Genomic DNA, 144179 nt, shown 5'->3' on the forward strand with positions numbered 1-144179 from the left:
TACACGCATCTTCACCCCGTTTTTGTAAGATATTTCATTATTCCTCTGCAAATATTTATTAAAAAGTGATGATATATTTTAGCCTCAATGAATGGGCTATCTAACACTGAAAGAGTTTCTCAAATCGGACCGGTAGTTTAAGACTTTAGCGCATTCATACAATAATATTTGTATAGATACACCATGACACTTTGAAATAAGAACACTCGCCGCTTCTTCACAGCTTGCCAGAAATGTACAACAAATGTGTTACAATTAAAATAATAATATTCACTTAAAAACTTATGTGTATAAAACCTTAGCTAATTAATATTTCACACCACAACATCCTGTCAGGATATCACCAAAGATCTCACTAAACCAAAAAACTAAAACACAAAACTATTCACTTACAAAACCATAATTAATTCAACACAAGAAAACTAATATCCTGAACAGAATATTTTTTAAAACCCGACCTCTCGGATATAAAATATTTGATGTACGGGAAAAACAATAAAAACATCAATGACAGGAATCGAATCCCGGACCGGAATCACACATTCGCAAACGATGCGAATCCGAAAACTCGTGTTTCTCTCATTTTGTTTTACACCCGACAAATAAAGAATTTATTAATATTGAATTTGTATAAAAAGGCGACCTTGGTTTGGTGTGTTCCTTTTGCGACCAACACTTTTAATATTGTGGTGTTAATCTATATCTATACTAATATATAAAGCTGAAGAGTTTGTTTGTTTGTTTGAACGCGCTAATCTCAGGAACTACTGGTCCAAATTGAAAAATTATTTTCGTGTTGAATAGACCACTCTTCGAGGAAGGCTTTAGGCTATAAACCATCACGCTGCGACTAAAAGCAGCGAAGATACAATTCAAAATTTGAAAAAAACAGGGCAGGTATAAATCATAACTTATATTACTACCCACGGGGACGAAGTCGCGGGCAACAGCTAGTCCACAAATAAAATTATTTAACTTAAGTCTAAACGAGCCGCTTATTTTATCTGTCCTCGTACTATTGTAATTTAATTAAGAAAGGTGTTAAATCATTTTTTTTTATAAAATTATCTAGTCTTGAGTAATAATAACTTAACTACACTCCTGCATTAGGTATGGTCCTGTAATTATAGTTGGACGTGGTTAATAGAGAATAAATGTTTGTATGCAAGAAGGTGCAGATTTGATCCTTATCACGGTCAAACTTATGAGTTTTAGTTAGAAGATAAAGTTACATTTTTATTTGTCATAACGAGTTCCTCCGTGTTTCGGAAAGCACGTTAAATTGTGGGTTCCGGCTGTTATTCATATATTTTTGACAGTCGTTACGAGTAGTCAGATGCTAGAAAGTCTGACAACCAGTCTAACTAAGGGGTATCGTGTTGCCCGGGTAACTGGGTAGAGGAGGTCAGATAGGCAGTCGCTCCCTGTAAAACACGACAGAGGCACACTAGATGCATCTAAGTAGCTGCATCTAGAGTGCCCCTGTCAGCGTTATTAAGTCTTAAGATTTTAACCAGAATTTCTTCACAAACTCTACTTAGTTGATATGGTTGCCATGCTTCTTGTTTACTTCTATTATCATAGCCCTAAGTGGCACAAACCCGCGCCCAGCATCCTCGGGTTTCCGAAAAGCGATTCATTCCGCACTCCAGCTGATAAAAAAGACATTTCTATACAACACAGAGGTTCATCAAAAACAAATTGACCGAACCAAGGCGGAAAGATTTTGAACTTTTTGTTTTAAAATACTGTTTTGGGTTCCGCAAGACTATAGAGTTGTATCTTGTGTTGTACTGATGATAATTGTCAGCCGACTTCAAAAAGAGGGAATCTTGAAATTCGCTTGTTTTTTTTTTATATTTGTGACCTCAGAACTTTGGAAAGGTGAATCGATTTCGTTGTTTTTTTTTTTCACTTAAACACAAATAGCTGTCAACTGGTCCCAAAAAATGTTATCAAGTTCTGTTCAGTAGTTTTTAATTTGAAGTCTGTTTTTGTTGTTAAAAATATTTTGAATGAGTAAAATTGACAGCTTAATGAGTGAGAGAACAACAGCCGTGTGAGGGAGCTAAGTAATATTCTAAAATGTCTCCTTCTTTACATGCCACTTGCCAAAGAAAGTAAGACATTTAAAGGTGACAAAGATGATTTGGGGATGTAGGGATGAATACAAGGTCATAAGGTTTAAATAAAATAAAAAAAGACATTTTTTCATTTAATTTGATAAGAAATTAAAAATTAAATCTGCTACGAGGAAGAACATTTTTTATTTACTTGTTGTCATGACATAAGTTAGGGTATTTTTCTTGTCTGAGATGGTCAGTTTTTTTGGTCGCAAAAGGTTGAAGTTATGTTGCTATTCCATCAGGTATCTTTTTGGGTCAGACACATTGGCGAGAGCAATTTTATTGTCAATATTTTCATTGACATAATGTCTTTACAAGACTTTCAAAGCCGCATCACAATCTGAACAATGATTAAAGGATATAGGGCACAAAATATACAAGAATAAAACATAGAATACCAGTGACAAAATTCACCAACTACATAATGTCATCCCCTAATAAAACTGTCATTTTGAAAACTACGGAACCATTCACCGTAAAGTTGGTAGCACACCTCAGGAGTGTAGTGTTGTCGCGATTAGGGCGGTGGCACAATGAGAGACAGCAGGGCGCCGGCCTATCTCGCACAATGCTAATGTGCGCTCCGGGAGACGTGTGAACACCGCTTTATAGTGTGGTATTAGTCATAAGAGAAAGCGCGTAACGTTTTGTGGTGTGTTATGGAGGTTTAAGATAGATTTGTAGATTAGATGGTTGTTCTTAAAGTATAATATTATTAAATCACTTTATTTTTCAGGATAGAGAAATGACTTCTTCCACTTTGAGTTGAACGGGAGTGTTAGACTTCTATTGATTGAATCTCAGAACGTTACTAATCGAGAATGATGCCACGGAAGCAGAAAGTCAGGGAAAAAACTATCCTATGTGTTAATCTTGATTAAAAACTATCGTTGTAGCAATTTTCGTCGAAGTCTAGTGTAGGGGTTTGCAAGTAAACCGTTGCATCATTTAAAAATTCATGTGAAAAATGGGAGCACAATTCTTTCTTGTCTGACTGCGAATAAATTGAAATAATAACAGAAAAAGCCTTAGCCTTGATCTTACCATATTTATAAAATTATCTAGATAAACAAATAGCATTAAAACAAATAATTCCTTTAAAAAGTTCCACCAAATCGCTCCCGCTACCGCTTCTAACTTAGACCAGTCAAAAAGGACCAAAGTTGATCTTTTTATGTTATAATGCAGTGGCACTAATGTTATCCGTGTCCTACTGTGCTGCTGTGTGTTGCTTTATGTTAAGTCTTAACTAATCATAAACTTTGAAATGTTCCGAGATTAAATTGGGTTTTAATACATTGTTGTGTTGACAGGGAGCGGGTGCCTCTTTGTTGAAAACCTGGTGCTTTTGTGTATGAATTTGACAGTTTTTTGTTCTTTTTTTTCTAGCGATTTGTTAATTATGTTTTAGTTTTTTGAATTTTATGGGAGATTTAGTAGTAACACTATTTTTGATATGATATGTGTAAGACGTTTATGTAAAGACACTTTGACAAGACATAAAATTTATTAATATGAAACAAAATGTTTTGTGTGATATGCAAACATTATCACACAAAACGTTTTGTTTCAAACTGCTTTAAGAATATTTCAACAGCTTTAAAATAAAAGTTTATGCAGTACAGAGTTATTTGTATGAAAACTAACAGCAAGATACGTAACTAACTTTGCCAGTGCATTTAAGAAGAGATTGCTACTTCAAGTTGCAATCATCGCGCACAGAGGACTTGGCGTGGTGAAGTAAAACGTTAAAACTCTAAATTATCACATGAGAGTAATAACTATTATTTAATCTGTATTTGTAATAGTCATCAATCGAAGAAGAGACCTATTTCTTTGAATGATGTTTACACAAACAGTCACATGCATAACCTAGTTTCACACACACAACTGAGTGAATAAATCAAAACGCTGTCAATTATAATGATTAACAGCAAGTAAATGAAGTATAAAAGTTAATTGAACAGTCAACGTTGATCGGTTAATTGCGGCCGAATGACCAATGACAGTTACCGATTAATGATTATAATAATTTAATATTAACTAGACGATACCTGCAGTTTTATATATCTTAAATTAATATTATTGTAGTTGTGTGAGCGTGATAGCACTATATAGTGATAGGGCGGCATCTCTCTTACGCGTCAGGGCCCCAATTCTGCTATTTACAATGGGCAATGAATGAATGGATGTGGTCACTATTCGTATCATTCTAAGCATTTTTCCAAAACAATAATTGGAAATTCACTACGGGGCGGAACAGTCATGGTCAATAGAAGAAATTTCCAATTATTGTATTGGCAAAAAGCTCAAGAGAAAAGGAATAATTTCAAATTTAATCCAATTGCCATTCATTCATGACCGTTGTAAATAGCAGAATTAGGGCTCTCGGAAGTCGCTTGCTTGTATGAAAGCGACATTTCTTGATGACAAGTCTAAAATTGTGTTAGTCTTGTTACTAACCACACATACGTGTGTTTATAAGAATTATTTATTTTCTAAGGGTAAATGCAAAAATGTATGATAACAACTTTTTCACGTACTCCGCAAATCGAACTGTCATTTTCATACATTTTAAGGATTTTGACAATTATTTTCAAAAAAAAGTCACTAGTTTGAAGTTTTTACTGCATATACTTGTGTATTTAAAATAAACTTGTATTATTCATATCATACTTTTATAGGGCTTTGGAAACAGGCCCTTTTATCTATTGTTAGTTGAGGGGTGTGGTCAGTTACATAAAACCTCTTTTATTAGCCCACATTGAATGGATTCTGTTGGTCATATTGTATTGATGTATTTGATACAGATTTTGTTTGTAGAATGCTTTTATTTAGAAGTTTTTGTATTGTGTGAAAAGTTGTTGTTTTTAATTTTAAGCTAAATAAATAAGGCTTGTATAGAAAAATGATTAAACTAGTTATGCAAAGGGTTTTGGTACAGTAACAAATCAAATATCTTCTTCTATTATATAAAATTCCCGTGTCACGATGTTAGGCACCGTAGGTACTCCTCCGACACGGCTTTACCGATGTTTACCAAATTTTATATGCGTATTCAGTAGGTCTGAGAATCGACTAACATCTATTTTTCATACCCCTAAGTGTTAAGCGTAGCTCACACTAAAAAAAATATATTTTATTTGTTGGAAACGTTGTTTTGTCTAATGAATTATTTCTAGTTGTAGGTATTTTAAAAAAAAAAATACCTACAACTAGAAATAATTCATTAGACAAAACAACGTTTGCTGGGTCAGCTAGTATATCTATAATTATTAATGTTGACTACATTTTATGCAAAATAAAACGAGTTTTATTAAAATCTCAAAGTTCGATTCTAAAATAACACAAGTTTGTACTTTTAGTGCCACTTCAGATCCCCGTTACAAAAATACAAAAGTCTTTGAAAAAGCAACAAAGGCACATCCTTGCGACTTTTTTACTGACCACGCCCATTTCGTATAAAGGTCCAAAATGATCGTGTTTCGGAAACAAGGTGTTTGGTTTCAAATGTCTCGGTAAAGAAACTCCTTTGTAATATATTTGTATTTCAAAGGCACTTGGGAGTATTTTAAAACGTAGTTTTTGAGTTATTGACTTGAGATTTTGAAAGCTGCTCTATAACAATTTTATAACGAGATCATCATTGGCCTAGCCTTTTCCCAAGTATGTTGGGGTCGGCTACCAGTCCAACCGGTTTCAGCTGAGTACCAGTGTTTTACAAGGAGCGACTGCCTATCTGACCTCCTCAACCCAGTTACCTGGGCAACACGATACCCCTTGGTTAGACTGGCTGTCAGACTTTTTCAAGCTTCTGACTACCTGTAACGACTGTCAAAGATGTAGGAATAACAGCCGGGACCCACAATTTAACGTGCCTTCCGAAATACGGAGGAACTCGTTATGACAAAGATGGTCACCCATCTACGGACCAACCGCGTCAAGCATAGCTTAACCTGTGATCGAATCACTATGCGGTTATAGTTTAGCAACGAGCTCCTCCGAGTTTTATTACGAGATAGCATACAAAAATCTTTTTAAAGAATTAGTTTTTATATTTATTTATTGGTTAATAAAGGTTAAGCTACGTCTGCTGTTGGTTTTTGGATGGGTGACCATTGCAAATACCGTACCAATACCTTACAAAGCATGTTATTACTAAATGTTTCGTTGCCATTTAAGTTATAGATACTAAATTAACAAAATTTGCTTATAACAGAAATGTAATTGAAATACAAATTTAGTATAATTTATAATTTACCCCTTAATTGGAAAACTAGTTTAAAAATCTATCGTTTTATTCCTAAAAATCTGGAAATCTTAAGTCTAATTGAAAAACAAAATATCCAACCGTTTCAAGCCATATCTTAATAACCCACCAACCAACGAACTCGGTTAAAAACTGCCCTTACATATACCGACTGCACAGAAGTACCAAAACCAATAATTATTTGAAAGCTTACACTATAGAATTACATATGAAAAGTCGGCATTGAATAGCTGGCACGAGCCAAATTCTGATACATAACATAAAATAATTATGACTATTGTACATTTTGACGAATAAATTGCTAAGTAAGAAAATATTTGACGTTTTAAGAGTAAGAATGATGGAAAATTTGTACGAAAAGTTATTAATAAGCAAAGAATATGGATTTGGTAGAATCTTTGCAAGAAATCAAACGTTTTTGGTAATTATTAAATGATGTAACGGTTTACTCACGCGTATTTATCGGGAGTGTGTAGTTTCGGACCCAATCGGAGTCCTTAATTATGAGCTGACGCGGCGGGTGAGCGAGTCCAACTGAATACGCGTGAGTAAACCGTTATATCTTTTAATAATGAATCCGTCTCACGATAGTTATTATAAAGTTTTTGGTAATTTTGGTATTCTTTAAGGGTGCTAAAGATTGAGGGTATTTGTCTGTTGTTACGGTCATACATTTTTTAGTAGGTGACGAATAAAAAAGACACAAATTTTTTTTTCAATTATCTTTATTCTATTTCTACGGAACCCTTGCCGTTGCTTGTCCAAATCGCACTTAACCGGTTATGCCTCAACAAATTAATGTTATATAACAAAAATATAAATCCAATCGCTTAATTTAAAATAACAAATTGTTTATAAAACATTGTTTAATTTGACACGCGCCGAGTGATCCCGCTGTGAACAAAATCAGTTAATAAAACCCCTATGTTTAACTAAATTGAGTATAACTCAATAGGGAACTATTTAAAACTGCACGATTTTAAACTATATTTGCTAGGGGTTAGTATTACATTAAAATTAACTGTATTTTATTAATGAAATTATGTATTTTTGTAAGAAAAACAGTGTGAAAAATAACCTTATAATATTGACTCTTAAAAATTTTGGTAAATGAAAACAGGAGTTTATGAACAAAATAAATCTATGCTAATATATAAAGCTGAAGAGTTTGTTTGTTTGATTGTTTGAACGCGCTAATGGACTACTGGTAAAAATTGAAAAAATATTTTTGTTTTGAATAGACTATTCATCGAGGAAGGCTTTAGGCTTTATACCATCACGCGACGACTAATAGGAGCGCAGATACAATGGAAATTGTGAAAAAAACAGGGCAGGTATAAATCGTAACTTATATCTTCTACCCACAGGGACGAAGTCGCGGGCAACAGCTAGTTAATAAATAAAATAATAGCAACCAAAAGGTTACAAAGAACTTAATTTTAAAGTACATGTCAACTCCAAGGCTCATATTGGAAGGTAGCAAATGCATAAAACAAACTTAGGATTTCTTAAAAAAAATTACTTAACTTTACCACCATTCTTTAAAGTCAGACTGCTATAGTTGCTAAGTTGTAAGAGCAGGACAGCGCTATATTCGGCGTAGAGCGCCGTCTCTTTTAAACACTGGCTATAATATTACTTTAAGACATGATGGTACTGATGGTAGGCACAATAGAAAGACTTATCGTAAACATCGTTTAATTAAAAATAATCCGTAAGTGCAATGCTGTAAAGTGGTATTTGAAACAAATAGACAATTTAAAACATCACTAAATACTCCTATTTTCCTCCTGGACACCCACTCCCTCATTGGAACGGGTAGTGTCAGACTCTTACTGACTAAACCTGAACCGCCGTGCTACGTCATCCGCGTTTTTGTGTCGGTGTATGGCAACGCGTTGCAATCCTTCATACAATCAGTGAATACTCCTGGGGGTCTACCACCTGACTAAGACTTAGAGTAGGTACTATCTTTGTGGAAGCGTGACAGAGTACAAGAAGATATATAGTGCCATCTCTCTTCCACTTATGTTACTTTAAGATGTCTTGGTAGGTGTTGTGTTCATTCCATCAACGTTTTATCATAAAATGTTATACCTTTCGCATTTGCCTTGTGTTGTGAAACTGACCATTATAGATAATAAATTTTACTGGTGTTTTAAAACCATCGGGACTTCTGTATCAGGTACAGCGAGCGTCAACAATTTAACTTCGACAAACAATATGTATTTAAGATAACAAGGTTTTTTTAGTGCAGTAGTAATAGGTTTTTGAAATTTTCTAAAATATAAAAGTATGTGAAAATATACCTAAGATACCAATATCTTGGCAGCATTGTTGCTGAACTGCCAGCTCAGTTATTTAGCAGTCCAACATACCGCACGTTAGACTGCTAAGTGAGAGGTCGTAGGTTCGAATCACAGCCCACACTAGACATTGTATATTTAAACTATTTTAAACACGGCACGGACTTGGCAAACAGAATAACAAAATTTAAATGAGAAAAATATGGCTATTGACTCTTTATAAGAGGAGTGAAAATAGAGTCCATGAGTTCTCAAGCAGATTTAACTACTAAATCATCACCGGTTTCAAGGTATCGCTAGCTCTGAGGTCTCGGGTTCGATCCCCGGTCAGATCAATGTAAAAATTCAGATTTCTACATTGTTTCGGGTCTGGATGTTTGTGGTACCTTCGTTGTATCTGAATTCCATAACACAAGTGCTTTAGCAACTTACTTTGGGTTCAGAACAATGTATGTGATGTTGTCCGTATTTAATTTCGGTTAACATGTCTATGGCGTTTAAACGACAAGTCATGGTCACTTGACAAAACTCATACATTTGAATTTCTATCTTCTATACTAAGACGAACATACTCCAGCCATAATCAAACTTAGTTGCAAGAATATCACTTAAAAGCACTCAGATATAACTAATCCTGTAGCCCTTAAGCTTCCCATATTTCTCACATTTTCGCACAGTCTCTCTCTAAACATTCGCATCTTGGCTCGGCGCGCGAAGAACGCTTTGATGTTGCCGCCACGCCGCTCCCGGTCAGCCTTTTTTTAAACAAAAATAACTTCTTTCTTATGTTTCGATCGCCAAGAGGGACAAATATGTCCTCAGTTTTTACCTCGTAAATAGGGCTGTGTTGTTTTAATGTTTAAAATAAATCTGTGTAATTAAATAGGATAGGAGTCTTTGCATTTGTTTTTAGTTTAAAGAGTGAGAAAGAACCATGTTTTGATGTAGCGTAGATTTGATTTTTTTTTGGTTAAATGTTTGGTGGTAACTTTTGTGTTATTGTAGTTTGGCTAATAGAAGTTGCAATTGACGGGTTGTGTCGAACTATTTACGTAAAGAAAATCTAAGAGGATAATATACATCTTAAGGAAGGAAAAAAAAGGAAATTTGCAAAAATATGGTCATCAATCACATTTATGGCAGTACCAATCGTTCCTTACCTTGATTTTTATTATTTGCTGTTATAGCTACAAAACGAATACATAAGCTATCACAGTTCGTGAGACACAGCCTGGTGACAGACGGACAGACGCTGCAACCTTTGTTATAGGATTCCTTTGTTTGCCCTTTTGGTACGGAATAAAAATATCCCATGAATCTAAATCATTAAGGTTTAGTAAGTAGTAAGATATAACTAGATATCTAAACTCGATGTTGCAATGAACTGAGAATCGAACCCCATACTCTAGTGGCAGCCCTGTTCTTGAGAATTCCTTCACTGCTATTGTTTTTGACGTACCAGAACTTTGACGCGTGGTTCGTCGGTAGCCAGCGGTTTAGGGTTGCGTATTCTGAACTAATGACATTTGGGTTCAGTATATTATTAATTGCACTAATATGACATGAGCAGAGAGTTTATAATTTTGTGTGTATTTTTGTTAGATCTTACCACCCGAACGGCTGACCAAGTCTTGATAAAATTTGCTTTGAAGGTTCCTGAAATCCTATATTTCATAGCTATCCTGACGTAGACTAAGACAAACACAAAAGGTGGTTATAGTGTAAGGCTGTAAATATTTTTGAATAAAGGTTCCTTTTAAACAAGATACATGTTAAATTTTCCAGTTTTCTATTCCAATTCTTTTAATAGGTCTATAAATCTGTATACTTGCCTTATTATAGAGACAATATTATTAAATTTAATAGCAAAATGAGACTATTGTTTATAATACTAATTCGTTCGTCTTGTATACCACATTTAAGTTAGTAAAGGCGTCTATTTGTTTCATAGCATTTTTTCAATGTTTGACTTGATGTTCAAGAAATCAAAAGTATATTAACACACTTAAAAAACTGTTATAAACAATTGTTGTCACCTAAAACTGCTTTCGTCGAAAGAACATCGCACTTAGTAACAAACAACAAAACCCATAGCTTCACCATTCTCAAATGCAGCGATAATTAAAATCATTTTACCGACGAAAAAATGCAAAATCCGCCTCTTACATTAAGTGTCATATTTACAGAAAAAAAAATACACAAAAAGCGTGTTGCCAACCCCAAAAACTATTAAAGAATGCGGACGGAAGCGGCACGCCTACGGAACCCCTTTTAAAAAATAATAAAACAGGGCCCGTATTATACGTTGATACAAAAGGTATTTTTTTAAAAGGACTTTTTTTTATTTATCACATCTGGCTTTAAAACTTCGTACCTACTATAAGTACATGCGCTGTTTAAGTTAATCCTAATAATATTATAAACGCGAAAGTTTGCAAGTATGTTTGTTTGATACTCTTTCACTCGAAAACCAGTGAATGGATTTGGACGAAATTTGGTGCCTGGATAGTTTATAACCTGAATTTATGTAAAGGATAGTTTTAATCCTGATTTTATGTTTGCATGGGATCATTTTCGATTCATAGCGGGCGGCGCGGCGGCAACAAAAGGTGTAAAATAATTTTATTGATTCGAGTATTATAAATATATTTGTGGATGTTCTACATATTAAAGAAACATTTGTTAGAAAGGAAAACTGAGTTGAAACTTCTTATAATTTAACTAGAGTTTGTCTTGGTCATACATATAGCAAAATGTTTTCAGTGAGATTTTTAACATTGGATTATTCAAAGATTATAATGGAGTATTGAAAACATATCCAAAAACTAAAATATTTTTAATAAGATACGGCTATAATTTCAAATAGTTACTGAAAAATAACTGTCGCACATGAATTCGTCTGCTTGGTTATGCTTCTTCTATTAATCATAGCGTGATGGTATATATCCTATAGCCTTCCCCGATAATTAGGCTATATACATAATATTATTATGTTACTTGCCCATCTTACATAACATTGACTGGTGATCTTATGACTCATTATAACTATCTTGCTTCCATCTATTATATAATTAAAAACTAGGTATCAAATACCTTATTCGTTGAGAGGTATTTATTCAACTGTTTTTTTCCAAATCGATCAAACACATTCTGACGTTTATCCTTACGATGCCACAAAGTCTACCTTTTCAATGTAAAACAGCAGAAACTCCCAACAACGTCATTGAAAATTAGGCTTCAATTTCTTCCATACATCCTTAATCAAATAATCTTAACGATTCCTAAGCTATGAGAAAATATAATTAACGACCAATTTTCTGTTTATTCCTACAAAATATGCTAACAGTTAGCTCTTCTACAGTCATCCACGCACATCCAATCAAAAAATAACTTGAAAAATCAACCTTATTGCAATGGTATAAGACCGCTGTCAAAATCCGCTGTTATACGTTTATGTGGGCGATTGTATAGTCCTGTTAATTTTGATGTCAAACTGTCATTTTTTCGACTATTTACAGAAGAATGCTGTTTTCTATAATTGTCAACCTTTATCACGAAACGCTAGTACTTATTAATTGGGTTTGTCTATTTTATTAACAGGAATGTCTACTTAAACTTCGGAGTTGGGACTTTTTTGTTGATGTTCGTTTTGTAATTGTATTGTTCTGTTTTGACCTTAGGTGTTTAGTGTTTATTGTCTTATAGAGCAAAAAATATGCTCCGATTTAGTACCGTTTAAGTCAATTTTATAGTTGTTTTAAAGCCGATTTTACACTTGTAAATAGAAATTTAATGTTGTATTTTCTTTTCTATTTTTTTACATAATTAAGCCATTTTTATTTCATGTATTTATTAATTGATTGATATGGTACAATTCTATCTCGATCTAATGTGTGATCTAAAGTGCAATATAGATTTACCTACTCGTAAAATATATTTATCATTATAATGGGGAGATATCATTTTTTTTCCGAACTTTGATAATATTGGTGTGTCTAATAAATAGCAATTTCTATTCTATAAAACTTCATCAAAGTACCATCCACACAAAAAACTTTATAATCAAATTAATCCCAAATATCGAATCACCAAATGATGTACCTAGGTCCACACTCTACTGTCGACCCACGACAAATGCTTTGTGGTACAGGCAAGGGGCGACAAAAACGCAAATATCCTTTGTGCGACGCCGCTGCGACAAAAAAGTCGCAAGTATAGGCCATCTGCTGAACGTTTCAATAAACGCACGATAATTGGCCGTTGATCGCCATTTTAATTACGGCCAGTGTTTTTAGCGATCCCTCAAAAAGTCGATACTTCAAACTTTTACAGTTTATTGAAGAAATTAATTGCGATTTGCGACACATTTTGTTAAAGAAAGTGATTTTGGTATTAGTTCAGAGTTTTTGTAATATTTATCAATGATTCGTCTTGTTTCTTATTTGTATGATCATTTGATGGAAAATCGTGATTGCACACTTTAAAATTCTGATACTAAGAGGTTTGTGGGTGGATCTGGATTCAAACTTTGATACCAGGTTGAAGATAAATAACTAGAGTCATAATTCCGAAAGATATCTTTACTTTTAGAGATGGAACGACAATTGATATGATCTTTTTTTAATATTTTTAGATTAGATTAGAATATTCTTTATTGTACACCTTGGAATTGCAGCAGTCATTCATAATACATAATATTCCTATTTTGCCAGGAGCGTAAGATTTGTAGGGTTCAAGTGCACTGATAGCCGATTATAGATCATCACGCCAAACTCATTGCGCAACGCATCGCGGTTTCGATCCCCGACAAGCGCGTACGACTCAGGACAAGCATCGTGTGATCCACGAATGCTTGTCCTGAGTCTGGGTGTCTTTGTGCATGTGACTTGAATGATTATGAACCCCCTAAGGATTACGGTCCTTAGTGAGGAAGTAGTTTATTAAATGGAAAAAAGACTATAAGTTACTTATATTTACTTTACTTATTTCATTATGTGCAGGTATTAGGTGCAGCCATTGATATATTAGTTCTTTTTTAATATGTCGATGGGGTACAGCAATCTAATCAAATACACTTACTTATGTTTCAAATTCATTTTTATTATTATTGTTGCTTCATTTTAGTTAAAGCTCTTCATCTATTGATGAAAGAAGTAGCCTATGCCCTATATCATAAGACGGAATTTCATATTTAATCACAGGTAATTTTAATTAAAATAAATTACTTGTCACGTTGTTTGTCCGAACTACTTGCCCGATTTAAATCAAGTTTGAACCCTGGATGCAGTTTGATCCAACTTAAAAGACGGGATAGCTGACACCTATCTCTAGTCCAAGTATTATTTTCTTGCAAATTATTTTTGCTTAATTACATACTGTTGCCAAAGAGCTATGGAACGCAGCACTCTTGGTGTTAGTTTACAAGACCGAATTCCGAACACCACGCTGCGTTCCAAAACTGGGATTATAGACGTCGGCAAAAAAGCTGCCAGGCTAAAATGGGATTGGGCGGGAAATGTTAGCCGCATGGAAAGCGATCGTTGGGCCAAAGTCACCACACTATGGGAGCCAACGGATGGACGGCGTCGTCGTGGGAGACCTAGGAAGCGGTGGCGAGACGACCTTAACGCTTTCCACGCAGGCATGTTCCATGCGGCCCTGAATAGAGAGTTGTGGAAGGATTTGGGGGAGGCCTTTGCCCGAAAGTGGGACACAGTGGGCTAGAGAAAAAAAAATACCTACTCCTTTTTTATAAGAAACGGCTCCCACTGTAAGGAATTTAACCCTTGTGTCGCGGGACGTTTCGCAATCATAGAAATCACAAAGACACCCAGACTCAGAACAAGCATAATCCTTGGATCACACAAATGCTTGTCTTACGCGGGGATTAACCCGCGCCACGACGCGCTCAGATGGTTTGGCGTGGTGACCTCAACCACTCGGCTATCCGTGCAGTCAAAGTATTTTAAGGTTGTCAAATGTCACTTATTGACTTATTTTAAAGTTAATAAAGTGGTAAATGGACTAAGACGGAAATTAATATCTGAAATGTCTTACTTTCCTCTCCTTGTCATATTTGAATAAAAAACTGGTGATGTGCGAGTTGAACCTGCAACACTGAGGGTATTGCACAAATAGGTGAAATCTTATTTCTCGTGGTGATAGATTTCGGTTGGGTGATAGATTTTTGTAAGCACCAACCGTTACCTCGGTCGTTATTTTTTGTTATAAGGCAACAGGAATACATCATCTGTGAATATTTTAACAATCTATGTATTCATGAGATACAGCCTGGTGACTGATAGACATATAGACGGACAGACAGCAGTCTCCGACGGCCGAAACCACTGAACGGATTTAGGCGTAACCTTGTCGACTCAGATAGTTTATAACCAGGATATGTACTGTCAGTTTTTATCCCAATTTTATGTTCCCATTTCTAGTGGTCCTAAATTAACTTTCGTCACAGCTTCAGCTGTATTTGAGGCCGTTAGAGAAAAATCTTTGTCGTTTTCCTTAGTAACCAATTTTACTCATATTATTCAATAAGTAATACTATTGTAATGACATCCAATCGACTGTAAATTAATTTATTCAATTGTCTGAACTCTTAATAAAATAGTGAGACCCGAGTTTCTTTTGATATTTCTTTTCACGGTAGTCAGATTATAGATGGCGACACAGCGTTGTTAAAAAAAGACATGTAAAAAGTGATTTGATCATTAGTCCCGTGTACAGAATTAATAATTTTATATTATTTTCTTTTTAAATTCTTGATTCGGCATTGGAATGGCAGTTAAATGTACCAAAAAATATGGGTTTACCATACCAAAACGTCATCAGCTGATTAAAATTGAATTGAATTCTTTTTTATAAATCCGGACTTTGCCGAAACATTTGTATGGAGGTACGAGTATGTCTGTATGTTTGTGGTGTGTCAACTGTGTAGGGTTTGTTATATAAGTTAAGACTCGAAATAAAAACACAAAATTATTATATTTTTCTCTTTTTATTTGACAAAAGAAATTAATTCATTTTTTTCTTAATTCCGCTTTCCTTATGATACAATGTAGTTATAAAGTAATTATGCTACCTACATCTATATTTATAGTTTATTTCTCAATATAATACAAAAAATATTTACAAAATTTTTCATTTCATCCCGTAAAAACCCATTCTAGAAATAAAGATATAACAATAAAGTAATCTTTTTACTGCAAAACACAAAGAAAAGAAAATCCCTTTTATCTTTTGCGAAATAAAGCAATAAAAAGTTTAAATTATTCACAGGAATAAAGATTGCAATTGAAATTAAATGTATATTTTAAACTTAAAACAAAAACGTTTTTGCATTCAGAACACATTATTTTTGCACAAAATGTAATAAATACAATTTTTTTACTCAAAATTATTGTTCTAAAAAAATTAAACTTAAAATTATTTATCACAACAGACTGGTTTTGTGTTCCCGTTAGATAGAATTCCAAATTTAAAATCTAAATAAATAAAAAATGAATTAAAGCTTAATTTACGAATACAATTTTTCAAATAATTATAGAATGATACAGCTGACCAATTAGGTTAAATAATTTTGAAAATAGAACTTTTAGAATAATATTTAAAGCGAATATTGCAACTTTTTTTTTCAATCAATTCATTTAATAAAGTATGTGATTTTAATGTAATTTTTTTATGAATTATCAAATCATCAGTGTCTATAATCTGTATAATTTAGATTGCAAATATTCGAAATTATATTATAATATTATTCTAAATAAATATTTCTTTTTAATATAATTTTATTGTACACGGGAAACTAAAATTCATTTACGAAAGAGCCAACACATTTACATCTGTCAAATTTCAAGTTGACAAACACTGATTCGTCCGTCCAGGACATGACGTGATCATCAGCCAATCAGTAACAAGGATTGTAGGATCTGATCAGCTGACTGTCCCGATTGCCAAGACATTATTTTAGTTTATAGGAATACAAATTTGTTGATGAGCTAAATAATTATGAGGTAGGAAACGGAATAAATACTTATAGTTAATTAGGGATGTAAGGAGTAAGAAAAACTGGTAACGAAGGAATAGTTTAAAGTATTAAACAAACGACGATTTGAAATCTTTTTATTAGCGAAATTATCACGAAAATAATAATTATTTAGCTCAACAACAGCTGCTTTATTAACATATTATTACATTATACAGTAACCATTATGAACAATTATTCCCTATTTATTATTAGTTATAAAAATTTACAATGATTTTTCATTATTACTATTAAATAATTCTGCTTATAATTAAAAGTTGGTTGTGCCGATGTTTCGCGCCATGTCGACGCCATTTTGTGATGGCTATGTTTCGCCATTAGGTATTGGTTTAAAACTTACGTTCATTTATATTTGTGTTGTGCGTTGGCTGTTAAACTGCTGGCCAAACCCTGTTAACAAAAAAAAATAATTTAAATAAAATTTATTTTGTTGAATATCAATTAATTGAATTCTTTATTTTATTTTTTGATAAATTTATTTGTTGTTTTTTTTTGTTTCATTTAAATAAATGACGGTACATTTATTCTTATGAACGTTTTGTGTAATTTACAAGTCTTAGTACAGTTTGACAGTATATATGTATGATTCTTTTCTTTTTAGTATGGTTGATGTACAACCTGGTGTCAGAGTTTAATCCACCCATAAACCTCTGACTTCGCTTAGCAGTGATCGTTGCACATTCATACCTACCTAAATCCCGTTGAACTTAAACACTTACTTGAGCTATCTTGTCCAAACTTGGTGATGGGAGCCCGTCACCAGCCAGCCTGCCAAGCGTGGTGGTTACGGGACATACCCCATTTCTGAAGAGTCCCACCAGACTGTGCCAGTCTGTTGAACAGTATCTCTTGATGAAAATTGGAGATTCTTTGGACTTACTTGGGATTGATGCCTTGCAGCGTTATGAGATAATGCTGATTATCTATTTTATGTTCATTCTTTCATTTTGCATGGATTTGACTTAAGGTGTCTTCCAATTTCAGATGCGGCGTGGTAATCCAAGCTTTGAAGGTACCTATGGTTTGTTAATGCTAGCTTAATTATACTACCTTTGTGTTTAAATCAGAGAAAGCTGCTTACGTCATCCATCCATAGCCGGGTCTCCTGAAATTCGTGTTTGATTTCACTCCGAGTGAATTTCCTTCAAATGGATGTGAAATATGCTCGTTTCTTTTGGAAAGGGGAAAGATGGTCTACTTACGTGAGAAGTCCAGGGTTGGCATCGGTTTGGTACCAGGAGTACTGCGGCATATAGGGCGGGTGGGGCTGCGGGGCGCCCTGGTGGTGCAGCGCGTGGGCGGCGTGCGCACCTTTCATGTCCCAGGGGCCGGGCGGCGCGCCCTACGACAAAGAAAAGGATTTTTTAAGGGCTGTGTTTATTGGAAAGTTTTTATCGATTACAAAAATGATGATTACGTGACGAGAATTTCTGATAAGTACTTTCAACAGTTTTAAGATAATCAAAAGCGATCTCTCCTTACAACGAAAAGATAAAATGTTCACCCATGTTTTTGGAATATTGGCTTTAAGTTCTATACTTTTTGAAGCATTATCTACATACTAAGAGGTTCGTGAACATACCGTAATAAAACGGTATCGGCTTATTTTATTGACTATTTATTTTCCGCTTTTCAATGCAAATGAGAGGAGAGGAAACACAATACTTTTTATTACATTTATTTTCAATTACATATCGGAGAACCAAAATTTCATAACAAAAACTGCTATACAACATTTGACAAAATTGTGTTACTAGTAATTAATCAACGAAATAAAGGTAGTGTTACGCGGAGTCGTGGTAAAAGCTAGTCAAAAACTAATCGTTGGAAATGTTAGGTGAGGCCGGCACACCCACACGGCCATTATCTAATAACTTTTATATAGTTTTTTATAATTTTTACACACGCAACGAACAAACTTGTTTACCTACAGCTTTCTATAGAAACATGAGTACCGAAAAAGATAATTAAAACTTGTTTTTTCATATAAAAATACCGTTTGTGAATAGTTTGAATGTTTGACGAAAAATTTTGATTCTTTAATTATTTTAATTGATTGAATAAAACGTTGGAGTTTTTTTTGTTTTGAATGAAATTTTTATAAACAACGACTGATTTCGTTAGATTGAAAAAAAAACGATATAAATATGTAGATTGGAATTGACCTGTAGTAATTTGTATTTAAAATAACTCTTTTAAACCGATCAATCGTACCTAAAACCGAAATAAAATGAAACTGCTGATTTCAATTCTCAACGTACCTACCTACCTATTTCACGTACTATATGATAATTATATACAAATATTACTGCTTAAGCTCTTATATCAAAACAAAAATTGATCTCGAACAGCTACGTGCTAGGACAACACGACAGGGATTCGAACCAACCTACCTTTAGCATCCAAGGCATCGGCCGGCCCCTCATGCCGTCGGCGCCTGGCGAACCTTCTACGTCATCTGACTGTGGCGCGAAATAACCCTCCTACGATAAGAAAACTTCCCCTCAAAAATATGTATATTTTTATCTATCTAAAATACCTAAACTTGATACTCATTTTTATTAAATGAATATTTTTTATTCATTTTAACTTATTTGTTGTATTCAATAAATAAATAAATTCCATTAAAAACATATTTAAAATTATTCGCTCATTTATTAAAAAATATAATTGTAAATAAAAAGCTTTTTTAAATTAAATTAAAGAATTCGAAGGTTGTCTCGAAATTCGAATAAAGAACAAACCAATCCTTGCAAATAAATACTTTCATATATTCTAATTGCAACAAGTTTGTGAATACAAACTTAACATCTCAAATAAACTGAATATTTTTTTTTAATAATTGAATAGTATTCAATGATTTGTTTACTTACATATCCGACCCTGGTATCCCATGATTGTTGGTGAGGGGGCTTCACATCGCACGAGCTGCCGTCAGGAGACCGGCCCGCCGTCGGCTAAATAACAAAAAATTAAAAATAAATGAACTGAAAAATAATAATAACAAGGGGAAAACAACTATTTTCAGTGTTTTATTCTTTCGAAAAACTGTTTAAGTGACTAGAACGTATGTTTCTACATCAGAAAAATAACTTTCTCAATACACAGCATTAATTCGTGAATACTTTTTCATTAATTCATTCTCTCACTTTCATTTTATGCCCCAAGAAAAGACTATTCAGAAAAGTGTTTTTAATATTCACGAATTTATCAAAATGTTGCAAATTAAAAAACATTTAAAGAGTCCCAACCAAACCTAACCTTAAACTCAAACATCTTATAGACATTTTTGACAATCAAATAAAAAAGTTTAATAAAAAAAAACAATATCTTACATATCCGACCTTGACATCCCAAGACGGCTGCGGGGGCTGCTTCACGTCCCAGGGGGTCCCGGTGGGGGACAGTCCGGGGGACAGCTCGGACACGGGGGTCGAGCTCGGCGTCGGGGAGTGCGCCTGCGCAGGACCCCCGCTCTGGTACGCAGACGGCGAGTGTTGGGAACCGCTGGAGCTGCCGCCACCGCCTGTTCAACAGAAAATTGGTTATTATTTATTTATACAGTCATACTTATGAATTAGTACAATCTCACACAAAACAGTACACACTTTTGTTTCCTTACTGTTCATCATCAAAATCAATGGTTACTATAATAAACCTAGTATGTACAAAAACTATTAATACGTTTACTATTAACTAATAATAAACGTGGTCATAGAAAGTCTGACAACCAGTTTAACTAAGGGGTATCGTGTTGCCCAGGTAGAGGAGGTCAGATAGGCAGTCGCTCCTTGTAAAACACTGGTACTTAGGTGAATCCAGTTAGACTGGAAGCCGACCCCAACATAGTTGGGAAAAGGCTAGGATGATGATGATGATGGTGTGTACATACCGTGTAATAGTTGGTTGTTGTTGGGCGGGCTGGACGGAGGCAGTCCGAGGCTGGGCGGGGGGGCGCCGACCTGAGCAGCCTTCATCATCTTCTTGTATTTACTACGGCGATTTTGAAACCATATTTTCACCTGTTAGGACAAAAAAGGTTGAATGTTAACGAGGAGAAGTATAACTTTGTAATGGAAATAGAAACTTATAAAACAAAGTCTTATATATTTATTTATTTTATTTATTTATTGGATCGGATCGCCAACAGAGGTTACACAATTACATGCATATTAACATTTTTGCGTACAATTTTAGTGTGCGCCTCCAATTACAGGCGACCACATCATTCACTTCTTGTCTAGGTAGGTACAACAAGTTTGATTAGGCAGAAATAATTAAAATTAATTAAAATACAATGTACAAAAATCATAATAAGAGAATCAAAATTAAAAGTAAAACAATAAGAGTAAACATAATAATATATAATAAATTATATAACATAATATAAAAAGTAATTTTATTCAGACACAGACAAATGATACCTACTCGGGAATCAAACACGAGACATCGCGCACGGTAGGCTTAGCATGGTGACCTATATATGGTACCACTCGGTTATCCGTGCAGTTTAACAATAAAATTGTAACTAAATCAATTTATTTTGTTTAAGGGTATGGTCGAAACCACGTCAAATTTCAATTTTAAAAACTTTGACACAAGGTAATGTATTAATCATACTATAATAAAAATAAGATGAATCTTAGTTATAAAATTTCAAATCATCATACATCAGAACGAAGAAACGATAAATTTCTAAATGGATTAAACATCAGAAAAAAACATCAACATTTTTTTTCTAAATACATTATGTACATACTATTCATGTATGTAAATGCGAATTCCTAATTGTCCATTCATATAAATGTTAATATATGCGATTTACGTACATATGTACGACTTAACATAAATTTATAGTTATACTGAGTTTTTTTATTCTGTTTTAAAGACGTCGTATTTAATAAGGTATGTAGGTTTACTGATAATCCTAAGTTCCTAACGTTATAGTATTATTGATCAATAGGGTTCTTTTCAGAGTTAACGGAATTCTATTACTAAGGTTTCTCTGTCTGTCCGTCCATCGCTAAGCTGAATCTCATTTACAACTGTGATAGCTGAAATTGTCACAAATGATGTATTCCTGTTAACGACTACAGTTCTTTTTATATATTAAGCCTTATTTGTCACGGTCCATATCGCCCTGGACGGGATTTTTATTATTATAAATACCATGATTACAATAATTATCTGTAGACAATTTCCATTATTCTAAGCGCTAACGCTGATGAAATAACTCAAATTTAAGTTCAAAAAGGATTTTCTTTCTATATCTTTGGAATTCTCTCTTAGGAAAATTGGTTCCAAAAAAGACTTGAAAGAAACCGCTGGGTTTTAGTAAACAGCGGAACACAAAGAGCCCTTAAGCCTTATTGCATTAAAGTACTCACGAAAAGAAAACTTCAAATGTATCTATCTAACTCCAGTATAGGCCAGAAAATGGCACAAAATTCTCAAAATTGCAAATGACATCCAAATTTTGTATCTCATATATTTCTAAAGCAACCCTGAATTCTTGCAAATACCTAAAACAACATATACTTATATATATAGAGGGTATCGTGAATGGGGGCGGTGCTTCAGGGTTGTCAGCCGTTACTGTACCGTTAACAATAGGGATGGGACCAGTCGATGATTTTTTTATCGATAGTATTTTTGTAAGTACCTATATTTTCAGTTTTCTCATTCAATAAACCTCACCAGCGACTTAATTTAAAGAAAATCAGCCTTTTTTGAACTTGCATTCTATTTACTTTTGACTTTGTAAAAACATTCTTAGGTACTTCACACACACACACAATTATTATATTCTAGAAAACAACCTAGATATTCGCATATAAATTAAAACACAAACAAATTCAAGGACAGACCGTTTTCCTTGAGATAAACCGATCTTATAGTTACATAAGAATTATGATTGCAATATGTTATAGTTCATTATATCGTTAATACGAGTCTGAGGCATGCAGGCCAAACCTGAGTGACAACTTGCATTATTGATAAAGCGAGGTCCGAGTTATAGCGGATTGCGGAAGACAATGTTACACCTTCAAATTTTTTTTGATGTGTGGAAGGGGTGTCCAAAAAAATAAATCGGTAAGAAAAGGCACATATATGATAATTATTTAAGTACGCCAAATATACATGTAAAAAAAATGCATATTTCTCCTCCGTTTCATGTTTTTCAATTAAAAATTGCTACTATTTATAAGAATTACGCAATACTAGCTGTTGCCCCCGACTTCGTCCGCGTGGTATTTATAAGATAGAAATTTCTGAACGGAAGCCCTCGAAAATGAATATTTTTCCCCGTTATTGCCACATTTTCCTGAGATTAGCGCGTTCAAACAAACAAACTCTTCAGCTTTATGTATTAGTATAGATTGGACTTTTCAATCTGCTTGTTATAGTTAAAAACCTTATAATCTGTTAGAACATCGTTATAGAATATCTACTTCAAGACTAATAAATAATTGTTAAAAACTTGTAAGTAAATCAAGTATAAATAACATTTAATTTACATCATAATTGTCACATCGCCGCCGTCACTGGCACCACACCGTGTGCTCAACTTATATCGCCAATTCGTGTAATCAATGCATAACAGGTATGTCATGTACCGTGCAAAAAAATCGACGCATGCGTTATTATTTATGTGTACATTTTATATGAGTTATATTTTACGCAGACACTACTAGAAAGTATTACTAAGAATCGTTATTTACGAGCATCGCCTTATCTTTGATCGGACACAAAAACATACGTTACGTGCGCAAACAACTAACCGATACTGATTAAAACGAAAACAATTACGTCTATTCAACTTGGTTTAAAACTTGCATAACAAGCGCTATAACTTGCAACACCTTTGCAGATTAACATATATTAAGTACGATAAAATCTACGAACAAATATAGAGTATCCACCCACGTTTTTGAACTAATAAGTTATAATAGTTTTTAGTATTTATCGATATCGATAAATGTGAATGAGGCACATCACTTACACCCACCCTTCGATTAGCCAGGTCGCAGTGCACGGTATAAGTTAACCCCGACGTCGCGCCTAACTTATTGTATTGGTATTCGGTATTCAATTCACTTAACCCGCCTAAACAAGGTTGTGTCGTACGGAATTATTTATTGTTGTTGCGTTTATTAGCTGTGTATATATATTTTTAGTGATATCGAGATTTAATTAAAATGTTTATGAAACTAACGCTTTTTTTAAAAACATTATGCATCTTTCTCTCTAGGATTGTACTATTTCAGCTTTTTTTGAAGGACAAAAACTAGATGTTTTACCTAAAAACGTCCCACAATTGGGCAAAAATCTTTCGTCCACTCTTACGTCATCAAAATTGACCATCTATTTCGAAACTATTTTACAATTCGTATAGCTCCCACACGACATTCAAGCCGAATTATTACAAAATTAAAAAAAAAAACATGTTCAATAACGAAATGTCGAAATTCAAGGCTTGAATCGACAAAAAAATATCGACAATAGTAACATTTGTATTAACGTACATACACGAAATCATTTCGATCGACGAAGCGTGGAAAATTGCGTCCGTGACAAAAGACTGTTGTATTTTTGTCAAATAAATGTATTTTACTTGCGGATGTTGCTTTGGAAATCTGATTTAATTGTAGAAGAATTTTTGTCGAAAAAAAATGTTGTAACGTTCATTTGGAACAGGTTTTTTTTACCTCTGGATCGATTAAAAAAAGAGTTTCAGTTTTCTATTACATAGATATTTATTTTATCTAAGCAAAAGACCTCAACGCTTACCAACCAGGCTGGTTCCATGAGGCCCAGAATAGAGAGTCGTGGAAGGATTTGCGGGAGGCCTTTGCCCAGCAGTGGGACACAGTAGGCTAGGAAAGAAAAAAAAAAAGAAAAAAGTCGAACGTTCCAAAGCTATCATTTTTCCAAATATATTTACTAGTTTTCTTAAGGTACTGCGTTAAAAATATTTTAAAGGCCTTTTCCTTTGAAGTAAAATTTCAAATGTCTAATAACCAAAATCTAATTTAATGGTATATAACCCCAATACATATTTAAAAAAGGCATAAAATATATCCGTCAATACCCATCAGTTTATTTCCAATGGTATACAAAGAAAAACGTGATCCATACAGCTGTTCGTTCAAGTTGTGGCAGGAAGCAAATTATTACGTATTTATTTACGTTTTTTAACTCGATCGCAAATTATCAACAGCCTTAACAACTCTGATACAAATACTCAATAAAATATACACGCTAATCTAAAAAACAAGCAGAAATACCAAGCAGTAAAAATACAGCTTGAAACATTGTAAAAATTAAAAGAATTTACTTTAGAAAGATTAGTTATAGATTATCGTTTGTTAATGTGTCGAAGTAAAATAAGCTTATTATCATGACTTAACGAAGTGGGTGATAATTGGAACAAAATAATATGGACAGCATCTTTTCCCACTTCTGGGAATTGGTATGTTCTCATAAAGAAAAGGATTGAACTCTGAATGTCTTAATATTAATCCTATTTTATTATACATTTGAAAGAAAATCTAGTAATAAATCGATTAATATTTTTGATAAAATATAGATGCTTATAAATTTTTATCGATATTTTCCGATTCCCAGCACTATGGCATTCATCATCTGTCATGTTTGACTGTCATTGTTATAAAAAAAAAACAATATGGCGGACGGCATATGTGACCACAATACAGTTCCTATGTATTAACATCGGCTGTAGCAATTATAGAAACCACAAGCTTTGTCCAAAAAAAGTATTTATGAAAAAAATTGGTCGTTTTTATGCATGTCTTTTTTTCGAATATTAAAAATATGAACGAATTTCTGTGATACCTTTTATTTACGAATAGTCTAATACTATTGTAGACTATTAATTAAATTGTTAGCAGTAATTTAAAGGTTATCTAGGCATATTTATTCCTAAACGATGTATGGTATAATTTGTCCACTAGAACCCTTTCGAAACCGACCCGCAAACCAGTGTAAAATATTAAAACTGCACTACGAAAATAATTAAAACAAAATTTAATAACGTTTTATGAATTTAGAATAAAAAAAATATCAAATGACAGCTCCTTAGTTTGACAAATATTCATAATATTATGTTCATAGGACACACCAACATAATTATGAATATTTGTCAAACGTGTCAAGCAAAGTAAGCGATCAAACTTTCATTCTAATCAAACCAGATTTGTCAGTTTTAACTTAATAAACACATCACTAAAAACAAGACACAGCAATCTAGGTTACACAACATACCTAGAACAGCCTATTCCTGCCTATCCGACGAATTCGACTTGAAAAAAAAGTCGCCATTTTCCCATCGGTTTCGTCAGAGGACGGCGGTATGCAGTACGCAGGCATCCCACATGGCGCGGCCTCCTCAAAGACGTGGCCGACATTCGTGAGATAGCACCAAGAAACTGGTGCCTTCTCGCATATAACCATCCCACCACTTTCATGGACAGGTTTATGCGTGTGTTTTAAATTTGTTGTTGTGTGGTGTGGTGGACAACAATTTTAGTTAAACTGTTAAATTCTGTTAAAATAATTAAAGAATAGTTTTTTTTTTGTGTAGTTAAGGTGCTTTGGTTAAAAATTGAAGCTTTATGAAGCATTTATGTTTATTTTTTTGTGGATATAACGAGGGTTTTTGCTAAAAAAACACATTGCCATTCCCGTCTGACGTACTAGTAAATATTAGACATCTATCACATACAACATACATTTTATTCCAAATGCCCTTTAGACTAAACTTGCTAGATCATAACTTGTAACTTTGAGTCCTCTTCACTGCATTTAGTTTCGGTACTTATTAAATTCTAAAACTTTCGTTACATAAAACGTTTAAAAACAATATACATTTATCATTGCGAGCATCAGAAACAAAAGCAATCTAACAAAAGAGTCAGCAAGTAGCCTTAAAACATCACCTTTACAAAACGGTCTAGAAATTCAAATCGTCTAATGAATACTAATTAAAACAAGGAAACGTATCGGATAATAATGAAACGTAGTAATTAAAACAAATTACGAAATACTAAGAAGATTTAAAAGAAAAAAGGCTAGAAACTAGCATAATGTGCGGATATAGGCGCGACTTTGTCCGTCGGTTACCTAGCGGCGTCGGTAAAGAAATACTTGCAAACCATTTAAATAGTTAGGGTTCCGTAATCGTAGAACGGTATTAACAAAACCTTGTTAACTAAGAACCGTATTTTACAAGTAATCGGCTGTAAATGAAAGCGTTTTTTTTTTTCTGGTCGTAGAAATCAAATATATGCTGTTTTATTTTACTTTTTTAACAAATAATAAAAACAGTGACTTACTTAAAAAAGTAATTTTTTTCCGCCCATGAGTCAGCCCATGACTAAGGACCGGTTGGGTCCGATTGGGTCCGAATCTAGTCTAACTAATAGGCACGCTATTCCACAAAATAACAAATGCGAAAAAAGTATGTGTGTGCACGTAAATTTTTTACCTCTGTACGCCTAAACGGGTGAACCGATTTGAATGAAATTTGGCATAGAGGTAGCTTAACAATTAAGTTACGCAACTTATTTCTTTTTGAGGCTAATGTTTTTGTAGCTATAACCAACATTCAGACAGGCAAAGTTGCGAGCAACATCTGTCATCTAGTCATAACATAAATAGGTAATAATGATTCAAAAAGGCTGTCTAAGAGAACCTTTACTTTAGAAAACTGTCGCAAACTTAAATAAACACAAGAAATACATAGGACGTACAAAATACATTTCTATAGGAAATAACCGCTTTTAATTAACTGTTAATTATTAATGATTCTACTTATGTAATTGTAATTATGCTTTTGTTTTAAAATTAAAGAGGTTCGTATATATTATAAGTTTTTTCTTTATGGGATACTAGCTCTTGCCCGCGACTTCGTCCGCGTGGTTAGAAGATATAAGTTATGATTTATACCTGCCTTCTATCTATCTATCTGCCTTCTATCTATCTTGTAGGATTCAGTCAGCGTTTGCAATGTAAGCGCAAAAAATGTGTTTTTTTACGAAGTCTCATTAGAAACCTCAAAAATTGTAGCCTATGTGTTATTCTGATGTATAAGCTATATTGTGGTAAAGTTTCATTCAAATCCATTCAGTAGTTTTTACGTGAAAGAGAAATAAACATCCATACTTACAAACTTTCGCCTTTATTATAGTAGTAGGATTTTATCGGTAAATAAAGCAATATGGTAGGTTGATAAACAAAAGTTTAAGGTACTAGCTATTCTTGTTGACTTCGTAATACTGTATTGTTTGGTTTTCTATATTGTATATGACATTTCAAAATAGCGTAGATTTCTATTGGTACAGTAGATCCAGAGTTTACCCCCTGCAACGTCACAAACTCACAATATTCACCATTTTATTTAACTACTAGCTGTTGCCCGCGACTTCGTCCACGTGGTTAGAATTTTCCCCGTTTTTTTCCACATTTTCCATTGTATCTTCGCTCCTATTAGTCGCAGCGTGATGTTATATAGCCTAATAGGCTTCCTTGATAAATGGTCTCTTCAACACAAAAATAAATTTTTCAATTCGAACCAGTTGTTCCTGAGATTAGCACGTTCAAACAAACAAACTCTTCAGCTTTATATATTAGTATATATAGTATAGATTGGTGTAGAAGTCTAAGGACTATAGGCAGAGAAGTAAATTGATAATTTAAACTTCACATTTTAACTCAAGAGATTCCTTGAAAAACCAACGTCAACCCAAGCAAAAGTATTCAAAACAAAAAAAAAGACGACAACACACCTCCCTACCTTTCTATAATCCTACTTTTTTCTCGAATCAATCAATTTAAAGCCGAAACGTAATTCACAACACCAAAGATCACGGTATATCAATCACGAGGGACGTCTCAATCATCGTACCAATCAATAAATGAGATATATAAATAATTAATCAACAATATATTAATGTTAATGTCTCCTCACTGGTGCATAACGCCGACCGCCGCTCGAAAAAAAAACAGTAGCCGCTGCGTGCTCCGTCCAGACAGTGAATGATGTGGAGACGTCGTGCTTATTTTTTATTTTTATTTTATTTATATTTTGCAATTGCTGTTTTTGTATTTTTTTTTTCTCGATTTTAATGTTCTTTTACCTGTTTTGTGTTGTTTACTAGAGTAACTGTCTTTTAAGTCGGTTGGTTTTTTCTGTTCTTTTTTGGTTTCGATTTGTGCTATTGTTACGCAGGTTTTTGAACACTGTACACCCGACATATATTTAAAAAAAAAAAAAACAGTAATTTATCAAATAGATAACAGGGAATTATCTTTCTTACGGAAGAGACAATCCAATAAAAAGAATAAAAGCACTAAAACACTTAATCACTATTTAAAATACCAGCATAAAATCTGAACCTAAAACCAGCTGAGACACAAAAGCAAAAAACAACTTTAAATCAATACAAATAAAACTGAAATTAGTTAAATTAATTCAAACAGGTGTTAACTGTCGACACCCTTATCATAACCCAATAAATTAGTGATGCACAAATGCGTTTTACATATCGATACATTAGTGTTGTGACAAGCACATTAGGCGGTCCATTGGTAATAAAAAAAAGTGGTCCGTATTGCATATTTAACGTTTGCAATGCAACTTTTTGCTCGTTTTATTTGTTTTGCATTAATTTTATTACTTTAAATGACTGTTTTATAAAGTTGCAGTCGTATGCAATTACCTCTGCTCTATTTTTGCCTTTTGTAGGCATGTAGTGACCACACAATGGTGGGTCCTGTTTTAATACATAAGTAATGTTGCACTAACGGTTTTGTACAAAGTAATAGTGTTTTTCAATATTTATAGAAGCAATAGTAAATTCGTCTACAAAGAAATGTGAATTGCTCGTTTTTGATAACATTTTAGTAGCTAGTAGCTGAATTTTTCAAGGATTTTTTGGGTAAAAATATGGCAAAAAACAACCAAGAGGAAATTCAATACCTCGAAACTAAATACAAAATAGAAAGCAGGAAAATCACGCACAATACCGCCATTATTAACAAGTCTTTAGAAAAAATACAGTCTCAAATTATACAATACTTCTGCTAATTATGACAACACATACTTCGTAATAACAAATTAAGAAAGTCCATTTTTAAGCAATGGAGACCGAACGTTCTTTATTCATCAATCATTTCACAAGAAGCTGTTTTTAAACCTTATGATATATCCGGCATCAAATAATACGTAGCAAATAAATAGATGTTATCTGATCAATTCATAATTAACAAATGATTTAATAGTTATTAGTTAAGACCGTTGTTCAAGCTACGAGTACATTACTTAGAGCGCAAACACTGATTGGATAGATCAATTATTTGAACTGACAAGTCAAAGTCACGTCAATTGTCGAATCGGTATGTCATTGCTATGCATTTGAGGAGTTCTGTATTTACGTCCTAATATTATAAACACGTTTGTTCCTCTTTCACGCAATAACCACTGAACGGATTTTAACAAAACTTGGTACACTGATAGTTTACAATCAGGATTAACACATAGGATAGTTTTTATCCCGAATATTATGTCCGAGTAGGACCATATCCAATTTGTAGACATTAACTGGAATCAGCTAGTTCTAAAATATTATGTTCGAACAAAATTTAAGAACATGTGACTTGGATATTTGTGAAACCTCCTGCGACACAAAGATTTAATTCTATGGTGCAGGAAAATTGAAAATTAAAGTTTAATTTTATTAAAATAACTATAAATAAATAAATAAATAAATGCGGACAACATCACATACATTGTTCTGAACCCAAAGTAAGTTGCTAAAGCACTTGTGTTATGGAATTCAGATACAACGAAGGTATCACAAACACCCAGACCCGAGACAATGTAGAAATGACAATTTATACATTGACCCGACCGGAGATCGAACCCGGGACCTCAGAGCTAGCGACACCTTGAAACCGGTGCGTACGCCACTCGACCACGGAGGTCGTCAACTGTCAAAAAGTTTTCTCAAAACCAGCTCCACGGTCTCAACAATTCCTCCCAAATGTTTTCGAACGTTGCGCTCAGCGGCATATATTTAAGATGGCAAAAACATCGGCGTTCCCCTTAGATATAAAAAAATTGCGGGTATGTAATAAATTTTATAGCCACTGCCACTCAATTGGGATACATGCAGGCGTATTTGCAAACTCCAATGGACAGGAAATTTGATATCCAACTATTTTAATAAAAAAAATAGTTTTTGAGCACATCAGCTGATGATCAAAGAGGTAGATATCAGAATATCTAGAGTTCAATTGCATTAGAATAGGGATTAAATCAGAAACTTCAAATGTATGCGAATGGCATTCCTTTTCGACAAATTATGTGAAAGTATCATAAAAAATTGGAAGAAAATTTTGCATTTCAAGTAAAGTCTTTTAAATACAACTGAAATATACGAAAATGTAAGCCTGTATTCGAACTTTGTTTAGTTATCCTTCAAATCGTTTGCTTGTAACACTTCATGACGACCTCCGTGGTCGAGTGGCGTACGCACCGGTTTCAAGGTGTAGCTAGCTCTGAGGTCCCGGGCTCGATCCCCGGTCGGTTCAATGTAAAAATTCACTTTTCTACATTTTCTCGGGTCTGGGTGTTTGTGGTACCTTCGTTGTATCTGAACTCCATAACACAAGTGCTTTAGCAACTTACTTTGGGTTCAGAACAATGTATGTGATGTTGTACGCATTTATAAAAAAAAAATGAATCTTCAGCAAAATCTCACATCTGTATATGGCAACCCACAATGTTGACTGACGATTGCGTCAATTATCATAAATAAGTGCTCCATCTTCCAAGCTTAGTTGATACATCCATTGATTGCTAATCGCTTTATAGTGTATCGATGTCGATAAGTTTTTATCGATACTTGCACGTCACTAGATTGCGTAATAATGAATTTATGTGTGTATCACAAGGTACTTTGTGCATGTTTGCGTGAGAAAGAATGATTTTAATATGTTTTTTATTCATGCATTTATTTTGATAATATTTTTCTATTGTAGAGTAGATTTATAAGAATTATGTCCTCGTAGAAGTATTAAACTAATTTTGTACTGTTCCGATCGGTAATTTTTTCTAGTTATTCTTGGATTATGTTAAACTTGTAACACAATTTGACCAAGACTATTGTTATTATTTACATGTTAAACTTTTGCACTTTTTAACTAAACGATCAGATACTACGATCAGATATTTTAACTATAACCAAACTATACTTATCTTAACCAAAACCCTCTTTTTGCAAGTCGGTTAAAAACACCGATAAATTAATACAAGAGTCGTGTGTTATAAACCAAAGTCGGCGTCGATAAAGACATTTTGCGGCAAGCTTTCACTGCGTCGGCAAAAACATTGCGAATTTTTTACGTGTCATTCGTCGACGCGTTTTGAACAGGTTATTTTTTAACTGTTTTTTCTTTAAGTACGTTATGGGTTGTTATTTATATCAGTAAAAATGTCCCACTGTTGGGAAAAGGCCTGTGGATTTTAAGCATTGGTCTAGCTTGCTAGCTAGTAATCAGGTTCTTTTTGGAATTTAGAGGCTAGAATCTGGCTAGAAAGCTTCAAAAATAAGGATTTTTTGAGCAGTGCCTTTGACTTGTCAGGTCAATACATTTGAGCGATTCTCCAGAGTCATTTATTAATAAAGAGTGGTTACATTATCAATAAAACTATGTATCTACATAATTGTCTATTTAGCATTTCTAGAAATATAACTTGTCTTTAGGCACAGTTAACTAAATATATAACGCTACATATTTCAAAATATTATTTCAAATTACGACACAGATAAACAATGCTTCCCTTTACCTTAATTAATACCTAATTCATTTACTCACAGATCCGTAATAGTCAATCAGAAACCCTTCTCAAAAACGTCCAAATTAAGGCACATTATTCAATTTGTCACAAAATTACAGGCATATGTGCAAAATTACTCAACCCCCGTTGCTAGGCAACGCCCTAGGGTTGTCAAAATCGCGGCGAACTCGCCAATTACAATTAGCACTCGTATTATATTTGTAGCAGCCCTTGTTATTAACAAATTGGCTTTTGTTAATTATATTGTTATTGTGTTTGTTTATTTAATTTTGTGGATTGTCTTTTTAATGATGGAATTGAGAGAGGATTTTCATAGGGTGAGATTTTGTTTGGGCTTAAATATTTTTTAGAGTTTCCTACCCAAAGGGTTAAAATCGGGCCCTTTTAGTAAAGCTCCGTTGTCTGTCATCTTTTTGGCTGGCTGTATCTCATAAACCAGGATAGCTAGATAATCGATTTTAAAATAATCGACAAAAATAATCTCTTTAACTATAAGTAGAAATACGGTTATAAATATAATGTTTAACCAATTTCTACAACCATTCGGATTTTCTTGACCCGACAAGTGTTAGTTTCATCTATAAATAAATCATTTTAGAAGCAATTATTGGATATATCCTGGTCATTATAACCCTATATCCTAAATTAATGGTCAATTGGACCCCTCAACCCTTCGACTTCGGCATCCCGTTACAGAATAACGAATCAACCAAACACCTACTGTTATCTGAAACTCTGTAATGTATTGTTAATTTGAATAAACAAGATTGTGTTTTCTATGAAATGTAACTAAGGAAACGTTTGTCAGAATTATAATGACATAACTTTTGTCAAATATTGACATTTGACAGTCAAGAACGATGAAGAAATGTAAGTCTTGGTGTGTTAAAGGTCACCCATTTATATATCAACCTTGGAAAGCATAACCTAACCTTTTATATAGCATGGAGTTAGCATCTAGCTCTATAAAAATAGTCGTAAAATTTTAAAATGAAAACGCCTACAATTGCAGTTTTCTCAAAACCCATCCGTCTCCCACTTATCATGACATTGCAGACCATTCACAGACAAAAAAAAAACAAGCAAACCTCCCAACCTAAATATCAAACAAAACTTACTCCTATCACAAACGAAATACGGTACAATTTACAAAAAATTCATCTGCGTTCAATGAAAAAGTACCTTTGCATTGCTCAAGATTTTTTTTCTTCTATTTTTTCTCATTGTTTTACAAGCACACGCAAGTCAACAATTGTTTGGTTTTTCTTCAAGACGGAAGTCTGTATATAATTATTTTCAAATTAGTCGCAATTGTACAAGATTTGGACGTCTCTGAATCCGTGAGAAACATGGCGACATTATTTTTGTTCTGTCAAAAAATTTTCGTTATATATGATTCGTTTTTAAGTACTTACACGAAATTCGTGTGAAGTTTTACACAATAAAACGTTGTGTCTATGATTATAGTGATGTTGGGGTGTTATTGTACCAGTGTTGGGCTACGGCCTCTTTCTGAAGAGAAAACAGAAAGATCATCTTTCTCTGTTTGTTATATAAAATCTATTTTAATTTGTCATCAACTGATGTTCTAGGCTTTAAATTTTGGAATTTTTGGTGTACCATTCTCGTTGTTACCAATACTGCTAGTTTCGCCTATGAACCTTGGATGTTTGACAGTAGTTCAATAATTGAAATTCGGAAATTTGTAACGATTACCATTTGACCAATCTTCAGGAATAAATGTGCTACCTCTTTTACCAGTAAAAGCATTTTATTCATTTCATAAATGCATGTCATACACAAATAACGTGGCTATCTATCACTAAAAGAACTTTTCAAAATCTGTTCAGTAGTTTCTGAGATTATCCCCTCTAACGTCAGAACCTTAATATACACACATTATGCAGCTGAATCAAGTTAAACTGGAAACTGAGTCTAAAATAGTTAGGTAAAGACTTGATAGAAGTTGCATATATTATAAATATCCATCCATCAAATTATTCTATAGTGTGCAACAACTTTGAAATGCGGTTTAACGATAAATCATTTTTAAATCTAGTAAAGAGGTTTTATCAGTTATATTAAATTGCACGCAACGTTATAAAACGCTTATCTTGGAAAACTATAAATCAAAGTTAATTATTTTTTACGCTTTTCATGTCTTTTCAAAGTAAAACTATGATTTTATATGATTGTATATAAAAAGCTGAATAGAAATTATTAGTATTTTCTCAAATTCGTTTTGCAGTTTCACATTGAAGCAGACAGAATCTTCGATCATGTTATAGATAATACAGATGAAAAAAAATTAAGGACGTTTTTTCACCTTTATGGCTTTTTTCGCTTTAAATGTGACTGTTAATGGCAGGTAGTTCAAATTATGAAAACATAAACACACACATGAAATTTGCGGAGACATCTAGTATCTTATGAATAATATGTCATAAAGTTGATTTGGGAGTCCTTTGCCCAACAGTGGAGTGTTGGCCAACCAAGAACTGACACGATAGAATATGCAAATAGAATAATTAATAATAGTTGCATAAATATTGATAAGATCAATCGAGAATTTAATCCTTGAAGTCAAGAAGTTGAATGGTTGAGTAACCGTTATTTAGGGTTGCCACTTCTTTAAACTGAAAATAGACAAAAAAAAATACGTCGTTTTGTGACACCAGTTATGTCAAGAAAAGGCTAAACAAATATTGTATCTAAAGAAAAGTCTATTCGGTATTAAAACTAATGTCTGGAGAAGAATTAACTATAGTTTATTTAAGAGATAGTTCAACATAAAGTCACGTCACTTGTCGAACAGAAACGTCATGCGTCAATGCGATATATCTTTGTCTCATCCCACGGAACAGGTTTAGGCCTAAGCATGAATAGAGGGTTTTTTTTATCAAAAACAATCAATCAAAAGTCATTTATTCAAATAAGGCTACTAAGTAGCACTTTTTGAAGGTCATATCACATTGGACGGCACCCAGTTTCGCCCTCCCATCACAAAACTTTTATGCCAACCCTACGTTTTACAAACTTGTATACCTTTTGAATTTTCTATAAATAATCGCAATTGACAGGTTTGGGTCCAAAGTGGTTCAGATATAAATCAGTGGTTCTGCATCGCTTACTGTCGTCGACGGTAAGGGGCGGCGCCGAGTGATAGAAAAGGATGGGTGGCCGGTGAAAGTGCTCGGAAACTTTCCATGTTGCGACGGGAAATTACAGTAGGTTGCTACGCTGGGTGGATAATGTACCATATTTATGGCCGTTTTGTGAATGTCGCTTTTATTTTGTTTATAATTCTAGCTCTTTTTTTTAGATTTTCTTTAGCTGTAGGCAAGATAAGTTTTGTTGGGATAAAAAGTTTTATACAAGTTAAGACTTCTAAAGAATAGACTTCTCTAATTCATGGGTAATTCTAGCTACATCTTTGATCCAGAAATAATTACGCCCACCAGTTGGCTGATTGGCCAGTGATGGCACAAATAAAGATAAAATTAAAAGCTCACCTCATGATGCTTAAACTTTCAGTTTCTAACTAAACTACCGTCTAAATCAATAATTTAGCACGCTTATTACTTTTATAAGCAGTTTTACAGAGTATAGACAATACAAAATTAGTACATATACCTATACATTATACTAATGGTTCTTATCATCTCATCTGCCTAGCTAAACCTAGTATTGGGTAAAGGCATCCTATTCTTCTCTCATCCTATTTTCCTACCACGTTTGTCTTTTCTGGACGTCCCTAAACCTGTTGTTTCCTATTTATATATTCTTATTATAATAACTGTATTCTAATCAAAGATTTACAGCCCTTAGTTCAAAGACCATTCATATATCTGTTTCTTGAAACTAGAAAGTTTATTGTTATTTGCGAGATGGCACTGAATATAATTAGCAAGTCGCCTTTCCTAATTCATTAGGCTTTATTTGCATTTATGTATGATTCTAGGGCTGTGTGAGGTCAATTTATGGATATGAACACTGAAAGTTTGGAATATATAATAAGTTAAGTGGTGAATCATTATCATGATTTAAAGTCAGATCTATAAAAGTAAAGAAAATTCTCGTTCATAGCGAAGTCAGCTGGAAAACCAAAAAGGTTTGTCAAAAACTGTTCAGAATTAGTAGTCTCTTATAGATCAGAAAGTACTTGATTTCACATATCTAAATCCTAAATGCAACAAGTGAATCAAATAGGATATACCTAAAAACTAAATACAGCCTAAGAATCAAATCTCAAACCTCCCAGTGCATTTCCCACGTAACCAAGAGGTCACACAGCGTAACAAAATGAAACGAAAAGAAAAAATACCGAAGCAACAACATAAAAAATAACACAATATTTATTTAAACATAGACATCAATTTTATACGCACTGGCAAGGCCACTACGGACGATTGTGATTGTACCTTGCTCATTATGAGCGCCTGGTAACCAATGATTGATGTTCATAGATTGTCCAACGGAAAACCGTACGTAATGCCAAGAAAATGTGTTTGTGTATATTTTTATAGATCTAGCTAAGGCGTTTGAGTTTGTCAAGCATGTTTGCTTGTGTAGTTTTGTTTTATGTAGAGTCGTTTTTTCGTAATCGTTTTGTGTTTTTGAAGAAATTCAGGCGTTAAAAAAGAGTAATTAATGATTTCCATATACATATTATTTTATTTCTTTAGTATTAATGTACGCAATAGAGGGATATTTTGTGTGGTATTCCTCAGGGAGTAGTATTTGGTCTTACTCGTATAATTCCAAAAGAAATTCAAATTATTTTTAAATTACTATAAAGTGAATTTAAATTAAAGTCTGATAGCAGAAGAGCGTAGTCGACTTAAATATTATTATCATTAAATTCAGAAAACCGTTTCAAATAAAAATTGACGTCCATCCTAAAATTCCAAACTCAAAAATCGATTTCCAACTGTCGTTTCGTCACGCTATAACCTAAAAACGGCAAGTTTTGTTTAAAATCACCTTTAGCGGGGTAGGAATAAGGTTGGGATTTGATCGCATTGACATAATTGTCACTGAAAAGTACCGAGTACAAGTTGCGGTATTTTTGCCTCACGTACCGTGGTCCCGACTTGAGATCTGTCATTATTGTGATAACACTGTCTGTCTACGTGCAGGAACTGTCCGTCTAAATAGTGTTGGGATGATGTCGATGTGGTCTGTCGATAGTATTTTAAATAAATGATTTTTTGTATCGAAAATTTAAATGGTTTCGTTGTGGTTTTGGTTGGTTGGGAGTTTTATACTTTTATTTAATCGATTCTTTATTTATTTTTTTGGTGTAACTTAAGAAGATGGGTGCAACATGATAATTATATTACTGAATACGTTATATAAAAACATAATTTTAAATAGGAACAATTTATGGTTTGTTCGACCAACATTTTGTATTTTTCAAAGTCATGATTTATTTCTATTTTGTATAAAAAAATATTAGTATTAGCAAAATTAAATAATTTACTGATACTATAGTACAATCGGTTTGCTCCTGCACCTCTTAATAATCTTGACACCTGTCAAAACTGACACGACAGCATTGACAGTCAAACGTCAGTTTATAATTAAAAACTGACGTTTAACGTTTCGTTATACCCCATCACTAAAGTATACATGTATACAGTTATACAAGTTGTTTATAAACATATAATTACTTGGTAGGTCGATGCATATCGTGGGGTACTTGTGTGCGTGTGTCTGTGTGTCTGTGTCCGCGTGTGCGAGAACTAGTTTTCTTGAATATGAGCGATTGTGAGCTGGAGCGACCACACTCGCGTTGATCAAATTAATTTATTTATTGTTTTGATTTTATTATAAGTATGAATATTATTGGGGATTGGCCAGATGGTGAGATGACTGAGTTATGGAGCAAGCGATCGGTTTGTATAGCATACTATGATGGAGGCCTATGCCCTAAGACTGTAAGGGACGTATGCTGACGTTGATGCTAATCCAATTGATCTTGGTGGAGTATACGTTGGTACAAATGCCTTCTCAACAGCTGGTACTTGTGTCCAGTTGGCAAGTCAAGCGATGGTCAAGGATGCAAATTACGGTCAAAATGCAAATTCAATATCGGATAATAAACTGTTGGTAATAAACTAGGTTTTAGTAGATCTAGTTGATAGCCAAAGTTAGCCAAGAAAATTACGTTTTAGTGATTTTCGTTTAAAAAATACAGTAACTTTGAAATGCAATAAAAATAAATCAAGAAAAAAGTCTTAAATAAGATATAAGATAATGTTAATGAATAAGAATTACATTTTAATTAAAATAAATCATAGAAACACCTACAAATTGTTGTATCAGTCAAAAAAAACAATGCTTTTAGATAATATAATCACAATTAGTGTTAAAGCATTTTAATAGCTATTATTATTGTGAATAAGATTCATATCAGCTTTTGCTAAATGCGTAATTGTGTTGAATGTCAAGTTTTTAATGTATATAGTGCAAATTTTTGCATAATCAGCGATGCGTGTCATTGTTTTAACTGTTTTGGGAGCTACCATCACTTATCTAAGTAACATTATAGTGGGCGTTGAAGAGAGATGACGCTCTACGCCGTGTATAGTGCTGTCCTGCTCACACAAATAAAAGAGTCTTAGTTCTAAAGATGTTGATGGGGATTCTCCTTACTAATGGTGCGATTTTTAATCCCTGAGTCACAAGAGAGTTTATCAGTTTGACTGATACGTGTGTGTTTGTCTGTGTCTAGCACTTAAACGGGTGAACCGATTTGGATGCGATTTTTTTCATTTGGAAAATTGATTCGAACGATTGTATCTTGACATGCCTTGCCAAAACTGGTCCAGCCATTTCAAGATCATGATCTTTCTTCACGATATATCCCTTCACCATTTGTCATTGGTGTCTTCGACATACACATGTGTTTAAATAACAATTTCTGTTGTTGAGTCATACTTGCATTGTTCTACGTTTGTAATTACATAAAAATACTTGCTATGGTATGTTGTAATGACATAGGTATAATCTTTAGAGTCTATGGAAGCACGATAGGTATAATTGTCTTCAATGAAACAGACATTTTGAGGAGCTCGCAGCTAAGCTATAACTGAACAAGTTGAGCGATCACAGGCTAAGCTACGCTTGATACGGTCAGGTCGTTAATGGGTGACAATCTATGTCATAACGAGTTCCTCTGAGTTTCGGAAGGCACGTTAAATTGAGGGTCCCGACTGTTATTTATACATCTTTGGCAGTCGTTACGGGTAGCTAGAATAAGGAAAGTCTGACAACCTGTCTTACTAAGGAGTGTTGCACAGGTAAATGGGTTGAGCAGGTCAGATAGGCAGTCGCTCCTTAGCTGCATCTTTAGACTGGATGACGACCCTAACATAGTTGTTAAAAGGTAAGGATGATGACGATCAGAGAGTTAAATAGTCAGTGGAGACATAAATCTATTTCAAAATATTGGACGGAGTTATGTCAGCTAACTAACTAACTTGATTTATGACATAGGCTTTTTACCCGACAGCAGAAGGAAAAAGTTTTTGCAGATATAAGCGACATCAAAGCCAAAGCCGCGGGAAAAAGCTAGTTAATTAAATAAACGTAACTTTTAATAAAGAGTTTTATATCTCAAAAACACATATCTTCAATAAACATAAAAGCGCAGTCAGAAATAAACCCATTAATTTTTATTATGAAAAAAAAAACTGTTTCATGAAAGCAAATTAAATTTATTAAATTTTATACGTGTTTTTTAATCCTAGCACTTAACTTTAATACGACAGTTAAATGAATATGTTAATGTTGCTTTTTAGGGTTCCATGCCTTAAATACAAAAACGAAACCTTTATGAACCTTAACGTTTTGAAAGTGCCTGGAAAACGGCCTATTTGAAATAAAAACTTTTGATTTTGTTTTGAAACCCTATTAAGGCTTTGTCAGTCAGTTTATCACGATGCTGTATTTCATTCACCGTGATAGCTGTCATCATCATCATCATTTTGTCTTCCCACGGCTGGGCATAGGCCTCCTTTCTCGTGCCAATTTCTACGGTCCTGTGCTAGGCTCATCCAGACTCGACCCGAGACCTTGCTATGTGATAGCTAAACAATTGAAATACTCAGATGATGTATTTCTGTTGCCATTATAGCTACAAATAAAGAGATTAAGCCACATAGTTTGGTGATTCATTTGATACATGACCTTTTTTTTTAATTTGTTTTTCTTTGGCCTATTGTACGGGTCCCTTGATGTTGCAATTACGACTCGCAATTGACCAGCCTTTATTTTTTAATTAAATTTGCAAGAACATACCTTATTTAAACATAGCTTACTTCCTTGGTGGTCTATTATTATTAAATGTTTAATTATTATATTATAAATACTTAAAAGTGTCATAGAATTTATCACGCGTTTTGTAAAATAAAAGCTAAATGTGTTATTCATAAAAATGGGAACCATTTTATCCCACTAATCCTAGTAATATTATGAACGCGAAACTTTGTATGTATGTTTGTCACTCTTTTACTCAAAACCACTGAACGTTTTTAGACGAAACTTGATACACAGATAGTTTATAACCAGGATTAACACATAGGATAGCTCTTATCCCGATTTTATGTTCTCGTATGATCATTTTCCATTTGCAGCGGGCGAACCCGCGGTCAAAAGCTAGTGAGTTATATCTAACTATTACGTTTTTACTAAAGTTATATGACATTAATATTATCAGGACTAAATTCTAGAAGATATTTTTATATTCATTGACACAGATAGCACGTTATGACTCAACGGCGATATAGGTAATGGGCTTAACTTTTAACTGTCTTTTTATGTTAGTTATAACTGCAAAATCATAACCACCCTTTAACGTAGTCGGATAAGCTTATGAGTTAATCCAATTTGATTTCTAACCTCCACACAAGTCTACAATAGTTGCAAATTCATAACTTGTTCGATCACAGGGTTAGCTACGCTTGACGCGCTCGGTTCGTAGATGGGTAACCATTTTTGTCGAAAGGAGTTCTTCCGAGTTTCGGAAGTCCCGTTAAATTGTGGGTCCCGGCTGTTATACATACATCTTTGACAGTCGTTACGGAAAGTCGGAAGCTTGAAGGCCTGACAACCAGTCTAACTAAGGGGTATAGTGTTGACCAGGTAACTGGGTTGAGGAGGTCAGATAGGCAGTTGCTCCCGGAAGCCGACCCCAACATAGTTGGGAAAGGCTAGGATGATGATCTCAAAAAAAAAGCGTAATTTCTTCAATAAAACAAAAGCTAATTTCATCACAATAATCTACGCGTTCAAAGTCAATACGAAAAGCAACAGAAACAAACTAAAAGATGTTTTAATATTGGAAATTGCAAAATAATGTTTATTTTCTGTTTGTCTGTACGTAGTGACCTCCGAATGATTCCCGGGCGTTCCACACGATGCGTTCGTAATTGATGTGCATAAATACGTCGGTATACAGGGTGTTGTTTTGTTTTTTATGTCTCTATTTTGTTATTTATTGCTTTGACTTATTAAGTTAGGTTATGTGTGGATTTTTATATGTATTTGGTGGGTATGTTCACATGTTTTGTTGGTCGGAAGTTTTTCGTAAGTTTGCTTGAGAATCTTTAATATTAAGTTGAACTTGACTAATAAGTTTTAATATACCGTTTTGTTTCGAAGTAAAAAATAAGGAAGCTACATAATAAAATGTGTTTTAGGTCGATATAGAAATGATCTAGTTTGTTTTTGGACTAACTGCATAGACGAAGGGGCATAGGTACAGCTAAGACGTCTAAAAGTATTTCATTTGTGGAAAAGAGATGCCGCATTACACGACAGAGCGGTCTCTTTCTTCCATATCTAGAACAGTATTACTATAAAATGAGGTTATATTCGCCCTATACCAAAATAAAAAATACAACCAAATTTAAGGGCTAAAAAACACAAAATAAAACGTCCTATAAATAAATAAATTTAGAAAGCACACATAGATACGTAATTAATCAATCATCATCGCTACACGAACATCCTATATTTACACACACACACACAACACCCAAACATACACACTCAGACCGATTCGTGCGCAGCAGTGCGTAAATAAATTTTGTTCGGACAAAACTGTTATTTTAAAATAATAATTGATGTGCATTGTCAAATGGTATTTTTTTTTCTTTTGTGCCTGTCATTATTTTGCCTATTATTAAATACGAATGGATGCCGTTTCTAAGGTTTGTTTGGTGCCGTAATTATGCTGCACTATGGTTCTCTAGCCTTGACAGTTTTGAGGTTATGTGAACTTTTTGGGTAAAAAATATTTGGACAAGTACCATCTGTAACAGATAGACTGACAACCAATGAAGGAACACGGGCGTTTGCCCAGCGTGGGACAATTTGCGGTCTTAAGCTAACAAGTCTAAGAGAAACCGTTATATTCTTATAGAGAAAGAATGAAAAAATAACTTCTATCATTTAATCGCAATATAGGTATCTAATTGAATTATTAAAGCACGTCAAAATGAATACATCGTATTGAAAAAAAAAACATCGCCATCTTGCAAAATAAAAATTTTGGCGCTAATCCTTTTAACCCGATTTTAATTTCACCGATTAAAAAGCAGATGTTTATAACAGTAAAAAACGACAATTTCAAAGTGACCAAGCCCAATATAATGTATTTTACAACTATTTAACCTTTAAAAACTTAAAATGTAACATAACTAGTGATGCCAACGTAAAAAAAAGTAAGTTTTTTGTCTTGGGACTATAATTCTTTAAGTCAGTTCAAATCTATTGAGTCGTTGGCTGTATACACATATCATAGCCATGTCGAGAAAGACAGGCTGAATTAAAAAGCTAGTATTTTTATATAACATGAAGTTTCTGTAATTCGTAATTCATTTTATATTATGTAATCTTTAGAGCTTACGATTTAGCATAACAGTTGCCTTATTAACTATAAATTTCATGTTTTTATATTATTTTATTCTACGTTTATATAAATAGTATTTATTTATCATAAATTAAGAAATACACGCCATTTTCAATGAAAGCATTTTTTTAATATTTAGGAATATCGTTACTTTAACACAAAAGAGCGAGTTTAAATTTAGAATAGAGTTCCGAATTACTTTAACTTTGTTGTTGCCATTTTAAAAAGTATACAGTAAGCAGGTTTTACTATTTGACTTTCTTTAAATAATACGTTTTATTACAGTTACATTTTTATTCTGTTCTACATTATTTTCTATAAAAATAAACTGTAATTGATGAAGCGGTACTTCCGTGACAAACTGGGGCTATAGTGGTGCTACCGTTGATGGGGTGGTCATTAAAATCCCATAAATAAAGCGAAGAGTCGCCGTTCGAGTCCCGATCGACATATGTTGCGGCATCGACAGCCTGCTCTTGTAAAAATAAATACTTATAGAGTGAAGACTATTGAATATTTAGACGCGGCGTTTTTTATTTGTAGAACTTTTTTAAGTTTTATTGGATACAGAGTTTTTTTTTTAAATAAACTAATTGTTATTTTTGATTCCACATTTAATTACTGTTCTAAGCGTCGATTTTTGAAAATGTGCTTTGAAAATTGGATCTCCTATTAATAGAAAGGTAGTCGGCAACTTAAAACAACTCAAGTTTCCTAGATTAATTAGCCTTTATCACAAACATAGCCAGGTGTCTACTACCAATAGATTTTGTTATAGACAAATATCGATTTCCAGTCTAAGGCCCTTGGTACACGCCGCACAACTTTCCGATATCCGACAACTGACTCCGTGCAACTACCGTGGTTTAAACTTCAAGAGATTCACACTTGAGACAAAAGCCTTCAATCATTTTGTCGCCTAGTGTACGAAGCCCCTTACGATTTAAATGTACAACAAAAACGTGATATTCTATGCGAAGTATCGTTACTTAAAAGTAAGACAAGTGTGAATAAATAGCCCATTGTGACATTTCTCGATCTACATAATTATTGCTCTATGAATTGTCGATGGTACGTAAAAACTTGTCTCTGGAAGTTGCTTTCGTGTGCCGGCAGTTGGTAAATATTTTTGTTTAAAAAATCTATAACGTTATTTGTGGTATGTTTCTATTTGAATTGCGATTTTCTAGTGAATAGGGGTTGTCTATAAAATGTATGTTGTTTTAATGTTAATTTTTAGTATTGCTTTTTAACTTTTCTTGTCGCATGCTTTTGCATGCGACTTGCCTATGAGACAAGATAACCAAAGTTTTATATTTAAGAATGTGAAATCGTTAGTAATAACTGACTTAAGTTAGCCTAGAAAAGACTATTCAACTAGTCAAAAACATCTATTTTTTTTTTATTATTTTAGAGGAGAATACTATAAAATATTTCTTCTAAGTCTTTCTTTTAAGTTTTTTATCGTAAACAAATATAAAATATTTTTTAACTGACGCGTTTAAACCTTCCTAACCCCTCAAACTTGTTAATTGTGTATGTTATTAGTTCGCAAGGTGTTAACCAACATACATCGTGAATGGCAGAATAACACTTGTCCAAGTATTAAAAAAAAAACACACCCAAAGCTTAATTTGAAAACGCAAAAAGTTTCGTTCCTTTATCGGCATTCTCCTTCTACGTTCGGATACGTGTCCATATAAATTGATCGTGCAATACTTTTGTAAAATCTACATATTTGTTTTTTGTTTTTGTTTCATGCATGGTCTAGTGAGAAATGCGGGTTTTTAGCGCAGCGTAAGGAAAGTTGCTTAAGTATGCCGAATGGTCGAATATTAACATTGGGTATGTTGTTTATTATACTTGTTTGGTTTTTAAACGGACAGTTTATGTGAGTTGTGTTGTTATACAATTGCTTATACTATTTGGTCTATTTTGTATTAAATACTGACAACTTCAATGATGACTTTGCTTTAATAAAATTAATTTCGCCTTAATAGCAGTGTCCATAATTTAAACTTTAAAGTAAAGATTTACGCTTTGTCTAAATCGTTTAATATTAAAGACTTAGGTACCGTAGATTTTTCTTCTGTTTTAATCAATCCACGTGCCAGTTACTAAATAAAGTAGGTAACATCTACTTTTAAGTAAGTTAAAGAAAAAACAAATATCTCGATTCGTCTAATCACAGTGCTACCAACCATAAAACATTCCCCGCGTAACATGACGTTTCCAAGATGGCGCCGTCACAGGGTGACAAATACAATAATGGCTATCTCATCATCGGCCTTACAAACATCCGTACGTACTGAGAATTGTTTTATTATTTTTTTAATAGCTTCAGTTAGATGGCAGTTTTAACCGACAGCAAAGAGGAGGTACTCATTAAGACGTTTTTACAATGGTGTAAATTATTTTATTTTATCTGTGACAAGTGGTTACAGATATGACATCTATGGAAGGTTATTTCTTTATAATTGCGATTTTTATTGCTTTTTATGTGTGTTTGATGTGTTGAGGTCATAGCTTTGTTATTAGAGGGAGATGGCGCTACTATGTATCCTTGATAAAAGATACATAAAATAATTGGGAACGAGAAAAATTAAAATGTAAGGTTACAATGGATCAAATTGTCAGTTTTGGGGCAGAATTCAGAATTACCTGTAAGCAGTTTTTATTGTTGGTAACCTATTTTCCCAGTATTTATGCAGTAGTAAAAATATTTCAAATGAAGGCTTTCAACAATATTTCAAAGCTAGAAATATCTGCATGCAATCGTTAAAATACCTTTTAATATATTCCGTCTCTAGTCCTAGTAGGTATTCGAAGAGCAAAAAGTTACCTGTAACAAAAAAAAGAAAAAAAATTACACATATGATAGATAAAAAATATTTGGCGCCGAAACAAACGCTAGCCGCCATAAATTCTAGTCCAATAAAAAAACAATTTAAAATACATTCAAATTTGAAAAGAGAGCAGGCCGACCCATTTTAGTTTGGTCTTCAAGTCGCTTGAAATTCGTCTATTTTTGTTTTCTTTTAAGGGGGAATAAGGGGTCTTAATATTTTGGTTGGTTCCCGTGGTAACGCACGCAAGCGTGACGTCATCGTTCGGTAACCACGGTGGTTGCGCAGCGTTATAAGTTCACTATCGTGAGATTATCGGCCGTACAGTTAGTTGCTTTTGCACATAAAATGTTTTTATTGACAATTTTAAAAAGCCATTCGAAAGATGGACGCGATATTTTTTTTTTAAATGTGGTAGGTAGCTTTGACGCGGGAATGTGGTTCGAAATATAAATACTACATCCTTTTTTGTTTTTTTTTTAATTACTTTTTTAATAATCGTTTTATCTTTACTTTCTATTATTCTTTCAAAATAACAGCTATTCTCATATGATAAACACAAGTATTTATTAGCTACTGCCTATAAAATCTTCAAATAACCTTACCTAGCATGCGAGATTGAGTAGTAAGTAATAACATATTAATTTTAAGACTCCTAGGAATGAAAAAAAAAAACTTGAAATACAGTTAAGACCGCTACAACACGCAAACATTAAAAACCAACGTCTTGACGTTTCCGCTCACTAAGACCTCCTCCTGACAACTACCAACTAAACAAAGGTAATTTTACTCATCGAAATTTTAACACAACCCTATTTCAAATGCAATAAAGTTGATAATCGCCTAATTTTTATTGGTCTCACAAGTTAAATTGGTTTTAATTTCGTCATAAGGCCTCTTTTGATTTGGGTTGTGTTGTTTTAGCGGCAAAATTAAGAATGTTTTTTTTTGTTTTCGTAACATTTGGTTTGAAGTTGTGTTGTTTTCTTATAAATATATTTTGTTTTAAGGAAAGTGTGTGCTTGTCAATCATAATGATTTGAACAATCTTATAGAGAATATTAAAACTCTAGTTAAAAGTAAGAGAGTATTTTGCTTTTCCACATTTTATTAACTTGTTTTTTAAGTTTACAAATCGATGCGAATGGAACTCAAACATACATACATTTCTGTAAAGTATCCGTCACATGCTTCCACAAAGAAATAGTTCCATAGAAAAAAGGTACCAATAAAAAAAAAGAAAAAACATCAAATAACTCAATTATTCCTATTTTAATTCAAACTGCATAATTATTCAAACAGCTACCATAATAATGTGTTTCAAAGCAAATAACCATCAAACATATTTCTCAATTAAACCAAAGACAAGATGATTATACAAAAAATTACAATTAGTAACATCAATTACCTGGCAACACTTGGCAGAACGCGAATACTTTCGCCTACAAAAAAAAAACAAAAGACTGACCCCACGATATTCAAATTTCGAATTATGAATGGTTTCGGTTGAGCTCGTTCGTTTTAGGGTTCTGGACGAAACGTCTTAAACTTATTTTTTTTGCTTTTGAATAAATATGTTACTTATTCATTTTAATTTACATAAATGTTAATTAATTAAGTGACCGTAACAAGACAGCAATTAATGTTGTAGATATTTTCTTAAGTGTTTATGAATTAATTGATCTTTCGATCTTTTTACATGTTTTGTTTTATTTAACATTGCAACCACAATTTATTCTCTGTAAACGCAAAAAATCACGCAAAAATCTACTTTATTATGTTCAAGGACACTAGCTTCGCTTTTTGACTATTATCTTCTTTAACGTTATAAATAGGTAAAATTTGAAGGTTCTTAAAGCTGAACAGACAATCTCAGGATCAACTGAACCGATTTTGAAATACTTTTATCAGTAGGCACGTTACTTCTGAGTGTTACACACATAATATATTAACCCAAAAACCATCGCTCATCAAAGTGCTAGCAACCAATACGTAATATTTTACAACAAAAGGTCAAATTGACATAAAACTACGGAACCCGAAGCAACAACCGAACTGTCATTCGTTCCTTTCCATTCATTCTTAATTTTTTTTTTAATAGACGAATGATTGATAGATGTTGATGTCTTTTTTGTGTATTACGTCATTAGGTGCTTAATTAGTTGTGAACTTGTTCACTCGGTGCCGCGTTACTAGACCATAGAGCTTGGAAAATAGGATGCTCGTTTTTTGAATGACTTTTGTTTATGGTGTTCGGGTTTTTTGAAAGAGGTTTTGTAATACTAAAGAAACTACTTAATTATCAAGAAATAATCTCATTTTATGTTTAACCTTCTTAATCATCTAAAATTGGGTTTAAGAGGTTCATTAAGAGGTTTTGTTGTTTGTATATCGTGTGGTTTCAGTATATTCTTACTTAACTCACTACGAAAAACAGTTAAATGATACTATAGTGTTTAAAATACTAAAAATAAAATGAATACACTAGTTTCCATACCAAAAAACCGTATAATAAAATATTCAAAGCAAATAAATAAAAATCTTAAATAAATCACCTAAAAACAAGACCACATAAAAATCTAAGAGGTCAAACAAAAAAGGGCTCTCGGAAGGTCATGACCTTTTGACTTTTTATGGCTACGTCACTTCCGTATGCGTTTCCATATTTTATTTGTCGAAACGGGATTAAGTTGTACTTACTTATAACTGTTCAAAATATAATGAAAGTCGGTTTCAAGAGAAAGGCTTCTTTTTAAAGGTTTTTTTGCCACACATTGAAGTAAACTTAAGGACAAATTACTATGTCTGTGTTACTTAAATGGCTTGTAAAAGAACATTAGTTGAATAAAATGTTTAATATCGATGATAAAATTCTATTTTCCCCTCGCATACAATCTTATCATCAATAGTATGTGAGTAAGCTAGAATAAATGAAACAAAAATATTAAATAATAATAAAATATTTTGATTAGACCAAATTACCTCATCCACTAAATCTTAATACATCCATGTATAAGCAGGTGGCTAGTACAGTATTATGATTTATGGCAACACCAAAACAAATCGATCTTACTAATTGGATCGACTAAGACTTATAATCGAGTATTGCACATCACTAGTCCACTAATTGTAACTTTTATTACTTAGAAAATTGATTAAGACATTACAAAATGGCCGCCTTTGACGGCTAATACTTAATTAAAGTTAAATTCGGCTTGTTTTATGTTTGAAAAGAGAGATATTTATTACATTATGATTTCTATTAGTTGAATATTTGTGGGAAACTAAATATTTTTAATGATAACAGTCAGTTCTTTCTTGCATGTAGCTGTTAATTCGATCGTACAAGCTGACATTAGCGATAAGACCGCCATTGCGTTTTACCTTGAAAAAGGCAATGCAATAAAAAATGTCGACAACTCATTATTACATTATTAAAGGGTATTAATTTCTTACAATTTAAATAAAATGAACGTTGAATTTTTTTTTATGTATCTCTTTTATTCAATTCAGATTTTCTATAACATTGTCAAAAAACGGCGGCAAATTCTGACATTACATCATGTCAAAACGACTCTGACATAACGAGTAAACGTCACCTCAAATTAACTAGCCCTCTTAACTTTTTAATATACTTTTTTAAACCTGTCACAGGCGTAAGGCCACAGGGCTGGCATTTAGCTGGCATTTATACAGGGTCCAATAAAAATAATGAAGTTACAGTCTCACTTATTTGTTATGATTTTCTGGTTAATGAGTGACTCTCACGCATGCGCACAAGATTAGTAGCCGCTTCAAAATAAATTAAAACATAACTGTTATGTTTCATAAAGTTGGTTAACGTGAATAGGTTAAGTACTTGGTTTTTGTATAAGGATAGTCGTTCAACTGGTATAATTTGAGCTCTTAAGAAAATGACAAAGATTCTGACTTTTGCCAACATTTTTGAGGGCTTCCATAAGCCTTTGCATTTGAAGCAGGGGAGTTATAGACAAATAACGTTATTCTATGCGGTCTCCTAGCGCTAATGCAGATCGCTAAAATGTATTGAACTGACAAGTCAAAGTCACGCCACTTGTCATAACGGAATTATCATTCCTATACATTTGGAGTTTTCTATTCCAATGCGATGTACAATTGTCTTGCGCCTGTGGTTCCCGATTTAAACTAGGTTTAGTTTCAAGGTTTTATATGAATCTAGGTACATTGTATGTTTCATTTGTACTTTGGCTTAACCAACAAAATATAGTACAAAGCCAACTACTAGATAAGCACCGTCTTGAGTAAGCATCCGGTAAACCAATAAAGCCAATATACTAACCATCTTATCAAGACCTCTGGGGCCCGATACCTTCCCCCTGTTACACCTTATTCTGTTCCTGCAGAGACAGCGGGGGAGGTCAGGTTACACTGGCTGATTTTAACAGGCCAACGTCACTTGAGCGAATTAGACGATAATGGGAACTTCCTACTTACGATCAACGGACAGCCGCTGTGATTTGTTCCAGTTTCAAATTTGAACTTTTGATTTTGGAACGTGTGTTCGAATGTTCGGATTTTGAATGGTAACGGTTGGGGTTCACAAAGGACGATTGAAAGAGGTTTTAATTTAGAATCATTGTCATTATTGTAAGAAAAATTGCTCTCCATTTTGGATAATTGTGAATAATCAACTAAGTATTGAATTTTATATAATTTAAAATCAAGTTTCAAGTACATTAGCCATAAAGTTTAAAATCAGCTTGTAGTGCAAACGCCGTGCAGGTCAAACGATCAAGGTTAACCCGCGTACGTCGAGGTCGATCCACGGATGGGTGACCTAGACTGAGACGTGAACCTCGGTAAAAAACGCCAAATAGTTGGCATGGTTTTTACTAAATGTCATATTATTTTAAATATAAGTACTTAAAAAATCTTATAACATTTTCTCAACTACATTAAATTCGAACCGAAAAATTCAAAACGCTTTCGAACAAAAAGGCTGAATAACCGGTGGGCCTCACACAGGCTTTATTAAAAAGCAATAATGTTATTACTGACGAAGTAAAAAACGTCATTACGCTACTATCTCACGATGTAGCTAACCTACATGTAGCTAACCTATTTATAGATAACTTGATGCAGGCTGGCGACATAAAGAAGAAAACGCTTGATTTTTGAATTCGAAACGGTATTCTTTGATTAAAATCCGAACTCAAATTTAAATTCGAACGTAATTTGATTTTGGAATCATATTTTGATATGATTTTGAAACTGGAACGTAAAAATTATGATTCATGTTACTTAAATGATTTCTCGAATCTTTTTCATGTAAAACATAAGACCAAATAAAAATACGATTTGTTTTTAAAAACTTTGATCTAATTCATACTAAGAATTATACCTAGTCATGAGTAAACTAGTTCATGCAAAAAGCAACAAAACGCACCTGTTGCAAACCGCTAGAAAATAATTCAAAATAACGAACAAAAAATGAAGGACAGTGTTAGCGTCAGAGTTAATTATGAAATTAAAATTGCCTTACATAAACTAGACCTTTGCCATCAATTGCATACACATAGTATATATCTTTATTACATAATAAAATACCTTATTAAAACACCGCAGAAAAACAGACTTCAAACACCACTATAAATTGAAACCCTTCACCCCTCTATTCGAAACAAAAATGGATATTAAAAGCGAAATGTAGAGTAAAACGAGAGGTCAAGTTAAACTGGTTGTTTTGTCTTTCCATTATTATTGTATGCGTTGTAAGTGTCCACTGATAGACGATTTATGACTTAAGGTTTTTTTTATATATATATATAAAAAGTGCCGTTTGCGAAGTGTGAATTTATGGTAAAGCCAGTGACAGGATTTGTCCATAGTTTTTACGAAGATGTAGTGTTGACAGTTTTAATGCCCATTTTTTAGAAAGAAAATTTCAATTTTATGATGAATTGAAAGGGTGACAACGTTTTATGTTGTTTTTCGCCGTGTTTTTTTTTTAAAATGTCTCGTTTTTGTTTTGCAATTTATTTGTGTATTGTAATGTTCCAATAGTTTTCAATATATTGTGCTCTCCTTCAAATTATTTTGATGGCAGCAAGGTGTTCTTTTGACAGTAGTTTTTCTATCTTTAAAGATTATGATAATTTTGGCAAACAGTTTCACTATGGGATACTGTTACTAACTAAAATGGGTTATGTAGGTCAGATAGATAGTCGATAGATAGCTGAATCCGTTGAGACTGGAAGCCGACAAAAGTTAATTAGTAAAAGTAGAGATGGCTTTGAAAAGACAATTGAAGTAAGCAAAGTCACAGAAAAAATCTAGTTAAAGAAAACAACTTGATCAGTATTACATAAAGGTTGAAGATCATTCTATTTCCAACCAATGAGCTGTCGTGTCGTCGTAAAGCGGACACGACACGTGCGCAAGCGCATGCGGGCTTCCTAGTAACCAATACATTTTTTACTATAGCAAGTTGCACATAAAATGTGCATAAAAACCAGGTTTCTATTGTTTTCTAATAGTATTGCAGAAATGTAGTATTTTTTTCTTATTTATTAGTCATAGAAACGTATGTTGTGTGGCGGGTCTGAATAAAGCCCGGGCGTTATTTAAATACCGACGATAAATACTTCTGTCCGTGAGAATCAATAACATTCTTCGTAAAAGCTAGTCTGTTTTAATAATAAAAGGTTTACAAAAGGCAACTTTACATAAAAAAATTATAACTTTACCAAGAACTACAAGGCCTTATTAAAACCAAACGTTCAGTCAGCTACTATCTCTGAGAGTGTGTTACGCAGTTTGTTAAAATTCAATACAATATATTCCCTTTTCCACCCATGCCTTACCGACAATAAGTCAACACGCTAGACCGAAGATACTCTGACAAAAAACACCGTTCAGTTTCACATTCATCTCGAAACTCACAGCGTCGTCACAATTGGTAACCTTTTTGGTTATAGGCCTTGTTCGAAACACAGCTATGGTTCAAACAAGGCCTGCAAACTTTGAGTAACATTCGCTTGTGTGTAACTCCATGGCGCAATACATCTACGTTCGCTTTCTGTCAGTCGGGTTGCGTGTTCGATTCTCGTTGGGACAATCCTTTTTATTTATGTTCTGTAAGTCGTTGCAAGATCGAAATGCCACTAAAAAATTCAGTGATTGATGCAAGCTATAAATTTTGTGCAGTTTTTAATTATCTCTTATTAAATCAAATGTTTTTTTTTTGTGAAATACAGATTTTTTAGCTGTCGGATTCGTATCTGTATATGCAATTACGATTTTGTGATTGTAAGAAACTGCTTTGGGAGGTAAGGGAAAGGAGTTTTCGGCTACAGAAATACCGCGATCTTTGTGTTTAGTAGGTGGAGTAGTTACTAGTTGTTAACGGCAATAGAAATACATTATCTGTAAATTTTGATCGCACGTATCTAATAGCCGAGTGATTGAGGTAACCATGACGAGTAGGATAATCGCTTATGTGGTCTACGAATCGCTCTCCTGAATCTGAGTGTCTTTGTGCATGTGACTTGAATGTGTGTGTTATCCAAGCGACATAAAGATTAAATTCCTTAATGCGTTAATAGATAGTATTAAAAAACTGTGGTATATGTATATGCTGCTGATAGACGGACAGACACATAGACACCTTGAGATTGTTGCCTTAGCTTTAGAGTTTATTATTAGATACTCGTTTTGGTACGTGCACAAACAGGCTCAGTTATAAGATAGTTTACTCTCTTGAATAGGGATACCTTCAAAATCGTACAGCAAGTCTAAAATAGTCAAAACTATAACTGTGGCAGTTAAAATTCAACTTATAACTTAACTTTACATGTGGATTAGAGTTATATTACAAGCATTGAATGCAAAGGTCCCAATGAATGAAGGGGGCGGTCTGTGTGCCCTCGATACAACTTGAAGTCGACGCAAATTGTACACACCAACTTATGTTAATGAGTTGAATAGCATCGTGTATTTAGAGTTGGTTTTTAGGGATTCTTAGAAAATGAGTTAAAATGGAATGGTATTTCTGAGGCACTGGTGTTTCTTTGTTCTCAGGCTGTATCTCATAAACTGTGATAACCAGACATTTGGCTTTTATCAAAAAGTAAAACCGAATACCATATCCGAGGCACCGCTTGACTGTTACCAGGCTGAATATCATAAACTGTTATGGATAGACAATTGAAATGATCACAGATGATGATTACAAATACTAAAATCGATCATAGATTGAAATGAGAAATGAATTAGTGGGTCAAACTTATTTGACACCCAACAGATTTGTTTTTCTTCAGTCAATTTTGTACAGAACTCAGTACCACGAGTGCAACTTGAACTCCACCAATTCTTACATATATTTAGGCTTTATTAGGTGCAAAAAATTACAATTACATACCTATGTCGTAAGAAAGGTCAGTCTGAAAACCCTCTAAATAATAATAGTAAAAATTCTCACCGTCGACGCAGATTGCTTCTACGTATGTATGAATTGCATTTTTAATAACCACAATCTTTTTTTCATATACTAGGTATGTAGTTGTAACATAAAAAACACGTGTTTCACACCGGATTTTCCTTAATTCCATGTGCTGGTAATTTTATTTACTATTTGATGCACATCTAAAATAATAACAATAATAATTGTCTAACATTTTGACGTGTCTTTTTTCACATATCTTTCTGTCTGTACTTGTGACGTAATTTTTAAGAAATTCCCTGTCATACAAGGATTGAATGGATCATGAATCATGGCATAAAAAATGTTTGGATCATGATTGAAAACAGATAAATGTTATGGGTAGAACTGACTTAAAAACCTACTGAATTTGCCACCAATATTTTGTTACAAAAAAAAAACAGAAAAGGGACAAATCCAATCCTATAACTTTACATCTTAACTAATAAGTATTAAAATCAATAAAGACAACATATTTAAACTCATAAAAACTATAAAAAGGTTATAAGGTAACATTACGTAAATAAATTATAAAAATAAAAACCTTGTTTACATCGAGTACGAAATAATTCCGGGACAACCTTCAACTGGTGCCTTTACCTTTGCGAACTTTTTATCAATGTCAATTAAAAGTCAGCCGACAACTGGTTCCCTTACCTTATAATGAAAAAAAATGTACTACTTTCTCTTTTAAGTATGCAAAACTGTTTGTTTACACTTTGCTTGCTGTTTTTACCCGATACAGCGACGTAAGAGGGTTATGTGTTAGTTTCATATTGTATGTATGTATGTGTTTTGTGTTAGTACTCTAGAGGCACGTGTGAGTCAAATTTGTTTAACGACAAACTTGTCACGTACTTACAAAAAACTGATTTTCATAGTTTTATGTATCTTTTTCCTATTTATCAATTTATTGTAATAAGAGCATCTTTATTTGCAAATTATAAGCAAAGCAAATTATAAGGGTAAGCTCACACTAGGAGACTGTTAACAATTAAATTGTTTAAAGTCGTACGCATAGGCGACTAAAATCGCCCCGAATGTTTTTGTAAGTTTCTGTTTTAGTTTGTCTATTATTTAAGTGAGAAATACATTAGTTTAAAAAGAGACATAAAACTTCTGGCTTCTATACGATACAAATATTAAAGAATCAAAATTATGTAAGCATAAGATACACGCTTAATAGATCATTCGAAAATCCCAAAAAAATGAACCTGAACTCAACAAATGCGACCTCAATGTCCAACCTCAGTTCAATGTCCTAAAATAATCAAAAACGAAAAAAAAAATGCTCGTCTATTCATTGTGAGTACATACAATCACGCGACAAAAAAAGCAGGAAAATACCGCGTAACATCGCTGTGGTGTGCTAACCCTAACATAGTAACCAATCTATAATTCTATACTAATATATAAAGCTTAAGAGTTTGTTTGTTTGTTTGAACGCGCTACTCTCAGGAACTACTGGTCCAAATTGAAAAATTATTTTTGTGTTGAATAGACCATTCGTCGAGGTAGGCTTTAGGCTATAAACCATCACGCTGCGACTAATAGCAGCGAAGATACAATGGAAAATGTGAAAATACAGGGCAGGTAAAAATCAAAGCTTTTATCTTCTACCCACGGGGCCGAAGTCGCGGGCAACAGCTAGTAGCTCATAATTTAGCACAACTTGTCAGTAAGTAAAAACAACGAAGTTGTTAACAAAAACTCACTTCAAATATACTGAACAGTCCCTGTACCACGATTTTAAAGTTAAACGGGTTGTATTGTGGGAGAGAGATGGCGCTATCTGCCGTGTATAGTGCTGTCTCGCTTCAATAACTGTTATTGTAGGATGTGGCAGTGAGGGTACAGATTTATAGGTTTTCACGTTGAAGGTGTAACGGAATTTCATTCATGGGTGTTGCTGTGGATATTATACTCCTTTTGTTAAGTCGGTAAAGTTGTTTTTAAGTTGATTTAACCATGGATTTTATGAGCGTAAGAGATGTCTACTTGCTATTTTATTTCTAAATGTGAATTCATATCTATCGTTCTTTTTCTTCGATTTTTAAATTTCAAATTCTATATTCAATTTTTTTGGCCAGTTATTTTGTCACTACAAGTTCGTATTCCATTTTCAAAAAGTAATAGTACAGTTTTTGATCGACTTTAAAAAAGGAGGTTCTATTACGTTTTTTTTTCATAATATTCAAATATCTATTCCTCAAATTCTATCCTACCTACATTGAACGCTAATCTAATTAAAACCTAATCAAACTAAACAAGTTACTTAACCTTTCAAAACCTAATTAACGAAATTAATCGAAAAATAAAGTGATTAATAAAAATTTCGCTTCATTCAATAAAAAATGCAAGCGGTATTCGTTGCGCGTGCGCACCTCGGCAAAAACACGATCGTACTGATATCAGTAAAAAGTGTACTTGCTCTGTTTCAGTATAAAACTGTTATTTCTACCATCAAGATTAAATTTATGAATATTAAGCTTGATATAAAGATACTATGATTGCTTTAAAAGTGTTTTTTTTTTAATAAAATGACAGTAATTGGAGTAAAAGATACCAGACTGGATCATTCAATAGCTAAATAACAGTCAGGACCAACAATTTAACGTGCCATCCGAAACCCATATGAACTAACTAGCTGTTTCTCGCGACTTCGTCTACGTGGTTAAAAGATTTTGAACCGTTTTCGCAGCGTACGCAACGGAATCCCTCAAAGATGAATAATTTTCCCCCCTTTTCCACATTTTCCATTGTATCTTCGCTCCTATTAGTCGCAGCGTGATTTTATATAGCCCATAGCCTTCCTTGATAAATGGTCTATTCAATTTTGATCCAGTAGTTCCTGAGATAGGCGCGTTCAAACAAACAAACAAACTCTTCAGCTTTATATATTAGTATAGAGTATAGATTACACATACATGGACACAGAGTTACCCATCCATGGACTGACCGTATCAAGAGTAGCTTAAACTTACCGATCGACTTGTGCAGTTGTATTTTAACTACGGAACATTTAAAACAGAAAATACCAAGCAAAGCCAAATCAAAAACTTATACTAAAAACAGTATCGATCGTTTCCAAAGGTCGTTTATTTGCAATCAATGTAACTTTCACGCTAAAATTTTGTATCAGGGGCTATATGTCAACTACCATATACGGTATTATCACATTAATACATACCAAAAACTTGTATGGGAAACCATTTTTTGTGATCCATTCTGAATTGCGTAGTAAGAGGTCTTGGAATTGGCTCAGGTCAAGATCTTAATGTACTAAAATTGAGGAAAAGACTGGCGTGGGAAAGAGATGACGATGTGTAACATGTAGTGCGCTGTCCCTTTCCCACAAATATAATAATACTAGCTGTTGTCCGCGACTTCGTCCCCGTGGGTAGAAGATATAAGTTTTGATTTATACCTGCCCTGTTTTTTTCACATTTTCCATTGTATCTTCGCTCCTATTAGTCGCAGCGTGATGGTTTATAGCCTAAAGCCTTCCTCGATGAATGGTCTATTCAACACAAAAATAATTTTTCAATTTGGACCCGTAGTTCCTGAGATTATCGCGTTCAAACAAAAAAACAAACTCTTCAGCTTTATATATTAGTATAGATTACTTTGTTAAATCGTGGTCAAATCCCTATATTCGATACTGCTCTGATTGCTGAGTGGTTGAGGTCACCATGCAAAACCGACTTGAACGACAAGCGTTTATGTGATCCACGAATGCTTGTCCTGAGTCTGAGTGTCTTTGTGCATGTGACTTGAATGTTTGTGGAACCCCCCGCGACAGACGGAGTGAATTCCTTGTTGTGGTAGTCGACTATAGATCATAAAATTGACCTTGAGATTCAACCTCAACCAAATCTAGTTAAGACTAGTAAGTATCTACTAAACTTAACGAGATTTTTTAAGGTTAACTTTAATGATTAATGATTTATAACATTCTGTAAATAGATTGGTATATTTTTGAACATGCTTCAAACTCAAATGTCCGAGAAAAAACTCCATACAGTCAGAGTCATCAAAGTTAAAAAAAAAACTATTTTGTGTGCTGTTTCATCTCATGATATTTCAGTTAACTGTTTAGGAAATTGATCATTACATTGTAATATGCATATGCACTTGAAAAAACATTGGTGCTGGGATTCGAACTCCGTCCTTTGATTTAGCAGTCCATCGGGTCTACCATCAGGCTATCTAAGACTGGCTAGTATTGTCCAAAAATCGGTCAATTTAATACTTTTCAAAATCTGAATATTCTTCATATTATTATTAATTATGCATTTATTAACATTCCAACACGTTGATTCAGGTGAATATTAATAAAACAAGCATTTCCCTTCGATAATAGTTTTTTTTCTCAGCAATGAAGAGATTTTAATAAATATACTGACCACACCCAATGGTTGTATCGCTCGGGTGTCTCTCACACCGAACTGTAACGACGTTACAGGGAGTATTTAATTGTCGCTATATATTATTGTACTCGTAAGTAATTAATAACGAATTTTTTGCTTAAGATTAATTCTTTAGTAGATAAGTAGATACTAGGACTACTGTAGTAGAAAAGTTTAAAATAATTTGACTCATAAGTTCTTATGTATTGTCTTACGAATATTATTCAGATCAAATATACCAATCACTTAAGGGGTTATGGCAAGAGAAACTTCAGATATTAAGGCTTTTAAACCCAGCTGTAGAACATTTATTTTTCATTCATTAAAAGCAAATTTTCTCAGTAGTCATTCCTTTTGCGAAGTGTTTTCTTCGCAACTGAACTAGGTAATATTTTGAAGATTTACACAAAAACTGATTCCGTAACATATTATTCTACATTTGCCGCTCGCTACGGTGTAACAACATTCCCATTTGGGTGTGAATGTGTCTGTAAGTATCGGCGCGATGCGAAAATTAATAAATAATAAGACGACCGCCCTCTATGCGCTTGCGCACATTCGCAAGTATCTTTAATAATTCTTATATCAGCTGTTGTTTTTAGAGGTGCGTCTTTTGAATTGTTATTTACTTTAGTTTCTTTGACAACTATGTGAATTACATGAAAAAATAATGATGTATGTAAATTTTACTTAAAAATAAAAAAGCTTAAATGTTTGTTAGTTTTGAACGTGCTAATCTATGAAACTACATATCGGATGATATGATACGATTGAAAATGATGTCAAATTCTTTCAAAGTCGATTTTAAAATCAAGTTACTTGAGTGAATGAAATCTCGTGAAATAACTTTGTTATAATAATCTCATAGATCTGTAGCTATCCCACGGCTGGGCAAAAGTTTATCAAATATAGAAAGAAAAAGAATCATTTTTATGTAAATGACATTTTAAAGTGCTATAGAGAACTGTCTACCCCTTTAAAATCACACAAGTTTGATATTAACCCACTTAACAAACTCCCAAAAATGAACCAACATGCATATTACAACTAAAATCTGATTATAATTTCGCGATTAGAAAACCGACCATCAATGTTCCTACATTCTTTAAAAACGCCTTTTGCGTAACTTGGAGAAAGAGATAGCTATACATCATACCACGCGATAGAAAGGGAGGCAAACACCGGCGCTACTTCAAGGCAATCAACGTTTACTTACAATCCGTTTTCCAACTACGGCACACAGACGATTTCGGTGTTCGAATCATAAAGGCGAGGCGGCACCGTGTTCAGGCACTGTGTCGCTGTGTGCGGACTTCAGTGAATGCCGTTTTCTTGATTTCCAAGTATTTGTTTGTAACTTCTTTTCTTTTATGTGCTCCTAGTACATTATTTGTAGAATTATCCTTTTGTTGAGAAAATCCAATGTCCTTATTTAACCGATCGCGTTGCTAAAAGAGGGTTATGTATTTTATTGCATACCGTAACTAGATTCTTCATTTTGAATTAAATTTAATCATTTTATTTTGTAATTAGGACAAGATTGATAGGTTTTATGTCAGTTTAAAAACTATGGCTGGTGCTAATAAATTATAATAATAATATCTTTATATTAGCTTACTGGTTAAAAGACCGGAATGTGATCAAAAGGACGGACATTCGAAATTCTTATTTTATAGACTATGTACAAATATTTAAGTAAATAGCATAAATAATAATAAGTGCTTCAGTCTCACGAAGAGGAAAGAAATAACTAGAATAAATACTGACACAAATAACAAAACCAATTTCTGACCACAGCAACAAATTAATCCTCTTATTATTATGATAAAAACTAAATACCTTGAAGTCAAAAAATAGTCAAAATAATACTATATTAATTAAGATATCGTTTGACTCAAAATTAACAAGCAACCACATAATGAAACCAGAGACAAATTATAAAGAAAACTAAAACAGTACAGGCAAAACCGCGTGTCCTAGTTAGTTCAATAACAAGTCTAAAATCTTAATCCTAAAATTAGGTAACCATTACCAGCTGCCCTTGCATAACTTCATTAATTAACCAATAAGTTAAATCTAACTAGCTTTTCCAAGCGAATTATTAATGTAAATAATTAATTAATATTGAATTTTACATTAATATATGCAAGTTAATAATATGACCTACAATATCGGAAGGCATAGAAATACATCTTATTTATTTAATAGAAAACTTCAAATGTATAGGAATGACATTCCGTTTTGACAAGTGACGTGACTTTGATTTGTCAGTTCAATACATTTGAGTGATACATCAGCGTAAGGGATTGGAGTAATGTAATTTATCAACAAGCTAATTTTAACTAACATAGTTCGTTGTTAAGTACATTTCGTCTATGAAACTGCTGGATCGATTTCGATGTATTTTTAGGTTGGTAACTTTGATAACATAAATCAAAATTACTAGCACAACGTGATGGTATTTTAGAACGATATTTTTTGACGAATTTGCCCGTTTAAAAACTTGTCTGTATTTGAACCTGCACTGTTTACACGAGAGCAAGTAAAATCTACTATTGAACGTATAGTAGAATACCTTTCCAAAGGACAAGGACAGAAATATATTACAAAGTTAAACCGAAATGTCAAGATTTCATGAATAACTCAAAAATATAGGTCACTCAATCATAATCATTTGAAAAGCTACCTTATAACAGTGAACTTAAAGTTCTTTTTTCATACTAAAAGGTAATATAAAAAATACTATAGGATATTATGATTAATACACGGAGATATAAGCAGGTGTAGCGGGAAAATCTAAAGGAAATGACGTCATCAGCTATGCATTAATCTATAGACAAGTATCTCTGTCTAGTCTTGCTTATGATTTTATAAAATATTCAAAGATACGTTGCGAAACTATTGGCTGTGGCTGTAGAATACTTTAAATTTTAGTATATAAAAATCTTACGATTTTTTTAAAAGAAATCTATTTTTGTTTTTGAAACGACTAACGACGAATTAAGTCTAACTTTCGCGGGGGGTTTCACAAACATTCAAGTCACATGCACAAAGACACCCAGACTCAGGACAAGCATTCGTGGATCACAACTTTTAATACACGGGAATCGAATCGAACCCGCGATACGTCGCGTGTAGTAAGTTCGGCGTGGTGACCTCAACCACTCGTAGAAACGTTATTTGTCTACAGGTTGTATATTCCTTTTAACTTTATATTAATTCTCACACATGTTGTAACATATATTTTATACATATAAAGTACGCAAAGCTTGTATTAAAATATAAGACGTGTTTTAATTGCAGGAAATGACGCCCACATTGACAATTCTGTTCTAAACACACACACACACACACACACACACAAGCAAGTTATAAGTCACAGCTCTTGTAGAGATAGCAGAATTAATACTTTATTTTGTAATAATAAAAAAAAAAATCTTTGTTGGCCTTGGTTTTAGGTTCGATACTAAGGTAGGCAATTACGAATTTCACTTTTTAAGCTACCTTTTCAGCTTTATAAACCGTAGATCAAGTTTTAAATTTAGATGAAAATATTACATTAATCGGATCAGAAGATATTATGTGTCATGAAAGACTTGGCTAAGAAATTATAATTCTACTGTATGTTTGCATGTTACTATATTTCTCCTAAACGACTGGACCGATTTAAGTGATTTTTTTACTCGATAGCCCCTCAAAACGAAATTCACCAGATCAGATAGTATGTATATGTATATTGTTATCTTCTATACTAATCTATATCTATACTAATATATAAAGCTGAAGAGTTTGTTTGTTTGTTTGTTTGTTTGTTTGAACGCGCTAATCTCAGGAACTACTGGTCCAAATTGAAAAATTATTTTTGTGTTGAATAGACCATTCATTGAGGAAGGCTTTAGGCTATAAACCATCACGCTGCGACTAATAGGAGCGAAGATACAATGGAAAATGAGGAAAAAACAGGGCAGGTATAAATCATAACTTATATTATTATCTTCTACCCACGGGGACGAAGTCGCGGGCAACAGCTAGTTGTTAATAAAATATTACCGTAACATTTTTCTTGCTATCCGTATCACAATTTTCCTTGTAATAAATGCATCTAGAACCAGCATCACCATCAGCCGAGATGGTGACTGACTCACTCCCATGATAAACTAATAAAATATTACACGCAATTACAAACATACACACAAACGTACATACAAGTATAAAAAACTGGTGAAGCACGAGTTGGACTGGTCAAGAGAAGATTTGACGTCAGATTATGAGATAAATAATAATACAATTATAGTTTTTTCTTATGATGTTTGTGTATATTTAAAGCTGTAGGTGTGGATTTAGTGCTTCTCCTAAACGGCTGGGCCGATTTCAATGACTTCATTCGCTGGCGCTCTTTTTAAAAAAAAAAAACGACTCCCGCACTAAGGAATTTAATCCTTGTGTCGCGGGGGTTTACAAACATACAACTCACATGCACAAAGACACCCAGACTCAGAACAAGCATTCGTGGATCACATAAATGCTTGTCCTACGCGGGGATCGAACCCGCGTGGAGACCGCAACGTTACCGTTAACATCCAGCAGAAAGCTAAAGTTGATGTTGTTTCCAAATTGTACAGTGAATTTACTATATACCTATATTTGTTTTTATATTTAATACTTTGTTAATTATACTTATATCAATCCTATCCTAGATTGGAAAAGTCACATCATCGTCAGAACATCGCTTTTTGGACCCGCAAGTATATTGTATATGTATATAAATACAAAATAGACAAATAATATTATTCTTTTTTAATCTGCATGGTGGTAATATTGAAATACGCCATCTTGGTTTTCTGTTGTCACAGCAACAATACAAACACACACTGGTAAAATGACAATTTTACTTATAATACTGTTTTAGGCATATGTACATAGGGCCTATAACCACGTCTTAAAGTAATATAAAAGAGAGATAAACTAAGGCCATGTTATTTGGACCCTTGACATAAGGGACCCTAAAACGTACCGAAAAACTTGTTGTATTTTTTTTTCAAAAACAATTAATTATCTTGCCTCGTAATTAGTATGATCTTAACTATAATGGTTTTAACTGACTAAGATGGATTTTAACTACAGTTTAAACTTTTCGGTTAGATGACTCATAGGCTGACTGCAATTTTATTGTACATATGTACCTTTTATATCTTTTAGTATTGTAAACATTTGAACAAGCTTTCGGTAATTGAAGTTTCACGGTTAGCCGAGTGGTTGATTTAACCCACTGTAGGCGATGTGATGCGGGTTCGATCCCAGTTTAGAACAAGAATTACGTATGATCAAAATGCTTGTCCTGAGTCTGGGTGTCTTTGTGCATGTGACTTGAATGTTTGTGAAATCAATGACACAAGGATGGAATTCTTTGCGGGAGTCTTTACAAACGAAGCAAGGAATTAAATTTGTATTACGGGAGTCGTTTAAAAAAATATTGGTCGAAAAGTACGAAGTTCCAGTAGATGACTTTTGGAACAAAGAATAAAGACTCGTATCTTAAGTTTAGCATTGTTTTGACTGGTATCCGCCAGTGCGGAACAGTTTTTGTGTTTCTTCCTGCTGTCGCGAAGGTATGAGACACAAGGGTAGAGTTCTTAAGATATGTCTGGAGATACTTTTGTTGTGTTGGTAGAAAATGTGGGTTGAGATTTTGGTTTGTGATGAATCGAATTTAGAAGTTTATTTTTTTGGCAGAAATGGTGAGTGAATTGTATTTTGAAATAATTGTATAATTATTTAGAGAGAAATTTTCTTTGATTTTTTCAAAATAACATTATGACTTGATAGTTTGTGTATTTACAAACAAAACAATTATTCATACACAAGTTTTCTTCATTTTAAACTCACGTAAAATATTCATACAAAATAATTAAATCGTAATAAAAATCTCGAAAACATAAACTTCGTGTGTACCGCAAAAATACAAAAATAAGGTTAGTAGTTAACACAAGGTGATTACAACTTTAAACCCTTGTAATAAGAGTCGTTTTAAGTGTAAATGTAATTTGGCAGTTGTCAGTCAAGAAGATAAGGCTGAGGTCATATGAATTGATCATTTAGTTTAATTTTTAAGTAAAAAATAAAATTTTCTTTAATAATAATATTCATAGAGATTTTTCTTTTAATTTTTTTTATTAAATATTAAACGATTAAGATATCCGGATATAACGTTTTGCCATTACCGAGATTAGTTCAAGACAGTACTTTAAGTTTCACATAAAAAACAATTTCAGCTTTAATCCTTGTACCTTAAGATTCATTTTACAATACCATCTTTAGTAACAACTAGTTTTAGTGCCTATTAATTTACTGTTTATGTACCTTTGCTCATAAAATCGCAGTATTATAGGTTCGTTTTTTATCAAAACTGCAAAACCGATTTCGTTAAAACTTTTCTATTTTATAAAAGATTATCAGGATTAGGACTTCATATTGCACTTGGCTGCCTCCCGTCACGTTATGTGGTAATTATTTTAATACTTTATTGCGTTAAGAGTCAGGCTTTCATATCTTTAATAAACACTACAGATTTTCTACTTACATGTAGTTAAAAACAAATCAATTTACTATTATACATGTGATTTGAATATTTGTGAAATCTCTCGAGAGACAAGCATTAAATTATTGTTAAAAAAAACACAAAAAACTGTAAAAATAATCCTCCACCATGTTATATCTCATAGCATAATCATATGCATTATATTCCGCAGACATTACACCCTAAGATTAAATAACACACATCTGACATAGAAACTCTTTTAGTCCACCTATCACAGCTCGCTCAGCTTAAACCTCGCTCATCTCACAGTGAGACCTACACACAAACTTGACGGATGACGTAATAAGCAATGTTTAATTTACTTTTTGAATTTTTGACAAACGAACGTAATTGGGTTAAGTTAACGGTATTTCACTTTATAAGTCTTGCTTCGGTAACCTTTGTTGTAGCAATATGAATTTTATTATAACTATGCTTTTTTATGATTAATATACATGGTTATATGGCCTTTTTAGAATACCATAACAAAGAAACTCTATTTTTGAAGCACCGCTGTCTATGCATCTGTCACCAGAGCCCCAATTCTGCTATTTACAATGGCCAATAAATGAATGGAAATTATAATGAAATTATTATTAATCAAATTCGTATTATTCTAAGGATGTTCCAACACTTACGTACTTGGAAATACAGTAGGTACGGGGCCGAACACTCACGGTCAAAACAGTAAATTTCCAATTATTTTGTAAGAAAAATGCTTAAGAGAATAGGAATAATTTCAAATTTAATCGCATTGCCATTCATTTATCGGCCATTGTAAATAGCAGAATTGGAGCCCTGGTTGTTTATCATCAATTATGATTTAAATAGCCTGTAACTGTCCCACTTTTATTCAAAAATCTCTACCCATTCAATAAGGCATTGCGCTTATCAAAAAAGAAAATCTATTGACATATTTTTTTGCACCAAACCATATTCAAACGTGTTACCTCGTGATCAAAAACCATTTGACGTAAACGATACACAAGTAAGATATAATCATTACAAACACATGTTTACATTTATAATTTATGCGAGTATTATCATTTTAAACGCATTCCATGCATATGCGAGTCAGGAGAAACACGCATATACATGCATCAAAACCATATGGGCGCATGCGTACATAATAATTTGTTAAATATACTAAATTTGTAGTAATTATGATGATATGTATTACTTAATTACGTATAAGTATACATTTTGTAAAGAAAAACCTCGTGTCAGAATGTTGCTTTCTATATTCCTCTGAAACGACTAGACCGATTTTGATGAATTTTAAATGAACAGTAGTTTTGAAATTCGGCGTCTGTCTATTTTTATTTTAAATAGTTTGATTTTTTGACACCTATTTTTTACATTCATAATTGCATTTACTTTTCGATACGACGAAACAAAGATTGTTTTAGCTAGTAATATAGTGAAGTAGCCTAGAGGATCCTATAATCTTCGCATATTTAAGTTCTCCATTGAAACTGATTGTCAATTAAAGACTTGCAGTCTTATTAAAAACATCTTTAGCCATGCTAATATTTACAACAAGTTTAAGTCTGTCATCTTGAGTATAAAATAAACTCGTAAAAGGTACATCAAAGAAATTTAACGATAAATAAGCAATTTTCTTTATTTGCAACAACTAGAAAACGAGAAAAATGCGTGTACACCCAACTAAGGTCATAATAAAATAAACTTCAAAGCATTTAAAATACAACAACTCAATTTAGACCCTATCGTACTATTTTTAACGCACATTTTTAATTACCAAATCGTATGGAGATAAGATCTTTGATTATGCCACGTTCTTTTTGCTGGTACAGTTAGCGCATCAAGTTTTCCAATAAAAATGTAAATAAACAACAGTTTTTGTTTACTAACTTGCTTGGGCTGGTGTACGATAGGAAATTTATTTATTGTAGACATTCTTAATGGCAAGGTGTGATTAAACTTGTATAGTTTTAATTTATAATTAATTAAATGGTCTTTATTAACAGTTACAAGACAGCTGATACGGTATTATGGTAAAAGAAATGGGTTAATAGAATTATCTAGGCTGTCTGTTTAAATACTAGGTTTTGCTTGCATAATGTAAGCTATTCCCATACCAAAGTTTATGACAATCGGTACAGCAGTTTAGGCATAACTCCAAGTTTTAACTACTCAAATGTATTGAACTGACAAATGACGTCACTTGTCGAAAATGAATGTCATTCTTATACATTTGAAGTTTCCTATTCATTTTAGGCCCAAATTTCCAGTCATCAGTTAACTTCTATCTAAATATGTCAGTTTGACATATTTCCTAAAGCTATCATACCGTCCAACATATTCATCAGATAAAAGTTATCTGGCTATTGAAAAATCAGTTTTAATACGATGAATAATTGTCTAGGTATAAAGTAAAGTATAGTTATATCTCTGCTTACCTCACAGTTGCTTAAAAGCGTAAAAATAACAAGTTCGTACCGTGTTTTCCCTTGGCACCGGCACGGCGAGTTTTTATCTGTCTTTCCTACCACTGCTTACTAAACCAAGCTGCGAAACGAATGGTGTGTCCAACAGTTAGTGAATTAACGGACAATTATAAGAAATATAATATAGATTGTCGTCAATGAAGACGTGATTGTAAAATGAGAAGATGAAAGGCGCGTGCACTAGAAGGACTAATATTTTTATGAGTAGAAAATTTTTGGTGGTTTTGAGCAGACAACATACTAAGGGAATTCTAATGTAATGGCTTGAAATAGGAGTTTTTTTATTTAGTAAGTATTTATACATGTTCGTTTATTACACCCCTCAAATAGTTTATTTACTACATGAGGAATCCATAACCAGTGATTACCCCAGTGATTCATATTTTGATAGATTAAAAGCACAATTTGCTTAAAAACTATTTTCGTTAACTACTACTTTTCGAAAAATGAATCCCGATCTTTCTCTTTAGTAGAATAACATTTAGACAATTGCAATGACGTAAAAGATCCCGTACAAAGGTAATTCAAAATTGACGTTTAAAAAGTACTACTGAGTAGGGATCTTAAAAATCTTAAAAAAATAGACTTTTTTTTCAGTAGTAACGCTGGGTATTATTAGTGATTTATAGTATAATAAAGTCGTAAATCCATCTATCCATAATTCTCATATCTCATCATCTCATCCATGGCCACCCTACAACTTTGTCCGCATTATCATACAATAGGAGACACCTCACACGTCCTTGGTCCATTATCTCTTCATCTTAGTGACTCCTTATAATTATGAATAAAACACCTTTTTATGAATTTTGTCGGTTTTAGTTTGAGGTCAAAACATCACGGCATTCGTTTTTGTTGATAAAGATGTTAATAGTAATTTGTGGACATAGATTTGTTTTCTTTTTTCTTCCGACGCAAAAAGAGGTGAATTATGTGCAAGTGTTTTTAGACAGATATGTTTGAAACTAATATTTTTTAACTAGCTGTTGCCCGCGACTTCGTCCACATGGTTAGAAGATCTTGAACCGTTTCCGCAGCTCACGCAACGGAAGCCCTCAAAGATGAACAGTTTTCCCCGTTTTTCCACATTTTACATTGTATCTTCGCTCCTATTAGTTGCAGAGTGATGGTATATAGCCTAAAACCTTCCTCAATTAATGGTCTATTGAACACAAAAAGATTTTTTTTAATTTGAACCAGTATTTCCTGAGATTAGCGCGTTCAAACAAACAAACACACTCTTCAGCTTTATATATTAGTATAGAAGATGAGTACCGATTCAAGACAAGCATTCGTGGATCACACAAATGCTTGTCTAACAACACGGCCATGGAAACCGCGAGAGGTAGAGCACATTTTTCGTGGTTTGAAATGACTTTAAAATGTAAAGATTCTTTTTGCTGTTCAATTTTAGTGTCCAACCTATCTATGACTAGTCTCTAGAGTTGTAGTTGTCTATGCATGTGGCCCAAATCTGTCGTGTACAAGTTATAACTGTTATTATCTACGGGATATTGCTTGTCTATCCCCGCCTGATCTGTGATTTGTTCTGCCTAGGTCTCTGTGTGTAGATGCTGTTTTGAAAATGCAAAATTTGATAGTGTTTTATTTGCAAGTGGCTGAGGAGAAAACTGTATGGTATTAAATGAGCAGGATTTTTGCCCAGTTGTTATCAATGAGATGTTGTTTGTAGTTTTTGGATTTTATTATTACTACTTTTATATATTATTATGATTATATTTTTAATTCTACAAAAAGGTTTGTATGACTTTGTTGGTTCATGTATATTTTATTCTTTTTATTCGTGCGTCGTCGTTGGCGGTAACGAAGCAAAAAAAGATAACATTTTTTTTTCGTCATCTATCTTTAAATGGTGTTTAGGTGAGTATTTTGTTTAAAATCATTTCACAAGGACACTGATCTTATTCCATTGTTAGTATTTTGTGTAAAATAAATTTGTAATTAAGCTAGGTTTTGGCAAAACCTGTTCAAAAATACTTATTCATAAAAATATATTTGCGTAAAATATGAGGCGTGCAAAATTGTTGGCAAAATTAAAATCGAATACTTTACAAATATGAGATTTTTCGATAATCTTAAGGAGCCAAAAAACGTTAATTGGTCAAGAAAAAAAATATAACGGAAAAATACCGTCACTTAGATGTGACCTCAAATAAAAACCATGTTTTTTTTAACAACAATTAAAACGTTTTCACGCTGTCGGTCAAAATAATTGATTTTATGATCGTTCCTTCGTGTTTTGATGATTTTTACTATTTTTCATCCACAGTTCTTCTAAAGTTTTGTAATATTTTGGTAGAAAACAACGCAGTTTATGTTAATCTTTTTGAAAATTTTGCCAAACCCAACTCCCAGACATAAAAAAATGAATGAAAAATGTGTCTTCTTTTCAGCTTTCCCAAAATTAACAAATAGTGTTACTTATAGCCAACAACTTCTTTTATAAAGAAAAAAAATAAGTTTGGTTTTCAGTGTGTCGATTTTATTATACAAGCTGTTATAAAAAAAAAATAGACAATTTTGGAACAAAAAAATACCTATCTTACCTTCTTATGATCTAGCGTGGCAATTGATACTCAAACCTTCCCTATAAGAATATTCCTATTTCTACCGATGTGCCATCTCTAGCCTAGTATTATTACCATACCACCCAATCCTATTCTTCAACAGATCTACCCAGGGCCCCAATTCTGATATTTGCAATGGCTGACGGATGAATGAAAATTGACTTAAAATTACAATTTTCCTATTCTCTTAAACATATTTACTAAAATAATTGTAAATTCAGTACTGGACGGCACACTCAAGGTCACTACAATGAATTTCCAATTATTTTCTTGACAAAATGTTTAAGAAAATATCAATAATTTCAAATTTAACTCAATTGCCATTCATTCATCGGCCATTGTCAATAGCAGAATCGGGGCCCAGAAGGACCTTTTACAGATCTTGTATCGCCCGTCTTTTATAAAACACCGTTATATTAAAACCTCCAGTCCTAATAGGAGCACACCTTCCATACATCCCGTCCGACCTGTTCCTATGACTCATTCACAACATTTATTCTGCATTAAGTACATACATAGTGATATCTTCACGCTATTTCCATTAAGGGGTCAGTTGAGATGTTGATATTGATTTCAACTTCATTAATATCGCTTAATAACTGTTTTATCTAGTTTTGTATCTTAACTCGATTGAGTAGTTCCTGTTGATGTACTTTATTAGGTGTTTCTAGCTTGTGGTGTCCCACTGTTGGGCAAAGGCCTCCAAGAAATCCTTATTTGTTGGTCTGCTAGCTACGAGTGGTATAATTTCTGACACCAGGCATCAATCATAGAAGAAAAATTTGTTGCAAACATTTAAAAACTTTGGAAAAAAGTTGTGGATGACCTCGTTTTGGAAGTCGTTAAAAATCTAATAATGCTATAAAAGTTCATAAGTGCTGTTGAAATGAAAACAAATTTAGGTTTTTTTTGTCATATGTACAAAAATAACCTTTTTCTTATATGAATTTAATGTCTAAAGCAGTGTGCAATACATTACAGTCTTGATGACGCGCCATTTTTAATTACACATCACGCACCTTATTAGAAAAAGACATAAATAATAAATTGATGACTTCATTTGACCATAATACATAAAACATGAAAGTTTTTTTTTATAACTAACTTAATCATAAAGGAAATGTTTTTATCTACTAATAGAAGTTTTTTTTTCAATAAATTACACTGCGTCACTTCCGGTCAATATTATAAGCCTAAGCCTACAACAGTCACAGATACCAGGACTTTCAGTTGGTTAAAGGATTATCAAAATCGGTTTAGTAGATCCTGAGATTACCCCCTACGACTTCACAAACCATACTGCTTTATCATATTAGTGCAGAAAAAATATATATATTTATGAGAAAAAAACTTCCCTGATTAAAACACCAGAAATATATAGTAACAAAATAGATTCAAGTATAATTGTTAACGAATATTTCAATTTTAGTTAACTAAAAGTTATTTAAACTAAAACTTGACGTAGTTTTGATTGCTTTCTGTTAATTACGACAAGTTGGAAACTTCTAGAAGTTTTTAATTACATACCCGTACAAAATTGTTATGTTCCTTAAAATATATAGTTTACTAGCTGTTGCCCGCGACTTCGTCCCCGTGGGTAGAAGATATAAGTTATGATTTATACCTGCCCTGTTTTTTTCACATTTTCCATTGTATCTTCGCTCCTATTAGTCGCAGCGTGATGGTTTATAGCCTAAAGCCTTTCTCGATGAATGGTCTATTCAATACAAAAATATTTTTTACAATACAATTTGGACCAGTAGTTCCTGAGATTAGTGCGTTCAAACAAACAAACAAACTCTTCAGCTTTATATATTAGTATAGATTATGTATACAAAGGCATATGAGTATACAAGTGTTAGTTAAATGCTTGGAGATTTATTTATTTTTTATTATATATTTTTTGAGCGAAAGAAGTTTAACAAATTGAAACTAACTCCTAAAGAGAAAAAAAATCTAGTTAGAAAACTCCTTTTAACTAACCCATAGCTGGGCAAAGATACCATATAAAAAGTCTAGCATTGATCACACAACATTCATAAAACCATGATTAAAATAAGTTAAAACATCCAATTTCATTAAAGTCGTAAAAATATAATAAATGTATGTATGTATGTGCCTTTATATCTCAATAACCTCAGCGGCTCACTAAAGGAAGTTTTGTAATAGCTGTCGATAGTAATTACTAGATCAAAGAAAGCCGCCTTCTAGTAATAGTCATATATAAAAATGTTTTATTGTATGTTATTATTTTTTCTGTGTTGCTATTTGCCATGCTATGTCGGCTTTCAGTCTCGACGGATTCAGGTGAATACTGTTTTTTTTAACTTCCTTTTGACCTTTATTTACCAAATTATAGTTAAAAACGTTTTTTTTTTATTTCTATTCCCAGACTCAGATGTCCGTAGATGGCAAATGCTTGTACAAGGTAGGGATTGAACCCGCAACAAATCGCGCTCAGTGGGTTTGTCGTGCCCTCAACCACTCGGCTGTCCGTGTAGTTCTGTACCGAACATTACGGGATACACTAGAAATCAAATTCCATTCAAGAAAACATACCACTTTTACATCGCAATCGGGACAAAAAAAAACTACACTAATTTCTAGTCTTAACATCATTTACAGTTTACAAATTAACAACACTGAACTACTGACTTTAGCGAGCGAATCCGCGTTACACACTAGTATAAACATCAAGTTAAATTAATACCCCCGCGCCACCTGCCGACGACTTGTTAGCGTTTGAATACTTAACTAACTGGATCTAGTACTGTCAGTTACTAAATGCTTATAAAAATACAACATATGAAGTTTTATTCGTGAAGAGACTTCTGTTGAATTTTTTAGTTTTTGAATTTAACTATCATTTTTGGTATGATACAAAATGTTAGAAAGTTAAATTAAATTGTGGATGTCAGATTGTATATCTCCTAATATATAAAATTCCCGTGTCACAATGTTAGTGACCGTACTCCTCTGAAACGGCTTTACCGATTTCTATGAAATTTTGTGATTGATTTGTGACTTTTGATTTACATATTGGGTAGGTCTGAGAATAGAACAACATCTATTTTTCATACCCTTAAGGGTTAAGAGTTGCTCACACTAAAAAAAAATATTTTAGCTTTTGGACGAAATTGTTTGTTTTTTTTTTTATAATGTGGCATTAAAAATACATACAACTAGAAAAATAAATCGATAAAACAACGTTTGCTGGGTCAGCTAGTCTCTTTATAAAATACGATAATCATTTATCGTTTAAGACTAGAATTTACCAATAAATGTTGGGAAAATGTTAGACATTATTTCTATAATTAAATTAAGTAGATTATTTTACTCTTTTGACGGTAAACTTTGAATTCATTGATTCTGCTAGCTGTTGCCCGCGGTACCGCCCGCTCCAAATCGGAAATGATCTCAAGGTAACATGAAATCGTCATAAAAACTTTTATGTTTTAATCCCGGTTATAAACTATCTGTGTATCAAGTTTCGTCTTTATCTGTTCAGTGGTTTTTGCATGAAAAGTGACAAACATCTATACATACTAACTTTCGCTTTTATAATATCTATAGGATATTAGTACGATTTATTCTTAATTTTTCGTCCCCTGTAGGCCACAGAAAAATAACATGCATTAACCTCATTTTACTAAACTACTTATTAATTATTATTTTTAATCTTTCGAATCACTTTTGACTCTAACATTACATGTTTGCACAAGAATGCCTCCCGGCGTCATTCGGTTTTATTTTGCATCAATATATCTGGTAACACCTTAAATGTCTAGAATAATCGTAATAGAATCTTTACAGACTGATTTCTAGTCAATTTATTTAGATAACAGTCAAAACTCGACTAACGGTTACCTAAAGGAATTTAGATAAATGCTTGCTAAAATGTATCTATCATTATTTTTTAGGGTTTTTTTTCAAGCTATGTTTGTATCGGCTTCCAGTCTCACCGGATTCAGCTGAATACCAAGTTTTAAACATTGCATCGATCCACCATATCCCAGTTTAGTAGATAATACAATAATATATTTCCTAGCAAAACTATTTGTACCACCAATGCAGTTCTTTTTTCAAACGTATTCTAAACTTAAATCGTTTACTTATTTGCCCTCCTTTGCGTGCCCAAGCGCAGTTGCCCGTTCTAAAATTCCAAACTTGAAATAAAAACGGACATTTTTGAAATTCGAACGAACGATTTAAATATGTGGCAATTGTTTCTTTTACAAAACCGTTTCTTAGAATACGTTTAAATGTATTGCAGGAAACTTGGAGTAAAAACGAAAGTTAAAATCGCGGTTAAAGATACGTGGTTAACAGATAACGTGCATGCAAAGTACAGTTAAAGTAAGTAGTAGTTATTCCTTCGAGTTTTAAAGATTAGCACTTGTTTGTAGTAGCAAAGTAGGAATTAGTTTAATTTGACATTTTTAATGCCATTTTGACAGAGAACATTTTAAAAATTGATTGAACCTGGTTTTAATATTTCTGTATCAGGCCAAATAATGAACTCCGAATAGTTGTAAATCTTTGCTTTCTAATCGCTTTAAAGCATAAAATGGAGACAGATAGATATTTAAAAACCTCGTCAAGTCAGGTTGTATTTTAATAACTTAAACTTTAAGTAACTCGTCTTCAAAATCGTTTCAGTATTTCCTGAGGTTACCCCACAAAGTCAACTGTACCCCACTGTAATATTATTAAAGATTAAAGTAAATTACTGTAAACCTCCTTAAATATAAAATATAGGCCAATAGGCACGAACACTTAAAAAAGCGAACCAATTAAATTAATTGGTAAATCGTTAAACAATTGAAAACAATTGGTTCGTAATGGAACCAATGTTGTTAATTGTTGTTAATAAAGAGACAAAGTGATGTTTACTTGATTCTGGGTAAAAAATGTTTCTTGTTTACGTGTGACCTGGTTTTTAGGGATCTCCACCCAAAGGAATGCAAGAAAGAACCTCATTTCAAGAGCCTCTGGTGCCCGTCGGTAACCAGGCTGTACCTCATGAACCGTGATAGCTAAACAGTTGCAATTTTCACAGATTATGTGTTTCTGTTGCCGATCAAATAAAGAGGATAAGCAAGATTATTACGGTCATAACTTTGTTGGTAGGTGATTTTTCTTTCGTTGGTTTATACCCAAAAATTGATATGTCAAATAACCGATCTATCTTTAGCCTATGGAGTTGTGGCTAGTTATGATATGACATTAACGAAAAGAACTTATCAGGAAGAATATAAAATTTACACATCAAATACTTTTTAGTATAAGTATTGAATTTTGAATAAAATATACATTCATTTCATATGTATAAGTACTTCCAACCATAGCTATTAAAAACAGTTCCCTCTACACCGCGCCACAAAAGATACACTTTCGGCCACAGACAAAAGACTTCAATAGACAAAGACAATTCCAAAAAAAAAAACAACAGAAGCCTCACTCTTGCCACTTTAACGGAAGCATGTTCTTTTTTCGAACAATTGTTTCGAAACCGCAAAGTCATGACATTTGACGAACCGCTATTGGTCGCCGGCGGGACTTTGACAGCCAATCAGAGGCGTTACTCGAATTTTGAAAGTCATCGTTCTTAACTTAAAAGATAGTGACTTGGCGGGATCTTAGATACGTTATGTATTTTTGTAAATAGAATTTCGTTATGGCCGGGACGAAAGGTCGGGTTGCGTGGATGACATTTGATTGCAGAAAAAAATACTTGTTCCGTATTTGAAATTTCAAGTGTTGCAATTCATTGGAATGAAACAGGAAAAAAAAATTGGTTTGATCACTCGGAATTAACTCAAATATTTGTGTTGAAGTTTTGTATTGAATCTCAAGTAGGTACCTACCAATATTACCATAGCCAAATCTTCTAAAGCCAAGGTAAAAAAAAGGTAATTTTTGGTTCGTTGTTTCTGAGAATATTTTTTACGGTTTCAGTTCAAATACATACAAAAAAAAATATAATTTTGCTTTTAAAATCTTATCTTCTTTAAGTCATCGATTTCAACAACACTATTTTTATATTCGGACAACACAAGATGTGTGCACTACCTCTACCAGACAAAAACAAATTTAAAATCAAATCAAATCATCTATGGGTAAAGCCGAGCACAAAAATTGATTACACGAATAGAAACAAATAATTACGTACAGTCACCAACAAAAACCAGAGACAAGAAACGTCACTTCTTCTAAAGTCATAAGGGTTATTTTTGTAAACTCGGCAACAAAAGTGTTATGAACACGATCTGATTTCACAAAATCACAAATAAATTAAAACACAATAAATATTGGTAGCGATTAATATTAAACTTAAACATAAACGCTAAAATAACTTTAAAAGACTATTTGTAATATAGAAATATTATTTTGTAAGGTCTCTATCATAATATTGTCTTAAGACAAAACACACAACGGACTACAAATTAAATCTATGCCACACTTGATGAAATTGCATTTGACCAAATGAAAGATATATAAAAAAAACGATTCATCCAACCCGAAGTTCGGAAATTTTAAACAAAAAAAAAATAAACATACGAATTGAAAACCTCCTATTTAAAGTATATAGAAAAACAAATCCCGCTAAACATAAAATCAACAAGTTCAAAATAAACTTTATCAAACTTTTCCCGCTGACTGTACATAATTGTCAGTCAGTTGCCGACGCGACTGTACAAGGGGAAATATGGCTACCGTTTGCAGATTCGTCACAGAACGAGCAACGAATTAAGTACTTCGGACATCAATCATCATTTCACATGACGGCTCGTGATCAAATGCCTATTTTTTACATCAAGAACGTATGTCAGTACTTTGCAATGGCTTATTTTCTTTAATTTCCGCGTTGTCTATGGTTTTTCTGTTAAGTATGAAATCTTAAATCTAATAATGTTCTGGGAGATCAAAGTTTTTTCTTGTACAGTGTTTGTAAGTTATTAATAGTATGATGTACCTATTTTGATAGAATTTGTATTTAATGTGCTAGGAAATTGTTTTTTTGGAAAATATGCTGTTATTTTTGAAGACTTATCATCAGTGATTACGGTGATTTCCGTGTATATAAGGAATTAGGCACTTTTAATGAAATACTTAAACAGCAAATACGATTTATGAGTAGAAAATCACTAGAATTCAAAAATATGTATTTTGATTCTGTATGCCAAAATGTAAACGTGTAAACGGTCGTTTTTTTTCTATATCGTGTATTCTATATTCAAATACAAAGCTACAATAATTTCAAATAACGAATGCAATCCGAAAACACTTCTCTATTCTGATTTCAAAAAACGAAGTCCCGTTTAAATAAAAACTTTTTACAAGTTTTTCCTTTTTTTTAAACCAAAACACTAGTGCAGTGCCATTACAAGCCCGGATTGTCGATAAATAATAATCGCAATTAATCGATAGATCCGTAACCGATTCTGACCAGACATTGAGAGAATCGATGTTCCGCTTATTATATTATTGTACGCATATCCAAAACATTGGGTAAAAATATTGTGTAATTCTTAATACATGTGTCCTACTTCGGACGGTGTGGTAATCGTATTCGTGCGGTAAAGACCTCTTTTTACTGTTTTTTTTGTGTTTACGTTTTAGAATTTATTGTGCATTTTTGTTTTGAAGTTTTCCCCTTTGAGTTTTACTGTTGAAGCACTGTCGAAGTGAGATAAGTATTATAGTAATTATTGAATCTATGCTAATTAAAGCAGAAGATTTTTTTGGGTGTTTATAGATCGTCATTTTTGCAACCTTAGCTCAAAGATAACTAAATGACATAGACTACGGAATATATGGAAATATACGGAATTGAAACCATTATTCTATAAAATATTCGAGTCACTACTTAAAAAATATCATTTAAAATGACATAACGATACACAATTATAAACTAAATAACCGTTAGATGATATCAAGCGGCTTTTATAAGTTTTACCCTTTAAAACGACTTTAAAAAATTGCATCTTCAACATGAGCCCAATCAATCATGAAATATATATTTTTTCTTTTTATTCGTTACAAGGTAACACAATGCAATCAATAAAAAAGGATGGCTGACCTTATAAGCTTAATCCCATTGCATAAGACCAATTAAAAATGTTATTTCTTTTTCAAGTACATACGGGGTCTGCATTATTATGATGCAAGTTTAAAAAAAATATTGTCTTTGTCGTTTGTAGGTACTTCAAGGATTCGAATTTGTAAAAATGACAGATTGATGTCAATTTTATTTTTCACAAATATAAATGTGCAAATAAACATGTTTATATACTTAAAATCGATAGATTTTGATTTAAAAAAAGATTATTTTGTAAGAACACTTTGAATTCGTTTTTTGTTTCCAATTCAAAACTAATTATCGCAAGTGTATTATGGAAGTGCGCAAGCGCAGGCAATAAGAAAAATGCTCAGCTTACGAAACAATAGAGCATCAACAGCACCTCTAGACAAATGTTATGATTTATTATCAATGACAAAAACTACAGACACAACCTATCACACATGTAACCCTTATGACCATCGAAATAAGGTTGAGAATCGTGAAGCAATTAGGGTTAAAACTTAATTATGTTCTAAGTAATGCAATCTGAGATTAGATCGTATCGTTTTTGTTAGAAAGACCGGAATAGTACGAGTTCAATTCCGTCTTTTTTTGTTTTAATGTGGAATCGAATCGTAGATGTAGTGATGGGACTTAGTTTATCGACTACTATCGATTTTAGTTTAAATGTTCTATGTAGGATATGGAATATTGGATATTTAATTGCATTAAGTTTTAAGCGTTTCGTTTTGGTTGAAGCTAATATCATCTTACGAAAGTTTACTTCAAAACTGATCGGGCGATCCCGATAAATACGCGTGAATCATTTAATAACAATTGTTACAACTACAAATACTTAAAAAGTTAGGCTTAAACTCAAATAACGTCCACAATTTAACTTAACTTAATATTAACTAAATCTTAGAAATAAATCATAGAAAACCTTAAACAGTTAACGAAGGCCCAGGAAATACTAACAGATCTCATGACTCTCGGAGCGCAGTTCCAAATTATTTACCCGATATCTCGATCTCTTTTATCGATAACTCCCACCCGACCTCGTTTCCCATCCCTAACCCGACGCGGGCTCATCAAAGTGAAGCAGTCAAACAATAACTGTGGAATATTAAATTATAATAAAATTAACTTGGCTCTTACTTTTTATCGTTCGAGTTAACTTGAGATTGGTTAGATATACCGACTTGTAAAGGTTAAGTTAGTGGATCTGGTTAAAATGTAAGTTAAACTTTGTGTTTTACTTAAATTAAGTATGTACTTATATTTTGAGAAATTGGGGATGGAGTTCGTTTTTTAACACTAATCAAGTTCTTAAAATGAAGACGTTTTAAGTAACACTTATTTTGAGTAACTTTAAGTGAAAAGAAAGCATTAAGCATACACACTTTTAAGGGAGTTGCGATCTAAATTGACGTTTTAGTTATCCCTATGTATTACGACTTAACAGTACCTTAATTATATTTTTGTTTAGATTCCGTAAGTTTTTAAATCACAATTTTATTTTCTTGATTAACCTACAACACAACCGATATATTTTTAATTTCACAAACCTCAGGATACAGACCTGATTATACAACATTACACAATATACCATAGAATATACAACATTAGCCATATGTCCGCGTCTAAACATTACAAAGTCTATATTCCCAGCGCAGCGAAGCCACGATTATTCATTCCGTACGGTGACATATAACGAATCAATTTTCGAACGAAGCCAAATCGAATACGAGTTTCCGAACGCATGCATTTGTCTATGGAACCTTTTTTTAATGCTTTGATTGCGGTACGTAACTTTTTGATTATCGTAATTCGTATTTTTTTTTGTTGGTTGTTAATTTTCTTTTTATATTATATTAAGTTTTTTTAATGTTACTCGTGGTGAAGCAATCTTTGTAACGTAACGTCGTAACGTATAGAGAAGTAGGTGACTACGCCAAAACCACTGTACGCGATGTGTGTCTGGTTCGATCCCCGACTATTGACAGAATTTATGTGCTTTATAAATGCTTCAAAATCAAAATCAAAAGTTTTTATTTCAAGTAGGCCGTTTGCCATTCACTCCAGAGATTAAAAAAAGGCTTAGTACCGATCCCCCGCGGCCCAAGGTTTTTCCCTTATTGGAGGTGTTTATTTTAAAATCATCATGCTGTTTGTCACTTTAAGGTGTGAAGTAGAGATAGACAGATATTTAAGAACGCCTTTAACTTAAATTTTAATTGAAATTCGATAGTTTTTAGTAGAAACCTTATACAGATTGGCAGAAGTCAATGTATTTAAATAAATGATATACTCTATACAGAAATAACATGTAGTACTTTGGTCGTTAGCAAACAAATAACCCGTAACGACAAGAAAATAATTGTATAGCGTAAACCCATTGTTTTATAGCAAATGAAGCATAAAATTTACAATAAAATATATACTATGAAGTAAAATTTACATAACTTGCAACTTCTATCAGAACTTGCTAAACGAACAACCTACGTCAGCGCAAATACAAAAAAAAACGCAATAAAAAAAATAACATTAAAAAATTAAAAGACAAAAAAAAATACTAAGCGCTTTTTTAAAAGCAACCATAGACTATTCACAATGAAATTATTACTTAGAAGCACCAGTGCGTTATCTGTGACAGATATTAAAAAAAAACTCCTTGTCTTTTAATTATACGTTGGCAATAGACGGAGGGAGCTGTGTTAAGTGATTTTACGTTTTATACGAATGGAAATAAGGTCTATTTTTAGTGTAACACAGATTTATAGATAAAAAATATAGTGAATGTACTTGGATAGTAGATAATTACTAGCTTTGTGACATAATTACAGCAATGGCGACGTGTGGGGATTATTTTTTTTATGTTTTTTTTTATTTAGAAATAAAATGTTTTGTTTGTTATGGCTAATTTGTTGCAACCGACTGTTTTAAGGTTTTTTTTTAAGTTTTATCGTAAGTAAAGTCTCTTTAAGTTCTCAATTTGTTACAGCTAGTTCAAATATGATTTTAATACTGTACTTAACAATAATTCCTATCTTGTTTAAGTAGTCTGAGAAAATTAAATGAATAATTATTTTTAGTAGAAAAAATGTGAATATTGACAAAACGCTTCGACCAATACGAACAGCATCAAATTTGCTAAAATTCCCATTCAATCATTGTGAATTGGGAATCGGATTTTTGTCAATCACTTTCAATTGGGAAACCGGGAAATTGGGATTTTTTTCCACGATCTCTAAAAATAAAATAGAAGAATAACCAGTAACCACCTACCTGAGTCTGGGTGAGTCCCAAGCTGGCAGCCAGCTCAGCTCGCTCGGGCAGCGCTAGGTACTGCGTCCTTTGAAACCTCCTATTCAGCTGCTGGAGTTGAAGACTGGAGTATATGGTGCGTGGTTTCCTCATCTTCTTGCCTTTGCCATTCACACGAAGCCCGGGGTCGTCGGATAAACCGCATTTTTCTGTTGAAATAATGTTGAGTTATTCTTTTGGTTATTGAAAAATTGTAAATACAAATTGTCTTATAGTACCTAGTTTTAAACAAAACCAGTTTAGTGGTTTGATTGTGTGTGAGTCGCGTTAATCCTACTTCCTGCTAGTATTTTAAACGCCAAAGTTTGTATGTATGGATGTGTGTTCGTCTTTCACACAAAATGCACTAAACGGATTTACAGATAGTTTATAACCAGGATTAACAAATAGGATTTTTAGAGGCGGTCCCGCGAGCAACAGCTAGTGTATTTTATAATAATCAAAATAATATCATTTTGACCCGCGACGCTAAGAGTCAGTAAAAAGAATAACAAATTTTGTTACTATAATAGATCACCCATCCAGTTTATAACCGTACCAACTTCATTGTTAGTTATAACAGCAAGAGAAACAACATCTTTAAAGACTGCTTCCCTCTTGCTCGCATGTAATACAGGCTGGTGAAGACACCAGGCAGAACCACGGGACATATTATAGTGCACAAGCGTGTGCTTCAACACAAGTGCAATCTGATTTGAAGGCTTTATATGACTAACAGACTTTGCAATGGATTTCGTTCCTGAGGATTTTGAACCTTAGAAATGGCCACCCATCCAGAAACTAGCCGTGACGAGCGAAGCTTAACCTCAACAATTTTAACTCGTTTTTTAACTAGTATGCCTAATGATTCAGTGGAATTAAAAACGGGATAGAATCAAACTTCCTTTTTAATCCACCGATCACTAAGTTATAGATGCAATAAAAATCAATCAAGTTTTAAAACGATGCCGAAACAGCCTTAATTAATTGTGTATGTCCGTTTGTTATTATTTTTATGTTAACGCTTGTTAGTGAGGTGAATAGGAGTTCAGATTTGTAGTGTCATAAAAACGTAACACGTGTTTCGGGTTCAAAAAAATTTGGTTTAAAACAAGATTTTTACTAAGAGTAATTATTAGTTAACTATGAATTGCTTAACTTTCACTTTATTACTGCAAAAAGGTTAATACAAAAAAAGTATATAGAAACACTGGCTGAAAATGAAACGCCTAAAAAAGAAAACATAAAATAGGAAATTCGAAATTCAAAATCCGTTCACCGTCCACTCGCCTTCCAAATTCAAACAAACCCCGTTCGGATACTCGCACCGTCTATAAATCAACACATAAAACTCCGCAATAAATCTACAATATAAATATTCAACGCAAGACAGGCCGTGAAACATCGCCATCCATTTTATAAAATATATGAAAGGCACTCCGCTACTTGATAATAGTCAGTGTAAGTTGTAATTACTGGGTTCATATCGCAACATCGAATCGCCGTAAGACCAACACCCCGAGTTTTGGTAAGCACTAGTGGTGCGAAATAAATCGATGAATCGAGACGGTTAGTCGATTTCTCGGTAGTCTGGTTGTTTAGTTTTTTTTGGATTTTGGGTTTTGTGTTTGTCATGTTGCTGAAGATATTATATTTATTTAAAATGTTTTTATGTAAAGTTTTTTTTTATCCTTAACTTTTATTACTTATCTTAATGAACATAAAATATAATAATATTTTATGTATTTTTTTTATATAATAGAAATTTACAAAATATCGATTATAATCGATGATAAATCGAATACTATCACTACTATCACAGCACTAACGAGAACACGCGTTTCTCAGCACTGCATATTAATATCGAACGCACTTTAACTTTTTTATTCGGGATCCAAACGCGCGGCGTGGAAAATTTTTGAATTTGGAATTGTCCGCGGCTCTTTTGGTGCGCTTTTTAAAAATCGAACGAGAAACCGTCTTTTTTCTCTCTTTTTAGATGTGCCTCTGATTATTAGCGTAATGGAATTTTTAGTACATCCTTCAAAAAGCTTAAAATAAAAGCTTAAGGAACAAGATATTAATATTCAAAACATCAAACTGTCGCGTACATAACCGTCGTATTCCAAATTCGAATGTCATTCTCTATTTAAATCAAACAAATCTAACTGCCATCTTAGGAATCGAACACAAATCTTTTTATAAATTTAAATAATTTCAGTTACAAATTGGAACGCTCGCGGTGGCCAGTGTCGCGATCACAACAGATAGATATGCAAAACTGTTTGCGCAGCCGTAGCTCGTAAATCAATGGCTTGATATTCATACTTCCTTGGTTTACATGAGTAGTTGTTTCATATCAGCCTGTAAGTGTCTAGATCTTTGTATGACGCAATGCATCATACATGCGTCTTAATCTTGACTAAAACATGGATAAACTTGCTTAAAAGAATATATGTTTTATTATTCATATGATAAAGTATTCGTAAATTAATCGTTACAATTTGAACAGAGAATTTCGGTATTCAAATTTTCCATCACATGTCTATACCCAAGTTTGAATATTAGTGGTAATCTCAAATACGGCTGGTTCGATTTGGAGAATAAAATCTATGTTTTATAGAGTACAAGTTCCGTGCTACTACATTTATTTAACAGTAATGAATTGTCCATTGCCTCCTACAAACTGTATACCAAAAACTACGTGATCTTCTACTGCGCAATGGTCACTATCAAAACGTCAAATCGCCATCAAGATAAACGTTAAATTTACGTGTATTTACGTTACATTAACGTCACGTAATAAATCAAAGCGGACTGTTCTCATAATATATCAAAACTCACAACGAGCACTTCCCATGGTTCCATACAAAATGTTTGTATGTATGTATGGACATGTCGGCGTCCGTCATACATACAGACGAACAATGCGAGGCCCCGGGCCGTGACACACCCTCCAGCCACTAGTGATGTGCTGATGTCGTGTCGATAGATAGTGATGGGAAACGTAATTTGTAGCTCGTGTAGCTATATACTGATAGGTAACATCCTTTTGCGTATAGAATGGAATGTCGTGTGTTAAAAACAATTTAAGGTATGCAGTATTTTACAATCACATACTGTAATGAGATACCGAGCGATCGCATTACAATGACAGTGACAGATGCGTATGACATTTCAGTGACAGTTGAATTTTTAACCCGTAAAGCAAAGGAAACCACATACAGCCGAATTATCAATTATCAAATTTAATTCTTTAAAAAACGAAATTTCGACAAAACGGCTTCGAAATAATATTAAAGTCTAAAGCAGAGCCACACACATACCGTTCCGTCGGTACCCCGCCCATAGCCCGCCTACCGAAAATCTGAACGTAAAATGTACTCTAAAAAACAATAAAACCCTCTGGTATACGGAAAAAGAAAAAATAGTAAAAAATGTTACGAACAGACGAGCGGGTTAAACGCTAAGAAAGTTTATTTAATGTGGAACAAAAATGATATTTTTAACTAATTAAGAATACTTTATTAGCTATTAAATAAAACTAGATGAAGAACACATTTTACGTAAGCCAGTATAATTAAAAAAAAACAATTTCGCAACAGAATGCCATTTAATTAAAAAAACGCAGGAAAAGGGTTTTTGTACTAAATGCGGATTTATTTCATATGTTTATAGATTTTTATAGAAAAGTAGTTACACATAAGTCTCTCGTCTGTTCAGCCATTTAAAAAGAAAACAAATCGCGGCGTCTCATAAAAACGAAGGTACTCTTTCCCGCTAACGTTTCCCGCGCTTTTTATCAAGGAATAGCTTTAAAAGGAGTCAAATGATTAACTTTTAATTACTTTCACAGTTTATTAACTTTGATAAATAAACTTATTGGATTAAGTCATTATAATTTGAATCTTTTAACATGTTTTTTATTGCTATTTACTAGAAAAATGATAATTAAACTTTTTTAAATTGCGTTCTGAAAATTGACACGTCAAATCAACCGCCATTTTGTGTCATTGTTTTTTTTTAATACTCAAATATATTACCTAAATAAACTCATGTATCTATACACAAGTAGTTTAAAAACCGTATTTTTTTACGTTTTTTGTTGTATCAATGTTATAAACGGGGTGTGTCTTAGCCTAAGGGGCTTTCTAACTAATCTTATTTAGATCTATAAAGTTTTAGGAACCGTTCCGAGCTGAAGTGTTTGTAGTTCATAAATTATTAATTTTATTATGCTTGATGTTTTGGCGCCAAGTTTTTGACTTCTTTTAGTATTTTTTCTTAATATTTGTAGGACTTTAGATTCATGGAATAATTTCAAATTTAATCCGATTGCTATTCATTCATCGGCCATTGTAAAATAGCAGAATCGGGGCCTAGCTATATGTTCCTTAAGTAATTTATTCTTTTTTAGCTCGATTTGATTTTCTTATCAATTAAATATATTCAGAACTTGCTCCTAAATAATATCCCTACTTGCTTTACATAACTCCGTAGTAAGCTATTTGCTAAATATTTTCAGTATATAGGTCTACTCTAAATATTTTCAAGTTACTCCTCACATATTGAACTATTTAACAGTAAAATTCTATCATTGTCAGATCAGCCGTTTCAAAGCTAAGAGACAGCCCCAGAGAAGCGAGAAAAAAGTTATTTCAAGCCATTGAATTAAGCAAATGACTTCATAATCTCGAATCATACGATTATTTTGACATTATCAACTGGTAAATCATTTTTATTTATTTATTATAATAATAATATTGTTGTTAACACGTCATACGTTTGTTTTATAGTTATAACAGTTAGTTGTGAAGTACTAGAACTTCTTTATGAATGTGCGAAGACAAGGTTTATTTGATATTACTTCATTAGCACCTGTTATGTAAAGGCATAGGGCTTTAATAAAAATATAGTCTTGCATTATTTTCTAAGTGTAATACTTGGAAAAAAATAGCACATTGAAAAAAAAAACAGAATGTTTCCGTGTTTTTCTTTAAATACTGATCAATAAATAATATTTGGCTGATTTACTAAGGAATCCCTTTAATTATCTATTAATAACTTATCATTTTGTGGGCAATGAAAAATCAATGAAGAATATAGATTTACTTCTTTGACCAATTACTAAAATATTAACTATACGATCTATACTGTATGATCTGAATTTTAACTTATAAGATAGAGCCTAATTAAAAATACAATACAGATCGAAATTTAGCCGATTTCATTTATTTGAATAGAAAAAGAATTAAAAAAACTTATTGATATTTTCTAAAACACTTTCCAACGCGTCTGTACCTCACGTGCTGCCCTTTAGGCTAAGAAATTCCTTAAAAACTTGATAAAAATGATGTTTAAGGCAATAATTAAAAGATAGCTGGCATATAATTATACAGTACAACTTGCATTAGAAACATTTCATCAAAACTCAACTTTATCTCAAAGATTTTAAAGTCTATTTTTGTGGTTTAACTAAGTAGAGCATACATCGTCATAGATGAAACATTGATATTCAAATTTCATCTTTATTTGAAGACAGTGAAGGTTTATTTTTGTTTGTGTGTTTGATTTACCTTGTGTTTGGTTGTATAGACAGTTGTTTGATTCAAAGGTTCCGGGTTTTATAACACCTGAGGGTTTGACCATAAATATGGCTTTCAGGAACATATGTCTGATGTGGCCTATCAATCAACTAGAGTTTGTAGATAAAAGTTTAGCTTTTGCTTAGATGGATGAATATTTAAGTTAATATTTTCGTGAATTTTAGCTCCTCTTTGAAGTTCGATGTAGTAGCCAAAGTCCAATATAAACTCAAGTATTTTTTTATTAAATCTCAATTTTCAATAAACTTAGAGCAGAGTTAAGTCAGTTAAAATTATTCACATGTATCTGATAAAGCTGACTAAATTCGTAAAATGCAATTTAAAAAAAATTAGTCTTTCAAACGTGTTTCCTCATTACTCTGTCCAAAACCAAGTCAAAATAACAAGAAATAAAATTAATCTTAAAAAACGTTGAAACACTAAATAACATAATAAAGAAAATTATGTACACACGTACGAGATAAAAATAATTAATTATCTAAAATAGAGCATGTTTCATAACGTTCGCGCAGTGGGTGTGACCGCGTTTTAACGTGAATATACTTTGAAGTCTTTTTTTCTGTTTTTTTCTTGCTTTTTAAGTTCAACGGTTGATATTTTTGAAAGTTTTAGTTAATAATGTTGAGATGTTTGTAATTTTAAGAAGTATATCGTAGTTAGGAGCGCTAACTTTGAGAGTTCCATGTGGCATCAAAAAGGTCCGTGTTCAGTGTTGTTTTTTGGCTGAACAATATTATTATTTTTTTGAAAATCATGTCTCATAAAAAACATATTTTTATATACATTTGAATACAGTAGCTCTTATTTAATTACTTAACATAATAAAATCAATGTCTTATTCAATATTATACCGAGCTCAATAATACAGAAAAATATTTTTAATATCCAAGTAACAGGTTAAAAAAGAATTATTTTATTAATAAAAAACATAATAAGCTGTCATCAAAACGTATTAACATACTATATTACAACGAAAACGGCACATAAATGTCAAATTAAAGCAATTATATCATAAATTCGTAAAATGCGAGTGCATATTAAGTTTAATAAAAATTGTAAATTAACAAAATAGAGCATTTTACCTACTGTTCGCACAGTGGGTGTTACCTAAAGAACTTTACTTTAAGCACTTTTTAACTTGACTGTCTGTTAGTGTTTTTTTTTTTGTTATTTATTAACTTGAATATTTAAAAGGTAAGTTTAGTATGATTTGGTAATGTTAACAATAGATAGTTAGATAAGATTTTGAACTAGCCATCTAACATGTTTAAAAAGTCTTGTTTGTTACGCTTTTGTGACTGAACAGCTGTACCGATTTCGATGATTCATGTTTAGATACTTGCTGACAGACAAAAAAATATTTTGTTTTTTTGTATCTCCCGAAATCTATATGAGCCGAAAGCAACCATATTATTCAAAATAAACAATGTATGATTGTCTAGTCCTATGTTATCTTACTACAAAATTTCATCAAAATTAGCTGAGCCGTTTAGGAGCAAAACGTAAATTACCCGAACATTAAAATTTATCACATCACTGAACTAAAGTCAAATAAAAATTAACATGACATTCAACAAACAATAAAAAATAAGTAGATTTAATCTTCAATAGTTAAGCCCCATTTAATTTGGACAATTATCTAATTAAACAATACCTACATAGTTAACTGAGGTGTCAAAACTAATTGTTTTAGTTTAAACTATTTGTTTAACGGCCAATTAACGTTGAAGTACAGATTAAAATGATTTGTTGATAAGTTAAGCTGACTTTAATGCGGCTGTAATTTTGATGGGTGACTGTTTTTGAAATTTATATTAGAATTACATGGTTTAAGAATGTATATCGTTTTATAGTATAACTCAATGTACTTTAGTTTTAGGTTAAGTTACTTTTGACGCGGTATGGATTTGGATGGGTAGCCCTAAACAACTAATCACAACTCGTAATATTGTTTTAACTTTTATGCCTTTTCGGGAATCGAATACAAAACTTTCTAATACATTAGGTCTATCTCTTAACAACAACTCATCTTATTCTGCCTATTCTATTAACATAGCAAGCGTAATAATACACAGTACACACACATACAAAAACTTCGAAACATTCTACATTTCAATTTGAACCTAATAACAAGCATATAAGGTTGTATTCAGCTTGATAATAATCAGTAATAAATCTTTACGAACATGAAACATTTGTATTGTTTAATTATTTAATTAATGTCAATGTATTGTTTATAAACTATTCGGTTTATTTATTACGTTTTTAATTGTACGGTTTCATGAGGTGTATATGTCAAAATATTCATTAAAAAAGAAACTATAGTGAATTATTTTTGAGTGCTGGATTATTCAATAATGTTTTATATTTGAAGTAAAGTTTAGGTAAAGTACGGAGGAATTATGACTAGATTTTTTTTTACATTACCATAGGGATGACGACGATATCTGATGACGACAATTTTTTTTTTGCAGTGTCCGTCTTGTAGTTTTTTGTATAATAATGGATACGTATTTTTTTATTTGTCCCGCAAATATAAATTGACCAAATTACAGTGAATGAAACTTACGCGTGACGTCACGATTGAGTATAAATTTTACTCTATCGTTACGTCACAAGTCCCCTCTCCTAAACTTTACAGTTAATTTTTGTCAATTCTACTTTTCAATTATCTAACTGAGGGACTAATGAGATGTTTTCTTTTTATACCCAGTCATCATCCCTATTTTTTGAATCTTCATTTTTTTTTTGTAGAGCGACTGCCTGTCTAACCAGAAAAACCTTTTCCTACATAACACAGTAAGCTAAATTACACGGTCAAGAGTGAATCAGACTCAGGACATTGTTGGTTCCATATTACAAAACGGTTGAAATGAGCAAATTAATGACCGGAGCAATTGTCGCTTAACCTCGATATTTAATTTCAGTATTTGTTATTATAGCGGCAGCAGAAATGCATCATCAGTGTAAATTTCAATAATCTAGCTATCACGGTTCATGAGATACCTCGTGATAGACGGACAGACAGACAGCTGGAACTTAGCTATAAGTCCGATTCTAGCCTACGTCTACGGAACCCAAAAACACACAATTCTATCTAGACTTGACCCTAATACCTTCCCCAAACTAATCATTTAACCAACAGTTAAAAACGGCAGTTAATTTAAAACCCAGTACGAAGTGATTAATCTCAATGTTGAACAAACCAGTTATTATAAATTAACCGAAACAAACATGTAATTAACAAATTGTGACATATAGGTTTAGAAGCGATAAATTTTAGACCTTATGGTTAAATACTAGTTAGATTAAGTACTGTTTAATGAAGTTACATTGATATTAATTGGGTTTTCTAATAAAACAACGCTTGAGTTTTCTATAAAAATATCGCTTTTCCTCTCGAAATCAGTCCTGTTTAATCTATGTATATACTAATATATAAAGCTGAACAGTTTGTTTGTTTGAACGTGCTAATCTCAGGAACTACTGGTTCAAATTGATTTTTTTTTTGTGTTGAATATACCATTCATCAAGGAAAGTTTTAAGCTATATACCATCACGCTGCGACTAATAGCGGTATAAATCATAACTTATAGCTTCTGACCACGCGGACGAAGTCGCGGGTATCAGCTAGTGTATAATAATGGATATGTATTATTTTGTCCCGAAAAAGTAAATGCGTCTGCATATCTAACCTCCTCAACCCAGTTACCTGGGCAACACGATACCCCTTAGTTAGACTGACAGACTTTCCAGCTTCTCACTACCTGTAACGACTGTCAAAGATGTATGAAAAACAGCCGGGATCCACAATTTAACGTGCCTTAGGAACGACGGAGGAACTTATCATGACAAAGACGGTCACCCGTCTACGGACCAACCGCGTCAAGTGTAGCTACACCCGTGATCGATTAACTTGTGCAGTTTTAATACGACTCCCGCACTAAGGAATTTAATCCTTGTATCGCGGGGGGTTTACAAACATACAACTCACATGCACAAACACACCCAGACTCAGAACAAGCATTCGTGGATCGAACCTGCGACACGACGCGCTCCGTGGGTTTGGCGTGGTGACCTCAACCACTCGGCTATCCGTGCAGTCAGTTCAAAGTTATGAATATCACAATGTAATGTATACGAAATAACTTAATAATGGAATGTATATTTTTAAATGTATATAGGTTTAGTACATCCGGCGTTTAAGGTAATCCTTTGAACCTAGCTACGGCCTTGAGATACGGAACGGTTTAGAAATCTCCTAGACTACTTAGGAAACGGTACATGTGAAAATCGACCTTGTGGTTTAGGGCTGTCACGTTGCTATAATGTGAAATTTAGTAAAAGTTTTAGAGTTTTATTTTGAGCGTACGTTTTAGGTTTAGTAAGTGTTGTTATTTATATGTGTGAAAGAGATGACCATATCTTCCTTTACTGTCATCTTGATAGCGGGTTGAAATCTGAAATTTCCTTTTTTTCTATTGGAGAAAATGTACTCAATGTATCCAGGTATACGCAATAGAAAGCAGAGTGCAGGGGTAGGAGAAGGAGAGCTGAAGATTGACCTCAATGGCGCATAGGAGAGGCCTATGTCAAGTAGTGGATATTAGCTTTGCCTTGGTTCGAATGATGTATTTATCAACGATACTTAATCTTTATAGTACTATAAGTTTATTGGCTTTTGTCTGTACGTTGTACATATACGCAAGGCCGAGTGGTGTAGCTCACCACGCCAAGAGCAAGATGAGTCTTGGGTTCGATGCTCGCATAGGACATGTATTTTTACGACTTGAGTGTTTGTGAAACCATTGCAACGCAAGGATGTAAGGGTCGCTTTTTTAAAACAGGAAAAAAATAGTTGAAAACGAAACTTTAAAAAATTTTAACACCTAATATTGGCCATCTTATAGACGCAAAAACTCTGAACGAAGTCTAAAATCGACACGAAAAGTTTCGACATCTCAAAAATAACAGTATTAAAAACCAGTTAACACATCAAACCGTGCCATCCCTACTAAACACTAGACAATTCAGGAAAACACATGTCGGAACACATCAATTTAATCATAGTTTCCTTTGCACGAAATTTTTGACGCCTAAAAAAAAGTTATCAAGTTTTTTATTGTCTGTGCTTCGCGTGCCGATTTTCGCGGATGGCATTCGAAAGTGAAACTGATATCTAGATTGTGCCTTTTAAGGCTAATTTTCTAGATTAAGTATGTTTAATTAGCTCGGATTAACATTAGAGAAATCTATCAAATTGGTGTCTGTCGGTTCGTCAATCACATGACGTTTTTGGTTGTTATTATCTGACATTAATTTTGACAGATGAATTGATTAGATTTGGATACGAGGCTTTTGCGTTAAGGATGTTTTTTTAAGTGTTTTATTAATATTCCTAGTCTCTAAGTTAGTGAGTTTTGGGTTTGGTTAAATATAGATTTTTTTATAAATCATTAGATACTTATTTAAGTTATTCTGGTTTTCAAGTTATTTATTACTTTGATTGTTAATAAGCCAATGTGTTATTTTCTTACTCCCCCATTTACTAATTATTCTAATACATTATTAATGAATGGAGAAAAAGCATGCCCTTTGCCCTTTAATAGGAAACAGAAGTAATACTGTCAGCATTTAAAGACTTTTCATTATGAAAACAAGACGGAGCAATACACAGAATATCGGCATCTCTCTTCCACATCTTAAAGAGCATAGTAACAACGCTCGTTTACAATAAAAATACATCTAAATTTAAATGTATATATTTATAAATAAACGCTTAATCAAAGAAATTTCGCAAAAAAAACAAACCTATTTTGCTCAAAAACCGAGGCTTTTGTGTCAATAAATCGGTTTCCGTGCGTGTAATTATAAAGATTAAGTATGTAATTAATTATTCGGTTATTATCCACGCTTTCATACATGGTTAAAGGAATACCGTACATCCTATGCATGTGTTACTAAACCTTACCATAATCCTGATTGCTATGTGTAAAATGTTGTTTTGTTTTATAACCATTGCGTCGTGATAGAGCTAACAAAGTTTTGGGTAAATAGGCAAGCATGCAATGGATTAAAAAGTATACCTATGTGTCCTTTTTGAGAAAAAAAATGTCTTATTGAATATTATACAGTTTTGGACTGTTAAGAAAAGTAAATATTTTTATTTATTTAATTGGCAGTGTTCTTTTAATTCACTCCTTTTAATCACTTCACAATTCAGTACGGTTTATATTGTTAGTTCTTCCTAAAACTAGTAAATGAAATATAGGTATTCATTTATATTATACTTTAGTTGTTTTTAAATCCTCTAGTATACCTACATAGGTACAAAACATATTACATTATTTTAAAACACCGTCAATGCGAAACACTGGCCAATGCAGCAAAATATAAATAATAAAAAACAAGAACATTCTGAAAACTGACAAGCAATTCTAAATTCAAACTATTCCCTCCAATCGGTCGAGGCGACACTTGAAAGTTTAATGTGTTAGCCGGTAGGTGGCGTTTTGAAAAATTCACGACGTAGCTAGGGTTGTCACTTTATAGTATCGGTTTGAAATACAATTTGTATTTGTAATTAATATTAATATTGTGGAGCCCGTGGCTAAGCTGAGTGCCGCATGAGTGAATCCATCACAGGTTAAGCTATGCTTGACGCGGTTGGTCCGTAGATGGGTGGCCATCTTTGTCATAACAAGTTCCTCCGTGTTTCGGAAGGAACGTTAAATTGTGGGTCCCGGCTGTTGTTCCTATATCTTTGACAGTCGTTACTGGTAGTCAGAAGCTAGGAAAGTCTGACAACCAGTATAACCAAGGGGTATCGTGTTGTCCAGGTAACTGGGTTGAGGAGGTCAGATAGTCGGTTAGACTGGTAGTCGACCCCAACATAGTTGGGAAAAGGCTAGGCCGATGAATTAATACTAATACTGTAAAGAGGTTATGTCTGTGTATTTGTGACGTTGTAGGGTGCTTTGTCAGGATGTGCAGAACCGCTTTGGGATACGTGAGTGTCAATATGGCATTCAAGTATAATAACCTGAAAAATGTTGATCAATTTACAAGAAACCAGTTAGGTTATTAGTTTTAACTTCGTTCTCCATTTAGCCTATCCAGGTTCACTGCTGTGCATAGCTTTTTCACTTTTTTTGTAAACTGAAATTAATTTAATTAAATTTGTTATCTTCTTCAAAATACAAGGACGTTCTTAATTCTTCTTTTTAGGAAAAAAACATGTTTGTATTCATTATTTTTAGCGTGTTCTGATATCGCGTTGAATATGCAATAAATGTTGAAATATTTATAAAACAGCTCATTAGAAGCACGGTTTTGTTAATTGTATTATTTTTCCATATTTTCATTAAAGTTAGTGCTAACGTTTTCGTTACTTTGATACACGGGAGTGTGTCAAGCTAACTTTAAAATTTACCCATTTTTGAAACTATTGCAATAGAGTACAGGATATTTTTCTTATTAAATGTAAGTACATACACACATACTTTCTATGTATTTTTTATTCAAGTATTTGTGTACAATAAATACTTAAATTTTAATAATTGTGTACATCCACATAAATATTATAAATGCGAAACTTCATGTCTGTTAATCTGTCACGTACTGCACAAACGACTCTACCAATTTGGATACTTTTTGGTACAGGAGTAGCTTGCACTAAGGAAATTCATATGCCACAATTTGCCGCGACAAATGAATTCCCCACCTACGTACTAACCGCCTACAAAAAAAGAGGTATTATGTCTCAAGCATGACTTTGGTTATTAGGATGTATTTTAATTTGGTTAATATTTCTCTTACCGAGGTAGTGGTTTAGATGTGAATAAGACACATTCCCATGGTGATCTGAGAATGAGAAAATACAGTGAAAAATGTAAAGAAAAACAAATAAATAAGGTTTAGGAGTTAGTTTCAATGTTTAAAGAGTTTACTATGAATTTTTGTTAAGGACTTGTTATTTTTTATAAATGTTGTTCAATTGCTAGGTGGTTTTGGTATTCGATGTTATATAATGTTGAAAAAGAGTTTTTAATTGAAATAATGTGTTGTATTTTGTTCACGAATATAATACTTTTTTTTCGTATGTTTGTTCTGGTAATCTTCAAACTATCCGAAAGTTTAACTTAAATATTTACAAACTAAGTACTTTAATTCTATGTAGACTTAAGGTAACTTAATAACAAATAATAAAAATAAAATAAACCCCTAAACTCTTTATTTTTAGATAAAAAGAAAGTTTTACCACAATTTAAATTAATTTTTTTCCCCTTCCCCCCGGACCTCCGCAAGGTGTAGACGTGTTTTGAGTTGTGTATTTAGTATTTTTTCTTTAAATTAAAACCAATTTATTTAATTTAATTCAAAAATAAAAATAGGAGTGCATAAACACGAAGAGTTCTCAAAAATAAACATAATAAACTCAGTGCTTCACTATAACTCCTGTCAATAATAGTATCCTGGTACTTCGGTCTGTGCGCATTGGTCAGGCCCGCCTGCGTAGACGCAACAACCCCGCCCCTGGTGACATCCGGACACGCCCCATTGCTTTTGACAAGCACGCGAAGCCCCGCTCTGCACACTGGACATTGGTCAACTCAAAACTCCTTGTGATTTCTGCTACCCCGACACTATTTAAATATTCTTACAAAAAAAAATTGACCTCATAAGTGAGTACTTCAATTATATTATAACGATAAAATAATCCTGCTAAAAAGCTCTGATTGCTTATACTTCCCTGGTACCTACCTAGTAAAATGGATAAATCACTCTCTGAATCTAATCTTGCAAAACAATGCATATCAGAAGAAATCTACGACTCGCCTTTGAGCTACGTCTCCCAAAGAATTAAAAGGAAAAGAGAAGAGGACTTAGATGTTTTTAAAGAAGACATGATCAATATGATAAAGTCTATGTTGCTTAATCAAGAAAAAGAACTGAAGAAAATTGCACCCACTTTAATGGAAATAAAACATACAAACACCAATATTGAAAACTCTATAGCTGCCATCACTGTGCAAAATGAAGAGTTTAAAAGAAAAATAGAGCAAATGGAGATACAAGCAATGAAGGATAAGGAGTACATAACCATTCTAGAAGATAAAATTGAGGAACTTCAGCGCGGCACTCGAAAGTCAAACATCGAAATTAAAAATGTTCCTAAGCTACCAAAGGAAACAAAAGAAGACCTCATAAATATGGTGGTATGCCTAACTAAAAATGTCAACAGTGAAGTGGTGAAGTCGGATATATGCGATATATATAGAATTAAAGGAAAAAAAGAGAACAGTCAGCAGAAAAGTACAAACACACCCATAATAGTTGAATTTCGCTCAACCATACTGAAGACCGACGTTCTTAAAATGTGTAAGCATTACAATATAAAAAATAAACAGAAACTGTGCGTTAAACATCTCGGTTTTAAAACCAATGGAGACGCACCCATATTTGTGACAGAACAGCTCACCGCAAAAGGATCCCGACTGCACTTCCTTGCACGTGACCTGGCTAAATCTAAGGGCTACAAATACTGCTGGACTGCTTATGGCAAAGTTTATGTCAGAAAAGATGACGAATCACGAACCTTCATCATAAGAAGCGAGGCCCAAGTTCAAAGTTTAATGCAAGAAGCGTGACTACCATTAAGCTACATTCACTGTATGTTTTTTACTATTATTTTTTTAATTAGTTTTTTCAAACATTTTATAATTATTTGCCTATCTATTTTTCTCAATGTACCATCACGAATACTGTACACACACACAAAATTACAATACATTACACACTACTATTACACGATAACGCATGACTCTCTTCAGACACTCTCACAAACAAAACACTTATTTACAAAAACGCAAAGCGCTCAATTACCAATATACACTCTTACAAAGTCATCTCCACTGTTACTTGAAACAAAGTTCATCGATAACAAAATGATTTTATATAAACATTTTAATTTATTGAATACACAGTCAAAATCGTACTTTGTAGTCGAGACTATTAATTTAATTTTTAACTTCTTGAGGGTTGAAAACTGTTATGATTCAATACTTAAATCTCGTGCACTCTTTACAGAAATATATTATGTTACCGCGAACACTGTGTTATCGAATTTCAGACAAATAATTTATATAGATCATGGATAGCACACTTAAGATAACGCAAGAAATAGACGATATAGTTATAGCACAATCGAAAGAATATCAAATCGACGACTTTTCTAAACAATTTCACGTACATAAATCTGATTTCACTATAGTATCGCAAAACATCAGAAGTATATACAGCAACCTAGATGATTTACTCATCACTTTAACTCAATTTCGGTTTAGCGTAGACGTTATAACATTGAACGAATGCAGAATAGACGTAAATAAACCTATCCCGGAAATAGAAAACTATTGTATGTATTCAACTAGTAATCATCTTAATCACTGCGATGGGGTAGTAGTTTATGTCAAACGGGAACATAAAGTAAGTGTTAAAGAAATACTACTGACTCACGCATCCTGTTTACAGATAATTATGCCTAAGACTGCTGTCTTAGCAATTTATAGATCACCCTCAAATAGTAACGCTGAAAATTTTATAAATTCATTGAATAACCACCTATATTCCCTAAAATCGTATAAAAATATTATTATAACAGGAGATTTGAACATTAATATTATATATAAACCTAACGAATCAACAAATGATCGTACAAACAGGCTAAACTACTTAAACATGTTGGCAATGCAAGGTTTGATGCCCGGACATTATCTGCCAACAAGAGGTGAAAATTGTCTAGACCATTTTATATTAAAACTAGAAAAACCTAAAAAAAGTGGTTCCGTCGCTGTTCTGAATACTACAGTAACAGATCATTACATGATTCTCCTTAAATTAAGTGATGTAGTGAATACCTACAAATGCTATAAAAGTAAGACTGTCGTTGACTTCAGTAAAGCAACTGTTACACTAAACGAAAGTAATATTTCTGAGCTCTATCTGATCGATGATCCTGTTTTATTATCTACGCTTATAATTGAAAAACTACAAAATTGCCTTCAGCAAAACACCATAACTTCCTTAATACCTAGAAATAGTCGCATAATCAAACCCTGGATAACGTTAGGTGTTTTACGGTGTATTCAGAATAGAAATAACATGCAAAAGAAACTAAGACTTGACGCTCAAAACGAAATATTAAAAATTACTTACAGAAGATATCGCAACTATTGCAATAATTTAATTAAAAAGCTCAGAAGGCAATATGATAAGCAACAACTTATTAATGCGAACAAGAACACTAAACTAATTTGGAACACTATAAATAATATTACTAGTCGTAAACCTAAGAAAACGCCTAATTTAGAATTATTAGAGTTAAAATCAACCTGTCATGAATCAGTTAATCATGTGAATAATTATTTTTCTAATATCGGTAAGACCTTGGCTGAAGAAATCCCTACTTCTAACCATTTAGAACCCCACGATGATAGTCCAGAAAATTCACATGGCACTTCGTTTGTTCTTTTTGAAACAACTGACAGAGAAGTTTATGAAGCTGTGATGAGTCTTAAATCTGAAAGCTCTCCAGGTTGGGATAACATACCAACAACATTTTTAAAACTTGCCCACGAAGTAGTCGTACCTTTAGTATCACATCTGACTAATTTATGTTTTAGGAAAGGCATATTTCCGCCGGCTTTAAAACTAGCTGTTATTACTCCCGTGCACAAGGGTGGAGACAAAGATGATGTAAACAACTACAGACCTATCTCTGTACTACCTGGCATATCTAAAATTATAGAAAAACTAATCAACTCCAGACTAATTAACTTCACTAACAAATTTAGCATAATTTCTCCATCTCAATATGGCTTTAGGCATAAATTAAGTACAGAAGATGCAGTATTAACACTGACAAATCATATTGTAAATATAGTAGATGCCGGGAAAAAATGTTTAACAGTTTTCCTAGACTTAAAAAAAGCGTTTGATACCGTTTCTGTCCCCATGCTCGTGCAGAGTCTAGAGAAGATAGGTGTAAGAGGTGTTGCTCTGGATCTGTTATCAAATTACCTTCATAACCGTACGCAGAAAGTTAAAGTAGGTAATTATATTAGTGAGACTGCAAACGTAAGTTATGGTGTTCCACAGGGCAGCGTACTAGGGCCCACTTTATTCCTAATCTATATAAACCAACTTTGTAAAATGAAACCTGAAAATGGCCGCATTCTCTCATATGCAGATGATACGGCAGTCATTTTTGAAGGAGACTCATGGCAGTCTGTATGTGAATCGGCTGAAAAAGGTCTTTCGCAAATTGCTTCTTGGCTAAACTCCCATCTCTTAACACTCAATATATCTAAAACTAAATTTATAACCTTTACGAATTACAATAGAACCCAACCTAACAATCACCTAGCCCTTAAAATTCACACATGTGGCGCATATTTCACTAATCGAAACTGTTCTTGTCAAGGAATTGAGAGAGTCGCACACATCAAATACCTGGGTGTAATGGTTGACCAACGACTGTCTTGGCATGACCATACAGATATGGTTATGACCCGAATAAGAAAGCTTATCTGGTTATTTAAGATGCTTAGACACGTTACAACAAAGCGCCTTCTAAACATGATTTACCTTTCTCTGGCTCAATCTATCTTGGTTTACTGTATACCGGTATGGGGCGGTACCATAAAAACAAAATTCATTGAATTAGAGAGAGCACAAAGGGCTCTTATAAAAGTCATGTATTTCAAACCATACAGATTCCCTACAAATGAACTTTATTCTCTTAGTGGTCTACTTACAGTGAGAAAATTATATATCCTCAACACTCTACTAAAATTTCACAAATCACTTCCGTATAACCCTACAACCCAGGAAAAGAGAAGAAAATACTTAGTAGCACCTGTAAAATATGTTAAAACCACCTATGCAAAAAGACAATACGTCCAACAATCAACAACTCTGTACAACAAAATAAATAAATTATTAAATATATACCCTTTGACATCCCGAGACTGCAAAAAATCTTTGGTTTACTGGCTGAAATCTAAAAGTTATGATGATATAGAACTGTTTCTGCAAGCAGCAAGTATATGAGCTAGCACAAACACACTCACACACACACACACACACACACACTAACACGCACACGCACACACACACACAAAACGCACATATTGATCTCAATTTGTTTATTAATGTTTTATAAGTAAGACTGAAGTTTAATTTTGTTTTTTTAATTTGTAATGTTTAATTTTTATCTACTATTAATTTGATACACAATGTTTATGATGTAATTAGGAAGAGCGAGGCCTCCTAGCACAGGTAAATACTTACTTAAAAGGAGGTCTCCATGTAAGATTTTATGATTATGTTTACTTATGTCAAATAAAATAATATTTTTTTTTTTTTTTTTTTTAATTTAATTATTAGTTTCGGAAAACTTTGTACCTACACAAACAAACAAACATATTTTTTTTAAGGAAGTCTGTTAACTAAAATATTACCTAACATTTCCATTTTGAAAATAAAACTGTCCTAAATCAACTTCAACTCAAAAACAATATTCTCACAATACTCTTCAATTCACATAAATTATAACACTGCAAAAACCTGACTGTTTTTATTGAAACAAAGAAAATGACAAGTGATTACCGAGAACGGACAACCCTAATTACGGTTGAACTGTACTGTAGGGGACCCTATTAAATATTAAAGCAACGGTTCCGTACAATTACTGGTGTTTTGACGTCTACTATGTGTTCTTACTTAGATGTCACGATTTTATTGTTATATTCTTGTTTAAATTATATAAAAAAGTTTTTTTTTCGTGTTTGAGATATTTTTAGGGGTGCATTGTAAGAAGCTGTTCTCGAACTTATTTATGTAATAATGGTTTTATTATATTTATCGGGATTGCCCGACTAGTTTCGGAGTCAACCGGAGTCCTTAATCTTAAAGTCACAAGGACCAATCGCCAAACTAGTCGGGCTATCCTAATGAATGCTTGTACTTTTAAATCATGTTTGTTCGCTAGTTAAGAAGATTTTTTAACATCACGTCTACTTTTTATATTGATCCTCTGACGGCGGTATTCAATAAACATACATCAAAATCGTCACCCTAAAAAGGTCATGCTGTCCTTCTCATATTCAAGCAATAAGTTGAGACAGCAAATTATTTTAAAACGTCACTTCAATGAGTCATATTTAAAACGGTAGGAAATAAATTAAACGTTCTGCGTTTAATTTATTTCCTACCGTTTATACTATACGGGGAATACTTGTTCTTTTATAATAATTGTTAATAACTAGAACACAATAATGTAGATAATTTTAAACTAATATTCATTCTGAAACTTGTGTCTATAATCTTATAGTGTAATCTTCGAACTATATTATTATTTTTGACGACACGACAAATCGTATTATCGTATCGTGACTCCAAAAAAATCCAAATTCGACGAAACACTACTAAATATTGAAAAAAAGAGACAATTTTTCCAACATTTTTACACGAAAATAGTTTTTTCCCCAAACTTTATGAAATTCAGGGCTAACACCTTCAAATAGTTTAGATTATTCCCGATCACTAGACAAACGGTAATTTTAGGGTAAAATACGGTAATTCGTAAACCAAGTGGTAATTTTACGTAAGTAGGGTAATTTACGAAGTTTTTTTTTGGAAATATTTTTCGGAGGTGTGAAAGTAATTTGATATTGAATTTGTTAGTGTCGATAATGGTACGTTTAGTGGCAGGTACTTTGTTAGTTGTTTGTAATAAAATATTTCATATTTTTTTCTATCCACAGTCATAGAAGGCGAAGGAAGTGTGTTCTTTTTAGCAGTTTTAAGCTTAAGAATAACATAATATTTCTACAAAATAGGAATGCAAAATACATAACACAAAATAGCAAAAACACTTCAATGTCTTGCAAAAATGAATATAAACTAACATTACTCTACTTAGGAGTCGAACCCAAGACCATAAAGGCACAAAAATACATTAAAAACCTTACAATTAAATAAAAAAGCATCAAAATTGACTTACCATCTTTAGGCGGACTGGCACACTGAGGCGCGTATGAACCTAAATGGTACCCATAAGTGTTTTGGTGCATAGGGGGGAAGGGATATCCTAACGACCTTGGACTTGGAAACCCTGACGCCTCATGAGGGTTCTGCTGTCCTCCAGGACTCCCAAAATGATGAGGATGTTGATAACCACCCTTGAAAGGCCCATACCCATGTTGTTGGAGCTCTATAAAGGCAGATTTGGAGGAGACATTTGTGGGAGTAGAGTTTGCAGAGTTCGTGATGTCATGTGGGGTCTGGGAGCCACCGAGATGGTGGTGTTGGTGGTCGATGTTGTCCTGGTTGGTGAGGGCCGGCTGGGGGGTAGACGGGCCCCCCCCGTCCGAAGACTGGGGAGGCCCGAATGGATCTGTGAAACTCAGGGTGCTGGGTTTGTTGCTGGGGGATTGAATTCGAGTAATTTTGAGGGATTGTCTTGCGCTTTTGTTTTGTAGATGCCCGCTGGTAGCCTGGAACAAAAAGATTCGCGTGTTAGTTTACAAGATAAAATTAAAATCTAAGATAGTTGAAACTTGTTTCGTATGATAAGCTTCGTTTGATGATAAAAGTGGTGTGTGAAAATGGGATATAGAAGTCCGATTTCCAAGTCAGAGTATGAATAACTACTTACATCTCGGTTTTTGCAATTCTACTGAAGATCATTTGTCATGTTGCTTATAATCGGGGGTTTAAATTAATATCGAAGATTTTCGACGGAAAAACAAACCAAGATTGTTCTCTTTTTCTAGTACCTATCAAATAAAGTATAGAAATATTACAAAACAATTCTCCAACCCAAGATAAGAACAATTTTTATCACCATAAACGAAAGTTTCACAAAAATACGGGACCTCAATATAAACATTCCATTTCACATCGAAAAAAAGAAATATAGTAATACCGCCCACTCCGAAAGGGTCAGCTAAGGTCAAAACTTGTGGGTTTTCTTTAAAACAATTTAGTGGACATGGTCAATTGATCAGTAAGTGGTCACCCATGTAGGGGAGACGAACAGCAGTGGGACTTTATAAAACAATGATGATACAGTGACAAATTAATGTGTATGATAAAAGTTAAAGTTTGACGATTTTAAAATTAGATTAAAGTTAAAAATATTTGTTCTAAAAGGACCAAACTCAAAATCAAAGAAAGAATAACATACAAATCAAAGTTCTTATTTCATAAAGGTCGTCTTACAGGCACTTATAAAACATAATAAATCTTGATTCACAGTTCTAAAAATGTCATTCGTATAGAAAAGAACCAGCAAAAAACTGCAACATATACTTGATAAGATTAATCTATCTCTTTTAAAAACAAATCGCCTACTATCTTTTGCGGGTGGTTTCAAAATCATTCAAATTACACGCACAAAGACATCTAAACTATAACAAGCATTCGTGGATCATACAAATGCATGTATTATTTGGGTATTGAACCCGTGATACGTAGAGCACTGTGAGTGTGGTGACTTATACAACTTGTCTGTCTTTTCAGTCAAATTAACACTAATAAATAAAAAAAGTATATGTTTCAAAAAGTTCATATGTCTATGTCTGAACAATAATCGAAAAATCTTTTAAGAGTCATTTCGTATTGTCATATTGAACGCTTTTAAAATCTATCGTTAACTACTATTTAGAATGGAGACAGTAATACCTACCAATAGCATAAAATCTAAATTAAGTGATAACACCAATCAATCGACTTTACACGTTCACGAGTTTTTCATCTCTCATTATAACAACGTGAGGTCTAATCTATACTAATATATAAATCTGAAGAGTTTGTTTGTTTGTTTGAACGCCCTAATCTCGGAAACTACTGGTCCAAATTGAATAGACCACTCATCGAGGAAGTCTGTAGGCTATAAACCATCACGCTGAGACTAATAGGAGCGAAGATACAATGGTAAATGTGGAAAAAACAGGGCAGGTATAAATCATAACTTATATCTTCTACCCACGGAGACGAAGTCGCGGGCAACAGCTAGTCCTTACATAGAAATAAAAGAATTACAACAAACTATAGTATTTCTCACAAGATAACTGGAAAGCTTCGTTCAAAACAAATGCTTTGAATTAAGACGAAGAAAAAAACCCTTTTCGGCGAGACCTTTGTATTAATTACCTGTAGGGTTGACTCTTAAAAGTTTTAATATAATTGATATTATTTCATATTAGACAAAAGTTTCCAGGTAACTGGGTTGAGGAGGTCAGATAGGCAGTCGCTCCTTGTAAAACACTGGTACTTAGCTGAATCTGCTTAGACTGAAAGTTGACCAAAACATAGTTGTCAAAAGGCTAGGATGATGATGACGTTTTTTTTAATGTTTTATGTAAGCGTAGATATGTTTTAATTCTTACGACATTTGTTATTATTTAAGAATACTGTTATAATAACTTATTATAAGTTTAGTCATAATCGAATCGATTTGACCAATTCTTGCTTAAGGACGCATCAGCTCATGATCAAGGACTCCGGTTGAGTAAAACTCCTTACATTAAATTTGTTTATTACAACTGTCCTTTCCTAATTTCTTATTAGAAATTAAATAACATTTAATCTAACTTACCAACCCTATACCCTCATTTGCTGTCACTGTCACACACAGCACGTTCTACATATGTCCATCTCTCTCCATTTCGTATGAACCGCCGGCGCCGCCAAAGGTTAGGTCAAATCGTTTTGTTTTTATAACTGTTTGTAAGCCGTGTTGATTGCTCATGTTATTTATAATAATGTTTGCCCATAACTAATTGATGTTGGATTTTATTAAAAAATATTCTAAATCACGCCATTTTGGAGAATTCAATTTGTTATTTGGGATGGGGAAGTTTGTAACACTGTTTTTATCGTATAGATACATGGCCTGTATGGGAAAGTTTTGTGGATATAATACAAGCCTTTATACGTCCCACTGCTGGGCACAGGCCTCTTCCTGTATAGGGAAGGTTTGAGCATTGATCACCACGCTAGCTCACTGCGGCTCAGAATCCGATATTTTCAATCAAGGTTTCCTCACGATGTTTTGCCTTCACAGCTTATCAGTGATGTCTTAATGACAAGCAAGTACATAATATAACACTTGAAAGTCACACTTTCCCTGCTTTGATATCGAATCTGCACCAAATCCTCTTAACATTACAAAACGCGAAAGTTTGTAAGCATGAATAGATGTTTGTTGCTCTTTCACGCAAAAACCCCCGAACAGATCTCGATGAGAATTGGTACACAGATAGTTTTTAACTTGAATGAACACATAGGACAGTTTCATCCCGATTTTATGTTCCCGTGGAATATTTCGGTTTGTTTCAAGCGTAGTCGCTGACAAAAGCTAGTCTTTATTAAACCAATTGACAGTTAGTGATCAAAGTTAGTGTGCACAGTTCATGTAAGTTAGTGACCCGCGTCGTTCCATGGGAACTCGAAAGCCCTATAAATAATGGGTGCCCCATAAAATAGTATTAAGTATGCATTAGACAATGACTCACGCTTCAATAGGTTTAGAACATTCCGATTTTTAGTAAAATATAAATTCTGAAATACTGTTTTACGTGTTTTCTTTATCTGGTTGCTGTCTGCTATTTTTTGATATTTTAAGTGCTACTTCGTATCTTACTTTTAGTGATGAATTTTGATTTTGAACTAGAATTTGGTTTTTATTTTATTTGTGTTTAACTAACGAACGAATTGAATAGTTGTTAATAAAAAAATAGTCTAGGATGAGATCAAAATCCAAAATGTTTTTATTTCAATTAAAATGTAAAAAATATTTTCTCTATACAGGATATAGGTTTAGAATATCCTTATCCCACAACTACCTTTCTGAGTTTTAAGTAATATCAAATTTTTTTGCAAACCGCATATATTTAATCCACAACGAAATGCCTGTTACTTATAATGAAATGAAAACTACGTCTAAAACTTAATCCATAGATTTTCTACTATCTAGAAGTGCCCAATAAGATAGTTTGTCGTGTAGCAAGACTAATCCTAAGTCGAAGGTTTTACCGAGCCCTTGGATCACGCGAACTGTCAACAATGAATTAAAAGTATCAAGCACCCTTAAGGAAGAAATCTAGATTTTTTCGGTCTACTTTCTAGAAACATTGTAAGATTCACTTAGAGAAAAAAAAGACAGACTGACAGATGCATTAAGAAGTTCTGTTATATAAAAATCTAGTAATGGAAAACTGATAATTTTTATTTACCTAGTACTCTTAATATACTGGAATAATTAACACCGAGAGTTGAGTAAAAATAGGTTAAAAAAATAAAAAAATAAACTTTATTACGATTCGAACTATTCCTTAACTTCGATTGTTAGTTTCAATAATTGTTTTCATAGCGGCAACCGAATACGAATACAGTTCAAGTGATGCAGCCTGGTGATAGACGGACAGACAAACAGCAACACCCAAAAATAGAGTTCGGTTTATACCCTTTGCATACAGAAACTCTACTCCTTTTTAAAGTCGGTTAAAAACCACTCCACGATCGACAAAAAAAGTGATGAATATAAAACAAATCCAATATAACATAATACCTCTTTTATGCAAAATCGGTTAACACTTTAACATAAACATATTAACGTACTCAACTAACTAATCCCAAGCAAGTTAAACTCGAGATTTAACAAACAATATTCATCGTTGATCTTATCTAACTAATTATCTTATTGTTGATTAGCTTATTTATAAGGTAATTACACAAAATACATACGATTCAATGATAACCTTAGACTCACTGCCCAGCCGCAGAAAACAGGCAAAACTGATGATATTAATTACTTATAGGTGTATTCAAGAATGAGTCTTAAATTAAGTACTAACATACCAGCTTATATACATCCCACTGTTGGGCACAGGCCTCTTCTATAGAGAAGGATAAAGCATTGATAAGTATACTGAAAAAAACTAAATTTTTATGCCAATCTAAATAGGGATGATGACAATTTTTTTTTGCAGTGTCCGTCTTGTAGTTTTTTGTATAATAATGGATACGTATTTTTTAATTTGTCCCGCAAACGTAAATTGACCAAATTACAGTCAATGAAACTTACGCGTGACGTCACGATTGAGTATAAATTTTACGCTATCGTTACGTCACAAGCCTCCTAAACTTTAAAGCAGTTAATCTTTGTCAATTCTATTTTTTCTGAAAAAGGAAAAAATACGTGTCTCATATTTTTCAATTATCTAACTGAATGAGATTTTTGCTATTTGTTCCCAGTCATCATCTCTATTGTAAAGACTATAGTTTTTGAACTCGTGTTTTTTATATACTAGCAATTAAATAGCACGGCCCACCAGCCACAAATCGAAAATGATCCCACAAGAACATAAAATCAAGAAAAAACTATCCTATGTGTTAATCTTAGTTATAAACTATCTGTGTACAAAGTTTCGTCTAAATTCGTTCATTGGTTTTTGCGTGAAAGAGGAACAAACATCCTTACATACAAACTTTCGCATTTATAATATTAGTAGAGGGTAGGATACGCGGAATATCCGCAGCTGTTGTTAGTACTAATTCTCTTTTACTTAACCGATATCTAGAGAACATTATTTCTGTAATTTCTTAAGAGGAAGCCGTTGTATTTTCTAGAATTCTTCAGAAGACTTTGCGACGGTTTTTAAAGAGTCATTTTATAGAGATATATTTGTAAGGGGAAATGAAGCTAGAGCAATAAACGGATAAACTAAGAAAAAAGACGAAATTTCTTGAATTTTGTTTTCTATTGGACTCTTCCTGTATAAAAAAAGGTTTTTTATAAATATCCTGTATTGAAAAGCCTGCTGGAACAGTGCTTTTTCAACCAAGTCCTTAAAAGTAGGAGATGCTTAACTCAACTGTATTCTTTTAAGAAGCTAACGAATGTTGTCAATAATAACGAAAGTATTTTAACAGACAAAAAATCTCTAGTTTCAATCTATCACTTAAAGTTAATCCCAACAAAATCGGTCACGCTGTTTAGTAGATCGGAACCAGGAAACTTTCTTGCGTACTGCTTATGTATGCTAGTACAAAATATCAATCATGTGAAACGGAAAAATGAATGATTGAATAACAAATGCTTGGATCCCTTTGTATTTGTCTCCTTATAAATGTCTAGAAAAAGTTGGCGCCATGTCTGACCTAGACTGGGCAATTATGAGTACAAGCAGAAATGAAGGGTTGAATGGTATTCATTAATTGAACCGTTTTTCTTCAGTTTTCTTTGTTAAGACGATGTTTCTTTTACGCGTTTTCAAATGTTCGCGAGCTATTGTTGTGTTCGGTCGTTTTAGTTTTTTTTTTTGATGTTAATGTCACTTGTGACGTATTTACAGGAAAATCGATTCTATGGAATACATGGAACATTTGAGTATCTTTGCATTGCATCATAAAAATTGCATTTAATTTTTTTTCAAATCTCATAAATATCTATTTCTTTATCATGAACGTGTTCTAGTCATTGGATACATGAACTGGGCTGCTTTTGTAAGACGACTAAAAAATCACTGTTTTAGTATATAGATGTAAGATTTACAACTAGCAAAATCATAATAAAAGAAAACCAATAGTAGTTAGAAAGCCAACTACATCCAGTCCACAAAAAAAGGCTTATTTAAATCACTCGGTATACAATGCTCGCGTAAGTAAAACTCCCCCTTATAACATCAAAGTGTGCCCTGTATATAAATTATGATATTTGCGAATATCCAAGCATTTCCCATCAAATCGTTTTTTATTTCTTCACTATTATTGATTATGCTTCAATTCTTAGTAATTTCTTTGCTTGTTTAATTTATTATGAGAGTTAGGGGATTGATGGCTTGTCGCTTCCAGTCGCTTTTTTTCTTTTATGATACAGCTGTTTGTTTCTAATCTATACTTCTATACTAATATATGAAGCTGAAGAGTTTGTCTGTTTGTTTGTTTGAACGCGCCAATCTCAGGAACTAATGGTTCAAATTGAAAAAATATTGTTGTGTTGAATAGACCATTCATCGAGGAAGGTTTTGCTGCGACTAATAGGAGCGAAGATATAATGGAAAATGTGGAAAAAAAAGGGCAGGTATAAATCATAACTTATATCTTCTAACCACGCGGGCGAAGTCGCGGGCAACAGCTAGTAAATAATAAATATGAATAGGAAGGTTAAGTAACTTTTAGTACGGTCAGTTATCAATTTTATTCGCAATATTGTTTTGGTAAGCTTATTGGTACGAGATTCTTAGTGAGGTTTTATTGTTTTAAATCGGGCCATTTCTTACAATATTGTAAATATCCAACTATTTATTTAAACACTAAAAATTATAACTCCTTAAAGTATAATATTTCGCTTGTTATTATCCTATCTACGTTAACCAACGGTTAAAGTTAACTAAACTAGTTTAGAACAACATCCCCGTTTAAAGTCAGGTTACAGGTTTCAAAATAACTTCTAAACATTGTTAACCGATCCTGCTATACAAAAGACTTATGTGAATAAAACCAATAAGTTTTTAGATACTTCAACAGCATCTTATATAGAGACAATTAAGCATTGATCACCACGCAAGCTCTCAGCGAGATTAAGATACATCATCATAATTGCACAATTGATAAATCAACTCATCTTTGTGTTATACGACTCCCGCACTAAATTATTTAAACATTCTGTCGCGGGGGGTTTCACAAAAATTCAAGTCACATGCACAAAGACACCCGGACTCAGGACAAGCATTCGTCGATCACACGCGTATAATGATGGCGGTAACATCAACCACTCATACCCATGCAGTCATATCATTTAAAAGGAAATTAAATTAACCAACTTATGTCGTACTAAGAGTTAAAGCACATACATAGCTTCGTTAATCCCAAATTTCTTCCTCCAATTTCAAGACGAATTTTATTTATACACATCCTTACTAATATTATAAATGTGAAAGTAAATCTGTCTGTCTTCACGACTTTCACGTCTAAGCCACTGAACTGATTTTAAAAAAAATATACAGAGATAGAGTTGACCTTGAGAACATAGGACAGTTTTTATCCCGGACTTTTGAAGAGTTCTCTTGGAAACGCGATATAACCGACCTCGACAGGCGAAAAGCTAGTTACATTACATACAAAAACATTTGAAATAAACTAAAACCTCCTTCGTTCCCTTTGCCTTTCGGTCTTTGGTCACGGCGAATTACAATCACCATTAGCGACTAGCCGTACTATGAAAAGAACTCAAATAACATCAGCTCACAACGGTACTTTGAACCATGGATAATCTTACATTTCCATCGTATACCCATGTAGCGGCACGCGAGGTTTGAAAACGAATTTATTGACAATGTTAATTAAATAATTATCATGCGACATCGCAATTGGTTGTTTTTTTGTTTCTGTTTTTTGATTGCAACTAACTTCTTACTTATTTTAGGGTATCAAGTAGGTATTGAAACCTGGATTTCGAATATAGGTAGATATCTGAAATCGCTACCCAACAGTGAGCTAGCGTGGGCATAGTATAAAGAGGCTTGTGCCCTGCTGTGGGACGTTAACGTGTGTGTAAACGTTAGTGTTTGAAATTATAAGATTAAACATGGATTTTTCTTTGTTTTTATCAGGCTATAATGTTCTACTGTATGGGACTCAGCTTAATCCCCCGTGACGTTGACTTAGAACAATAGAAATCAAAAAAGTTCAAAGACAGACCTTGCGTATTCATCAAAATGTTATGATGAAAGATATTAGTGGGAACCGATAAATAAGACTGCCCTTCAATCTAGGAAAACCTGTATTGCCTAGTTTGAAAGCTAGAAATCCTAAGTAATTTATATAGCCTAAAACAATACTGTTAAAATATAATTTTGATATATTAAAGCAAAGTTTTTCGACGAATATGGCTTACTAGCTGTTGCCCGCAACTTCGTCCGCGTGGCTAGAGGATATAAGTTATGTTTTATATCTTCCACATATTCCATTGTATCTTCGCTTCTATTAATTGCAGCGTGGTGGTTTATAGCCTAAAACCTTCCTCGATGAATGGTCTATTCAATACAAAAATATTTTGTCAATTTTATCCAGTAGTTCCTGAGATTAGCGCGTTCAAACAAACAAACAAACTCTTCAGCTTTATATATTTCTAGTATATAGATTCGCATGTCAAAATTTAGTTTACTAACTCAACTTAATTGAAGTTATCGATAAATATGAAACTAAAATCGCAAATTCATGTAAACGATATACAATATTTTAGCGTTATGACGCAAAACGATCGGCCATTGCTTGACACGACAATTAGTTCAAGGCGAGTCACTAGAAGTCGAATAACACGACAGTTGCAGTTTTTGTTCTAAAGATTTTTCCCTTTCAAATTTATAGTTTTATTCAAAAGAATTGGAAATGTTAAAAAGGGAGGTTTGTGTAACGGGTCAAGTGGGAGTCGGGCCGGAAAGGCAGGTTCCGTACACATAGGCTCAAAAATAACATTGGTCACTTAATGACCGTGCCAACTGTAGCTTAGCTTCTGTTTCTAGTTTTTAGAGTAGTCTTTTGTCAGCTGTGGGACATTTAGAGATAGAAATTCGAATTATAATGGCTGAATATATGAATTTCAATACACAAATAGCAAAAGTTTAGATAGTTTTAAAAATGAAATCAAAGTAAAAAATATTCTTTTTGAATTACAAAATCTTTAAATCTCAATGAAAAGTGTGTTGCGCGTTCGCGGATAAACTTAGCTTAGCGGATAAAGCAACTGTCATTCACAACCAGGAGTAGCAGGATCGAGTCCTATCCAAGGTTGAATTTTAACATTGTTCCATTCATATTTAATTGCAATTTTAATTCCGTAATCTACGGAACAATTAGTACCGGCAACAATTAACATTTGTTAATATTTTTTAGCTTACATAATACTTGTTTTGTATTACCGTATGATGTAGGCACCTGCAGGTTAACTAAATGTCAGTGCTCAACTCAATTAGTGTTGTCCAGTTACATAAATAAAGGGATGCGACAAATTAGTGTTGTTTTAATCGTAAATTGTTGTACTAAGATGATTTTGTAAGAAAATGGGTTAATATAGGAACAAATGCTACGTTACGGGAAAGATAAATTGGTCACCCGTTAAATAGGAATGATGACTGGGTATAAAAAGACAAAATCTCATTAAACACAATTTTTTTTTGCAGTGTCCGTCTTGTAGTATTTTTGTATAATAATGGATACGTATTTTTTAATTTGTCCCGCAAACATAAATTGACCAAATTACAGTGAATGAAACTTACGCGTGACGACACGATTGAGTATAAATTTTACTCTATCGTTACGTCACAAGCCCCCTCTCCTAAACTTTAAAGCAGTTAATATATGTCAATTCTAGTTTTTCTGAAAAAGGAAAAAATACGTGTCTCATACTTTTCAATTATCTAACTGAGGGACTAATGAGATTTGTTCTTTTTATACCCAGTCATCATCCCTATTAAGCTTTTCAGGGATATTCCACGCGGGAAAAGCCGCGGGCATCCGCTAGTATAATATAAACTAATTCTAAAACGCCACCTGGCGATCTATTCTAACAACAAAGGACATTTGACAAGCTTTTTATAACATAGTAAACACTTACCAACAATTCTCAAAGTGGTATTATTACAGGTGTAGAAAGAGATGGCGCTCTACGACATGAATAGCGCTGTCCCGCTCCCACAAATGCAAGTCTGACTTGTAATGTGGTATGTGGAAAGTATTTTTATTACTTGTTTTATTGAGAGCGAATTATTGCATCTGAATATGTCAATTATGTTCTATGTTTAGTTAATGGTTGACAGACTTTGCTGTTATTTTGTTTGACATAGTTTTTTCTTAGGTATAATTAATAGGCTTGGACAATAAATAGAAGGGTCGTTATCTAATGATTGTGTTATAATAAGACATGTTGTTTTAATGTTAGAATTGTAAAGGTGATAGTTATTAAATAAAGTGATGATTGAGATGTTTATTACTCCAAAAAAATGCGTATTTTTTAAAGAGTTTAAACTCGAAATTTCATATTTTTTTTGTTAAATAAAGGGAAATTAGCGACATTTACAAAAACAATTGCGTTATAGTAAGTGGAAAATGGGATTATTCTAAATTTTTTATTTTAATTTGCAACCGCAAGTTTTAGGCCGCAAAAACGTAAACTAACGGACTAAGAAACTTATTTTTTCACATAAACCAAATAAACAATCGGATTCTCTCTTTACAAATCAACAATCAGTCATCTAGAATCTATTTTAAATCTTAAAGAAGTTGTTCTTTATATTTCGTCACCCCATGATGTCTATAGACTAATAAAACAACAATCACTATTATATTATTCGCGCCCTTTCTATTACGGGCGCCATTACGTTCAGCTGTCAATAGGGTTAAGAGTAAAATGGCGGCCGTGGCACGCGACACTGTTTACCGATTTGCCGCGAAAATTAACATTATTTCGTTTCTTTGTTGAGGTTATATTATTTTTTATTGGTGTTTGTAAAAGTTTTGGGGGATTTAGTAGAAAAAAAAGATATTTAAGTAGCTATTTTTATGTTCTATATTGTTCAATGTGGATATTTGATGTTTTGAATGGCCGTTATCGTTCGTAACTATATTTTAATAGTATTTTAATAAAAACTACGATTTTCTATTGGATGTACTTTTATTTACAGAAACAAGTCCTGAACTCTAGACCTTAGGCCTTTTTAACCCAAAATCTTTATGCCGTTGCTAGAAATTTAGAATTACGATGAATTTATTAATTATACATGTAATGTTTCATTGGTTGTAGATTTCAAATGCGATTTACACCTTTTACTTGTTTAATATTCAGACTGAGCTGCTACTAGCCTTTGTAAGTTTGTGGCTTAAAGATAGGCAATTACTATGTAAAATGATGCACTTATATGGTTGAATCCGGTAAGACTACGGCCTACAGACCAGTCCTTCAATTTCCTCTCTAAATATAAGACAATTTTCTAATAAATTTAATTTTCCGAAGACAAGTTAGTGCTGATCTTCAGACCGATATCGGGACCCATCGATGTGACAGCAAGATTAGCAAGTTAGACTTAGCTATGAAGACTACGCCTAGTTTATGGTATAAATGTCTATGCTAACGTCAATCTAGACTTTAATTTAAACATGGGTATTGGTTAGTTCTAAAAGATGTATCTAACATAGATCGAAATATTGAATCAACTTGAAGAAACCTGTCGGCAACTGTTTTGCCGAGCGCCAAATTTGATCAAGCCACTTAAATGTATTGAACTAGCAATTCAAAGTCACGTTACTTGACGAAAAAGACTTTCATTCCCATACTTTTGAAGTTTTCCATTCGTTACCTATTGTAAATCGACGTAACATTATCTAAGCCTTCACTTAAAGCAATGAGTAAAGTATCAAATACCACGTCGATGATACAAAGCAGACAAAAATTTGGTACTTGCAACCTTTCCACATTTTATCACCGTTCAAACGACCGGACTGCAACGAATATTTCAAGACTCAAATAATCCAAATCGGTTAAGCTGTTTTCGAGTTTCAGCGAGACTAACAAACATCAATTCATATTTAAATATGAGAGAGAGAGATGACTAACAGACATTGAATTGCCAAATCAAAACCTGTCATTTCCAAGTTATTAAAAGGACCAGCCAGCCCTCAAATTAGGAACAGCTAACCAAGCTATCTTTTTAATCAGAATTCAACAAAAGAAATGCCAGATAGCCATCTTAGTTTTCCAAGTAGCCGGCAGATGGCGTGTGATAACTATCTACCATCATTCTCACTGATTACTTTTGCTTGTTTTCATGTGCGTCTGTTCTTTAAGATTTAAAAATTGCGTTTTTGTGCTCAGTGGAGTGGGGTGGGTTGAGAATTATCGGGAAAGGAAAGTGAGTTCAAATTTTAGTGTTAATTTTTATAGTCTTGTGTTGCAATCAAAGAGAGACGGAGATGTTGTCTTGTCTTTTATAAAATTGTCTTGTAAGTCTTTATTGTTTCTTTCTAAGATTATTTTTGAAAAATTTTAAGCTCTATAACAGTTTATATTTCGGGTTTCGGGCGAATATCGAGTCCGATCCAAGTCTTAGGATATTTATTGCTTTTACCATTAGGTAAAGAAACAAGATTTCTGTATTTAAATATAAAATCTTTTGTTACACCGCCGCGCCGGCTTAGTTCAAAGAATGATCATCTATTTCATGTTTTAAATGAATATTTCAGATTTAATTTACCTCAATAATAATTAATTTGTACACGTGCAGCGTAATTAATATTTCAAACAAGAAATAAAATCATATTTTTATAAATAAACGAGCTTCGCTTGCTCATTCCGCCATTACTCGTATTCGACATTTAAATTCGTCACAGTTACAAAATGTTACCATATTAAAATATTAAATGTTATTTTAATATTACATCGGTAGGTATATTTTAGAGGTCAATTTTTATGTTGAAGAATAAAATAGTTCTTTTAAAATGTTTTGTTTTAACAAAGAAATAGGTACTGTATCTAGTTATAAGTTTGATCATATAGATTCATTAGACCACTTTCAAATTATTAAGCGTTGATTCTACCCAGTTTTCATCCAAACTCTCAAAAATTAACTTAATATCATATGAAGGCTACTTCTTCTAGAACTTTTTCTACCTTTTTTAACCTAATCCGTTTTAACTATAGCTCATTGCTGTAAACAATATCATTGGGTAACACGGAAACATATTAGACAATCCAAAGCTCTAAGAGTTACTTAAATTTAAGAGTAACTGGTAATGTACTCTATTTGAGTATGGATGTGGATGGATATAGGGGAAGAGGACGACCAAAGAAACGATGGATTTGTGAAAGACGATATGGCTGCAAAGAGTTTCTTGTGAGATGACGGCTGATAGAAAGGTATGGAAGAAGAAGACATTTTGCGCCGATATGAAATAGGTAAAATAATTGGGATAAGAGCAGGGGAACTTTGACAATCTACTACAGCAATCCTAAGCACCTTGATCAAATGAACGGGTGATCGATTGCATGGATAACCGAGTATTGCAGTTTCGATCCCCGCCTAGGACAAGCATTTTTGTGATCCACAAATACTTGTTCTGAGTCTGGGTGTCTTAGTGCATGTGACTTGAATGTTTGTGAAACCCCCACGACACAAGAATTAAAGTCCTTAGTGATAGATTTGAAGTCCTTATAGAAACAATAATGATCTTCATCTTCGCCAAGTGACGTGACTTTGAATTGTCAGTTCAATACATTTGAGCAACTTACTTATCAAGGACCCTGCTGGGTTTTTTTTTATATTAAAGTAAGCGCAAAGTTATGAATAAAAATAACGCCGACAAGTTTATATAAAAACCTTCGTAGTACGAGAGCAGTTAACATTTCACATTGGGACATTAATAAATCATTTGTCAAACGCAGCCATTTTGTCTTATTAACCTTAAAAGGAAAACGGTAATTACGCAGGGTTGATGTGCTCCCGCGCAGCGCTAGGGATGGGATAGCAGTCGAGGTTTTTACTCGATTTAGTGTTGATTTCGAAATTGAAATCGATATTTATTATAATTTTAAATTTTATTTCCATTTATTTTTATAAATTTATGTACTGACTTGGCGGCGGTTTTTACTTTTGTATTATTAAATTATACTGAGCTACTGTAAACTTTTATTATAAGAGCAGTCTATTAGACGTCTTATTTTTGGCAAGCGAATCAAATCCTACTGAGGTCAAAATTTCGTAACGGCGAAAAAAAAATCGACTAACAAAGAACATCACTACAATATCGATTGAAACGTCTCTATCACTATCTAATAATGCAGAGAGGAGCTACCGGCATCAATTATATTCTTTAATTTAATTCGATTCGTTAGGCAGATCATTATTTTTATAATAATGGCAACTTTTTGTTCACGTTACTGTGAATTGACAAGATAGAGTTGGCTGTCAGTCTTTTGAAAAACTTTTTGAATGGTTTATGCTTCTGAAGTTAGTATAATTATGATGTATTAGGTATTATGTTGAGTCAAATTTTTGGTTAACTGTAAATTTAGCGAAGTTGAGACATACTTGTGGAGTGCCGCGGTTTTGTACATATAGCTAAGTTAGACTTGTTGAATAGAGGTGAGAGAGCTGTGTTTGTTTCATAGGTTAGTTCTGATTTTGAATTATCTCTTTGTTAAATTTTATTGAAATGGGATTAGTAGTTGATGAGTATACCTATATCAAAGTTTTTCTACTCAATTTCCTAATTTGTAACGTTTTAAAAGATTTATACAGTTATCTTGAGCGCTCGCTGCTACGGACTATTTTTGTAGATATATTTTTAATCGGTTTTCTACAGGCAGGTTGGAATACTACAGGTATTGCAATTATAAGTATGTGTGGCGGGATCTACAATGATAACATAGCAAAACCACCGAAAAACTTAATCTAGATGTTTCCCAGAGAAAACAATTAACGGTCTTAGAAACCGTTACGAAATTTATCAAAATCAGTGTTTAAGAATATAAAAGACCCATCCCTAGATAGCTAATCCGAACATGTCATGAAAGAAATTAAACAAAGTCTCTTCTATACTAATATATAAAGCTGAAGAGTTTGTTTGTTTGTTTGAACGCGCTATTCTCAGGAACTACTGGTTCAAATTTAAAAAATATTTTTGTGTTGAATAGACCATTCATCGAGGAAGGCTTTAGGCTATAAACCATCATGCTGCGACTAATAGGAGCGAAGATACAATGGAAAATGTGAAAAATACAGAGCAGGTATAAATCATAACTTATATCTTCTACCCACGGGGACGAAGTCGCGGGCAACAGTTAGTATCAAATAAAACTTAGATCAACCAGCATTCTAAAACAATTGAAACACAACTTCAAAAACTTTAATTTTTAATCCCGTCACTTTGACAATAAAAAAACAACAGCCAATCGGTTTGAATCACAAACATTCAAAAGAGACAGTTTCTTATCAAGATAATATGTCACCTACCAGTTATAAGTCGATCTTATAGATAAGTGTACACCTAAATAAATACTCAAATGTGTCAATAACGCTTAATAAATGTCACTTACTTTGACAACTGTATATAAACAGAATATTTGGTATTGTGTGTGTCTGTTTTTCATGTTATAAATGATTGATTTAACCCTTAGACATTTTTATGATGTTGTCAAGTCAATTGGGTGGGTTTTTGATCTAGTAGTGACTGTTATTAGGGAGGTCGTGAGTTCGATTCGTACCTAGAACAAATGTTTTTGTGAAGAGCACGATTTTTAATTCGTTTTTGCGTGTATTTTTTCTTAAATAAGTATGTTTATTAGTTTTCTAGTATTTATAAAACATGCTTTGCTTAGTTTGAATCTAGATCAAAGTTGTGGAATATATTTATCGCATATTAAAAACTAGCTGTTGCCCGCGACTTCGTCCGCGTGGTTAGAAGATATAAGTTATAATTTATACCTGCCTTCTATCTATCTATCTGCCTTCTATCTATCTTGTAGGATTCAGTCAGCGTTTGCAATGTAAGTGCAAAAAATATGTTTTTTTTTACGACCTCACATTCGAAACCTCAAAAATTGTAGCCTATGTGTTATTCTGATGTATAAGCTATATTGTGGTAAAGTTTCATTCAAATCCATTCAGTAGTTTTTACGTGAAAGAGTAACAAACATCCATACATCCATACTTACAAACTTTCGCCTTTATAATAGTAGTAGGATTAATTGTCTAGCTTTGACGTTTCAAAAGACACAGCCTGGTGACAGTTGGACGGACAGACGTATTCTCGTACAGACGGACAAACACTAGAGCCACAGTAACAGGGCTCCGTTTTTACCCTTTATATAAGAAACTATATAAACTTAACCCAGTTAGGTGTTGCTCAAATATGGGTTAAACCTAAATGTAGAAGAAGGCATAAGAGTTAAAGAAGAGACCTGAGTTATTTACTGAATACTTAACCTCATCCATCAGTGATGAGATCATTATTAATAATGATGACACCAGAACAACAAAAATAACAAACTATATGAATCCCAGTTAAAAATAATCGGTCAAGTGCGAGACGGACTCAAAACTGAGAGTTCCCTAGAAATGGTTTAAGAAAAACAAATTGTTTGCATTTGAGAGGGGGGAAAAGCGAAAAAATTGTCATTCAACATAATTATTTACGATCGTAATAATTTTAGCTTAACTCCAATCTTTATTTTCAAATTCTTTTCATTATAGCGGCAAGAGAATTAAATAATCAATGTAAATATCAACTACCTAGCCATCAAAAATAATTAGTGATGGCCAATATGCCATCACTTATGACGAGATTCAGCCTGTTGACGGAAAAACAGACATTGGTGCTACAAAATCAGTGTACCGTTTTTAGCCCTTGTTTACTGAACCCTAATAAATAAGAATCAATTAAAAAAAGTCCTTCAATCAATAGAATATCCGATTTCACGTGTAATCATTGTATTTTATGGCGTTTGTAATTAAAACACCGGTTTGGGAATCGAGATTCTGTGTTAATTAGAGTTTTTTTCTTATACCTTTAGAAGTTTTTCTAGTTAATGTAGAGATGTTGGATTTTCCTGAAAATGAAATAGTTTTTTTTATTATTTGTGTTCTTTTTCCTAAAAAGTCTGACAACTAGTCTAACCACGGGGTATCGTGTTGCCCAGGTAACTGGGTTGAGGAGGTCAGATAGGCAGTCGCTCCTTGTAAAACACTGGTACTTAGCTGAATCCGGTTAGACTGGAAGCCGACCCCAACATAGTTGGGAAAAGGCTAGGCCGATGATGTTTTTTTTCCTTTTTAAGAGTGACAGAAGTTAATGGTGGTATATAATATATTTTTGTGTTTGCGCGCTTCAATTTGTGCTAAAGAAACTGCTTTTAATGTACTGAAATTGCTGTGAGATTTAATTAAAGTTTTATTAAAATATAAAAAAAAACATTTGTTATTATTATAAAAGGTTGTTAAGCCAAAGAGCTAAGTTTTCTCGTTAGCAAAGCGCATTTAAAAACCACTGATATACCTTAAAATGTATTTAACCAGTACTTTATACATTACCAGTTAACTTAGACAACAGTAATATTGAGTCAAAACTTTAATTTAGAATAACTAACAGTTTAAATGACAGTCATTATAAATTAACCCTTACTTCGCTAGTAAGTTAACCCTCCAACGAATCTATTTCAGGCTGAACAATCAATAATGTACGCATTCATACGTTAATCCTTAGTAAATGTAATATAATAGCTATTTTACTTTCAAAGCATTGATTATTGACAGTTATATCCGTTTCCTGTTCAAATAATTTTGATTTGTAGAAGGTTTAACGCCTTGGAAATTTACTTGAAAATATGTATATTACAAATGTATGACAGTTTTCATGTTTTACATTTGACTAGCTGACCCAGCAAACGTTGTTTTGCCTAATAAATTATTTCTAGTTGTATGTATTTTTAATGCCACATTATAAAAAATAAACACAATGAATTTCGTTCCCAAAATAAAATATATTTTATTAGTGTGAGCAACCCTTATCACTTAAGGGTATGAAAAATAGATGTTAGTTGATTGTCAGACCTACTGAATACGCATATAAAATTTGGTAAAAATCGGTTAAGCCGTTTCGGAGGAGTACGGTAACTTACATCGTGACACGGGAATTTTATATAGTAGAAGAAGATTTTAAATAATATTCACGTTTTTTAGCCCACGACACAAAGAGATGATTTGTAAGTTTGACGTGTCTATCCGTGTCATCATAGCGTAAGGATTGAGCGACCTTGATTTAGTTAGTTCTTTATTAAAACTGTGATAAAATGTAAGTGAGTGTATAAAAACTTTATCAATCAAGTCTAAGAATTATTGCCCATAAATAAATCTAGCCTATATACGTCCCTATACTGGGAACAGGCCTCTTCCCGTGTAGCTTTGAGCATTGATCACTACGCTAGCTCACTGCGGCCGATTTCAGATTCCAATATTCGGAAACCAGGTTTACTCACTATATTTTCCTTCACCGTTTGCCAGTGATGTCTTAGGATAAGAGAGAATATATAATAAATAAAATATATCACATCGTATTGTACCTGCGTGGATGTCGAACCTGTACGTCATGCATACAACCGTAAGGTGACATTTGAACAGCCGAAAACATAGCTCGGATAATATCAGTATTTTCTTTTACTTATCTCTGTTTCTAGAAACAAACTAGATTTTATTTATTAACTTAAGGAGGAAAATCGGAGTGGAATAAATCATTACGCTGCATTGATCATTATAATTACAATCATCATGGCGTTTGATTGATAAACAACCTTGCGTCACCTGTGATACGTTCTTTATTATTATTATTCTTTGCTATATCATATTCAATTAATCATGTATTTGACTTAGGTTAATATCTATAGATCATTTGTATTATAAATGTGTTAAGACTGTCTTATTGTCTGTGACGCTTTTATGTCTAAACTACGGAAGCGATTTAGATGGATTTTAATATGCGTATAGCTTTCGGGTAGAATTTAGGTTACTAAACATATTTTAGGGTACTTTTTCTACATTTTTTTGTATAAAAATAGCTACTATCTTACGGAAGAAGTATTAACGAACTACACTTAATAAAACTACAGAATCAATATTGATTAAAACCATTAAACTTTACGACAGTTAGAAAAGCCTCAAAACTTTTTCTTAGATCAATGTAAAAAACCTTTCAACAAGCGTCGGTGTCCTCCTTTCTTTCTACATATAACAAATCGCATAAAAAAGGTGTTAGTAATATGAAATGTTTTTCTAACGAAGTCTTCCTTCAACTATTAAAGTAACACCAGAGCATTTGTGAAAGAGAGATACCGTTCTATGCCGTATAGTGCCATCCTGCTCTTCCATAACTGCAATGGCCTTAGGAAGGACCCCCGGTGATCTCGACGGGGTGTCTGATACGTTGACAGATGGAGAAAGACTAACAAAAGGTGGGATGACAGTAACGGGTTTTCGAAACTGAACAGGATTTACTCTCATCTTTAAGAAGAACTTAAGTTTAAGTTGTATTTATGTATTAACTAGCCGTTGCTAGAAAAGTCGAAAATGATTCCACGGGAACATAAAATAGGGATAAAAACTATCCTATGTTATTAAATGATGTAACGGTTTACTCACGCGTATTTATCGGGATTGCCCGACTAGTTTCGGACCCAATCGGAGTCCTTAATTTTGGCTGACATTGCAATCAGTCTCACAATAGTTACTTTTAAAACTATTCTATGTATTAATCCAGGTTATAAACTATGTGTGTACCAAGTTTCATCTGAATCCGTTCTGCAGTTTTTGCGTGATAGAGGAACGAACATCCATACATACAAACTTTTGCGGATATAATATTAGTTGGATAACTTTTGTATGAAATATCTTCATCTATAAGGACTTAGAGCCTAGTATGTCGTGAACGGCTAGACCGATTTCGCTTAATCTTTTTTTATTGTCAAGACAAGGCACTTATGAAAGAAAAAAAACGAGAAAACGTATGAATACTTAACCACCGTATTATGTAATTCTGACTTTTGTTAGGTTAGTGATTTGTTGGATCCATCTCCGCCCCCAATAATAAAAGCCACCGGGAATGAGACATACGAATACAAGCGGGTAAAGCCGCGGAGCACAGCTAGTATTCGATAAATAATAGTCTTTGCTATAAAAATAAATAATATAAACGTGATTGAAAGGTAAATTCTCGCAAGAATTAGCAAACACCTTCTTTGGCAAGCAAAAAGGATCTTACAATTAATAAACCCATATCATATAGCACTACTAGATCATTAATTAGTCAATAAAACTAATTATACATACATTTAATGCTAATTAGTATTTCAAATTATACAACAAACATTTATCATTTTGTTTAGAATATTAATAGATTTTTTTTTCAATCAATAAATTAAATGCTGACAGTGTCTGTTTTTCGTTTGTATATATTTAGGTTTTACTTTTTTAAAGATTTTCTGCGGAATATAGAACAGTTTAGATCACTCTAAGATACTGGCAAACAGTGAAAGAAAACATCGATAGGATACATGCTAATATTGATATCTGAAAACCAGTTAGCTTGCGTAGTGATCAGTTGTCTAATAATTCTCATATTCTATGTAAAAAACGACTCCCGCATTAAAGAATTTAATCCTTATATCGCGGGGTTTCACAAACATTCAAGTCACATGCACAAAGACACCCAGACTCAGGACAAGCATTCGTGGATCACACAAATGCATGTCCTACGCGAGGATCGAAACCGCGACACGTCGCGTTCAGTGGGTTTGGCGTGGTGACCTCAACCACTCGGCTACCCGTGCAATCTAATGGTAGGAAGACTCTTTCTTCTGATCAAAATAGTAGAAATTATTAAACCGGCAATTATTGTCCTTATTTTATAATACGCAGTTTTATGTACTCATCAAATTTTGTTATATAAGCCTTGCCCATAGGAATCTTATAGAATAGAATAGAACAGAATATTCTTTAATGCACACCACATAAGTACAGGGTTTGACAGAGAGAAATAGTTACAAAGGTCGGTCTTTTCGCTAAGAGTGATTTTATCTTATAACGAAGAGTGATGATTTTTTTTTTTCAACTTTGACAAATATGATTCAAATGTGTTTAGGTGAGTATTAATTTGATTTTGAGTTGTGTTACGGTAAAACTAGTTCAGTATTATGGACAAATGTGATTGAAATTTATCTCCCGGGAGAATATTAATTTTGCTTCGGTTTTGACAGTGTTTACGAATTATCTACATTTTTATGTACAGCCTCACTTAAAAGAATGTAAAGAGAATTTCTAAGTGTTTGATTCCTGACGGTAAAATATATTGGACTTTTGTTGAGTGACTACTTTCTTTGGTTTGTTTAAGATTTGCCTTTTGGTCCTTTGTATCACAATTAGTTTTGATGAAAATGACCAGATTGAAATATTGCGTGAAGTTATCTTTGTGTAGTTCTTGTGAATAACGTTATAATAAAATTACTTTATTCAAAAATGTAGTTAGGTACATATGTATGTAATGTTATAAAGAAAATATAATTTTAGTACCTACGGGAAAACTACTAACTTGAATTCTACTTTCAGGTATATTAATGATTCAACAAGTTTAACGGGACGCAGTTTGTTTCAAAGTCTTAAAAAAATTTTAGAAATTGACAAAAACCTTTCGGAAATTGTCTTGGTCCTTTGATCCGATTTTCGTAATTCAACATTTTTGATGAATTTATTACCAGCGAGATCAAAAAGTTATTTTCTAACTTTTAAGTAGATTAATGGATTGGTTTAAGAGACGATTGTAAATATCCATTTTGTAAAACGACCGCTCGGACTTTTTATTACAAAATGTTGGTCCTTTTCTACACTTAGATGAAATGCCCTCGCATTTTGTCTACGCAAAGCATATTATTATATTTTTCTAGATATTTATAACTGACTAATTTAAACAATATAAGTAACAGAATCGACGCTTATTCTAATAAGTGTCTTATTAGGCCTAAATTAGTTTGCAATAAATTGCATATTAATCGAAAAGTATGCGAAATTTTTGCCATTATAGGCTTTTTGTAGTTACTTGATACAACTTTTGACATATTTTGTGTAACCCAAAAAAAAAAGTTACGAAATTTTTCTATTTCGTTTTTTTTTTGCATTCGTCTGCTTTTTATTTTTTCACTATAGGAGGGTTTTATTTGAAATGGTTGGGTGTATAAAATTATAAGTAGGTACTTACGGTTTTTATTTCGATCAAGCGATATTTATCAGCATCACTGCTCACAATTTTATTTCACCACAGTTTTCTCACAAAATTCGTTTAGTTTCTTTTAAAACACTTTCTTAACACTTGTCCTTAATTCCAGAAACTTATTCGAAACTTAAATACCGAAAGATTTGTATTTTAAAGAATTGGCAACGGCTTGGGTACAGCACTAGAGAGGTGAGGCGTAGCAATCAAATTTATTATTGCTAGCAATTAGAAAGAACAGGACAGAATGATAATTGCCTATCAATTAGCGTTCCATGCATTACGATTCAGCAATTACGTAGCACGTGGCATCATTTTCCAATTTTACTTCGTCGATACTCGATTTCGATTTTCGCCGCGCTTTCGTTACGTCACCGATGTCATTTTTAATCACAACACTAGCTCACAAGTCCGTACGAGTCATAATATTCGTAGATTTAAAACTATAGAAAATCACAGGCGGACACCACACACAATTCACAAGTGATAACAGTCATCAAGTTACGAAAAAACCGAATCGTCACTGAGTAAGAAAAAAAAAACAGCTCGCCGACGCACACAAGCACAAAATTCTGTCCAATTAAAGATAATGTTTGTGGATATTTTAATAGCGTACCCCTCCGAGGAAACCCGACACAACCAACTCCTGTTGGATTTAAGCACTTAATGATCGGTTGGGGGAAATTGTGCGAGAAACGAACGGCCCAGAGTCGCTCCGTCTCGTTCTAATTAGTTCCCACGGCCGCCACATGTATGGGGTCAGTGGCGCTGCTGTAGCTGCGAAGGCGTGGCCTATTCTTAGGCGGTATTTATCAAAGGTGGAGCTTGGATGTGATTGGTTGGTGTTTCTGGCGCGATTTTTTTCGTCCGTACGTGCGGAGAACGCGGGTTGGCAATGTAAGATCGATCGTTGGCGCCAGGTCTACTATTATATGTTTTTTATGGGTATTTTTTGGCGGTGTTCAGTGCTTTGGTAACTTGTTATGGAGGCCACGCCCAGCCGGCATAGCGCATACAGACAGACAGAGACATACCGGCTATCAATCGAGTCTCAAGCCTTAGGTTTTTTTTTTAAGTGCGGTTATTTTTTTTAATAATTTTTCGTGAGTGTTTTTGACTCTGTGCTGTGTTTGACTGTATGTCATTGTGTGTTGAATGTTTTGACATTTTTACTATCTATATCCATATTAGCTTTCGTTTGTATAATACTGTAATGTTTATAACGACTGTAATTTAACTGAAATCGTGTGCCTAAGTAGCTGAGAATTGGCTTACAATGTTTGGTTGGTATGCATTTAATAACTTAATTATTGATATGCATAACTTTATTAGAATTGAAATTTAATTACGAAATTGATAACATTACCGTATGATAATTAGCTGAATAGGAAATACGGAAAAGGGTTATTTTAAAAATAAAAAGGAAATTAGATAAAACTTTTGTGAGTAACAGTACTTTGTGATATATTTTCGTCAATATAAATATAAGATCAATTTTCTTGTGAAGCTTTCTTAAATAACCTTTCGTATATTTTGTATCAGTAATTTCCTGGATTGAAAAATTTAAGGAAATAATAATTGAACATATTAATAATAATATCAAAACAAAGTTATTGATAACGGATTGAGTAATCTAGATTTATAAGGGTTCCAATTGTCTCCATATTATAACTTTCACAAGTCCTAAGTCCTAAGTAACGTCCTAAGTTTTTAGGAAAAACTGATACTCTTTCAGATTCTAGTCTTTATTTCCGAAACCCTGTTTTTTTCAATTTCCTCTTTAATTTATTGCACATATAAATGTGTAGACAATTCTAAAAGTCGATGTTTTTATATTATCAAATTACTACACATATCTTGATTTATACAAATATAATAAGACTTCTATGTTTTTGATAAACCCACACAATATTACTAAATAGGTAGATATCAACGAAACCCGAACAAAACGTATCCAACTAATTAATAATTAACACAACCGGCTAATTACTGAGAAACCAAAGTGAACAGCCCTAGCGATGTCAACTGTCACAATATGTTGGTTCAAATGTCAAGTGGACATCACTACAACAATGGCACATCACTATTGTTTGCACACCTTGTGTTGTCGCAATGATTGTAATACTATTGTTAGGTAAAGGCTATGCGTAATTTGTTTTCAGTATATTGCTGAAAGACGGTTTCTTTCATGATAGTTAATTAGACATGTTCAATTTTTAGTTTGGTTAAATAATGGGTTTAAAAGTTAGAGTTTATTATTAGCATACTGTAGTATCACTTTCTAATACAATAATTAACTTGTGTTTCTCAAAATTTGATGACATAATTAATTGTAATGTAATTTTCTTAATATTTAACTAAGTACATTTGATTTCTTCAAATCTTGCTCTTGCTCCTTTTGCGGAATAAAATGCCAATCAAAATTTTACAAATTTGGCTAACGTTGAAAAGTTTACCTGTTTTAAATTTATTTCGTAAATGATGATGTTTCAATCACGTTAAAGTTTATAATAGTGACAGATAAACAAACAAACAGTCATTGAAAATGGCGGGTTTCTCAAACCGTCTCAATCGTCATAAGGTAATACTTAATCAAAATGCAAAATAGATATGAAATTAAATCTATTTTATTCTCCTTTGATTGTTCTTTTTACAATAAAGATACAAAAAAAATATAACATCAAGATATTATCTAAAGCTTTTGAATCCACCGCGATATGAAATTCAAGTACAAAAATGTTTAACCGCAAACAATTCTCTAACGAAGCGAAAAAATCTAATTAAATTACAACTCAGTTAAGCGCCATCATAAAAATCTATCCATCCAAATCTGGCAAAGGAAATAGCCAACATACCACTTTTTAAACCAAATAGTTTGAATTAAAAAACAGTTCGGTACAACATCGTAATTATTACAAGTGGCAATAAATTACGGGCTAATACTCGCCGGCTACGTAATTGGCCTTACAAACGTCAGGCTGACATAATGTAGTGACGCACAAGTGTCAAGTTGACGAAAGACGGGCACATCACTATAAATATTGTCTATGATAGTATTGGGGGGATCGGCGTTCGAAATTTAAATTATTTGATAGCTTGTTTTTAGTTTGGGGTTAATGTTTTTAAGATGATTCGTTTGTTTCTTGACTAGTTTTTGCTCACGGTTCTGCAGTCTATAGTTGTAAAATAACCTTTTTGCTAATGTAGTATATCAGCTATTCTCGTACTAAATTTGATCGAAAATGTTATAATAATACTAGCTCTTGGTTTCGAACGCATAGATGTCGGTCATAACTGCAAGAACATAAACTTCCTTTAAAGTAATGTTAATTCAAGGTGTCAGCCACATCATAACCAAATTCCATCAAAATCGATCCAGCCGTTTAAACGTGAATAGGTTACAAACATACACACTCACATTTGTCGTTTTCTTATAGTACTGATTGTTACGAAAGAGCGAAGTATTCAAACATTCATTACCTTCTTAAATGTAGACTCCAATCACATATACCTAGGTATATACTTAAATATAAAAATGAATCCCTATTTCTCTTGGTCACGGCATCACGGATGGACCGATTTGACCTACTAATTCTCTGAAAATGAAAGAAAAAAATGAAAAATTTCTCGGAAAATTAGAAAATTTAAGATACTTAACCACCATATTCAGTTATCCTGACTTTTGTTACGATAGTGATTTGTTGGATCCATCTCCGCCACCAATAACATAAAAGCACCGGGAACAAGACCTATGTATTAACGCGGGTGAAACCGCGGGGCATAGCTACTTATAAAACTTAGGCCGGATCTTTCAATAGCCATATAACTTTTATCTGACGAATATGTTTGACGTTTTGACTGCTTTTGTATAGAATATAATTATGTCAAACGGCCATATTTATTCCTCAGATAGAAGTTAACTAATGATTGAAAAATCGGCCCTTAATCTTATTTGACTAATAAACTATTATTCTGCAACTTTTGGACTGTTCAAATATACCTAATACATGAAATGCTTTGCGACGGTGATCTATTTTTCCATAACGTGTATTAAGGGTTCCACTTGCTATGTCGCGTGATTTTTTCTGTCATATTCATACATTTTAACTGTTTCTACTGACGTTGACGATTGTAGAAATATCTTGGCTAAAACGGCATATATTACGTAAATGATTTGAAGGACTACAGATTAATCTTAATTTAGCCATAACTGCACATGTTGATTGATCACAGTTTAAACGACACTTGATACGGTCGGACCGTAGAAAGGTGACCATCTATGTTATAACGAGTTCCTATGTGCTTCGGAAAGCACTTTATGTGAGTCCCGGATATTAACACGTCTTTGACAGTCGTTACAGGTAGTCAAAAGCTTGAAAGTGTGACAACCAGTCTAACTAAGAGGTATCGTGTTGCCCAGGTATCTGGGTAGAGGAGGTCAGATAGGCAGTCGCTCCTTGTAAAACACCGGTACTTAGCTGCACTTGGTTAGTTAAACCGACCCCAACATAGTTGGGGAAAGACAAGAATGTAACTTTTGAAATTTTGATGATGGACCATGTTAAGTCTCTCTATGATTATTCAATACAGACACACTGTTAGCAGCCATTTTTTTATTTCCTATCATTTTGACATGCATTTCCTCTTGCCTATAGCAATAGAAGTTAATAATAGACCGCTGACATTCCTTTTAGGTAAGGGACAGACACACCCTTCTTGTAAAACCTTATAAATTATGTATGAGTTAAAATGGTGTTTGACCAAAAAGTTCCAAAAGACCATATAGGTTTTAAATTAAGAAAGTATTAACGGACTTTGTGTATGTAGAGTGCATAGAATTGTTGCAAAATTGTCAGTGAAATTGTAAATATTGGCTTGTTTTTCATGAGCAAATCGAACTGAAAATATTTTGATTTCACTTAACTTCAACTAAAACTAAACAAACGTTAATTATTCTTATTAGTCTGACTCTAGAGTCTAGGTGCGCGGTCTCAAAATGTTGTTCCTAAGGAGCAGAACCGCCAAGATAGTCCATAGGTCATTTCGTTTCAACAGTTTTCGATTTATTGTGGATAGATAACGTTATGATTAATAGGAGCAAAGCAGTATTGTAATATCTTACGGAAAGAAGTCGCGTTTACTCTAAAAATAAAAAAAACCATTTTTAAATTCTTGTCTATTCTTTGTATGAACTCGCAAGCAGCTATTTTGAATAGTCTTTTCTCTGACTTTTACTAGGTGTAGAAGTTGCGACGACATTTATAATTCAACTGTCAGATTTTGTTTTCGAATTGTGAATGTAACTCGTCAAATTATCATTTCATGAATTAAAGTCATGTTTTTCACCTCTTCAACTGCAATACTTGCAGAATAACAGTTATGCATTTTAAAGAGCAGAAAAACGTAAGAAAATTCTTATCGCAAAACGCATTTTTACCTCCATTTTACGTTATTTAAGTATTGATAATGAAGTCAAACTGTCCGCCATTTTAAATTGTCCAAATAGGTCGGTAATCTTTTACAGCTGTTATATGCATGAGGCCTTTGCCCTACAGTGGGATAAAGTGGGGAAAAAATGTCTACTTATCTACATTATCTATACTTAATCAACAAAGCGACATACATTGGCGAATCTCCTCTCAACTGGGTAAAAATGATCCAAACATATACAGCAATGGAAATTGTTCATCAATAATTTATTACCATCGTAAAAACCCTCTAATTTTCAACCCCTAAAGGTGTTATAGTTTATGTAATAGAGGGTAAGTGTTCCATCTCTTTTTTTCATACAAAATTTAGCATCTGTCTCTATTCTTTTTAAGTTATCCTAGGGTCGACTTCCATTTTTCATATTTCCACCTTTTTTAAATGTTAACCTGTAGATTCTTTTTACTAAAATTGAATGAAACAGTTCGAAACTTAATGGTGAGTTAAAGTTAGGTTTTACTTAAAATTGATTTCCAGAGCTTATAGGTACCTTATAACATGGTATATAGCGTATACATGTCATATACACGCATCTAGAAAGAACACCTTATTACGTAACTAGGATGTAGTGTATTGTAGAATACAAAAAAATATATATGATTATCATATATTATAACTTGTATTATGTATTCAATTAATTAAACTTACTACTATTTTGTTTTTATAACCCGATTTTTGAATGACAATAAAAGAGAATACATTTTTAATTTAAACAAAACCAGTATTGGTTAAGGCGACGAGCTTTCTTGTAGGATTGGCAGTTCAACTTTTAAATTCAGATTATAGCTAGCAAAATAATAGACGACATAGACTTTTGTTTAAATAAAAGCTCTATTCCGTGTTGGACGAGCAACACAGAAAAAATCCGTAGGCTATAAATTGGCATTTCTGCAAAAGAAACCTGGTCACCCATCAAATTGATAACCTTATTAACCGTAGCTTAACCTCGATGTTCATTTTCATTATTTAATATTATAGTGGCTACAGAAATAAATAATTTGTGATAATTTCAACAGTCTACCTATCCCGAACTAATCATAAAACACAGAAAACAGACAAACGGACAGACGAACTCGCGGAGTCTTAATAATAGGCTTCTGTTTCCACCCTTTTGTTACGGAACCCTAAAACGAATAAAAGTATTCACAATACGAAAACCCCCTGAAATTGTTACACGTGGATGAAGTCAGGGGACACACTTAGCTTGTAAGTGCCTCTTTTATATCTATTCGTTGGACCCACACTGTTATTTGCCGGTAACAAATCGGTGGAGCTTACCCGGAAAAATAATAACATTTTGACATACGTCAATACATGAATTGAATGATTAACTTATTATTTAATCAGGGATATTGTTATTAACTTTTTTTTTGCTAATGAATGCCCTTTTATAATACTAACATATTTTTTAATTTTCTGCGTTTAGTTCATAGTATACTCGCAGTTGCCCACCGGTAAATCGAAAATAATCTGTTAAGTTAAACTATCTGTGTACCAAGTTTCGTCGAAATCCGTTCAGTGGTTTTTGCGTGAAAGAGGAACAAAAAAACTTTCGCTTCTATAATATTAGATAGGATAACACTCATCAAGAACTTGGCTTTCTAATGATAAAAGCATTTACAAAATCCGTTAAATAGTTTCTGAGATTACAACGTCCAAAACAAACTTAAACACTTACAATTATTACAGATTATTGTGACAAATCATTTAAATTCAAACTTAACAAAACATTTAAATAAAATAGTTTCTTAATGAACAATTATTTTTAATTATTTTAAATACTTTAAAACTACAACGGTATTCCCCTTAAGTGTCATGGCTGCCGTATTTGTCTTTATTAACGCCTGTCAACACTGCACGTCGTATTAATAGGCAATTTGCTCAATTACTTGGCGTTTTAACTTTAAAAATAGCACTTTATATGTCAAAGTTAAATTTAAACACACTTTTAGCTGTTTTACATAACTAGTCCCGTTTATTTTTCAACTAGTTTTCGGCTGGCGGTGTTTTTAAAGAAATTTTGTTTTAAAGACTTTAGAGAGAATTATTAACATTGGTTATTATTTGTTTTGATTTTTCTAATGGTTTAGAAATATTGTACAATCTCGGTTGCTTTGTAAGATGGTAGAAATCAAAGTAGAACAGCGTACAAACCTATTTATTTTTAATTAAAATAACAGTTTATGTACCATTACAGAAAATTTTAAATCGGCTTGCAAATAAATGCGCTAACTTAGAAAACGCCCTTAAAAGCAAAAAAAGCACAGCCGAAGTTCAAAATTAGATCAAAAAACCCCTTTAGTTAATAAAAAATCGATCGAAAACATAAAACTATTATGCAACAAAACTTCATCGTCATAACATACTATAATGGCCGCCAGTCGCTTTACAGCACAATAAAATCGTATTCAAATTTCGTTTCCTAGAAACCGGTAATAGGGAACAAAATAATGTTTATAGTTTATTTATTTTACGTAGAAAGAAGTTTTATTGTCATTTGATTAGTTTGAGCTTTTGCAGTCATTATTACAGGTGTTTCAAATAATATAATTAAAAAAAGATCGATGAATTAACAATATCACATTTCTACATTGTCTCGGGTCTGGGTGCTTGTGGTACCTTCGTTGTATCTGAATTCCATAACACAAGTGCTTTAGCAACTTACTTTGGGTTCAGAACAATGTATGTGATGTTGTCCGCATTTATTTATTTATAAACAACATTTCTTTTTAGTATTTTTTTGTGGAACGCTGTAGCTAAGGCTTCGATGTCTGTCTGAAGGGCTATATCTCATGAATCGTGAAAGCTAGACAATGAAAACTTTCATTGAAGATGTATTTATTTTGCCGCTTCCAAACAATTTAAGTCTAGGTTAAGAAATAGTTGGTACTCACTATAGTATTGTCATAAATTTGATGGCTGGTTTATATTGCACCCTCAATACTCGCTAATTGTACCTGGGTATCCCTACTATATATTTTATATTAATATTATAAATGCGAAAATAACTCTCTCTGTCTGTCTGTTACGCTTTCACGTCTAAACCACTGAACTGATTTTAATGAGATTTGGTACAGAGATAGAGTTGACCTTGAGAAAGAACATAGGATAGTTTTTATCCGGGACTTTTGAAGAGTTCTCTTGGAAACGCGATGTAACCGATATCGACGCGGGGAAGCCGCGGGCGAAAAGCTACTTACAAATAAACAATTCTAATTCCAACCCTATTTACAAACTAACACAAATATAAAATCATTCGTCAATAGTTAAAAAACAAATACAACCGAAGGCAAATAACCTTTATCTACAATAAAACCACTTTACACCATGTCGTTGTAAAACCGACCAATTAACTAAAATCCGCCTTTTATTAAGTCGGTTAAGAACATACGAAACAAATTAGTTCGTTTATTTGCCCTTATTTTTACAATAGAACTCCTAATTATTAAAAATCGACTTTGACCTGAAAAAATATTGTGGTGCTATAAAGTACAGATAGTGACAGAATTGTGAAACACAATAAGATTTTGACAACAATTGTACACAATCAAATTCACTGAAAGCAGTTATAAAATAGGTTTGACTCCTAGTATAGTTAGTGCATAATAAACACCAATGGCGATGAGTCAATTTATTTTTCAGTCATCATTCCCCTGACCTTACATCAATTACTAGCTGTTGCCCGCCACTTCGTCCCCGTGGGTAAAAGATATAAGTTATGATTTATACCTGCCCTGTCTTTTTCACATTTTCTATTGTATCTTCGCTCCTATTAGTCGCAGCGTGATGGTTTATAGCCTAAAGCCTTCCTCTATTCTTCCTCTATTACAATTTTTCAATTTGGACCAATAGTTCCTGAGATTAGCGCGTTCAAACAAACAAACTTTTTAGCTCTATATATTAGTATAGATATAGATTATTTGGGGTCGGCGCAACATGTCTTGTTCCTCCATACTTTTCTATCTAACGACGTTTTCCAGTGTCCGTCTGAATTTAATTAATAATAAGGGAAATGTATTTTTTCTTTTGAACAACAAACATACAGTGAATGGAACTGACACGTGACGTCACAATTGTGTATAAATCGTTACGTCACAAGTCCTCTCTCTTAAACTTTAAAGCAGTTTATATATGTCAGTTTTTGATGTTCAAAGAAAGTCAAAAATACGTGTGTAATATTTTTCTTATTATATAAATAGATTTTTACTTTTTTACCAGGCATCATAACAAATTCCCATAGCCACTGAAAAAATCTAGCAAAAGTGAATTTGTATATCGGATTATATTCTTACTTCTGCTGGCAACTGTCCGATGGCTTGTAAAAAACCTTCACGCCTAATAAAATTATAAAGACCAGCAAAAAGGTTCTAACAAATAATAAATGTCAAAAACATAAATAAATAGACAATAGAGGACCATAAAGTTTAACAAAACTCTATTTTACTTCTGTGCTAGGGTTTTGCGGGTAATTTAATTAGATACTTTATATTTAATTACTGAAATAGTAACTTAATATTATTTTTTATCATTTTTAAGGTATATTTAGTTACATTTATTGTTATGTATAAGTATATTTCTTAATTAAGTCTTTTCGTGTCCAAATAAAGTGATAATTTAAAATTGAGTTTCGTTTATGTATCAATATGTATATAATTTAGTAATATGTGTTATTTTTCTTCTGTTGTCAACCTTTTTTCCATTAAAATAAAGTTTATTTTTCATCTTCATGTTGTTTTATTTTTAACTTATCCAATATGTCCCAAATTCAATTGTATATTTTAACTGGCGTACTTATTGGCCTATTGTTTAGAGGTATTGAATGCTATTTCGGAGGTCGTGGGTTCGATGCCTACCCAGTACAATGATAGTGCGATCGTTTTTCTGTGTTTGGGTGTAACTTACCTTTTACATATCATGTTTATAATTAGATATATATACCTTAGTATGTTTATCAGTTGTAAAGTACGCATACAAGTTGTGCTAAAAGTGAAGTTGTGAAATAGATATCATATTTTTTCCTTAATATTAGGTGACGATACACCTATCAAATCGCTTCACCAAGTGAGGTTATGTCAATATATCCTAGCGGTGCACTGCAAAAGCTTGCGTTGATTGACAGTTATCAACAATTAGGGCCCAGTGTAAGTATAATTAATGATTCCCTAAACGAACGACAGCTAATAAAGTCCTATTATACTCAAAACGCACACAAACCATTTACAAATTATTTGTAAAGCATCAAGGGAGCCATAACAATGAAAGTTAAGATGGCACAAAGAAATTCTAAGCGCCACGGCGCATGCGCCAACGAACTGACACGAACATTGCCGATCTTCACCGATCGTGCAAATGTTCGGTTCCTTTTGAAAATGTATTTGGGATAGTCCATCATTTTTTACAAGCAAAATGACATTTTAAATGAGTCGGCTCTTTGCCAATTTTTTTTTAACAATGCGACCCTATTCATCCATTGTTAACGGGAGGTCTAATAGATCCTTTGCGGATTTTTTCGGCTTGCAACACAGGTGATTTCTTCAAGGGGTTGCCAATTTATTTCGTGTTACGGATATTTTGTATTGTTGATTGTGTTAATATTGTGATTTTTGAATAATAGATAAGTACTTATATTCTTTTAACTAATTAAGTAAAGGACGAGAAGAAGAGATAGTTTTCACTTTTAGTTTAAAAAAAATACATATTTCAACTTATTCGTTTATGAAATTACTGCCTTATTATTGACGGGCCTGTTGATCCAGTAGTTAATTGGTTACTTATGTCCTTACTATTAAACCAGAGATCGTGGATTCGATTCCGACCCACAAGAAAACGTACTGGTGATAAGCACGATTATTTGTTCTATGTCTGGTTATAACTTATCAATAATACATATATTTTATTAATATGAAAGCAACAGCATCATATTTATAACGTAGGAACATCTTAGTTGGTCATATTGTATGCCTAAATGAGCTGATCGTATTATGTATTATTACCTAACAGGTGTAACCTACTCAATCAATACAATAAAAATACTTTGACATAGACTTGACAAGGTCCTGAAGATCGGGCTTGTGGGTGGCATAGAATCCTGTCTCCCGATCAGCTCATATTCGAAGATGAGACGGATCAGTATTCCTGCTCATCCCTTCTCACGAGTAAGGGGTGGACTTTTAAGACCTACCTTTTGAGAAGAAAACCAACAATATAAGGGCCAGATAGAGTCGCGCTGAGCATGCGAGAGCGATCCCATGGCTCTGGCTCAGGCTGTTGAAGAGGCCCGGAGTGTTTTGTCCGGTGGCAGTCTGACGTGTCTCAAACCGGCACAGGTTTGATTTCAGAGCTACAGCCCTAAAAAAACAAGAGCCATAGAAACAGTCAAAATCTGCTTTCCTATCAACCGCATACTAAAGGATCGTCGAAGATTCGTTCAGCTAAACTTCTTACTGAGCATTACTTGTTCATTCACTTATTTTTAAGGCGGCAAAAGATATACCTATCTATAAAAAATGCAGAAATGCAAACTATCTAACATACAGATAACAGGAAAGTCTTGGTAAAATAGGGTTCCGTTAACATCCTTTCGGGTGCGTAACCCTCAAAATCTGAAACATTACAAACCTCAACGGGCATTGATGTAAGAAAAACTACCTTCGCCTTACAGTAAGTACAGAAAAATCTAGAAAAAAAATGCCATCCAATTCCACAAACAAGCTATGTTAGTTTTTCCTCATTTTAAAACAGTTGACAGAATTATCCGTCCATTATCCATTTATTTCCACGCCATTTTGCATGCATGAGGTTATACTAAACGCACAACTGTAATGGCTGAACAAATTGATCGCATGCGCAGGTAAACGCAAACATTTGTAACTGGGAACCAATTTGTCTATGCTTCGTTAGAAAATGATGTCTAGTTATTTCTATGGTTTACCTATTGTGTAGGTTTTAAGGATTTTGTGAATTTCCTTTTTGAAATATAGCTAATTTTAAAGTCACCGAAATAAAAGTTCAGAGAGTATTCAACAGATCTTAAATGAAATAAAATCATCTTCTTCTTCTTCTAACATATAAAATTCCCGTGTCACGATGTTAGTTACCGTACTCCTCCGAAACGGTTCGACCGATTTCTATGAAATTTTGTATACATATTGGGTAGGTCTGAGAATAGAACAACATCTATTTTTTATACCCCTAAGTGTTAAGGGTTGCTCTCCTCAAAAAAAATATTTAATTTTTTGGACGAAATTGTATGTTTTATTTTTTTTATAATGTGGCATTAACAATACATACAACTAGAAAAAAAAATATTCAGCAAAACAACGTTTGCTGGGTCAGCTAGTTATTATATAAATAAGATATATGATCACTTTTCAAAGAGGGTGACGCTGGAGACGACTTTTACCGTCAGAAAATGGGAAGAAATGACGAAAAAAGCTCAGGGTTCGCAATCTGTTGGAAGTATTGCAAAGTATTGATGACGCAATAACGCGGACGACGTTGGTTCAGGTTTAGTCAGCAGGAGACTGATACTACCCATATCCTCCCTCGAGGAAGTGGGTGTCCATGAGGATTCCCCCGCCTTAACAAAAAAAAACAGTGTCGCAGTCTGTTTTATAAAATAAGGAGCGACTGCATGGACAATACGTTATATATATAACTGAGTAAGGCTGGACAAAGTTTGTTAAACAATTCAATATTATCTGAATATCTATATATCTTCTGAACCACCCCCAAACTTTAAACGACAATAACAATAAAAATTAATGTCCAATCAAAATGTCTATTGTTTGTTTAGAACATAGACTTTATGACCTAATTTAACAAATAATAAAATAAATATTTGCTAGGGTTACATCCATAGTGGGTGGGCAAAAAAATTAAAGCGGAAACACACCATTTAATATCGATTATAATTTAAAAAAGATCAAGCAAGCTAAACTGGCGCTAACATGCCATTTTACAGATTATACAAACGAAAAAAAAAACAAAGGGAACGCCGCGCAAAGGCACCGCGCATTCAGCCGTCAAAAAAAAACTAAATTAACACGAAATTTTAAATAATTAAAACTCACCTTGTTAGTGGGACCTGGATGTTTTTATAACTTTACAAATTTATTTTATCTCTCCCTTAATATATTTAAATCGTTATTTCAATTGAATAAGGTTCAAAATTATTTAAATATGAGTTCTGTATGAGAAAATTTCTTCAAGCATTTTACTTCGAAATGTGCCGAAGTAAATTGCGTTTCACGTTTTATTGTTTATTTGATTGTCTCTGGCTGTATGGATATGGCTTTTGCTACCATTTTGAAAAGTAAAGTTCGTAAATCTTTTACTGTTTAATATTGCTGTTTCTAATATAGTCGAGATATAAAGTAGGGGTTAATGTTATTAAAAATGTTTTATAACTTGATTATATTTTTATTCTTTGTAAAATGTTACTTTCTTTAGATACATGAGTAGGTACGTAGGAATTTAATTATCTTTACATAGGTATCAATCAATTTTCTAACTGCCGAGCATGGGATCTCGTGTTGAAATCCCAGTTCAGACCAATAAATAAAAATGGCTTGGTTTTTCTGTTTAGGAATAAGGTATATTAATAAGTAGAAAATATTGTCGTCAATTTTTGTATATAATTATACTGTAAGTGTGTATGTCACTGCACTCCTGTTAAATGACTGCACAGATTTGAATGATTCACAAATTAGCCCGGCAGTGCGAGATTAGATTGTTAACAATAATTATTGTACACTATTGTAAACAATGAAATAATTAAAATAAAACCATACTACATATTTCCAAACACTCTTAGACAAATCATCATAGCTCCTTTAAAAACTGCTAAAATGATGTCATAACATTACAAAAGTTCATATTAACATCTTAACAGATACTTCATTAATCTTCTGCAATCCTTTAAAATAAACACATTTTAAAGTAAGCAATAAATCAAAAAAATCTTCAACAGTCAATATTTTGACGTGGCTACAACACTATCCAGACGATGACACAACACTATTTTACTTTTTCATAAAATACATTAGTTAATGATTATGCACTTTTGCTGACTGCAAAGAGCTTCTACATTTTAGCGCCCTTTTTTGTATTTCGAATGTTCTTTTTCTTTTGCGTTTTGAAGTGAAACGTCAAAATTTCAATTTGTATTTCATTTGTCATTCAGCCGTATGAATTAAAGTAAAATATACGTATGAAGACCAAAATATAACATAAAATTCTCAATTATGGTTTTCACTACTTAACTAGCATTAATTTTATGAAGAATATTATAATTACAATACTATTTTATTTAAATATACCTATATACGTAGACACCTTCTTTTGCTTGATACTACAAAAATAACTTTTCTTTATCATCCTTGTTTACAGCGTAGGAAAAGTAAAGAAAGGCATCTGACTTCTGTAACTTATTTGTGGGTAAATATATTCGCCTTTTTTTCACACTCTTTTAGGTGTAGAACATAAGAAGATGCATTAGAATTAAAGTTAGTGATGAAACTATAACTTTTACTACTTACCTACTTTAGAAGTAGGTACCACTTCAAGCTCCCAATCTCTAAAAATAACAAGACTACACTACAGTTCGAAAAAAAAAAACACAGCATACCGTACGGCTGTCAAATTGCGATTTTTTCCCTCCATTGTCGTACTTTCGCAAAAGAAATGGCACAATGCATGCATACCTGTGTCACCGACAAAGCGACGGCCGCGCAAATTAAAAAAAAAGCACAATATTCTTAAATTAGTTTATGATTTACTTGACATATCGGCCTTTTATCTTTTGGAATTAGACTGAGGACAATAATATGGCGGAGCGTAGGCAAGTCACGCCTATTCGGTTTTGAGACAATTATTACGTAAATGGGACTCCCAAGTGGTATGAACCGCTGGAATACCGTTATTTTTGACAGGTACTGTCATAAATATATGACGTAACAGTAGCAGGTGTCAAATGTATTTTTTTTTCTTTTTTTAATGTTTTGTTTTTGGAGACATACGGGCAGCGGAGAGGTTATTCCTTGCGATCGTCTTGGTTTTATCTTTATTGTTTTACTTTAAAACAGGGCAAAGTCTTTTTCTAATGTAGCAGAATATCAAACATGCTTCATATAATAATTTCCTACTCAAAAATACTAGATATTCAAAGTTGGTCCCTGGATGGGTGACCAGCTATGTTATAACGAGTTCGTCCGTGTTTCGGAAGACACGTTAAATTGTGGGTCCCGGCTGTTATTCACACATCTTTGACAGTCGTTAGGGGTAGACAGAAGCTAGAAAGTCTACCAAGTCTTACTGAGGAGTACCGTGTTGCCCAGGTAACTGAGTTCATGAGGTCTAATAGGCAGTCGCTCTTTGTAAAACACTGGTACTTAGCTGCATCTGGTAAGAGTGGAAGCTAGCCCCAACACAGTTGAGAAAAGGCTGGGCTGAGACAATCTACAGATTGGACTTAAACAAAAATAGAGTACAAGCATATTAGAAGCGAAATTACCGTATCCCAAGCCAGAAATTTACAACCACACCACTACCTACCGTGTCCATACAACCCTAAATAAAAAAAACTAAACACCGACTCCCTTTTGATGTCAAAACGGTATATTACAAACGTTTTCCATAATTCAAGTGTAAAAATATACATTGTAGAAGACTAATCGGATTTCATGTATCAGTGAACCTCTTTGGTGTAGGGTTGAATGATCATGTATACAGGGGTTTATTAAAAAAAAAACAATACCAACATTGTTTGAGACAGCTACCGTTTATTGAAATATTGTAACAATGTTTTTGTGTTATATTCTTGCATTCGTTTAAGGCGTTTTGCATTTGTTTGTAAAGTTGGTTATTTCTATTGCTAAGGACATTCATAGTCGTATTAAAACACAAAATATAGCTAACCGTCCTTAATAATAATTGTCTTTAGATTTGGTCTCTACATTCTTCATAACTTACATACTTCTGTTGCCAGCGTTTCAGCTCGCTATAAATCGAAAATGATCCCTACGGGAGCGTAGAATAGGGATAAAAACTATCCTATGTGGTAATCTTGGTTATAAACGAATTGTGTACCAAATTGCGTCTAAATCCGTTCAGTGGCTTTTGAGTGAGAGTTGGAAACATCCATTCATACTTACAATCTTTCGCGTTTGTAATATTGGTAGGAACTAAAAGGAAAGGAAACAAGTATTTTGCTGGTGTATTTCTTAAAGGCCTGATCTACATTTAAAAATATTTTTTATTTCAAGAAGGCCGTTTTTCAGGCGTTTAAAACGTTTCACTAATAACTCTAGGTGCACGGTTCCAAACTTGCATTCGTATGGAAAAGAACCATCAAGAAACTCCATAAATTTCGATTTTTTTCTCTTCCAGAGTGACTTTAAACCTGCAATAAAACATCAAATTGTAATTTATTAAAAGCTTCAATTAACATAATAAAGTAAACTTTCTCTTAATAATAGATACAAAAAGGAAACTAATCTAGAATCGCATCCACTCCAACATAAACCAACTCTACCTGGTTTTCAGACATAACAAAATACATACACACATAACTCCAACAAAAAAATATACATAAGATTATACATAAGTTTGGTTCGCGTGTGCCGTCCAAAGCTAGGTGCATAATTGTATATAATTTCGATGTATCGAGGATAATATGATTTGAGTCTGCGCGGGAATAATGACAGGCCGGCGTAGCACGCATGCGCGGAACACACGGCGCCATCTTGGCATTAATGTCACTTGTACGAAATAAACTGTTATTTTTATTGAACTTTTATTGGCGTATTATTAGAAGATATTAATTGAAAATTATGTAATTGGAGGTGTTTTTATTAGTTTCCGATGTGTTTCAAAGATCATTGTAGGTTGATCTAACTTTAACTGTGTAACTGTGCCCTTTCTCGCAGTGTTATTTTTTTTATGTTTGTTATAAGTACCTATTTATGCTGATAAATGTTTTGATAAATAACGGTTGAAAGGAAATATACTATTTTGTTAATTCGTACTCTTTATGCAGCATTTTTCTGTATTCTGTCATCAAAATCATGCAAAGGAGGACTCAACTTTGAACAAATGGAAAATATTTCAGAATTAACTTTAGACATTTTTTTTTTAACTAACGAAAACTTTACAGCTTCTTATTAGCATGAACTATTTGCTTTCCAAACTTATTACGACACTAATGGCATGGTTCTACTACCTACACAAACACAACCTTCAACCGTTCTCCCTTCCCAATATTTTTAAATCCTAGGACATACAAACCTCCTTACATAAAATCCTCCCCCGTGCGCACCCACGCTCGTCAAAGACGTAAAAACAATCGCGTTTCCTCTCGCAGACGTGATTGAAGTTGTCTATTTGGGTACTGTCGACAAAAGAAACATAAAAAGTAAATATTATTTGAATTAATTTCCGTATTTTACTGAGGGGCAGACAGAAATCGGACCCTCAGTAATAGGATGCAGGTTTTACTCTTTTCGTGTGGAACCCTAAAAAAGGTACGCTGATCATTCGATCTTTAATGTTAAGACCAATACAAATAAATATTATCATGGCGAAGTTTTAGTTCAATTTTAAGAGGGTATTAAACACAACACAAGTTAATGAGTGTTTTTTTTCTTCTAAAAATGATAAACATTTTATATTTAAATTCTGAGTTTCAAACTTTGACTTAGTTGCTATCTGTACTTCACATCCATGGCGCCGTTGCTTTCAACGGCGGCGTATTTTCTTTCTCGCTCACTCTTCTTCCATCTTTCTCTGACGCAATGACAGCGACTCTCACTTTTTAGGCCTTGGAGGAAAAACTAAAAAATAACGCTTTTTCAGATTTAAACTTAACCAATAGTAAGAAAGAAAAAAAAACTACTTCATATGAATTTTATTTCAGTTAATAATTTGCTTACTTT

The 144179-nt window shown here is 33.1% G+C and overlaps 1 protein-coding gene across 1 annotated transcript; it reads right to left on the reverse strand.

Annotated features, from left to right (window-relative positions):
• Positions 1–16517: 16517 nt before the first annotated feature.
• LOC113504302 (homeotic protein distal-less) lies at positions 16518–103475 on the reverse strand (the record flags this gene model as incomplete). Its single annotated transcript, XM_026886559.1, has 8 exons — positions 16518–17148; positions 17961–18100; positions 19152–19241; positions 19632–19715; positions 20094–20284; positions 20651–20780; positions 82265–82452; positions 102956–103475. Coding segments are annotated over 8 exons (1362 nt in total), but the record flags the coding sequence as incomplete, so codon positions are not given.
• Between the last annotated feature and the right edge of the window lie 40704 nt (positions 103476–144179).

Source organism: Trichoplusia ni, chromosome 21 (assembly GCF_003590095.1).
Source record: "Trichoplusia ni isolate ovarian cell line Hi5 chromosome 21, tn1, whole genome shotgun sequence".
In the NCBI taxonomy this organism is placed as follows: domain Eukaryota; kingdom Metazoa; phylum Arthropoda; class Insecta; order Lepidoptera; family Noctuidae; genus Trichoplusia; species Trichoplusia ni.